The sequence below is a fragment of the Pinus tabuliformis genome, chromosome 6, assembly GCF_031772625.1.
Source record: "Pinus tabuliformis cultivar Carrire ecotype Pingquan chromosome 6, CPIR1, whole genome shotgun sequence".
Classification (NCBI taxonomy): Eukaryota; Viridiplantae; Streptophyta; class Pinopsida; order Pinales; family Pinaceae; genus Pinus; species Pinus tabuliformis.
The window spans coordinates 1,671,418,808-1,671,562,986 of record NC_142292.1 but is presented as its reverse complement, the minus strand read 5'-3'; the positions used below and the strand labels follow the sequence as shown (position 1 = coordinate 1,671,562,986).

The window sequence follows — 144,179 nt, the reverse complement described above, 5'->3', positions numbered from 1 at the left end:
CCTCTAGCATTAAACTAGTAAGTACATTCAATCTGTGTTAACTCACTGATTTGTATAGGCTCGGGTTTAGAAACAGAATAACAGTGGAATATGAGAAGAACGAATAGCGTTCCACACAGAAACGTGGTAGGCCTAGGACCTACAACATTTCCTAGCAATCCTGAAGTATGGGTGCAGTTAGGAGAAGAACCTCGCAACACCAATCTTACGATATTGGAAAGGGTCCGAGAGTTAAAGGATGAGATGGCCCCACTACGAGAAGACAATGCAAGATTAATGTTGGAACAGGAAAAAATTATGAAAATCCTGTCAGATAATCAAAATCATCGCCAGCCGATTCCCAGTCCTGAGAAAGGACGTATATCTGGAGAACAAGACTATCGCACGGAATATGTGGAAATGGAAGGAGGTGAAGAAAATCAAAAGGAGAAGTCAGATAATGCCTCTGAGCACCCAACACCAAAAAGGCAGCGGACAAAACTACAAGGGGAGTTCTGGAAAATAAAACTGCCACTCTTTGATGGGGAGCTGGAGGAAGCAGCTGAAGCTTGGCTTATTAATATGAATAAATATTTCCAACTATACGAATATGATCACAACTTAAAAGCTCATTTGGCCATTTTCCAACTACAAGGGAAGGCCACCTTGTGGTGGGAGGAGGTCAAGACTGTACGAGGGGTAAGTGAACAAAGTATAACCTGGGAAAAGTTCCAAAAAGATTTTAAGGAAAGATATCTGACTGAACGATTCTATGACGAGAAGGCAAAAGAATTCCATGACCTGCGTCTTAGACAGCAAACGATGGACGAGTTTATTACCCGATTTACCTCTTTACTTCGTTAAGTACCTTACATATGAGAGGAAAAGGCAAAGGTTCAGCAGTTTGTCAGTAGTTTTCCCTTGTCTATGAGGGAGCGAATTGAATTCAATAACCCAAAACGATGGATGAGGTTATATGAAAGGTCAGGATATGCTATCAACAAAGCAAGCAGAAGGGAGAAATTATGGGAAAAAAATGGGCTGACAAAAAGGGTAATAAGGTTGTTGTGGGCAATAAGGGAAATCTTGGCAATGTCAGCAAAGGATTTTCCAAGGGATAAATCAATAGAAATCTGCATAGGAACCAGTCCAGATTTAGACCTTCCCATGAACCCAGATCTAGTGAGCAATTAGGAAATATTGAAAACGAAGCGACGACAAGACCTCCAGTACAATGTTGGGGATGTGGTGGGCCACATTATGTTAAGAATTGTCCTAACCGGAAAGGCACTGAACAGATTTCACAGATCCACGAAGCATCTACGATAGGCGACGTAGCTCGGAGTGTCCCAAAAATTAATGCTGCTCTGGAAGATCATCAGGCTAAATACCAGCCGACTATGGTGGAGTTTGAAGGTAAAATCCTTTATCATACTATATCTGTTTTAATTAATCCTGGAGCTACATTAAGTTATGTTAGTCCTAAGATAGTGGAGCAATGTAAATTACAAACTATCAAGTTTAAAAACCCCTTGCTAGTACAGCTAGAAACAGGGTCAAAGAGACGTGTGTTGGCTAAGGTCGATAACTGTCCTTTGAAAATAGCAGGTCAGCCTTTTGTGGCAGATCTCAACGTACTTCCCCTTGGATCGTATGACGTGTTAATAAGTATGGACTGGTTGGAAAAACATTGGTCCATTATAAACTGTAAAACAAAAACTATCTGTTACAAGAATGATCAAGGAGTTAAACAGGAGATGCAAGGCATTCTAAGACCTTTACAAATACGACCAATAACCACCTCTCAACTGGAAAAGTGCATCAGGAAAAGATGTTAGATTTATGCTATTCAGGTTGGATATGCCAACTCAAAGGACAAGATTGTTACCCTGGAAAGTATTCCAGTGGTTTAGAATTTTGCAGATGTGTTCCCTGAAGAAATACCAAGACTACCACCCAAGAGATACATAGATTTCGCTATTGAACTGGTGCCAGGGGCAGCCCCGGTGTCCTGAGCCCCTTATCGTATGAGCACACTAGAACTAACCGAACTAAAAATGTAATTGCAGGAACTGCTGGATAAAAATTACATCCGCCCCAGTGTGTCGCCCTGGGGAGCCCCTGTGTTGTTCGTCAAAAAGAAGGATGGAACCCTTCGTATGTGCATGGACTATCGTCAACTAAATAAGTTGACTATCAAAAACAAGTATCCATTGCCTCGCATAGATGAACTATTTGATCAGGTAAAAGGGGAAATGGTATTTTCAAAGATTGATTTATGATTTGGATACCACCGGATCAGAATCAAAGAGGAAGATATAGCTAAGACTGCAATTAGGACTCGCTATGGACACTACAAGTTTGTAGTGTTACCCTTTGGGTTAACCAATGCTCCCACGACCTTTATATGTTTAATGAGCAGTATATTTCATCAGTGTTTAGATAAATTTGTATTAATGTTTATTGATGATATACTGATATACTCCCGGAGTACTGAGAAACACAAGGAACACCTCAGGCTAGTATTGAAAACCCTCCAGAAACATCAACTATATGCTAAATACAGCAAGTGCGATTTCATTAAGGAGCAGATTCAGTACTTGGGCCACATTATTACCAAAGATGGAATTGTGGTAGATCCCGAGAAAATAAAGACCATAATGGATTGGCCAGTGCCAAAGGATGTAGTGGATATAAGATCTTTCATGGGTTTGGCAGGATACTATAGATGGTTTGTGGAAGGATTCTCTAGAGTGGCCTATCCTATCACCTCCCTACAAAAAAAGGGAAAAACTTTTAAGTGGACCGCAGAATGTCAAAAACGTTTTGAGCAACTTAAGCATCTGCTTACCACCGCGCCTATTTTAAGCATAGTAGATCCAAGTAAGGATTATGTGGTGTGCAGAGATGCGAGCAAGGAAGGGGTAGGTGGAGTACTAATGTAGGATGGAAAAGTAATCGCCTATGAGTCTAGGAAACTAAAGGAACATGAGCAGAAATATTCCGCTTATGATTTAGAATTGGCAGCCATCATTCACACCTTGAAGATGTGGCACCACTATTTGATGGGTAGAAATTTTTTGTTAATGACAGACCATCACAGTTTGACTAATTATTTCAATCAGCCTACTTTAAATGCTAGGTAGGCTTGGTGGGTAGACTTCTTAAGTGGATTTGATTTCGAGATTAAACATCTGAAGGGGAAAGAAAACCAAGTAGCTAATGCTTTAAGTCAAAAGGTACATTGTCTCTATGAAATTTCTTACAGTGAAGGGCGGACTACTTTCGACGAGTTGATTAAAAAGCAACAGAACGGGACCATAAATATCAGCAAATAGGATAGCGAGTTCAAACCTCAACCAGTCATGAATATCAGCAAGGATATGTGATGGATTCTGCGGGCATGCTTAGTTATAAGAAAAGACTATATGTACCCAACCAAGATAATATTAAAAGTCTGATTTTAGATGAATTTCGTAAAATTCCCTATGCAGGACACCCGGGATACCAAAAACTAATTACAACACTCTGAAAGGAGTACTATTGGCCTGGCATGAAAAAGGATGTAGTAGAATATTTGTCACGTTGCTTGGTATGTCAGCAAGTTAAAACAAAACATCAGCACCCTGTTGGGTTACTACATCCACTACCAATTCCAGAGTGGAAGTGGGAGACCATCTCTTTGGATTTTATCACAAGATTACCCAAATCCAAGAAACACGACAACTCAATCATGGTGGTGGTAGACAAGTTAAGAAAAGCAGCCCATTTTATACCAATACAGTCCACCTTTAGAGCAGTACAAATTGCCAATATTTTCATGCAAAACATTTTTAGGTTGCATGGGTTACCAAAAACTATAATCTCTTACCGCGATGTCAAGTTTACATCAGCTTTCTGGAGAACCATGTTTGAAGGGTTAGGAACTCAATTAAATTTCAGCACTGCCTATCATCCTCAAACAGACGGACAAACAGAACGGGTGAATCAGGTAGTAGAGGATATGTTGCAATCATGTGTAATGCAGCAACTATCTAAATGGGAAGACTACCTACACCTGGTCGAATTTGTTTATAATAATGGCTACCATACTTCCTTATAGATGGGCCTGTTTGAAATATTGTACGGACGTAAATGTTGTACGCCATACAGTTGGGGGGGACCAGAGGAAAGTTGATGCTGGGACCTGAGATGTTAAAAGAGATGGAAGAAATGGTTAAGAAGGTACGTTTCAACTTAAAGGCAGCCCAAGATAGGCAAAATAATTTCGTCGACCGAAAAAAGAAATTTGGAGAATATCAAGTAGGGGATCATGTATATGTGAGAATACGAGCTAAAAAGAGTACGTACAATGGAGCGGGTGTGCTAAGCTGGCACCCCGATTTTGTGGACCATTTCAAATTTTAGAAAGGGTTGGGCCAATGGCATACCATCTCGCTTTACCAAGCCATATTCGGGTCCACAATGTCTTTCATGTGTCAGCATTGAAAAGATACGTTTATGATCCTAAGCACATAGTTAGTTGGCAAGACATACAGGTAATAAAGTATCTTAGCTAGGCCAAATAATTTCGATGATAAGGAAAAAATAATTCAAATTATTGTTAGTTTCAGGTCGAGCCAGAAGGAGAATTCTTAGTCGAGCTGCTGAATATACTCGATCGGAGAGAAGTAATGCTACGGAAACGAGTTATCACCCAGGTTAAAGTGCAATGGCAGCACTTTGGGCCAGATGAGGCCACCTGGGAGGATGAATAGCTCATGAAAGAAGCATATCTAGGGCTGTTTGTGGTTGGAAAACATCGGGACGATGTTTGATTTCAGGGAGGGGAGATGTAATGTCCCCAGAAAAACTATAAATATTTTATTTTTACCACAGTAAGGAACAAACTGGATATTATTGTTATTATTTGTTTAAAGTGAATAATGTTGTTGATTATTAAAGAAAGGAAATGGTTTGAATATTAACAGACCTTGTAACTTCTCATAACAAGGAAGTTAGGAAAGGCAATTGCCTAAAACCCTAACTACCTCCCCTAGTGGTGAATGCTCCAAGGAAAAATGCAGTGGGGGGGGAGGGGGGAAGGGGGAGTACCATGCTGAAGGGTCAGACAGTGAAAATCTAAGTCTGGTGACGACCAGATAGCAACAACACTTAGTGCAGAGACTCGCAGAAGACAGTGGTCTTGTGAGCAAGCTTGGGGGGAGACTTGGACCTGACGGTAAGTCTCATGGTTGGGAGGAAACGAACTACTGCAAGTATTACAAGTAACATCTTCAATTGAGTTAAATCTTTAATACGGTACAGGTAAGTAACCTCTTTGGAATAATCTTTATTTTGCTAATACAAACTATTGATTCTGGAAATGAATAACTGTGAACAGTAATGTACAGGAACAAAATGCATCCTACGCTAAACTAAAAGTGGTAATGATTCTGTTAATTACAGTTAGTATTGCTCAGGTGTTGTTTATACTTATACAATATATATTTTCAGACAGTATTGTTAAGGAGTAGTTATAAATACACTTCATTATGTATGATTAGTGATCTATGAAAATAAATTGAATTGTAACAATTTTGTATTCGATGTAATTAAATTGAACAAGAACATGAGAATTAAGTAGGAGCTTGGCAAACCTAGATATAGATCGATGGGCTAGTTGAGCCTTTAATCCATACAAAATGTATAGGAAAAGGGAGCTCAAACGCCATCATACCATTCATACCATAGACTAAATATATATGTAACTAGGGACTAAATGGAGGAAGTGAAAGGAAAATTTCCCTTACACAGAAAGCAGAACTAGATAAATTCCTGAAAGAAACATTTACAAATAACTGTATAATTACCATGCAAACCCTCACAAATTTTCTATTCATAACCTTGCTCAAGAACAATATTAAAAGCCATAAATCTACTGGCTAATACAAAACAAAACAAGCATATAAACAACGATACAACCACTTGTTCAAATATAGTCACACAAAAGAAAAGAATAAATACTGAGACTATAATGAAGTCAACAGTCTGGTTCCAAACCGAGGGTTTTCATCCCTTCAATGTATTTAACCAAACAAGCTAGTTCAAAGCAACGAAAGTCATGAATGAGCACTAAGTAAATGATGGTCCAACACATAAGAGATTCATTCACAAAATGACAGTTCTGTCCATACTTGCCGACAACTGGGCTCTGAGAAGCAACCCAACCTGAGAACAAGAAAACAGAAAAGTTTACCACACTATAGACAGAAAAATAATTTCTTGAACTTTTTATATCAAACCCAAAATATAGCATAATAGAGTAGTCGCCTCTAAGGCTAGCCATTCCGAACTTTTAAAGACAAGCAGGGCTACAATTGGAGGTGCCACCACAACAAACCCAGATATGATCTCAGATATTCAAGTGTTGAGAAACCTTGAAAACATTACAGAGTATAAAACGGGTAAAGCAAATGAAATAAAAGGGACAGTAAAGATGCCGATGGCAAACGCAAGCACATGCATAAAACCCTCACCGATGTTCTAATCAGTGTTTTAAGAGTAAACAGGAACCATGACCTTATCCTATCAATCTGAAGCACCAAACAATAGACTACCAAAAAATTACCGTTGTTGCCACAACCCTCAAGCAAGTAAAAGCGGAGACTTACCAGTTAACTGTTTGATGGTGGAGCCGAGAAAGAAACCACGAAGCCTCCAAGGAAATGTTGAGCGACTTGGGCATAGTTTTGGCCAACTTGAAACCAAACGAACAACACAAGTAAGATTGAAATCACAACGATAAGATCTCAAGGAATAAAATCGAATAGGCCTGAAATCTATAACCTCACCTAGGATTAGCTACTCTCGCAAAGAAAACTGAACAGAAACAGCCATGGCATACTTCAAGTCCGCGGTAAAATTGTTAAATGGTAACCCAGTGTGCAGAGCCGAGCTCACCCAAATGAAAATGGCAGCAGTGAGAATCGAGTTGTCGGGGCTCGAAGTGAGGCACTTCACCGAAGAGAATAGCGAAGAGGGACTCCAGGGCCAGATCAAGCATCGAATCTCAGACCTAGCTTCCTCACCATAGATGCGACGGGAGGAACGAGGGGGCAGGACAATTGGAGGGTAGCCAGAGTCTACTCTTGTCGCGAACCGTGGTAGAATTAATGTCAAATTAAAGTGCAAGTCCATAATTGTACAACCCTCTCCAGTGAAACATAACCAAAGTACGGTGGAGATAAACCCTGGTAGCAAAAATTAAAACAAGCCATATGTATTTGTGCACACAATCTATAACCCTTGACTTTTAACTACGAATCCATCATTGCATTAATAACTGTGTTAATCAACTAAATCACGTTGCAGTAGTTGGGTTTTTAATTCTTTTCTTTTATTTATGTTATAAACTATTAAGTATTTCTATAGAATGTAATGGTAGTGTGACAATTAAGGGTTTATCTAGATGGAATGAATAAAACACCCCCATCGAATTCATGACTAAATCGAATATTTTTAATACTAATACACAGCTCAAGTGAGAAATATATCAATTAGAAGTGAAGGGAATAGTAATCAAAGTCCAACGTGCTCATTGAAGCCTGGGTAAGGATACAAACGATGAATACTAAACATGAGAATGAATGATCAAACTTTGTAATGTACTAATAATCCAATCCACGGCGTGTTGTATCAAATGAGAAATATATCAGTTAGAAGCATATGAAAATAGCAATCAAAAACCTGTGTGCTCATCGAAGCTTGGTTAAGGATACAAACCCAAGAGAATGGGTAAGGATACAAGGGATGAATACTTACCCATACCAGGACGAATACGAGAATGAATGAATGATCAAATTTGTAATGTAATTATTAGGAAATTTTAATCGCTAATATTAGTTGGTATACTAATTTTCTTTACTTTTACCATAAAATGTATTAGTCAATTTGTATATTTTTAAAAAATAATTCACCCAAATTTTATTGTATAAAATTATTTTATCTCGTGAATAATCAAAATTTTATAAAGACTATCAATTATTAGAAATTTAACCTTAAACTTTTTTTAGGGACGTCTAATAATCAGATAAAATCTCCTCCTTAATAATATTAAGGAAAATGAATATTTCCAAACAAATGCACATGGTATTATAAAAATTCCATCTTTGATCTCTCTTGGTTGTGTTGGACTTGACTTCAAGTGTAGTGTTGGACCATGTGGTGGACTTGACTTCAAGTGTATTCTTTTGTAATATTTACCACAAACTATTACTATTTTATATTATTATCAACTTTGAGTTTATATTATTATCAACTTTGAGTTATAATGTTGTTGCATCATATTATTATTATCACTAGATTTTTATTAAATAATTATTATTGATATATTATTAAAACTTTATTATTTTTGAACAAAATTTTTTTGGGCTAACATAAATAATAATGTTCAGAAAAATAATGATACCTTTTGTAGCTATGTAGAAACAAAAAATAATTTAAAAAAATATTTAACCAAAAAAATCAAAAAGAGATGACCAAGATTTAGGATTTTCCTTTTATAATATACCGTTTATTGCGCACAGAGAGAAACTCAACACTATTATTTTCATCTTATAATATGTTATTCATTAACATGACATATATATAGATAGATCATGTTTTTGGGGTAGCTCACATGATAGAGCACATAAATCTATTATGTAAAATATTATGAGTTTTTTATTTTGATCCCCTGATTAACCCATGTTCACTTTAGGGCTAGGGGTGGTGCACCTGGTGGTAGCTAATGGAAGTGACTCCATGTCATGTGAGTATGAGACCACTCTATTTTCCAACTCATTTGGTCATAACATAAATATGTCTCATTGTGTGTATTAAAATAATCTGTGAGTGGATCCCATATAAAATTTACATCATTCACGATGCCAAAATAAATACTTTTTCCACATAATATATATAAAAATAAGCTACAACTAAGTAAGCCATGAGTGGATGTTATATTTAGTTCAATTATTCATAAATCCAACAAAAAAAAGTTTTTCACTCAACATATGTATCAAACTACATTAAAAGAGGTCCATATACACCAATTGGTGCAATTTTTCTCCTTCCAAAAAATAATGGCATAGATTGGTGTATATAAACCACTTTTAATGTGGTTGTTATAGTTGAAAGACAACGTCCATGGGGAGGATTAGTAGATCTTGATTTAATATGGCTAAATATGGTCAAATTTATGGTTGATGGAGGGTGACGATGGTTGACTACAGTTGATGGTGGTTTACCACGGTTGACTATGGTTTACCATGGTTGACTATGTTGATGATGGTTTTCCATGTTTGGGTATGTTTCACTATGGATAACAATGGTTCAAGAAGGTCGACCATGGTTCATGGTCATGAACCATTTTTAAAAAGTGTTGACAAGGATTAGTCGTAATTTACCATTGGATCAAAAAGTGTTGACAAGGATTAGCCGTAATTTACCATTGGCTCTAGGTGTTGACCATTGTTGGTGGTTAAATATGGTGGACCATAATGACCATGTTTTACTATGTTTGAAATTGTTGAGAATGTTTCACCATGGTTGAGATTATTTGAAAATTATTAACTAAGATTAAACATGGTTGACCATGGTTTCCAACGTTTAACTTGATGTAGCCCTAGTCACCCAATTTTTATTAGACCCAAGGGGGGTAATGAAATTTCATAGTGGAAGAAATTCCCTAAAATGTAAATTGTTTTAAAATATAGAATAGTAAAATTCCATATATTACAAGTGTCCATACCATAAAAGAATCTAAATTGTTAGGTTGTAAGGTTACTTTGGTGAGTTGGTATTTTTCCCAAGTGATTCTTTGTAAAAGTGACAAATGTCAGGTTGAGGTGTTAGTAGTTTGGGACAAATATCCAATTCACCTTTATTATATTAGGATATTTTGTAGCCAGTAGAAACTATAGACGTATGTATAGTTAGAATTTTAAGAGCTCAAGGAGGAACAAAAAGGCATGTAGCTCACAGTAGAAGACTATGTAAGTCTTTGTATAAATATGTTATGATCTAGTTAGTAGAATGAGTTTCAATTTATGCTATGTGTGTGTGTGTGTGTGTAATCTATGTGATTTAGCTTCCTTTGTGGTCATTTGAATTCTCTATGAGAATGAGTGCAAGGGATGTGTTCCTACCACATTAAAGAGGCTTATCCTAATCCTCATCCTAGAAAGGGGGATATTCTATAGATAACATGAGAACAAGCATATTAGAGGAGGTCAACAAGGGGCATAACTTGCAATGTATGGTCACCCAGAGTCTGGTTATGAACACACCGCACAAATCGAATAATGTTATACTGAGCACGTTCTCGTGACAACCAAGGTACAACCCTATAAACCACAACCATATTTCCAATGAAAATTTTAGCTCATTATCCAAGCTAAAAGTCTATCTCTCGGCAAGATCTATGAATGAGCCGACGCATTGAGATTTTCATTGTACATAAGTCAACACACTGAATGTGGGATTACTTGTAAGTCATTACATTCATAATTAGTCTTTACACAGTGCTGACATCGTCGATCATTGCGAATAGTCGGTCAATTATCATCGAGAAAAATTGTTGAGGCCTCGAGAGAGGGAAAAACCACATTCCAATGCAAGAAGAGAGTCAAATTGTGATTACAAACCATCCCTCCTTGCTGACATCAGTGATCAGCCCCCCCCCCCACTCACCCCCCACCCCCATGCAATTAAATAGAGTTGTTGATCCTCCACCACCAAATACCCGTCATTCGATTGACAGAGTGGAACCTCGATCATCTAGTATTTCACAAAGTATCATACCTTGTGCCTCAAATACTAGTTCATGTGCACACAGTGAATATATCTATGTACATTTTTTATATTGAAAAAAAATCTAACATCAAGAGGATAAATAAAAATTACATTATGTTAGAGAAAGGTATATCACGCTAGAAAAAAATCATGTGGGTTGTAGTGATCATAAATTTTTATTAAGCTTATGAAAATACCATTTAATGTTTTTTATAATCATTCTTATTTTTTCATATAATTTTAATTTATTTTTAAATTTATGTCAAACCTAACCTAGAAGATCAAAAGTATATTTTAGTTTTGACTAGCACAAAAAAACCCAACATTGCAAAAACACAAACCTAATCCAATGAGTTACAAAATCAAACATTGGATAATTTCCAAATCAGCATGTGATGCAAAATCCTGGTGCAGCAATGGATATGAAGTGATGCAAATTTTGCACCTCTCAAGCCACAAATCCTACTTGAGGTTAAACATGCTCACTAGGAATAGTGATTAATAAAAATAATAATAATAATAATAACAAGAGGAATCAATTTTAGAAAAGCTAAAGTAAAAGTGTCATTGTTTATTAGTCTAGCTGATTTGTATATTTTTAGAAACTAAATAAGTCAACTCGTGAGGCACATATGTCAAGAAATAGGAACAAATTTGTATCGAATGTGTGTTAGAAATATACAAGTACTTATTATATGGGTGATACAAAAAATATAGTTGAGTTGATCTGTGCATCCTTTTTGGGAATATGCCTTGTTTTTCCAAATTATAGCATGTGTTAAATTATGCATTGTTTAGAGGTATGACATCCTTGTGGATTCCATCTTAACTAAAGCTACATGTTATCAGGATGACAAGTGCAACCTACTTTGGGGATATTTCCCAAGTGATCTATATCAACGTTGAACATGACCAGAATGTGTCACAACAATGAAGAATATAGTTGGTAGTTCAATTCATGAGGGTAGTATTTAGAGCATGTATACCTAAATATACTTACATCATAAAAAAATAAAAATAAAAAATTATTTAATAAAATATTATAACCATAATGGTATGCCTTTTATTTACCTTCTTCAATTTTCATTTCTCAAATCTATAAATTAGGGTGACCATATAAATTAAATGGTTGGTAATAAGAATCCAAACATGTACTTGATGGTACACCTAAAAGTTGATAAAATTATATAAATAAATAAAAATCATAAGTATTAAGTAAATTATATTTCTATTTAATCCCTCATGAGTTGTTTTTCATTGTAATAGTTGTGTGGGGGATTGTGTCCACCACCTGGTTGAAAGGACATGGTGTTATGAACGGGGTGGTGAGGCCACCCAAACGCACGCTTAAGCATGCAATTTTTTATTGGAAGAGAGAGAGAATTGTACATAGACCGAGAGAGGCAAAGCACTGGGTGAAAACAACCAGACGCCCTAAGCGTGAAGGCTCTGTATGGTTCGAAGGTTATCCTAGTACATGATTGTAATGACTTGTGAAGGCTCTGTATGGTTCACCTCATCCCCAATCTGAAACGGAACCCAAGGAGGCTATTCTATAGATGGAAAGGTTTTAATTGTGTGTTTGGAAGTAGCAAGTCTGCGGGCAAGGTCAATTATTGGGGATTCAAATATTGTTGCATTGTGGGGAGCACCTAACTCATGGTCTCGATTTCAAACGTGTATGTGTTGCACCCCTGTCACTAGAAAGCCTACAAATATTTGGTAATTTTAAATGCCTTTTCCTCTTTTCATTATTGATAAATATGTTGTGTTAGATGCTTTGTTCTAGTATTATAAACCACCATCAGGCGCTCTTGTGTTGATTGTGTTTTCATACCATCGAATAAGTGTGACTTGGAGACAACCATTGGCTCGAGCATGACATTTGATGGTCAGGGTCCTATTTTAGTTACTGGTGGCTGCATTGTTGGATGTAATTTCAATTTCTTTTGTGTAACTCCAGAGGATTGTAGTGGGAGAAATCCTTGGTTTTCTTTTCCTATGTGATTTTATTTTGTACCCGCTTGCTTGATTGTTTTGGTCCCCTCCGATGCTTAACTTTGAGATTGGGAGCCTTGGCCTATTTTTCAAGATGCAAAGGAAACACCACAAGAATAGATCAAGTGGGGGTCACAGTCCTCAAGATTGAAACAGTGCTCAGTAACAAGATGAGGAGGCTACAAAAACTTTCCAAATTATTGTACCCCATAGAACGCATGAAGAAATCTGCCATATGGAAAGCTTGGCCATAAGAAAGTGGTTGGAATTCTCAAACTCAGAGATTCTAGATACTATTGAACAATGTGTTCTTAATCCTAGAAATAGCAGGGTGAGGAGAAAATTCCCTTGTATTCACAAATGAAAACCTTGTTGGGCAAGGTGTTGGCTCACAAACAAATAAAAGATTACAATATATCTTATAGATTGGAAAAAGTTATAAGGGTGCATTGAAATCCAAAGTTTAGTTTAGAATGGGTGAATACATGATTGGAACGTATTAAATGTGACATACCATGTATTGTTATGCTACAACCTCACCGAGATTGAGCAAAAAGGACCCATCCCTAGTCTCCTCTTTAGATTCTTATAGTATGCCATGTTAGATCTCACAATGAAATTTTTTTACTTGTTTATTGATGGTATTGCTTTTTCTTCTTTTTCCCAAGATGTTTGAATTTTGGAACACGTATTCGATAAGGAGGTGGACAAAATTACTTGATTTCACTCTGGACAGGTTGAGACCACACGCCACAGTTCATGTTTATGGTGATGTGCTAAATGATGTAACTATTTCAAAGTTTATGTGAGGTAATACAAAATCAACACTTAAACATATACACATTTAAAAAAATGTATATTCAAGATTCTTAACCATGGATATTCATCCGCACTTTGTCATGAAAATTCTTAATATGTAAACAAGGTTTGTCGGAATGTGATGGGCCAATATCATGGCTTGTCAATATGGAATGCCCAAAAAAACATTACTCATTTCATATGACACTTGTTCAGATGATAGTTTTTCAATTAATTATTTTAATTAAAATGGAGAAAATGCATAATTACTTTGAAAAAAATATTAATCTTTGAATTTTTTTAATTCCGAGAGATCAATTATCATTCCATCCATGGAATATTTCTTTTGACTCAACCAGGAAGCCTAAACCTGAATGTGTCGATAGTAATTAACCCGTAACCTCTTAATTGCATAGATGCTTTAATAGTAATGAACTCGTAACCTCTTAATTGCATAGATGTTTTAATGAGAGGAACTCAACCACCTAAATTAACCCTCGGGACTCTCAACCTTTGATTTGTGTATACTACTGAGAATATTATCAATATTCATAGTAGTATACACACATTAAAGGTTAATATTTATCTCTAGAGTAGTTATGTTATTTAAATAGCAATCCTTAATAACTCACTATTGATTGTCATGGGGTAGGCAACAATCCATCAAATAAGGAAGTGACCTTTCATTCAAATTCATACATTAATTAATATGTTTTAGGTGATATGGTTTCATAAGCAGCTGCAAATTTAGCAGTCAAAGGTGCTCAATATCGGTGAGAGAATGCATGAGTATCTTCAAAGAAACCTCCATCGGAAACACTTCCAGAAAAAGTAAAAATATTTTCCAAGGAAAATGTGTAGTTGTGATGGCCATGTTTTAGCAAGAAAGTTATGGAAGTACCAAACTAAGGATGTGGATGGCGCTTTGTGTGTAAGCAATCTCTAGGTAGTCGCAACCATTGTTTGTTGAATATAGCTGCAAGAAATATTATGACAGAAGTTGCATGGATGGCAACTGGCCGTCATCCAACAAAGAATGGCGACGGTCATTTTCCAACCATTATAGCTTATATATCATATATATAGGAGGACCAATTACATGGCCTTTTGGAGTGTACATGGGAGAATCCATCCTACAAAAAACATTTGTGGAAGTCAATTTAACAAGCTTCAACTATTTCCAAAGTCAAATATTATCTTCTGAAAGTAAAAATTTATGAGATTATTTTTTCATTGTAGATTGTTTGAGAATTGCATTCCAAAATTCATATAATCAAACACCCAATTATTTTCCTTAATTTTCTTTGGTTACATTATTTTCTTAATCGTGTGAATTGTATGGCAATTGTAATATATGAATTATTTCTTATTCATGAGATTATATGGGGATTGTGATTAGTTTATATTTTTACCCTTTTAAATTGGAAGCTAGAAATGAATGTCAGACATGTTTCACTTGCAGCAGCTTGGAGCAAACATGTTTATGATTCCTTTATTATTTTCTCTAGCAATCGAATTGGTACAAGTGTCATTGGCATAACCCATTTTTCAATGTGGTCAAAGGCATTCTGGTGTTGCGAAAATAATATTTGCATCAATCGATGCTAAATGTTCGGAATTAATTGGTGGAGGGGTGGAACATTTTCAGACCAAGCACTTTACTTGATGGTCTTACCTTGTAGTACAACTCCACGATCTAGATGCCAAGGTCTTTTCTTAATTTGTTTTTGAGTTCCTTAGTGTCTTTATCTCTTTTTTCTTTTTGTTACTTAGTATAAATTTGCAAGTGGATTCAGAAGAATACCTAGTATTTATTACAAGGAAGGTTTAAATCCCAGGAAGAAGTAGGCGGTATGCATTGCAATCTCTTGTTGAAATGGAAACAAGTGCATCACAACTAGTCATTACCAGTCATTTTGCAATTTCATTGTTTTTATGAGGTTCCAAGCAATTGACCTTCTATTGATCTTATATTCATGAAATGCTTTACAGATAAGGAACCTTGATGTTTGCATTAGATGGGATGACCCTTTAAATTCAGAATATTTATGTCATCTTAAAATGTTAGGAGACAAAGAATTTGGTGTCTTAGAAGACTGTTATTTGTGCCAAGAACTCAGAAAATGCTCTGATAAAGTATTTGGTGGATTTTGGGAAACAAAAATCCATCACAAATTGTATTGTTAAACAAGGAAGAAAGGTTGATGAGGCTTTAGGTGGTACATGCAAGTATTGGCTTAGACAATATCATGTGCCTTGGTGCTTGTTGAAGGACTTTGAAGAGGAAGTCTAATTACATGCCCACCCAAACAAAAGTTCAAATAGATTCTATAAAGTTCATTATAGACTCTCGAAAACTTCCTAGTTGGATGTTTTTACCATCCTCCTTGCAAAAGGATAGAATCGTTAGAAATTTTCATATAGCCATTGCAACAAGGATGTATTGATCCAGCATGCATTGTTTCTTCCTATTTATTGTCAAAATTCTCCTTAATTAGTCATGATTATGTGGATACTCACTTAATGGGTTGCAATCTTGTCCTAACAATTTTTGGTCTACTGTTTTACCATATCCTTGTCTGTAAGATTATACATTATTACAATGGCAACATAGTTACTATGTTCAATTACTCTCCACTTCTAGAGGATTAAGTCATCTCTTTAGTTAACTTTGTTAATCAAAAATTCAGATGAGTTTTGGAAAAATATGCTATGGTCATCGTTGACAATGAACATTCAAGATAAAATTTTAATCATAGGTCCTTGTTCCTTAACCTAGTTGTTTGTTCCTTAACCTAGTTGTTTTGTGTTAAGGAACTCAATCATGGAGGTTTGAATGGCATGCAAATGTTTTCTTCTAATGATTCTAATTACATAAGAAACCATGATTATCAATTCCAATTCCAATTAGATGGATTCAAATAAGTAAATAATATACAAATATTAACACATGATCTCGATTTCACGTTTCTATCACTCCGAATTTGATTGTTTTTCCTTTTGACATTCATCCAACCAGTCAGTAAATCTACAAATGAGATGAAATACAATCGTTATAATGTAAATTAGATGAAATGCAATCGTTAAAACATAAATATGTCAGTAAATCTGCAAATGAGATGAAATATAATCATTATAATGTAAACAAGATGAAATGAAATCGCTAAAACATAAATAATTATAGCATATGAAAATGTAAAATATAATGTTTCATTCGATACCGTTTACAGTTTGTTTTCATCGGATCGCCAGAGACTTACACGTCAATGGGCTCGCTCAAATCTAAATACATTGATAGAAAGGAAAAAAACATTATTGGTTAGCCCATATTCATGTAAAACTTATAATTCTAAATGAATCTCAAATGAAAGAAGTGACTTGATACACACTAAGAAGTTAATAACATGGAAACTCGTTGTTGATTGTCATGGAGTAGGCGGCTGCGCACATCTACACTCGAGTTCTCTGATCATTTGTTTTCGATCCCTATTGCATGAGACAATTATAGAGTAGGTTCATGTATGGGTTCTTGTAAATCAGAATAAGTGGCAAAAGCAGAGAAGAGACTCAACAAGCCCTAGCAACTGTGTTGTTGTTGCAAGCTTCGTTGAAGCCCCAGCATAAAATTGGTATCAGAGCCAAAGCATTTGGTTCAGGTTAGTAATCAGAAATACTCAAAATCTAAATGGAGCCTTACAGAAAATCTATTTCTTTCCGCAAAATAGAAGAGAAAGAATCATCTGTTCATGATAATCCCCTTAGGGATATGTTTTCATCATCATCTAGCCCTGTTTTAAATTCTGCTGAATTAGAATATGAAGAAACATAGCCCTTTGCTAGATGGCAGCTACCTAGAATAAATGCATCTGAAGTTTACTCGAACTTATCTGCTTTTCATTTGAAAGCCACAACTAAAATTTCTATTAAGGAATCTATAAGTCAAATTCAAGAGAATTCCAACTGTGTACAATCCATTCCTCTTTTAAATTCCAAACAACTCCAGGCCAAGGCAAAAAGATTAAAAGCTCAGTATCTTCATCTAGGATGCATCCGCATTGGTATACATGCTTTAACGCATCAGGGTCTAAACACATTTGTCTTAGCCACTGTTCAAGATCTGACCCATAACAAATACACTGACTCATTAATAGGTGGGATTGTAGCTCCTTTGTCCAATGGCCCTGTCTATTTCGAATGTTATCCTAATTTCTCTGTATATGTTTTCGATGAAACAATTGAAAATATTCTTCAGTTACAAATTGAGACAACTGGATTTGATATGGACAAAAAGAGACATAATATTGCCATACAAACTAGAGACTGCTTACGTCATACAAACACTCTTTATCTTGCAGTCTTAGATGCCCCCAGCAAAGAGTCAAAAGCAAGTGTAGTGGAGTTGACAGATTCTCAAAAGCAAAAGATTGAACACCAAACTATAAGGTGGGAAGATCTTAATTTCCCAGAACACTGGATGGTATCTAATCCAAAGCCTCCTGCCATAAAGAAAATAACTTCTGCAGACATCCAAGAAGAATCATCTTCTGTTGTTTTTTCATTCCCTAGAAGGTCAACCATAGATAGAAAAAGAATCGACTAGATGTGCAGAAGATCACCATTATACAGAGACCCTGAGTTTGTAGATACAGCTTGCTCCAGTTCTAGTTCAAACTCCTGTAAACACATCTCATTATTCGAAATTTGCACAATTAGTAAATTTTTCCTCTCTAGAGGTCAAATGTCCAAAGTGTCAGTGCCCTGTTAATCTCAGTCATCTTGCTGATATTTTCATACATGAAAATCATAATCTTAGGACAGGAGAAGCTCCACCTACCACTTCTATAAATCCTTCTCCTAATCCAAAGTGTTCAGACATACCATTCCCCCATGAAGCTGAACACATCTTGATGATGCATGAAATCACTACCTTGGAAAATGAAGATCCAAGGCTGACAGTAATCTTCAGTACCATGAGGCTAGCAAAGCCTAGATATGGGCTTGGATTTCTAGAACAAGCAAATGGTCTTATCCCTGATTCAAGATTTGGCCCAATCCCAAAAGATTATAAAAAACCAGTCGTCATGGAAATGCAAAAAATTTTACATTAATGGATGGTTGTCCCATGCATAAAATTGGAAGTGCATGGATGAAAGCCATGCTAAATTGGGATCTTCTCACTTATCCAGAAGCTGAATCTTTTGGTCTTACTCATACTATTAAAGAAAAGGTTAAATTTTCTCAAGAATGGAAAAAGTATATGGAAGAAACAAATTCTTAGAAATCTTTCTATTCCTGGAAAAACATGAGACATACAAAAGGTTTTATGCTGGCAGGTGATAAGGCCTCTACTTCATCACTTCACTCATGGTCAGCCTTAGATGGTAGTAAGGTTGAGACAGTAACCACTTTCCCTCCTTATAAAGGTATTGTCTTAGGAGAAGGTCAAAATTTTGCAAAGGCCATTCCTATAGTATTAAAAGATGATAATGCCTTGGGAATAGATGGCAGAATACAAAAGGCCAGTGAACAGCTAAACTGGACAAACACAGCCATTAAGGGTTTGGAAATGAATGTGATAAAATCTGCAGAGGTTAAAGATCAATTTGCAAGTTTCTTTGAATGATGTGAATAAAATTTTTAATGATGTACAATATACATTTTCAGTTGTTAAAGGATACACTAGAGAGTCTTTGAACAAGATAGAAGAAGTAGGAGAAAGAATGGTAGAACAATTTGATTCTACTAAGGGAATAATAAGTGAACTAGCAGGAAAAGTAGAAAAGATATCGGTATCAAAAATAGACAAACCAGTTCCAAATTCCTTTTTGCACAAAAGAAGTGTAAAGATACAAGACCCTGTCAAACCAGTGGACAGATTTCCATTCTTTCTTCCCAAAGAAACTATAGATTCACAGAAAGAAGAATTATCTAAAGAGGTCGACAGAGTGAGAAATGTGCTAGTAGGTTCATGTATGGGTTCATGTAAATCAGAATAAGTGGAAAAAGCAGAGAAGAGACTCAGCGAGGCCTAGCAGCTGTGTTGATGTTGCAAGCTTCGTTGAAGCCCCTGCGTAAAATTTGTATCAGATCCAAAGTGCTTGGTTCAGGTTAGTACTCAGAAATACTCAAAATCTAAATGGAGCCTTACAGAAATTCTATTTCTTTCCGCGAAATAGAAGAGAAAGAATCATTTGTTCATGATAATCCCCTTAGGGATATGTTTTCATCAGCATCTAGTCGTGTTTTAAATTCTGCTAAAGAGGGAAAAACCACGTTCCAATGCAATAAGAGAGTTGAATCATGATTACAAACCATCCCTCTTTGTTGATGTCAGTGATTAGCAGTCCCCCCTCCCTCACCCCCCACCCCTATGCAATTAAATAGAGTTGTTGATCCTCCACCACCAAATACTCGCCATTCAATTGATAGAGTGGAACCTCGATCATCTAGTATTTCACAAAGTATCCTACCTTGTGCCCCAAATACTAGTTCATGTGCACATAGTGAATATATCTATGTACATTTTGTATATTGAAAAAAATCTAACATCGAGAGGATAAATAAAAATTACATCATGTTAGAGAAAGGTATATCATGCTAGAAAAAATCATGTGGGTTATAGTGATCATAAATTTTTATTAAGTTTATGAAAATAACATTTAATGTTGTTTATAATCATTCTTATTTTTTCAAATAATTTTAATTTATTTTAAAATTTATGTCAAACCTAACCTCAAGATCAAAAGTATATTTTAGTTTTGACTAGCACAAAAAAAAAAAAAAACCAACATTGAAAAAACACAAACCTAATCCAATGAGTTACAAAATTAAACATTGGATAATTTCCAAATCAACGTGTGATGCAAAATCCTGAAGCAGCAATAGATACGAAGTGATGCAAATTTTGCACTGCTCAACCCACAGATCCTACTTGAGGTTAAACATACTCACTAGGAATAGTGATTAATATAAATAATAATAATAACAAGAGGAATCAATTTTAGAAAAGCCTAAAGTAAAAGTGTCATTCTTTATTAGTCTAGCTTATTTGTATATTTTTAGAAACTAAATAAGTCAACTCATGATGCACATATGTCAAGAAATAGGAACAAATTTGTAGCGAATGTGTGTTAGAAATATACAAGTGCTTATTATATGGGTGATACAACAAATATAGTTGAGTTGATCTGTGCATCCTTTTTGGGGAATATGCCTTGTTTTTCTAAAGTATAGCATGTGTTAAATTACGAAATGTTTAGAGGTATGACATCCTTGTGGATTCCATCTTAACTAAAGCTACATGTTATCAGGATGACAAGTGCAACCTCCTTTGGGGATGTTTCCCAAGTGATCTATATCAATGTTGAACATGACCAGAATGTATCACAACAATGAAGAATATAGTTGGTAGTTCAATTCATGAGGGTAGTATTTAGAGCATGTATACCTAAATATACTTCCATCAACTCCAAAATCACATAATATTTCTATCCATTCATTGTACTAGTGATTTGGCATGAAATATGCTCTATTTTTCTAACACTCAATTAGTGTGAATCTTTATCACCAATTTACAAAATAAGGTATTCCATATATTCTTTAAATCCAAATTAAATTATTTATGTGATAGTTTAAAATGGAAGAGTGAGAGGCGCATTTTAGATCCCAGTACTAAGGACATGTGTGTTTCCTGTCATGCTCAACATGTACCAAGAACATGTGTTTTTCCCTCCGTGCTCAACATGAAAAATATACTCTAAATTTAAAAGAAATTTCCACTAAAAAAAAAAGAAGAAGAAGGAAATTAATATACATTTTTCGTTAGTTTTAATGAAAATAAGACGGAAATGAATACAAATATATGGTAGTTTTATTTGAAATCATTATAAAACATCAGTAATTTTGATTTCCCTCCACTAGCTAGGTTTATTGTTAATTGTGCAATTGTGTAAGGAGATGTTGTAAAAATATTTTACTTTCACTCTTAAAAATAAAATATTTGAGTGTCTATCTTAACTCACATATTTATGTCAATTATAAAGTAATTAAAAAATAAAAATAAAGACAAAAATTCTTATATTTTCTTTATAAATATTTCAAAAACTCAAATAAACTATTTAAGCATCCATATTAGCTCATATGTTTCATATATATAGTACGAATGTATCTATGTGTGTGTGCTTGTTTTGACGACCGCAATGAAAAATAATTCAAAAAGATGTGTAATTGATTCAAGTAATAATATAAAATTGATATATGTATCATTTAAAAAATATTATTACTAATAAAAATATTCAATTTGGATCAAAAATAGAATATTTCACTATAAAATATTAAATAATATTAATGTGTATTTGAAAATATATTAATAAATTAAATAAATATAACATTTTAAAATAAAGAATGTGGTCTATAAGTAAAATATTTCAATGTCAACTATGCATATATGTATATGTTATATAAAGCAATGCAACAAAAATAATTTTTTATGGTTAAAACATTTTAAACATTTCAAGTAATATCAATATTTTTATTTTATTTTTTGTGAATTGTTTTTAATTTCTATCAAATATTTGTTGGAATTGCAAATTTGAGTTGTGTATTTTATACAATGTGAGTGTCCAAGGAGATTTTCAAGATATTGTATCCATTAATGCTTTCAAAAATGAAATTTAAAATATATATCTAGTATAAATCAATTTTCACCAAAGAGTTATCTATAACACCCCCAAGTTACATAAATTTTCACGAAGATTATTAAGTGAATGTTTGTTTTTATTAAAAGGATATTTTAAATGTTATTTAATTTGATAAGGAATATGAACTGTGTTATGAAACCAGCTCAAGAAAAGATAGAAAAGATAGATCAACGCCTTAGAATTCAGCCTCTTCGAGGGGGCAACCTCCTTTACATTACATAAATGAACAATTCTTGGATGATACAAATGACAAAACCTCCTTTCTATATATAGGAGTCTAAGGAGTCACAATATAATCCAGCCGACCTAACAATAATAATATAAAGCCACAAAAATAACAATAGAGAGATTCTATGGGGCACAGAAATAACAATATGGGGGTAATAGGGGCACAACAATATAAATAAGGGGTATAACTACAATAGTAATGGGGTAATCACTAGTATTATAGGGACCCAACATGCCCCTCTCCTTCAAAAAAGTGTTGTCCTCAACGCTTGGGTAGTTCTGGATACTTCTGCATAAAATTCTCATCCTCCCATGTGGAATCTTCAGCGGATAAGTTCTTCCACTTGATAAGATACTCTGAAATTGATCGATTTCGTAGCTGTCGAGTTCTTGTTTCTGTGACTGCTTCCAGTTCCAATATAATTTTTCCTTCCTCGTCAAGTTCTGGCAATATTGTTTGAATTGGGAGCTTGTCACCTATAACCTTCTTTAAACATGAAACATGGAAAACTGGGTGCAATCGAGAAGCTGCAGGAAGCTCCAATTTGTATGCCATAGTACCAATCTTTTGCAACACCTTGTACGGACCATAATACTTTGGTGATAATTTATTATCCTTCTTAGCTTGCTTTAGGGACATTTGCTTATATGGTTGTAGCCGTAGGAATACCCAATCACCTACATCAAAACTTCTTTCACTGCGATGTTGATCTGCCTGTTGTTTCATTCTATTTTGTGCCAACACGAGGTTATCCTTTAAGAGTTGGAGGACTTGTTGTTGATGTTCGATGTGATGTTCCACTGCCTGAACCTTAGAATTTTCTCTTAAATATGATGTGATGGATGGTGGTTGATACCCATAAAGTGCCATAAATGAGGTCATTTTTGTTGCTGTATGGAAGGAAGTGTTATACCACCATTCAGCCAGAGGCAACCATTTGACCCATTGTGTCTGTTTATCAGATACAAAGCAACGAAGATATCCTTCCAAACATTTGTTTACTATGTCAGTTTGCCCATCAGATTGAGGATGATAAGATGAGCTATGAGCTAACTGAGTACCAAGACAAGAAAATAATTCTGTCCAAAAATTTCCAGTGAAAATGGGATCTCTGTCACTTACAATAATCTTTGGGTTTCCATGTAGCTTTTGAATTGTTTCCATAAATGCAGTAGAAATTGTACTGGCTTTAAATGGATGTGATAATGCACAAAAGTGTGCATACTTGGTAAGTCTGTCAACTACCACCATGATGACACTCTTTCCCTCAGACTTGGGTAAACCTGTGATAAAATCCATTGAAACCTCCTCCCAATGTTGGCTTGGAATGGATAAAGGTTGTAATAGACCCGGTGTCTTCATTGTTTCAACTTTATTTTGCTGGCAAAACAAACATTCCGCCACAAACTTTTGAATATCTGATTTAAGGCCATCCCAAAAAAATTCCTTCTTAACCCTGTGGTAAGTTTTTAAAAATCCTGAGTGCCCTCCTAAGGGAGAAGTGTGCAATTCCATAAGAATCTTTTGTTTTAGCTGGGAATTCTTACAGAGGTATAAGCGATCTTTGTACCATAACGAATCATTTTGCCAGCTAAATGTATCAGAAGTACTGGAATCTTGTTGTAGCTTTCGAATAAGTGCCCACACTTCTTCGTCATTCTTCCATTCCTCCCTTGCTTCATTTATCCAATCTGGTTGGATAATAGAAATGGCACACAACAATGCTTCCACATCCTCATCCTTTCTTGAGAGTGCATCTGCCACCACATTTTGCTTCCCTTTTTTGTAGATGATTTCAAAGTCATAACCCAACATCTTTGTGACCCACTTTTGTTGCTCTTCAGAGGATAATCTTTGTTCTAAGAAGTATTTAAGGCTATCATGATCCGTTTTTACCTTGAAGTGTCTTCCCATTAGGTAGGGTCGCCATTTCTTAAGTGCATGGAGTATTGCCAACATTTCCTTCTCATAAATAGCTTTGCTTAAAAACTTTCCCTTGATTGGACGACTTTCAAAAGCAATGGGTCTTTCATCTTGCATTAGAACAGCACCAATTCCATTTCCTGAAGCATCACATTCCACAATAAAGGTTTTTGTGAAGTCCGGTGTAGCTAAGACCGGTGCTTGGCACATTGCCTCTTTAAGATGTTCAAAGGCCTTTGTTGCTTCCGGAGTCCATGAAAATGAATCTTTCTTCAATAATGTTGTTAGAGGTGCTGCTATTCTCCCATAATTCTTAACAAACTTGCGATAATACCCTGTCAACCCAAGAAATCCTCGCAGATGCTTTATGGATGTGGGGATTTTCCATTCCTTAATGGCTTTAATTTTGCTAGGGTCTACCTTAACTCCTTCATGAGATACAATATGACCCAAATATTCCACCTCCTGGACTCCAAAGAAACATTTGGATCTTTTTGCATATAATTGTTTCTCCTCCAATAGTTGTAGCACCCTGTCAACATGTTCAACATGATCCTTCCAAGACTTGTTGTAGATTAGTATATCATCAAAAAATACTAACACAAATTTTCTAAGGAATGGTTTGAAAATTGAATTCATCAAACCTTGAAATGTTGAAGGTGCATTGGTAAGGCCAAAAGGCATGACCAAAAATTCATAATGACCCTCATGAGTTCTAAATGCCGTTTTCGGAATGTCTTCAATCTTCATTCTGATTTGATGATATCCCGAACGAAGATCCAACTTGGTGAAGTAAATTGATCCATGCAATTCATCCAGTAATTCATCAATAACAGGAATGGGGAACTTATCTTTAATAGTGAGCTTGTTGAGCTCCCTATAATCCGGACACATGCGCCATGATCCATCCTTCTTGTGCACCAATACTACTGGAGCTGAGAAAGAACTTTGACTCGGTTGAATTATACCAGCCTCTAGCATTTCTGCAACCATACGTTCAATTTCACTTTTTTGGACATAGGGATATCTGTACGGCCTGATGTTTGGAGGAACACTTCCTTGAATCAGATGAATAGCATGATCATGATCACGCATAGGTGGGAGACCCTTGGGAGTCTCAAATACCTTGGAATGATTGTCCAGGACTTTTTGGAGATCTGGAGAAATAGATGATTCCAATGTGGAAACATCTAGCGAGCATAATTGTGCAATTACACCTCTTTGCTCCTTTTTTAGAAGCTTTGTCATACCATGAGAGCTGATTATCTTTCCTGGTTTCCCTGCAATACCCCTTAATTCAACTTCCTTTCCTTCCGTAGAAAATTTGATGAAAAGTTCTTGAAAATTAAAAGCTATTGTACCCAAGGATTGTAGCCATTGGACTCCTAGTACAACATCCGCACCTCCCATTGGAATGGAAAGCATTGGGCTAGTCAATACATATTCTCCCATGGATAGCTTGATATTATGGCACTTTCCAGAGCAATTTATTGTTCCTCCATTTGCAATCATCACTTGACACTCTGGTGCTGGATATAGGAAGCAATTCAATTCTTTTGCTACCCTACAATGAATAAAATTGTGGGTGCTTCCTGAATCAATCAACACTATTACCTTTTTCTTCTTGATTTGTCCTTCTATCTTGATGGTTTGAGGAGTGGTAATTCCCGCCAATGCATTACAAGATATGGTCGGATTTATTTTTTCTTCATCTAGGCTTTGTTCCTGGAGTATATCTTCTTCTTTTGACCTTTCTTGCTCCTTTTCTTCTTCCTCTTCACAATCTATGTAGAATAATTTCTTCTCAGCACACTTATGACCTTTAGTGTATTTGCTATCACAACTGTAACAAAGCCCTTTTGCTCTTTTTTCTTCCAATTGTTGTGGTGTCAACCTTATAGGTTGTGGAAGACTAGGTGCAACAACACTTCCGTCTTTATAGTTGTGAGTGGTATGCTTCCTGGTTGCCATAATTTTGCTTTCCATTTTTCTTGCTAACCTGAATGCCTTCTCTAATGAATCAGGTTCCCAAAGGTGAACATCATGTTGGATATTATCCTTTAAAGACCCTATGAACACATCAATCCTATGCTCCTCTGGAATATCTTTTACCCTTATGTTCAATTTTTGGAACTCCTCAATGTGCTCCATTACTGAACCCTTTTGTTTGAGACTTATCAATTGGCTAAAAAAAGTGTTGCTTTTTGTATCTTCATAATGTGCTATCAATTCTTCCGTAAAAATTGCCCAAGTGATAAATTGTTTACGAGAGCAAAGCCATTGATACCATACAAACTGATTTGGTTCCAAATATACAGTTGCCATACGTACCTTTTGTGCGTTTTGCACATTATTGAGATCGAAGAATTGCTCCATCTGTAATATCCATGTGGCGGGATCCTTGCCATCAAACTTCCTCATATCGATTTTTGGAATATGGTGATTCTTCGATCCAACATTAGCGTCTATGGAATCATGATTAACATTTCTTTTGTTCTCATCATGAGTTTCCTTTACTACCTTTTCACCATTAGTGACCCTTTCTTGTAGCAACTTCTTCAATTCTTCCATGTCTGTCTTCAAATCTATCTTCAAATCTGCCATGTCTCTCTTCAAATCTGTCTTCGAATCATCCATCTTAGCTTCCATGCCCTTTATCTTAGATTCCACGCCATTTATCTTAGATTCCACGCCACTTATCTTAGCTTCTGTTAGCTTTTGTGAGTGTGACATTTGTTGCACTTGTTCTTGTAATTTTGATATATCATGTAGCATTTCTTCCTCTTCTTCATGATTCATGCTAGAGCTTTCAGGTTCCTTACTAGGTGTTTGCATTTTCTTTCCTCGGGGCATCAGTTACCGATAATAATGCTTTACTATGCCCTTTGAATTCCGTTAAACCAAGCTTACACAAAAATTTTAAAAAAAACTACACACCTTTTTTCACTTTATAGAAGCCTGATATTGAATCTGATGTATCTCTGTAATTTCAGATCATCCAGTTCTGAAATTGCTACCTGTAGTAGCCTTCTGAGTCCTCTTTCCAATGCCACAAGTCTGAGCCAAATTGGATTCTCCAAGGAAGAGTTATGTGAAATCTCCCACAGTGACTTGCTTTTAGACTGGTTCAGTAGAGCGAACTTGTACAACATGCCACGAGTCACTGTTTCAACCTTTGAATCTGAAACACACACACAAGAAACTACAGTCTATCCTCTTTCTGTACCTTCTTACGAAATTTCAATCCGATCCCCAGAGAGAAAGTTATGACGATTTTCCCCAGGTCACCTGTTTTGAATGTAATTCAGGAGTCTGCAAAAAGACCAACTTCCTCAGATCATATCTCCGCAAATATCGCGCGAAAAGCTCTGAAATTCGGACCCAAGGTTCAACGCGATTTCTTCTCAAATGGGTTTTTTTTGCGACTTCTGAAACGTCACAGAAAAAGTTATAGCGAAAATGCCACGATGACCTGTTTGGAGCAGCGAAACCCTAGAATCCAAAGCTCTGATACCAAATGTTATGAAACCAGCTCAAGAAAAGATAGAAAAGATAGATCAACGCCTTAGAATTCAGCCTCTTCGAGGGGGCAACCTCCTTTACATTACATAAATGAACACTTCTTGGATGATACAAATGACAAAACCTCCTTTCTATATATAGGAGTCTAAGGAGTCACAATATAATCCAGCCGACCTAACAATATTAATATAAAGCCACAAAAATAACAATAGAGGGATTCTATGGGGCACAGAAATAACAATATGGGGGTAATAGGGGCACAACAATATAAATAAGGGGTATAACTACAATAGTAATGGGGTAATCACTAGTATTATAGGGACCCAACAAACTGTTATAGGAAGGATCCAAGAAACATATGTGGTAATTACCTAAGTTATAGGTGGTAATACTTTAAATAAAATTGCTTGTTCATTTAAAAGAACAGTTGCCAAGAAGTGGTTACGCTCTGCCTGAGAGAGGTAATATAGAGAGGGGAAAAGAGCAGAAAAGGTTCCTAGAGCTGGATCGAATAAACGCGTGGGAGAAACTTGCTCAGTACAGTCAACAAATAGTACAATTAGAGGTTGGATCGTAGTCCTGAGGCCTTAGTACTGAATGTAACTGAACTAGATCCAGCATGGAGAAGATAGAAGGTGCTCGAGGGAGAGTCTGGATGTGATTGCCTAACTTGTGGCTGGGAGGAGAGACCTTTGGAAAATATTGTTTTTACAGGTTAACGGTTAAACTGAGGTAGCAATCTTCTTAATAGACTTAATATTAAACCATAAATATTATTATGTAGAGTGGTCATTATTATCTGTTTTTCAAGTTAATTAGAAAACTGAAGGAGAAGCCATTAGAAACTGCGCAGAAGTGCGCATTGTCTTACACTGTGACCTGCGCACATGACTTAATGAATGTAAAAATAAAAAGTAAGTCTAGAAGCATTGTTAGTCATGCACAGGAGGCAGGATGTGGCGGAGGAGCCATTCTTTTCCTGAATGATTCCCACTATTTCAAAATCCAAATTAATCTGGGCAGGGGTACTAACAATTTTGCTGAACTTAGTACAGCAAAACATCTCATATATTTTGCCTTAGAACAGCATTGCAGTCATCTACAGTTGTTTGGTGATTCCAAAATCATTTGTAACTGGCTTAACAATGCATCTCATTGTAATGCATTTACTTTGCGGCATATTCTAGGAGAAGCTCAAAGATTGATATCCTCATTTGACTCCTTTGTCTGTCGACATATTTACAGGGAACAAAACATGGGGGCAGATCAACTTTCAAAAGAGGCAGCGCATATACAGGGCAATGACTGGCTGATATAGGAGGAAATTGATGGTTCCTACCATCAATACTACCACAGACCTTTTGTAGAACTTGGTCAAATTGGGCTATAAGCCCAATCCTTTCTGATCTCACTGTATAAATTATGTTTCTTATATCTACTTTAGTGGTTTGTATATATGACTTTGCACATACAGTTTTGGTTTTGGTACATAGTTTATCTCTCTCTGCGCAGAGACGATACAATTTTGGACTTTTTCTCTCTATCTGTTGAGAGAAGGCTTAGACATAATATAGTTGATATCAGACTCCCTGCATGGAGTAATAGCAGTTAAGCTTTTATATCTTTTTCTGGACAGTCTCATGTATCTTGATAGGCAACCTTGCCTCCATATGCATATGCCTCGGCATCTACAAAATGTAATTTCTTATATATTAATAGAAATTACGACTTTTTTCCATGGGAAAAAAAAAAAGCATAATTAGTCGTATCTATCCCAACTAAAAAGCTTTGAATGGATGCCTTTTCAGCCCTGATCCCTCCCATCATGCAGCTACCTCCCTCTCTTTAGGGAACCCATATCCCACCATTAGTGGATCTCATCCCTTAGGAAATGCATCCCAAACTTCCCCTCCTTGACCTATAAATCTAACATGGGCCTGAGGATTGAGGAGGACTATTGAAAGTAGGCTTATGTTGTAGGAATAAGGCTAGGAGGCTATTCATTCAAGGAGAGGGTTGGAGATTGTGGGAAGGGACTTGCAACATCAAGGCTTCAAGGTTGTAAGTTTATTCTCCATTTTATTAATATAAAAGAAACTGTTCTTTCTCAATTATGTCTTTGTTGATATAATTTGTGGGATTCCTTGATCACCCACATAGATTATGATTTCATATTGATCAATTTATGATATATGATTGAGTTAATTAGTTCATTTATCTCTTATGTTATATACTTGATGCTTTGATCTTGTGTATGTTTCTGTATATGCAGATCTCCTTCAGAAATCATGGAGAAGTTGTGGTAAGTGATGGGAAGATATCTAAAGCATCGAGGAGAAGTGAATAGTCGACAACTCTAAAAGGGACTTCATCAGGAATTTCGATGAAACGGTAAGTGATCGTTATCATATTGTTTGTTTTTGTCAATCGTAATCTAGGGAAAGGTAGTAGTTCCTTGTTGCTTGTTACTAGATTTCTCTGAGGTCTAGTGAGATCGCTCTTGTCCGAAAGAGGGATTTGTCCACACAACAACATGTTATTTCCATCAAAATTACTCTTTCAAAAGAAAACTAAACTTCAAGGTGAAATCAATTGAAAATTCTAACTATCAAACTGAATCGAAACTTAATCTATTGTAACAAGAATTAAAAATTACTCTATTTGAACTGAATTGAAAGATCTATTCTAATGAGCAGAATTGAAATTTTATTCTACTTGCAAAAAATTGAAATATTATTCTAAATGCTCTTGGAAATCAAAATCTCTATTATATCCAACAAAAGAAAAAATATTACTCTAATTACTTCGAAAAAATGACGATCCAAAATTTAACTCTAAAGGATTATAGATGTGCACGGTTGTGATTAGAATTGATCTGTCCATTACTCATGAAATAAAAACAAAAACATTGAATGAAGCAACTTATAAAAGGGAAATCTTTTTGCCTTTTATGAGCGCTCGGCTTGTTCAAACTACTCAATGTTAAACCAAAGATCAATTAACAAAATACCAATTGAAAACATTAACTAATTGTAATGACAAAGAGACTATTCATGAAATAAGTTGACAACTAACATAACCAAATAGTAAACTAACTTACAACTCTTCAGGGGGCCCTCATGTTGAGCATAAGCATGAGATAAATTATCAAACTATTCACGCATGCATTAATCACCAAAGGAATAAAGTAACTTGTATTAAATGTCGAAGTCTTCAATAGCAAATGATTACAAACTTAAAAATAGTAATGATGTCTATTGCTTCACTCCAGGGATTTTTATAATCCTCTGTTAAATAACAGTCTTAAGAGTTATAAGCCGAGAAACAAGTTTTCACTCTAACAACTAAGAAATTAAATTGAATTCATAATCATTTTTCTCATGATTTTCTATTGGAAGAGAAAATCATTAGAATATTTTGATTTGACATATTGTAACTTTTGCTTCCAAATTCTTCTCGTTCAATTCCACGCTCACTTGATAATGCCATGATCCTCCTTCAAATTATGCACATTGTTGAAGTATAATAAATAGAGTTGACTTTTGGTTTGACCTTTAGATCTCTCAAACCGAGTGAGTTGCGAGATCAATGTGATAAGCGGACGTCCATAGGTTGAACATTTTCCATCTATCTATATCTTTTATTCCTCCTCGAGTGCATTGGAACATGTCTAACCATGGATGTAGCTACAAAATCTTTGGTTAGCTAAAGAATGATTGCATTTTGGTAGCTATAGGAATGTTTTGATTAAATTTCAGAAAGAAACAAAAAATTATGAACCATGAATGAATGATAACTTTTATGATGCTTGAGCATATCTGAAGTGACCTTTCAACTTGAAAATGTAACAAAATTGTCATGAAAAGAATGGAAAGGAAAGTAAAAGGTTTATAAAATAATAATAAAAAGACAATTCAGAACTTCAACACAATTATAATAAGTTATTAACATGGAAACCTACATAAGTAGTTACAAGTGCACTATATACATTTGTCGGCATTGTTATAAGAGTTATCATGTACTTATATGATTTACATTCTTTACAAAAAAGAGCACATTGCAATATATTAGTTGTGTTTATGTTGTGGGAATTGAAGAAATTAGTTTGTATCAAAGGTAAGACTAGTTGGGCATATTAGCAAAGCAAGTGTCACATGGTAAGCCTTTGGATAGAGAAGCTTAATGTGTGAATATAATGCCTTAGAGTGTTGCACACTCCCCATGATTCTATTTGTAGTACATGGGCTAGTGGTTGGTCTCCTGTGAGTATTATTATAAATAGATGCATGCTCATGTTAGTGCAAATGGTTGTTGTCCTTGATATTTGTAGCCTCAACTCAAAGGTTGCAATTGTGCTAGAATTGCTTATAGTTATGTAGCAAATTAGTCTGACATAAACATTCCAAATTATTCCTAGATTTTTAATTATAAGTATTATTTTATATGTTATATTTCATATGAAATGTTAAATGATGATTTAACAACACTCATAATTTATTTATTCTGAGACTTTGCACCTTTGCAATTCATGGATTAATTGCTTTATTTTGCTTAAATAGCAAATTCTTCAATTTTGAGTTAAATGCACATAAAAAAATGCTTTTTTAGCTGTCATATTCGGGTTTAATGAGGGCATTGTAATCAATTTTTTTAGTTTTTTAATAATCTATGTGGTTCATGGACCCCCCGTGACCGCAACATCCATGTTTGCATTAGGTAGATCTACCCAAATGGATCACTTCATACCAGCTTAACCATGGAACTTGATCCTGAGAGTGTCAAGAGAAATGAATGCGTGACCTCTCAATAGAAAAGGCGCTTTAATGAGGGGGACTCGACCAATTGAGCTAACCCTCAAGCCTTTTTTTTTTTATGTGGTTCACTAACCTTGAAGATCAGTTACTGCTACATCCGTGAAATAGTTGTACCAGGGAGATCCAACAAAAGGGATCACTTCCTGTCGGCTCAACCACAAGGCCTGACCTCGAGGATGTGGAGAGAATTAAACCTGTGACCTCTTAATAGAAAAGAAACTTCAACAATGGGGACTCGATCAATTGAGCTAACTCTCGGACCTTTTGTAATCATGATTTGACTCAAGAAAGTGTAGAATTTATAATTGTAAGATAAAAGTAAAAAGATAATAAAAAATCTTCCTATGATTTTGGGTTTATATAATTATTTCTTTACTTCAACCATAAAAATGAAATAGTTAGATATACAATAATAAAAAGAACAATCTAACATTGATTTATATTTTTCAACTCCAAACTTTATTAGTCCATGCCCAAGCAGGACTCTAGCAACCGATTTTCCTATTAACCACTACTATTTTGACATTGACATGTGCAAGTTATAATGTTTAACTTTAGAAACGAATAAAGCATTGTTTATTATTATTGAAAAAAATAAAATTGTTAATATTTAATTGGATAAAAAATTGGATCTCTTATTTCAAGCTTGCTGCCATATGTCCCATGTCACTGATAAAGTTTGCTAACCCTAAGCACTCGCCAGTATTTGTGAAAATTCCTGAATCTAACACATCAGAAACCCCTACTACAATTACTCGTTTACAATCTTCTACTTGTTCTTTACATTAACAAGTTATTTAATTGCATAAACATCGAGGTAAACATTATTGCAGCCTTCACAATTATACAGTTCATGCACTGAAATAAACAGAGAAAATAACACAAGGGACATCGTTATTTTTGGACAATCATCCCAGGAAAAACCCAATTCAAGAAAATCGGTGCAGAATATAAAGGGTTTGTATTATTAAGAAAATTCGTGAATACAACTAGGGTGCCAGAAATGGCTCACCCAACAGAGAATATCCTTGGCAGTAGTACCTCTATCCCGAGACAGATATTTCGGCGAATCAGAAACCGGATGATCAAACCCCACAACAACTCTGGTTGTTCCCTATGCTGAACAGCGAAAGCTACTCCAAGCACTACTCTGGAATTATGTCACTCCTCTAGGAGCTGCGTCATCCTCTCCAAGCTCAGAATTTGTTGATCTACCCTACAAAATCTCCCTAGCATTGTCTCTGAGGCCCAGCATCAGTCTTTGCAGCTTCTACGTCTCACTGTGTTAGCCCTTTGCGTCAGCTTTACGGCCTCTGTGTCAGTCCTTCTAGATTCTGCGTTGTCTCTCCTGGCACTGTGTTGCCTCTCTGCTATGTATTCTTTAGCCTCAAATGAAAATCCCTTGTTGAACTGCCCCTCACTGCAACTCTGATCACTAACTCGATTTCCTCAACAAAACTCGCCCCAGAAAATCGAATTTTTGATCACTTGGTGTGTCCCCAATTAACCCTCAAGCCTCCTCTTATACTTTTCCTGTTGATGAATCAACGGTCGAAATTAAGTCCCTAATCAATAGCTAAGATTAGAATTGGCTTGATCCTCGTCACTTAGAACTTTCTCACTCATATTTTATTAACACACATTAATATTTTTATTTTCTTAAGTTTAGACTTAGGAACCCATTAAAAATATTAATTATTTTAATAACTCCTCATCCGGATGGAATTTCTCCAAACGATTTGTGGGACTTGGAGATCTCATGTGCCTTAGCCTCTCCACCAATTTTCAAGGCTAGAGCACATCCAATGCTACCCAAAATCAGCATTCCCTCTTAGTAAGGAATGTGCTCTAGCAATGCTACACCATAGAAGCATCACATTGATCCTCCGCATCGGTCCTCTGTGTTGATGCTTGGCCTATTGCCCTACATTCACTGCACTGTTGCTTCCTGTACTGCTTCCCATGACACTACCACTGCCACTGCTACATCTGTACTGTAGCTCCCTCTCAACATGCTGCATCATGTTGCCCATAGCACTGCCACTGCTAACTGTTGCACTACAACTCAGTTACCGAGAAGTAAGTAACTGAATTCACTCAATCACTAACATCCTGGTTAGTCTAGAAGCCTAGTGATCCTGAAGCTACCTCTGTTGTTATCATGTGCTCCCTTTGCTGCCACTGCATTGTTACAACCTCTTTTGTGCCTCTCGCACTACTGCAACCTCCACTGCGCTACTACAAACTTTTACACTCCATCTCTGCCATTGTTTCTCCATCACACCTTGCTCCACCCGACACCTGTCATCATGCTACTATCGTTAAGGGCTCTTGTAGTCGTATGTGATCCAAGAGTTTGGGCACCTCAAGGATCCTGCCCTATTATGTAGTCCTTTCGACTACAACTCCAAGTCTCCCCACTTCTTCTCTAGAGGTGCATGAGCACTCATGGAAAAATCGTCATGAGTCTCGACATCCTTCTCCACCTTTGCTGGAGCAGCCTTTGAGTCAGAAGCTTCTCCCTTGCCTTTCTTCCATGGGCACGGAGAGGCATATTGTCCCAACTCTCCACAGTTGAAGCGCTTGACCTTGGAGATGTCTTTCTTATTCCTCTTATGTAGCCCATGCTGTCTCGCTGATGCAAGAGCTACATCCTCTTCCTCCTCCTTCTTAACTTGAACTCCCTTACCGCTACTCCCTACCTTGGTCAATCTCTTAAGCTCTTATTGTCGAAGAGCTTCCCACATCTCCTCCCAACTGGGGAGCATTGCTCTGCCTAAAATGCTTTGGACAAACATCTCCCACTCCTCGGATACTGCATTCAGGGTAGTCCTGACCATGAACTCTGGATCCAGTGTAGACCCCACGAAAGTAAGCTGGTCATGAATCCCTTACAACCTGGGAAGGAAGGGATCTATCTCCTCTCCTTTCTGCATCTGATATTGTCTCAGTTGATTTTCTAATAGAATCTTATGTTGCATGGAAGAGCCCTGATACAAGGTGGTCAAGGTCTTTCACATATCCCTTGTTGTGTTATTCTCAATAATGTGTGGTACTACATGATCTTTGACCCCATTTAGGATCATGCACTTGGCCTTATCCTAGGCCTCCTCGTATTTCTTCATGGATCAGCGTCAACCAGTTCAGCAACAACCTTCAAGGCATAGTCCTTGATGCGATGTTTGTCTAGGATTGTCAGGATCCTAGCCTTCCATATGACAAAATTGGATGCTTCGTCCAACCTGTCCTGATCCCTCAACCCATTCATTATCATCTCTTCTCCTCTTCTCTAGACTCCCTCTGAGTCCTGATTTCCCTCTCGGAAATCCTCTGGTCAACCGTCGAATCAGTCCTCTCCAATCCTCCTTTGCTGCTACAACCCAGATCTAGATTTCTTGGCTAGAAATCTGTCGACGTAGTGCTTCCTTCTACCTTGGTTCAGTCTCCTTAGACATTGTTCTGTACCAACAGAAATAGCGTCCCACTAGCTCCACAAATCAAAATCTGCACAATTCCCTTAGTCCCTTCAGGCTTTGTGCAATCTCTGTGTGGGTTGAATCTGCTCCTCCCGGTCAACTATGCCAATCCTTCCTAGCTCAAAAGGATGATGTGGCTCTGCGTGAGCCTGATCTACCCTCCTCTACCTCTGTGTTGGCCCTAATGGTTGATGCAACTACTGCGTGGGCTCCTCCCAGCTATTGCGTCTTCCTCTCCCGCTCATAATGCTAACGTAGGCACTGCATGAACCTCTACATCACACTCTCTGCATTGTGTCACTCCTCTTTTTGCCTCTTCAGCTCTGGAACAACACTATCTCTCGAGACAGCTACTTCTTTGTTGGTGTCTTCAGGTTCCTATGATCTGCAATCACTCTGATACCATGTAAAAATTCTTGAATCTAACACATCATAAACCCCTAGTGCAATTAATGGTTTACAATCTCCTACCCGGATGTGGGTGACACGTTATGGTTTTAATGAATACTTTGAAGGATGGCGGTGAGGGGACAAGCCACCTGGCTGATGGCGACCCCCCCCCATACCACCCTGAGGCGCCTTCAAGACACACTGCAGGCAACAATCAATGCAGGTCTAAAGCGGCAAAAAGTCATTTACTGTTTCGATATGGAGGTACCTCGGCTCATTCGTTCACCGTCTCCCCTGCTCCACTGCACCTGCCCTCCTCAAGCCTATGATCCCAGCCTTCGCACTACAACAGGCCGTCGCTGCTAGATAGTATGTTGCACGGATTTTGGTAATGGGTTTCACCATTCCCATTCTGGGCTCTGCATTCTAACCTCGGCTCAGAACGACCCTGCTCCACCTCACAATTCTTCTGCTAGTGCTCCCTCTGTCTTTGTCCCTCCTGTCACTGCTCCCTCTGAGTGCTCAGCCAGCGATATCAGCATGGTGAGACATCGTATGAGAAGTCGAAGGGGAGGAACTCGAGGAGGAAGTTCTTGCCCTCCGACTGAGCAGTACCCTAAGTGTGCCACCTCCTCTCCCTCCCCTGAACTGCACCATCCTCCATTTCATGGGGCGGGTAGATATCCAAGCACTAGAAGTAGGCGGGGTCTGGCTCGTTCTTCAGGTGTTGTTCATGGCGACTTTGCTGTCCACTCAGCTAATTTTCCTCTGCCCATTCATCCCACTCCCCACTCAACCCAATTCAGGTTCTGCAGCTCCCTGCACAGGCCGATCATTACCGCTACTATTTCCATCCTCTTCACTGAAGAAAACACTCAGACTGCCTCTCAGGTCGACAATTCCAACTTGCCGCAGGAGGACGCTCCCAGAGGTAGTAATTGCAGAGATACTGGAAAGAATGGGATAGACGAGGGCCTCTTCACTTCGCATGGCCAGAAATTCGGTGGCAATCAGCATGGTGAAGGGGGTAGCTCTGCTGCCACGCGCCCCTCTGGTGGTTCGAGTCACGACGGGTCTGCTCTGCAGGTTGCTTCTAGCGATGGTGGAGAGCCACATGGCAACGTTTCTAGGGACGAGGCGAATGAGTGGACTTGCCCAATGATCGAGGAACCCATCCCAGATGACTTCAACTAGGCTGACGTGGCTTCCAGGTGGCTGGACGTGGCAGCCAGAGATTTGGACGAGGCTGTCAAGGGTTCGGACGTGGCTGCCTGGTGTTAGGATGTGGCTTCTAGGTGTTTTCTATCTGGTCTTTTTGTTTTTGTTAGTTTTGGATGGAATCTGGTATCCTATCTAGACTATATGTCAGGGCATCATCTCACTGTTTCTTTTGTGGGTTCTGGACTCAAGAATTGATACCATTTTTTGTTTTTATGCTCTTTGTGGACTGGTTTCCCCAATGTTGGGGCAGTCCAGATTTTGCTGATACTCTACGTTAAACTTGGCTGAGGCTTCGTCCTCTCTGTATTTTTCTGTACATATTAATAGATTACTTTTACTTAGAAAAAAATGGTTTACAATCTCCTACTTGTTCTTTACATTAACAAGTTATTTAATTGCATAAACATCGAGGTAAATTATATTGCAACCTTCACAAATATACAGATCATGCACTGAAATAAACAGAGACAATAACATAAGGGACACCGTTATTTTTTTACAATTGTCCCCGAAAAAACTTAATTCGGGAAAACCGATACAGCATATAGAGGGTTTGTATTATTAAACAAATTCATGAATACAACTACAGTGCCAAAAATGGCTCACCCAACAGAGAATATCCTTAGCAATAGTACCTCTATCCGGAGACAGATATTTTGGCAAATCAGCAACCGGATGATAAAACCCCATAGCGACTCTGGTTTTTCCCTATGCTAGACAATGAAAGTTGCTCCAAGCACTACTATAGAACTGTGTCACTCCTTTAGGAGTTGCGTCACCCTCTCCAAGCTCAGAATTTGATGATATTCTCCCAGTCTGCCCCACAGAATCTCCCTAGCACTGTCTCTAAGGCTCAGCATCAGTCTCTGCACTTCTATGTCTCACTACGTCAGCCCTCTGCGTCCTCTACGTCATCTTTACGGCCTCTACGTCAGCCCTTCTAGGGCATGGCATGTGTTGCCTCTCCCGGCACTGCACTACCTCTTTGTTATGTATTCTTCAACCTCAGATAAAAATTCTTAGCTGAACTACCCCTCACTGCAACTCTGATCACTAACTCGATTTCCTCAGCAAACCTCGCCCTAGAAAATCGAATTCTTTAATCACTTGGTGTGTCTCCAACTAACCCTCAAGCCTCCTCTTATACTTTTCCTATTGATGAATCAACGGACGAGATTAAATCCCTTATCAACAGCTAAGATTAGAACTTGCTTGATCCTTGTCACTTAGAACTTTCTCATCCATATTTTATTAATACACATTAATATTTTTATTTTCCTAAGTTTAGGCTTATGAACCCATTAAAAATATTAATTATTTAATAACTCATCATCCAGGTGGAATTTCTCCAAACGATTTCTGGGTCATGGAGATATCATGTGCCTTAGCTTGTCCACCAATTTTCAAGGCTAGAGCACATCCGTTGCTACCCAAAATCAACAATATTCATGGGAAAATACTTTTGATAATAATGTTTTTAGGATGATTGTGTAACCCAAGTTTCAGATAGACTAAGGATATCGCTAATGAAAAACAACAAAGTTTGCTAACCCTCTTGGCTCAATAAACCTCTAGTTGAGTTCATTATTGTACCTGTTTGTCTCGTTTTGTTATGTGTGTTTATGAGTTTCCTTTTGATTTTATCTCATCTTAAATATGATTTTCTTAGATGTTTTTTATTTCATTTTTCTTAATATTGTGCAATTTAATTTTCACTGCTCTTTATTATATTTTCTTCGGAATTTTTATGCGCAGGATTGAAACTTCCATGTATATGAATTTCCTTAGTGTTTTTGGTTCCGGTGTAGTTGTTTGAAAATCTGCAATTACAATGCCTCCTCATGTTGAAGTCATAGCGCTCATTTTATACTTTGGTAATTTTAACTTTTGTATTTACATGTGTTTCTCTATAATTCTTATTTCAACTTGGAGGCCTTAATAGGCAAATTAGCATCTCATTTATCTGTGAAATAGAAACAAGAACACACAAAAAATAATGGTTGGTTTGATTGAAATAGAATTTTATGCATTCCTACTAGATTTATTCATATCATGATGAAGCCAGATGCACCTAGTCCCAACAACCCACAAAATGGGAGTATCTAGACTGGTATGTGAGTACATTTTGCAAATATTTGTATGCAATAAGATTTAACAACAATCTCTTAATGTCATTGATGATGTGATTGGAGAAGCCAACAATGACATTGAGTTCAATTTGGGCCTTTTGTGGCCATTGAAAATTGCTTTTCCACTATTAAGTGATTTATGATGCCTTAAATATTTATGTTGTATATTGCAAGATAGTTACTAACATGTTGGGGACAAAATTAAATTCTTTCGGTAAGCATTCAACACATTATGAATTATGTATTGATAAGCAATCACACAAGAAAATAAAAGGTAAATATTAACAAAATGTGGGTAAATAAGCACAATGTAGTGAGTAAATAATTAGCTCATTGCCTTTGCATCTTGTTTAGCTCATTGCCTTTATATCTTGTTCTTGGATGAGGAAATTTTCTAATGAAAAAAGAACTTTATGATGCAAGCCATTGACTTAACAAATGTTACTTAATATTTACCAAAAATGCTTGGTACATCGTTAGCAGTGATGCAATCCCTATTTTCCTTATTCTTTTTTCTTGGATTTTCATCTTTGAAGGTTCTTTTGTGAGATCTATGAGTCAAAAAGCATGACTTCCCATATTTGATATTTAGACGTGATATCTAGATTTTTCTTTCTCGCTTTCCAATTAAATTGCACTTAATAAATTGTTTAATTCCATGAATAACATTTTTATTTTGTCTTCATCCTTCTTGAGCTATAAATTAATTCATCATGAAGGAGTGTTTAATTCCATGGATAGCATTTTTATTTTGCCTTCATCCTTCTTAAGCTATAAATTAACTCATCATGGAGCAGTGTTCATATCTTGCTCATAGCCATCCACATGAATTAAAATCTGTTTATTAGGTATATTCAAAGCAATGTTCATATCTAGCTCATAGCGAGCAACATGAATTACAATCTCTTTTGTTAGGTATATTCAAACCTTTTGTTTCCATTTATAAGGATAAAACTTTCTACATATTTACAAGGACTATGAAAATTTGCTTATTTTTTCACAATGATATCTTTGTTGTTGTAATATTGAGTAGTATTTTGGGAAGCTTGATTAACAGAATTGAATATTTATGTTCAGGTAGAGAAATCATGACTTATGAGATTCCAAACCCTTTAATCGGGATGCACTGCCACATATTCTCTATGTTCTAGTATAAAGATTAACAAACGGTGCTCCCTCCCCCATCGTGTCACCATTTCAACACCAGGTAGTTTGCACAGAATAATTTCTACGCACAGAGGGACACAACGGCTCGAAAATGTTGAAATGATCCAAAGAATGTCCCACATGCAGGCCTAACATCCATTTTCATATACTTGTAATAATATACTGCGTTTTTCTTGCATCACATTAGGGTCGTCATTGTTGAATGAGTGAATACAAATGTTCTTGTGTGAATATGCTTTCTAGTGTTCTTCACAAGGTTGATGTTCGCCTTTTGTTAACACTAGTTTTATTTAGCGATCACTACAATTCAAGTTCGTGTAAGAAAAAGAAGTTGACACTAGTTTTATTTAGCAATCACTCCAATTCAAGTTCGTGTAAGAAAAAGAATTTGAAGAGGTAAAAAAATGTATGTTATTTAAAATGCTTCAAATTTCATGTCTCTGTGTTATATTTCCCTGTCTCTGTGTTACATTTAAAGTAGATGACATCAAACTTTTAATTTAGCTCTAGTGTGTGCAAATTTCCCCATAAAAATGACCTTCACTGTTATATCCCTATGCTTTGCTATGGGGTTTGTTAACTTTGTTTCAGTAATTAACACAACTAGCTTATATGGATGGAGAAAAATGACCTTCACTATTATTTAAAGCGACTGCTTCTATTATCCCTATGCTTTGCTATGGGGTTTGTTTGTTTGTGTATATGGATGGAGTTTTTTTTTTTTTTTTTTTAAATCATAATGGTAATTTTTTTTATTTAAAATATATTTTTGAATATATAAATAAATTTAGTGTAGTTAATTTTTTTTTGACATTTGGAATGTGTATACCAATAAATACTAATCAAATTTGAAATAAATTCAACTATGTGTGTGTCTTAGGGTGGCAGCTCAATTGGTGATCGAAGTAATGTGACATCTGTGAAAATTGAGAGATCCAAGGGTCAAATCCCTCTAGTTGTGATCTGATTTATGGAGAGGAAGACAAGTTGTAAACCCCCAGAAGTTTACTAATAATTACGTGTCAGGCGAGTTTTTGGATTCCTCTGAGATTTTATATGTCTATATATATATTGATAAAATTTTCCATAAAATATAATTGTATATTTTTATTATTTAAAATATGTTTTTAAATATATAAATAAATTGTCAAAAATCCTTTATATACTTCAAATGTGGAGGCGGCCAATCTCAAACTTATAATTTTAAAAACACCAACCAAATTTGAAACAAAATCGACTAGTAAAAATATATAAATATATATCTATATATATATATATAGCTGTTAAACTATGCGATGTGGTGAAATATGAACGTGCTTTCTTCGTAGTTTGTGTGGCTTCCAAAAATAATTGTTGGATGTACATACCCAAGTGCACATTGTAAAGGATGCTAAAATTCACACTATAGCAAGCCATATGATATATGATATTTTGTTGAGATAGTATTTTGATATATCACATTTATTTGACCGTATTAAAATATGTATAGTAATTATATTGACATTTGAGAAAAAGAAGATTTAGATGAAGTGAGTCATTCTTCTTAGTCCTGGTCTAGGGAAGAGTCTAACAATATATTTTCCTATTTAGTACTATTATAATGTTTAACTTTAGAAATAAATAAAGTATTTTTTATTATTATTGAAAATTATATATTATTCTTCTCCATATTTTTTCCAAAGAAAAAAAAAACATAATTTTTATTAGTGAATAAAAATTACATTATGTTTGTGCAAGGATGCACTAAAAAAAAGCTTGTGTAGCCATTTGTCTAAACATATATGTAATCATGAAGTGGAACAAAACAAGTTTATAGATTGCAACAACATATAACAGTCTGCAATGAACCAAATACTATCAAACAACATATCAACATATTAAATTGAAGTAAGTAATGACTTCCAAAACATCCATCATGCCACCATCATTCAAGCTTTGTCTTGTGGTATGTCCAGCTAGAGGCACTTTATGAACAGTCTATGGTAGTATTCTAATGTCGCACCATCTAGCTGCTCATATAACTTCCATAATTCGAAAACTTATGAAGTACCAACCTTAGAGAGCACATCCGTTGTGAAGTTTCACTCCCTGTAAATGTGTCAGCAAGGAATCTAGTCAAAATAATGTTTTAGATGCAAAACCTCCTCTAGAATGGGAATCAACGTGTGCATGTGGAATCACCGTAGCTCATTAAAACTAGTTAATATTGATCATTGAATCTCCAAAAATTTGCAAAGTATGGCATTCTTTTTCAACAACAAAAAAAAGAAGAAGCTTAAGACTAAGTAGATCTGCATAGTTATTAGTTCCTCTTCCTAGGTTTCTCTTTAACTTGAATAAATGGTTTTCATGAAGATACAAGACTGCACCCCCTCCAGAATCACCTCCCTTGGTAAACCATCCATTAAACTATGCCCAAGGTTATGATTTGTTAACTTATTCCACAATAATGTTCTATGTACATGAATTGAATCATTAGATGAGATCATGACAAAATCAATAATAACTTTGTAAGCCACCTTGCCAGTTATGTACACAACCAATTCGAGTTTTGTTGGGATTCCAAACAACCACTGAGAATGGGCAAGGGATGAAAATATGCTCAAAAAATTCAACTTCTTGTTTGCACAACATACACTAGTTGGTGCCATTCATACAACACTTTTGCATATTATCCCAAGTTGAAGTCTTGTTTTCCAACATACACCAAAGGAATAACCAAGTTTTAGGGGGGAACTTGATCTTCCAAATCTTCTTCCAACACCAAACCGATGCTTTAGATTGTCTGTTGTTAATGATATATAAGTAACCAGTTTTCGGGGTGTATTTTCCAAAAGGGGAGTGAACCCAACAACGAGTGTCATTCTCATCCCTCATGCACACATGTGCAATGTTTAAAGCTAAAGTGTAATTGATCTAGTCATCATGAAACTCCAAAGGTAGATTTAGCTGAGGGGCATTGAGTCAGTCTTGAGCCTACATAGTTGTACTTTAAGGATTGACAACATGGTTTAAAGTGAGTCTGACATTTTCGTTAAGGAAAAGCACCGTCTCTTAAGGGAGGCGATAATTTTCTCCACAACCTACCCATGGGTCCATCCTAATTCTCAACTTTTCCAGTTCCCCACTTTCTAAGCAAGACCATCATCAACCACTGAGAAATAGGATAATAAAGCCTTCCGAGTAATGGATATATTTGAAACCTTCTTGTCTGGAGCCCAAAGCTAGTCTTCAAGACTAGCTAGTCTTCTTGTGGGTAACAGTAGTCCATAGACTGTTTATGGAGAGTAGTCTCCACCCAACTTTGGCATCCAATGCATTTACAAAAGAATGAATATTCTTCAAACCCTAACCCCCATAGCCCTTGGGCAATGTGATTCTATCCCATTTGACCCAAGGAAAGTCTTTGCCTTCTTTACTCCCCATCCATAAGAATCAATTGCATAATTTCTTAATAGAGTTCAACACTCTGGGAAGGATCCAAGACATGGATGTATCTAAAATACTTGAATTGCTTCCAATACAGATTTTATGAGAATAAGTATGCTTGCTCTAGATATCCATCTCAAACACCAATTCTTAATTCTCTTTTCAATTTTCTATAAGCTAAAGCTAGTCATTCTTACTGTAATCATTTGGTTTCAAATAAAACCTCAAATATCTCATTCATCCATCAAAGTTTATGGATTGGAAAGGAAACATATTTTGTGCATTAATCTCTTCATCCCTCGAAAACCCAATAGGGGACAAAGAAGATTTGTGATATTTACCACATTACTATAGCCTTTTGAAAAAGACTCAACACTTCCTTAATAGTAGCAAGATATCTTCTAGATCCATCACAAAAAAGTAAACATCATCCACGAACAAAAGGTGGCTAGTGGTCAAGCCTTAAGCCACCCATTCCCCACTAATATCACCCCTTCTTTTTGCTTCCTTGATCAATCTACTCAGGCTTTCAACAACCAACAAAAATAAAAGGGGGGATAGGGGAAAACCTTGCTTCAAACCCCTTTGCGCAGTAATTAAACTTGACGCAAAACCATTAATAAGCATAAAAAATGACACCGATGTTATAAAACTTATCACCCAACTGATGAATAGTACTTCAAAACCTAGATGCATGAGTAGCAATCTAATGTAATACCAACTAACACAGCCATATTCTTTTGATAAATCTAGCTTGATTACTAATGCTTTTTTCTTTTGGGTTTTAAGGTTGTGTAATTCTTCCTTAGCAAACCCTATTGCTTTGTGAATCTAACGATCCTCTAGGAAAGCAAATTTCTCTTTGGAGACAATTTTGGAAATAATTGGTTTTAATCTATTTGCAACTATCTTAGAAATAATTTTATATATGTAGTTACATAAAGAGATTCCCTGAATCATAAAAACACCAAGGATCATCAACTTTTGGGATAAGGGCTATGAAAGTGGAGTTGAAAGTAGCATAGATCCACCCCGATTGTCGAGAATCCTCAATTCCCATAAGGAGATCATTGCCCAAAGTTTCATAAAACCCCAAGAAAAATACCACCAACCACCCATCAGGGTGGGGGCTCTTGTATTTTTGGAAACTATATAGCACCTTTTGGAATTTTGATTTTGTTATGGGCTCCTTGAGAAATTAATTATCCTCCTACTTAGCAAAACGAGGGAAAACTCATTCCAACTAAATAATTTTTGCAATGGGTGCTTCTTGGGGAGCCTTGAACAAATTACTAAAGTGATTCATTTCAAGTCTGGAAAGTTCCATAAAAGCAGAGGCTCTTCCTCCTTTCAAAGCATCTATGTCCCATATAGTGTTTTGAACTTTTCTCCCTTTTGCATGGTTATGAAAAAAATTGTATTGTCATCACCACTTTGAAGCCATATAACCTAACTCTTTTGTGTCCACGTCTCCTCTCTCTCTCCCATAATTTTCCTTCTTTCCACTTCGAGGAAGTAGAACCTTTGTTTCATTTCCTCAGTAGTTAACCCCCTCCACTAGGCTCTTCCAATTGGTTCAATTCATCTTTCACCACTCTTAAGGTTTCATCATCCCTTTGTTTTTTTGGATTGCCTATGCCACAAATTATTTTTTAACCTTTTTTAGATTTGCAACAAACCATTCAACAATTGAATCCCCAAGATTAGGATTATAGGGCATCCAATTCTTAATCACCAATCTACAAAAGGACTCATCCTTTAACCATGAAAAATAAAATTTAAAGGGGTTTCTTAGTTTGTTTTGGCCCCCCTTAATTCTAGAAAAGCAGGATGATGATCAAATTCTCCACTAGGACCGACCCACTAACAAAAAATGGGGACCCTTTCCGTTATGGATTTAGCTAATAAGAAACGATCAATCCTGCTAGCAACCATTGAGTCTCTCATGAGCCTATTTCTCCATGTTGGCTTGTTTTTTATCAAACCCACACCACAAACTTTGTCGTCCTCCAAGAGATGTATGAAGTGTTACGCCCGTGGGTCCACATGAGCATGAGTCCCCATATTTCAGAGGCCCCCAATGAAAAATTTAAGTCACCACCAACAACAAGATTATTTGCTTTCATATATGATTTCCTCATCAACCCATCCCAAAACAAGGATTTGTCTTGACATGGACCATAGATATTGACTACCTTAATCTCCTTGCACATATCAACCAAAATAAAATTGGCTCCTAACAACAAGTTATAACCCCAAAAGCCTAATACTTTTATAGTTTTTTTTTTTATTATTATTTAGGCCAATGGCAAGGCCCCTCAACCTGCCTTTTTGCACTAGAAAAAAACAAAACACCATCTTGGAATAAGAGATTTCGGGACTTTCTAAATCGAGTCCTTGTCTCCCAAAGTCTCTTGAAGAAAAATGACATCCAAATTAACAGTATTAACCAACCTCCTCAATGCCAATTTTTTAAATGGGCTTGCTAGGTCCCTATAATTAAAAGATAGAAAAATCATGAGGTCACATACTCAGGGGCTTGCACCGCTCTAAGGGCCCCAATAATTGACCTTTGTTTTCCAATAGTGATATCCTGGCTAGATTTGTGTTTAGCTATAGACATGAAAGAATTCCTACCCCACATATGACCACAAGGTTTTACCATGTTTTATTAATATCAATTTAAATATTTGATAGTATGCTTTATATGTATCATGGTAGCAACTTCTATATGTAAATTAGGTAGAAACATAATCTGTAATTTCAATGGCATGGACTACGTTACCTCGCAATACTTGTTTTATTATAGACGTGTTTATTTTGGAACCGTGTTCCATCATTTTTATTTAATTATTAATCATTATTAGGTGAATGGTAGGGATTTAACCTTCGTGAAATATTCTATGATATTTTTAATAGTAGTCACACATTAAAGGTTGAGATTTATCTCAAAAGTAGTTATGTCCCTTTAACCCTTTTAACTTAATTGATTAAAAAAAAATGTCATCTCAATATCAGTTATGATTTTTCGGGTATGTGGTATTAACCAACCTAGATCTAGCTTAACTTAGGCTCTACCAAGGGCATAGAGGTATTAAATCTCTTTTCAATTTAAAAGAGATTTGATCCCTCTTGGTGCTTAGTAGATATAGAATTAAGATGGATTTAGGTTGGTTTAATTTCCCCCTTATTCCACATGAATACCATGGGTTATTTTTATTTTTTATTGGGCTATATATATATATATATATATGCAAAAAAATCGTAACCTTTTATTAAGATATATAAAAGTTACATAAGCACATGCTTAAAGCATTTCACCATATAACAATATATAGAGCATGAATAAAAAATTGGATTGTGAAGGAAAATGTCCTCAACCCAAATCAGTCCCAAAAAAATAAACTGTCCATTAGTCATGAAAAGTAAAAAACAACCTATACTATGACATATGTCTAAGTAGCATCTGTTGCCCTATTAAACAAGTATATAAATATTATAGGCTGACAAAAATAAGGAGTGTCCAACATCAGATGGCAGCAAAAACCACAGCGGTAAAGACGATCCATATAAGTATGTATGACTCTAAAAAATCCAAGAAAGATCGATGTTGGTAAAAATGAACAGTTTCATCTATGGACTCGCTGATCTGAGTGCCCTGATCCTGTTGAGCACCCTCCATAGATAGGGGGTCAGGGTGTCTGCATTTGCATTACGTTTCCTGTAAATGTGGTAGCACAAAATATAGTTTAAAGTTAATTTTAACTGGATTATTTCTTCTAAAATAGGTCGTAAAAATTTATTGTGACGTCTCTAAACAACATTGAACCAATTTATCACATTTAGAGAGTCTCCAAAAATTTGTAAAGAAAGACAACCCTTTTCTAGAGGCAAGCACATGTGAAGTTTCAAGGTTAAAAGTTCTGCATAATTGTTGGTTCCTCTTCCGAGTCCAATAATTTATATTTATCTTATTTTATTTTATTTTGACTACTTAAAATGTTTACATTACATTACATTAAATCTTTTAATTTAATTTAATGTAATTTTAATTTTAATTTTTAGGACATCACATTACATTACATGACATTATGTTACACCAACATAGATCCATCTTAACTCTGGATCTATCAAGCGCTCAGAGAGGGATCGCCTATTTTTTAAGTACAGAACTTGTGGAAATGTTTGCACCTTGAGAGATTCAAGCCCTCTCAAAGCTTCATAGATCTAGAATTAAGATGGATCTAGGCTAGTTTAATTATTAATAATTAATAATTATAATTTTGTTTAATTTAATTTTTATGTAATTTGACCAAGTCAAAGTGTTTTGATAGCATAACATAACATGACATTATAACATCTCTTCTAGATTAGGTTGGAGAGTGTCTCTCGGTGCAAAAATGTAATAAAATTAAGTTAATATATATATATATATATATATATATATATATATATATTGATTGTGAAATGAAAGATGGTTTCTGGGCATGTGGTATTGATGAGCCATGGTATTGTAACAAATTCTATATCCAAGTAAATCATATCTATTATAGAGTGGGTGTGTAAGTATTAAAGTTTTTATGGGTAAGTATTAAAGTTTTTATGTATTTATTACTTAAATTTAAATATGGTTACGTAATCATTATTTTAATTTATAAGGTAAAATGGATGTTAACTTATAGCTACTACTTATATGTTATATTTTTTAATGTGATATGCATATTGTGATTTTTTTAATCAAAAGGTTATCGGTAATTTTATTAATAAAAACACATTACAATATATTTTTATTACTTTCAACTTTTGGACACTACAACATCTCTCCCATATTGGGCTCTATATTACTTTCACCCTTTTACAACTTGAGTGGGCCTAATGGTTAAGAGCATGTGTTTCCTCGTAAGAGGTCACAGGTCCAAAACTAGAGGGAGTAGAGTAAAACCAGAGGGGGTAGAGTATGTATGCCTTCATAAACTTAGTAGTCAAATTTCTGCGCAGAGGTAGGTCCCTTGTCCCACAAAAAAGGGGGTCTCATACACCAATTTGGTGTCTGGTTGTGACCTTAAAATTAGATAATAATTATTACCAGCCTAGATCCATCTTAGCACCAAATCTATCAAACGTCGAGAGGGATCAAATCTCTAGAGGTGCAAACCTATTTTTGAGTGCAAAACTTGAGGAAAGGTTTGCACTTCGAGAGATTTGATCCCTCTTGGCTCTTGATAGATCTGGTGTCAAGATGGATCTAGGTTGGTTTCAGTCTTGTGCGGTCATACAAAATTTGTTGAACATCTAATTATTTTGATCATTTTAAATATGCTAAATATGTCTAAGATTAATTTGGTCAATTTAATTTAAAATTTTCGTAGATACCTTAGTTTGTTGAGATGAGAGACTGCTAGTAACTTGAATGATGAAATACAATTTTTTACTACAAAGTGTCAATGTAACAATTTTGATAGATAGAAAATGTGAATACTAAGAATATAGTCAATTACAAACAATTTCATTGCAATCAACTTGATACTATTTTCTTCTATTGTTCCTATTGTCACACCTATTAGTTTTTCCATTTTCTCATATCGATCATATGAAAAGAGTAGTTGGAATCATAGATCATTCAAATACTTAACTCGGGCTACTGTAGTAAACATCATACCTTGTCTCCGTTCCTCTCCAATATTAATAGTAGTTTTCTTGAAATTCAATCATTGTGACTTATGGAGTGTTAAAACCCAAATAATTTTCAATGGTAGTTATTTTCTATTAGCACATTTGAATGCAAAGTAATTAAAAATGTTAAATGATGGAAAATGGGAATAATAAGAATGTACCCAATTATAAATAGTTTATAGTTTCAAGAAGCATACATTTGGGGTAAGAAAACATTTTATTTAGGATGAAAATTCAAGTATTGTATTTATGGTTGAATAATTTTTATGTGTTTACACTGAGAGAGAGTGTGTATGTTTTGGGGGTGAGAAGGAGATGCAAGGGGAGATAGAGATATAGATTGGGGGGGGGGCGGGGGGGCGGGGAGAGGGAAGAAGAAAGAGGCAAAGACATGGAGGGAGGAAGATATATGGACATGGAAAGAGAAATATTAGAGAAGAGAAGGGGAAGAGAGAGAAAGGGAGGCGAAAGGAAGGGAGGGAGAGAGAGATATATAGATAGGGAGAGAGAGTGTGTATGTTTAGGGGTTGAGATAGAGAGATAAAGATGGAGAGACAATGGGAGATAGAGATATAGATGGAGGAGTAGAGATGTGCTTACACTGAAATCAATGCACACTATTAATCTAATTACTTTGAAATTAATGTACATCATACATCTTGTTGCATCAAATCAGAAATTAACATCTACACTAAAATCAATGCATCTAGTGCAAACAATCAAATAGGATTAGAAATCAACATATATATTGAAATCAATGCATCTAGCGCAAGCAAACAAATAGGATTAGAAATCATTATCTACACTGAAACCAATGCATCTAATGCAATCAATCAAAAATGAGTAGAAATCAACATCTACGCTGAAATCAATGCATCTAGTGTAAGGTATTAAATATGATTAGAAATCGACATCTAAACTGAAATAAATACATCTAGTGCAAGCGATAAAATAGGATTAGAAATCAATATCTACACTAAAACCAATGCATCCTCTGCAAGCAATCAAATAGAAGTAGAAATCAACCTTGACATTGAAATCAATGCATCTAGTGTAAGGTATTAAATAGAATTATAAATCGACATCTACACTGAAATCAATGCATATAGTGCACGTGATCAAATAGAATTAGAAATCAACAACCACATTAAAAATATTAACATGACTTTCTAGATCTAACTTCTATGTCTGTATTTCTCCCTCTTCCTCCCTCTCCCTCTCCCTCTCTCTCTCTCACACACACTCTCTCTCCCCCCCTCACTGACTCTCCCTCTCCCTTGTCACTCCCTCTCCACCTTTCTCTCTCTATGTCTTTCTTCCCCTTTCAACTCCATTTCTCTCTCCCCCTCTCTCTATCCTCTCTCTCTATCCTCTCTCTCAAGTCCTCTCTCCTTTTCCTTCCTCCCTCTCCCCTTCTATCCCACCTCCCTCCGTCTCTCCCCCCATCATACACATACTCTCTCTACACCCTCCAACTCTATCACTATCTCCCTCCCTCTCTCCTTCTCTCTCTCCTTCTCTCTCTCATCCTCTCCTCCCCCTCCATATCTATGCCTCCCTATCTCTCTTTCCCTATCTTCATCCTCTCCTTTTCTCTTTCTTCCCTCATCTCCTCTCTCCCTCCTTCCATCTTCATCTCTCCCTTGTCACTCCCTCTCTTTCCCCCTCCAAATCCATCTCTCTCCCTCCATCTATCCCCCTCCTCTCTCTCTTCCTTTATCTCTCTCACTGTGTCTCTCACCTCTATGTCTCTCTCCCACACTCTATTCCCCCTTCCATCTCACTCTCTTTCTCAAATATGATCCCATTGTATTGTATTTAAGAAAGTATCTAAATTAATAAAAAAAACATAATTGATTGTAAAATATTAAACCTATATTTTGGATCAATCATGGTAAAGAGAATACAATAATAAAAGAATTAAAAGAATCACGCACTATCTTTCCTCTATCATTGTTAATCACTTGATTCCTCTATCATTGTTAATTGCTTGGATCCTTGGTTAAGATGCATCTATCCTAGTTCTTTATAATATTATTTATATTATATAAATTTTACATATGTATATATTAACCTCCATTTAATCTCTATGAAAATATTGTTAGTAGTCGCGAGGATGGAGGGTTTAGATATACCTCAAGAGTAAAATATTTTTATTTTGAAATAAGTTATTGTTTTTGGGCATGTGGTATTGATAAGTCATGGTATTGGCCCATGGTATTATAACAATTAAAAACCTAGATCCATAACATAATAATTAAAAGTCTAGATGACCCATGGTATTGATAAACCATGGTAGTAGCCCATGGTATTATAATTTTCTTCCCTCCTCTCCCTCTCTATCTTTCTCTTGTGGGTATTGGCCCATGGTATTGTAAAAAAACCTACTTAGAAGTTAATAATATCCATGGTAAATATTCATGATTAAAAATCTTGTCATATTGTAAATATTAAGTTTTTATCCGCTTATTAATTAAATTTATAGATGGAACACATCTATATTAATTGTTACAAATATATTGATTACATAAAATATAATATTACAATATTATATGTTACCAAATATTTATAACCACCCCACCTAATAAATAGTGGCTAGGGGTGGGGAGAAATACTAATTAAAATGTAATATTATTAAATTGTACCTAATATTTCAGGTGAGACGTCACCCTAAATATTACATTCTACTCAATATTTCCCCTCGCTCCTACTAATTTTATCGAGCACCTTCCATTATATTAAGTTTACCTTCCTACAACTGAAAACCTGAACGCAACTAAATATAAATTTACCTGATTACAAAAACATTATTACAGGACATGCCCAATTGAATCCTCTGCTTCCTTTACCTAATTTTCTTTGTTATTCAGTGAAAAATTTACCTACAGAAATGCCTAGAAATTTACCTCATTATTATTACAGGATATGCCCAATTGAATCCTCCGCTTCCTTTACTTAATTTTCTTTGTTATTCAATGAATAAGCTAATTGATATCTTTTTAAATTGTATATATATCATTTTCAAAATTGAGTTTGTTAATATTAGTCGACACATTTTTTTAATTTATTTTTTAATTAATTCTTTATTTTAAAGTAATGTTACACATATCTTCAGCGTATACAATATATAAAATAAATCTTCATTTAACAGCAAAGCAGATCTCTTAGACCAAACTTCTTCTTCGACTATCTTCAAAAGGACAATAGATCGCGAAGCTAAGACAACAATGTCCCAAGAACCAAAAGAGATGAAGGAGATGCAATATAAAGGAAGTTGGAAGACCGTAAAAAAAAAAACAAAACAAAACGCTACAGCACCAATCTCACCAAGAAGGAGCCTGACAATTAAAAACTAAGAAAATTATAGGTCCGATAGACTAATTTGGTCTCAGTGGACGATAATCGTCATCATCATCATCACCATATTAGCAGACACATATATAGTAACATTTCACATATCTTCCGCATATACAATATATATTAGCCCACACACACACACACACATATATATTTTATTTTTTTAATGTAACGTAATGTTATGTTACGTGACAACATCTCCCTCATATACTGGCTATAGAGCGCCTCTCGACGCAATTATTATTATTTAATTGAGCCCATGTGTAAATGTTTACAAATCCTTTAAGTCTTATAAATTGAACATATTAATATAAATTCAACATATTGAGCCGATATGTAAAAATGTTTACATACATTCTTACATTACACCTACACATCTCTCCTATACTGGGACTGAGTTGTAGAACACCTCTAGGTACACATGGAAAATATAATTCCTACTTGCCTCAGTTGTGATTCTTTCTATCGAAAGGGGTTTGTTCCTATTCCTAAGGAGTTGTTTAGATCTAGATGTTTCCTAGATTGGTGTGTGGTTGAGATATTGTTTCAACCAAGTGACTGTGTATCTAAGAAAGTCTACCTATCTTGAGACAACACTACATATATTTATATACAACATTATTTGATTAATTCAGGGAGTGATAGGTTTTTTCAAATTGGTATCAGAAGTTGTATGGGCCTGGGCCTTTCCCCCCTCATAGGAGAGTCGGGGAAATAAAAATAGTATTGTGTGATGTGTCTGTGGTATTGTTTGTTCATCTGAAGGGTTGAGTGGCCTACGTGACGCATCTCCATCACTGGACCCGAGGAGGAGTTGTAGAGAAGGAGATTATGTTTATAGAGACCGCAAAGTCGAAATTGGTAAGGTGAGCATGGAAGCATGCAGTGTGATTAAGTTTATGGCCGAGATCACATGATTTGTTGAGCGATTGTTTCAGCCAGAGAAGACATGTGTTGAGAAGTTGACGTGTGCTCTATGCAGTGTCGTTGACCAAATTTCATTGTGGATCGATCTTCGCTTAAAGAGTCGATATGTATATCTATGCGTGGAGAGTCTTGGAGGTAATGCGCAACTATTAGAGTTGTGACTTCCGTGCGTGCCAATCAAACTTAGATTGATCTACAACATTCAATTTGTTGTGCCACCTTTATCTCCTAGTCATGCCACCTCTTATGTTATTCAGTGGTTTTGGGGGTGATAATTGAGAGGCACCCCTCTCGAACCAATGTTTTTATTATGGAGCCAGTTGAAAGTACACTCTTAACTGCATCGAATTTGAACTTGCCTGCCTGTGGAAGCTAGCTGCATGAGTGCACTCCAAGAAGTCATGTGTTGGGCTTGTGATAGAAGTGTGGTTAGGCTTTGTTAATGGTTTTGGTGTCAAAAGTCAAGCACAACCACCCGTAAATCGAATTTCACATAAATTACAACATGTGTTGGTAGGTGATATTTAACGACATTATAATGGAGGGAGGAGCTGAGAAAATGCCATGGAGTTTTTTTTTGTTCAATTTTGTGCATGGTCGCTGCTTATATAAGTTGTAGAGGCATGAAAGCCTGAACGTAGAGATTTAACACTTAAGGATAATCGTTGTCGTCTTTCTTCTGGAATTGAGGAGATTATTTGGCTTTATCGCGTGGAATTTCCCTCCATCTTTTACAAATATTTATATAGCTGGTGCTACACACGTTTTCATTTAATAACAGAACAACAACCGAAGTCTAGAACACTAAAGAAAAAATGGGTGTAATGAAGCTTCTTTTGACAACCTTTGCCCTTGTTTTGGTTACAACACTACAAGTTGTTTACGGACGCATAATATGCGAGAAGATTCTCTGGGAAGTTTGTGCCCTTTTTGTATCGTCTTCTGGAGCACGTTGTATGCTTAAGAAGTCCATATCGAAGGATGCACTATGTTGTACAAATGCCAATCATTTGACGTTATTGTTGAGAAAATTTATGAATGGATAGAAATGGAAGAATGCATGAGTGCATGTGGGGTAAAGAGATTGGTTGTGGGCATACCTACAGATGCTTTGGGAGAAGGTCATTTTACGAGGAAACTATGCTCCCCATATTGTTACAACAATTTTCCCAACATCCTCAATCTCTACTTCAATCTTGCTGTAGGAGACGGTATATAATTGCCCCGCCTATGCGAGGCTCACAAAAGTAGAGACCAACGAATGATAAATGAGATTTATGTGAATCGAAATCAAGCTTAGCGATCGAATCATTGATTGTTGAACTGTGCAAGAACCAGAGCTAAAGTGGAGCCAGCATGAAGCATAATGTCGTGTGGGCTCTACTATTTTGTTGTTTGTTGTGTTAAATCCAATTTTAACTTTGTGAACATTTATGATTTCAATGGATTGTATATTCATCTTATCGTTTCTACTCATAATCACATGGTGCCTTGACTCTGACCTTGATTTTGTCAAGATGCACATATTTCATGTAAAAATACATTATGCATGTATTTCATGTAAAAATATAGTAATGTAAATCTGGTTGAAGAAATTGGATGTTTGTTGCTGTGACATTTAGTCTGGCCAACTATTGTCACTAGTTTGAGTCTATGTTGGAATTGGCCATTCCAACAATAGACAAATTTATTTGCAAGAATAATTGACCACCATATATGATGAAGACATGACAGTGAAGATGGCATCAGAGGATAGTGGTTGGATTTGCACTGAAGATTAAAGGATGATGGACAATTAAGTTAAAGTTTGTGTGAGTTTGTGGAATAAACTCATGATGATAGCATATTATGTGTCACATAAATTTATTGGTAAGCAAGTCTAGGATGTTTTGTAGTGGTCTTTGTAATGTATGTACCTGGTAACTCCAAGAGTTGGAGTGTGTAATGTAAGCCTAATGAGGCATGTGTGCCCCCATGAAGTTTGTGGAAATCTTAAAACCCCTTAAAAAATGTAGGTTTGTCGTAAGCTATAAACCACTATGTACGTGTAGGTTTGTGGTAAGCCAGAAACTAGTTGTGATAGTGTATGTAAGTGCAGGTTTGTGGTAAGCCAAAAACCACCTTGTAGTGTATATTGTGGTAAGATAGAAACCACGTGTGAGAGTGAAGTTGACAAGGATTCCTATAGGCATGGTTTAGGGTCAGCCGACAAAACCCTAGGCATGGTTTAGGGTAAGCCGATAAAACCCAGAGCATGGTTATGAGTAATCCGATAAAACCCATGATGACGATGATGGAGGGGGATTTACAGGTACAGGTACATGTATGAAGATATTGGTTAACTGAACCATGTACACGAAGGACATCCTAGTTGACTGGCGGTTACAGCGGTTGGTACTAATGCATTCTGGTGGATGGTTGTTCCTTTATATGGACGCCATCATATTCTTTTTTATCATGTTTGTAAACAACATGACCAAAACTAGGCTTTGCAGATTGAGATTGAGACAAGTAGTCATTAAGGGGGTGACTTGAAAAATATAATTCCTACTTGTCTTAGTTGTGATTCTTTCTATGTAAAGGAGTTTGTTCATATTCCTAAGGAGTTGTTTAGATCTAGATATTTCCTAGATTGGTGTGTGATTGAGATATTCTCTCAACTAAGTGATTGTGTATCCAAGATAGCCTTGTAGAAAATTTAATGTAGGTTAACCCAATAATGCAATATAAATCAAAGCAGAATACTATAACCTACTTCTACTATCAATTTGTGAAAGCTTAAAGATCGAGCTAAACAATATAACCGGAAGTAGAAGAATCAATGGCACAATACACATGAAAATACTTTTGTGGAAAGCCTCAACTAAAAACCCTACTCTTTTGTATTATCATACAGGTGGAAATACATAGGAATTATACAAAGCCTTAGCTCTCACAGCTAGCCAACTCTCAGTACAATCCTCACAGATGCTCACAGGCAATCTTGGCTTCTCTCTAGCCTTCTTGTCTGCCCTCCAAGTTCCTATTTCCTTGTGTTGTTCCTTGTGGATGATTCACCTTCAACCAAGTGGAAAACCTCATTACTAAGTGGATGATAACCTTCCAAAACTGCGCAATCCTCAAGGATTAAATCCTTGACTGCATGCATGAGTTTTTTCTTTGAGAAAACACATGCAACTGATAGTACATTGTCCTTGACATTTAACTCAATTGGTTCTTTCTCAGAATAGACATGCATGAGTTTCTGATGAGAGAATATTCAGTTAACTGGAGTAGCACTAGTTAAGTGCGTGCATGCATCAACTGATTGTTAACTCACCATTAGTTCCTCAAACAGTTTGGAACTAATTTAACTGGACTTAGCTCAGTAAACTGAGTTAACTAATTACAACTCAAATATAACTCAATCTTATCTCCTTAATTTAAGGGATAACTCTTGCATGAATTCAGAAAAACTTCTAACTTGAATTTCTCCAATTAATTAATTTAAAATAAATTAATTAATTATTTTCAAGTAGTTTTTAAGACTAAATTCGATTTTAATTCACAATTTAATTCAAGGACAAATTAAATTGGAATATTCTTGTTGCCATATTTCAACACTCCCTTTCAACATGAAAGGGATTATTTGCCACCCCGATCCTGTCTCTATGGAACTCGAATTTACACTTTGACAATGCCTTTGTCAAAATGTCAACATCTTGCTCCTTTGTCGAAATATACTGCAACAACATGATCCTCTCGACCTGTGAAAAGCCACGGGCAACAAATCTTGCCTTATGCTTCTCCACACTACCACTTGTTTTACCTTGTAAAGCCAATTGGAACACACAACTAACTTGTTCTCCGGTCTCGGAACCACGTCCCAAACATTGTTACGAACTATGGAGTCATACTCCTCCACCATAGCATCAACCCAAATCGGCTGTTGCACTGCTTCCTCAAAGGAAAATGGCTCCATCTCAACACATTCCCTAGTAAGGGTCATGTATCCAATGTACCTCTCAGGTGACCTCCTCTGTCTGTGCTAAGAAGCTCGTGTTCCCACATTCTCTCTCACATCCTCCAACAATCTGTCAGCGTCTCTTGCGTGCTTCCGTCCATCTCTGGAAGACTCTGCTTGAGTGGATGTCTCCACTCCAGGAACCTCTGCATGCGGCTGCTCCGCATCAGTCTGAGGCTCCTCCTCCTTAGTAACCAACAGTTCCTCCATAGCTTGTAGTTGGAGCTCACCCTCAAGGGAAACTCACACGGCCTTCTGCTCATCAAACTTGGAACCACTATCCTCCGACTAGTAGGCAAGTACACCCGATAGTTGTGAGGTGTATTAGTGTACCCCAAAAGTATCCCCAACTCTGTTGTCAACTCAAGCTTCTTCCGTGCATCCTTTGTCACATGACAATATACCGATGAGCCAAAGATCCTGAAGTGACCCACATCTGGTCTCTTACCGGAGAAAACTTTCTCTGGTGTCTTCATCCCAAGTATGCGATGCAGGCTTCTATTATGCAAATAGACCGTTGTGTTGCATGCCTCAGCCCACAAGTGAAGTGGTGGGCCTTGGTCATGCAGCATTGCTCATGTTGCCCCTACAATAGTTCTATTCTTCCTCTCGACCACCCCATTCTGCTGTGGGTTATGAGGTGCCGTCAACTCTCGTTTAATTCCTTCCGCTGCACAGAAGTCCTTAAACTCTTGAGAGACATATTATCCACCATTGTCGCTTCTCAAGGCCTTGATCTTCTTCCTTGACTCTTTCTCGACCAAAGCTTTGAAGTCAAAACTTTGTGAAAGTTTGGTCCTTCTTCTGCATGAAATAAATCCAACATTTACGAGAATAGTCTTCAATGAAAATCACATAATACCTTTGCTTCATTGTGGATGCCGTCGAGAATGGTCCACACACATCAGTATGAACTCGCTCTAAGATAGCCTCTGCTCCACTGTCTCGATAATGAGAGGAAGACTTGGTGTACTTTCCCAACCTTTGCATGTGTCAACTTGCTCAACTTTACCTTTGGGAAGTCCTGTAGATATTTGCTGCATTATCTTCAAAGCCCCATGATGCAAATGGCCCAATGATCTAGGTGGATATTGGTGGCCACCCGCCAAATTCACTTGGACCCCCACCACTGTTTCTTTCAACTTTTAAGTTTCCTTAAGTGTAGCACAGTTTACTATTTTTAGCAATTTTTTCGGGCCCTGAACTTCCGGAGTCGTTTTGAGGCCCTAAACGATGTTTTTTGGGAAAACTGGGAGCAACATGGGTCCATGGACCGATGTTGCTCTTCCCAAAGTTGTATTTCTCGGATAGATATTTCTAATGAGATATTGTACGCATCAAACAAAGATTGTATGCCAAAGTTACGACCCTGGGAAGTTGATGTACCAATTTACCCAAACGAGGCCCACAGTTTAGCATTTCATCTTCTAGGGTTAGGTTTTTGGATGTTTAGGGTTTTCCATTGTTTCTCAACAATAAATAGGCCTTCAAGCCTCATTGTAACACAGTTCAGAGGCATGTAGCCACCACATCTCTTCTTAGAGATAAGCTACCATCGCCCTAGATGTTTATTTCCATTTTCTGTTTGTAAGCATATCTCAGTATTTTACATTAATGAAATGAAGTATTATTTCCACTGCATCTTTGTGTTTATGGTTATCTCTGTAATTTGTTGCATTCCTGTTTAAATCCGGATCAGTGGTATCAAAGCGGGCTGCTTATTCTTGGTTTTTCTTTGCATGTTCCCAACGAGGTCGGGATATAAGGAGTTCGGGCTTGAACTGGTCGAACCTTTGCAAGACCAGCCTCGCAAATCCGATGGCCTCCCATGGTGGATGAAAAGAAAGACGAGGGGGTAGGAGATCCTATCAAAATCTTGCTCGAAGAAGCCCTCGAGCGACAAGGGAATGCGATGATGGAAAAATTTGCCCAGATCCTTCAACGGCTACCCAGGGGCGACGCATTGGCTTCCAACAGCTACTTTGGAAATGCCACATTGTTTAAGGTACAAGTTAATTTAGAAATCCCCATATTCGAGGGTCAGATAGACGCAGATGCCATTGTTAAATGGTTAAACCTGCTAGAGGGTTATTTTTCTGTTCATGATTTTTCTAGTTGGGAAAAGATTATTTTTGCTCTTCCTAAAGCAGCCCCCCACATCAAGGATTGGTGGGAAACATACTGCGAACAGAAGGATGAAAATACTGGCTCACTTTTTTCAACCGCACCCACCTGGAATTCATTCCGAGAGGCCATCAAGGAGCAGTACTACCTTGTCAGAAGCTATGAGGATCAATACATAAAGTGGACCATGCTGCGGTAGGGAAGGGACCAAGACATGCCGGAGTTTACCAATATTTTCCATACCCTTCGCACAAAGTTGGGTATCAAGGATTCAGAGCAGCATTTGATACTCAAATACCGCGGCTGTCTGCATAAGTACATCTAGGAAGAAATAGAATTCCTGAACATCTCCTCGCTCGGCATGGCATACCGATATGCCGTAAAGGTTGAGCAAAAGTTTAAATAGAAGAAGCGAGACTTTGGATCTGCGAATCCAAAGCAAGGGAAAGGTGCCCCCAAACTGCAGAACAAAGGACAAAACCAAGGCGGGGCGGCCTAAGACAACCCGCCAAAGCTGCAAGCAAAAAACAACGTCGCAAAGCCGAAAAAGGACACGGGAAAATGGTGTGAGTTCCATAAGAGCTCCACTAACAACACAAGTGAGTATCGGGCCAAGCAGTCACTGGTGGTTGAGCTAAAGGTTTCAGAATCAGATGCATGTTCCGACTCTGAGTCAGAACCCAACAAGGGGAATGACAAAGGGAAGCAGATTATTGATGCAGAGCCCAACGCCACCATTGCCACCACGAAGATCCAGAAGGAGGAACTCGAAGATCCAGAGGAGGTGGAGCATCTCTTCCACTCCCAGACGTGGGTAAAGGGATCCTCGCTACAGTTCATTGTCGACAGCGGGAGCCAAAAGAACCTCATTTCGGCAGAGGTCGTGAAGCGACTGGGCTTACCGACCACAGCACATCCACAACCGTACACCATCGGGTGGCTTCACCAAGGACAGGATCTTCGTGTGAGCCAACATTGTCGCCTTCCATACAACATCAAGCCCTTCACAGATGAGGTATTGTGTGACATTGCTCCCCTTGAAGTTTGTGATGTATTATTAGGACAACCATACTTGTGGAAGCGACATGTTGTGTATGAATCAAGGCCCCATGATGTTATTATTACTTTGGGAAATAAGTTTTACAGGATACCGGAGGTAGCACCGCCTACCGCCATCTCTTTGGTTACTATAAAACAACGCAGTAAGCTCATTTCCAAAACCGGGAAAATTGTTTTCCTGATGATATGCCCTCAAGGAAAGAAGAAGACGGTGGCCATGACCTCCAGACAGGGCCCCTCCACACGACAACTATAGATGGACAAGGTCGTGGAGGAGTAAGAGGACATATTCACCTCCCCCACAGGGGTTCCTCTGCACTGTCAGGTCAAGCACTCCAACAATCTGACCCCAAGTGCGCCGCTGCCCATGGACCAATCTATCGACACTTTATTCTGGAGAACATGAAATCAAGAGGCAGATTCAGGAGCTGTTGCAGAAAGGTCACATCCGTCTGAATGCATCGCCCTATGGGAGCTCGATCATGTTGGTATAGAAGAAGGATGGGACTTGGAATCTCTGTATTGACTATTGAGCGTTGAACAGATCAATGTCCGTACTAGGTACCCGATCCCACAGATTGATGACCTCCTGGACCAACTGAAGGGTGCAAAATATTTCAGCAAGATCGATTTGAAGTTAGGATATCACCAGGTACCAATCGAACCCTTCGATGTGTGGAAGACTGCCTTCAAAGCCAAGGAGGGCCTTTTCGAATGGTTCGTTATGGCTTTCGGATTGACGAATGCTCCTGCAACCTTCATGAGACTAATGGATGACGTCTTGCGACCATTCACCAACTCATTTATAGTGATATACTTGGATGACATCCTCATCTTCAGCCATAGTTGGGAAGAGCACCTCTACCATATCTGACAGGTTCTCCAAACACTTCGGCAACACAAGTTATGTGCCAATTTGGAGAGATGCACTTTTGGCACGACCCAGGTTCAGTATCTGGGATACATTATTGATGAACAAGGGGTGCATGTGGATCTAGCCAAGATCCAAGTCATTCGGGATCGGGCCTCTCCAACCACTCTAACAGAGCTTCGTAGCTTTCTAGGTATTGCCAACTTCTATCGCAGTTTTGTGTTGGGATTTTCTCATATCACTTGGCCCTTGAGTCAAGTCACCAAGGGAGGAGCGAAAGCAAAATTCTTTTGGTCTGAATCTCAACAGAAGGCATTCACAGAGTTGAAAGATCACCTCTGCTCGGCACCAGTGCTTGCATTGCCAGACTTGCAACAACCATTTGAGGTCGAGACAGATGCCTCTGACTATGCTATTGGGGCAGTCCTTACTCAACACGAGCATCCAGTGGCATATCACAATGAGACACTTTCAGACACAGTCTGGAAGTATCCCACTTATGACAAAGAGATGTATTCCATTGTGCAGGCCTGCCGACAATGGAAACATTACATTTTGGGGAAGGAAACGGTCATCCACACAAACCACCGACCCCTCCAGTTCATACAGACCCAAGGGAAATTGCAGAATGATCGCCATCAGAAGTGGTCCACATAGCTGCAACAGTTCCATTTGAATATCAAGTATAAGAAGGGCAACATCAATAATGTTGCAGATTGCCTCAGTCGACCACCGATCATATCATTAACCACCGTGCTCAACTCTTGTGGGCACGAGACTTCTGATTGGCCACTTCTCTACAAAAGCGACCTAGAATTCGGCCACACATATCAGACACTCTTGGAGGGTCGGTATGTTCCAGATTTTCACGTCTAGGATGCCCTATTATGCCACCTGGGTCACCTTTGTGTTCCTTGTGCAGACCTGCCGATAATGGAAACATTACATTTTGGGGAAGGAAACGGTCATCCACACAGACCACCGACCCCTCCAGTTCATACAGACCCAAGGGAAATTACAGAATGATCGCCATCAGAAGTGGTCCACATACCTGCAACAGTTCCATTTGAATATCAATTATAAGAAGGGCAACACCAATAATGTTGCAGATTGCCTCAGTCTACCACTGATCATATCATTAACCACCATGCTCAACTCTTGTGGGCATGAGACTTCTAATTGGCCACTTCTCTACAAAAGCGACCTAGAATTTGGCCACACATACCAGACACTCTTGGAGGGTCACATGTTCCAGATTTTCACGTCCAGGATGCCTTGTTATGCCACCTGGGTCACCTTTGTGTTCCTTCAAGCAAGCGTGCCAAGATGATTTGGGAAGTACACTACAATCGGGCTGCTGGGTATTTCGGGGTCGAGAAAACTATGGGAGTACTGCAGAAGTATTTCTATTGGCCGAATCTTCGACAGGATGTCGGGAAGTACATCAGATCATGCATTGCCTGCGCCATTGCCAAATCGATCGTCAAGAAGCAAGGCCTCTATACGCCTCTGCCTACCCCTAATCGACCTTGGGAATCCATCTCCATGGATTACATGTCAGGCCTTCCATCCACTAAGCATGGAAACGACTGTGTTTTTGTGGTCGTCGACAAGTTCTCGAAGATGGCCATTATGGCGGCCTGCAAGAAGAATATCACAACAGAAGCCACTGCTAAACTCTTCTTTGAACGAGTGTGGGTACACTTTTGGATCCCATAGTCTATCATCTCAGATCGGGACAACAGGTTCCTTAGTACATTTTGGTCTAGTCCCTGGTCGATGTTGAACACCAAACTCACTAAGTCCACAACCTTCCATCCTCAAACTAATGGCCAGACAAAGGTTGTCAACAGGATGATTGTACACATTTTACGCATGTACAACTCAAAGCATCCACACACATGGGACGAGAGCCTTCCTTGTGTTCAGCACAGCTACAACCAGGCTCTCCACAGCTCGACTGGCCATAGCCCTTTTCAGGTGGGCTTGGGATTCCAGCCACTATGTCCCATTGATGTGGCCATGCCACTTGCAGCGACTCATGCAGATTCAGCTCATGTCCAGTCCGAAATAGATAAGGCAAACAACTTCATTGAACACATCCAACATATTCGCCAACAGGTCCATGACATTTTGGAGAAATCAAATGCCAAGTACAAGCAACGACATGATCAACATCGGGTGCCACACAAGTTTCAAGTGGGCGACAAAGTCTGGTTGCATTTGCAAAAGGAACGCTTTACCGGAGCCTATTAGAAACTCAGACCACTCCGATATGGTCCTTACACCATTACCAAGGCTGCGGGAGACGATGCATTTGAGCTCAACATTCCCCCATTCCTTGGCCTGCACCCATTGTTCAATGTGGACCGCCTTCATCCATACTTTCCACCATTACTAGACACATCCGACATTGCAGAACAACTCACACCCACAGAGTTAAATCCAGATTGCATGGAACAAGCTGCAACTGATCGGATCATGGACACAGAGATCAAGCACACTCGCCAACAGAATATCCAACTGTATCGAGTTGTCAAAGCAGGCCAACTCCTTCACCAAGGTAAGTGGCTTACCAAGGACCAAGTTCAGCAGAAGTTTCCTCATCTCATAGAGGAGCTCAACGCAATGGGGACCATTGCTTCCTAAGGGGGGATGAATGATCCAGGTGGATATTGGTGGCCACCTGCCAAGTCCACTTGGAAACCCACCAATGTTTCTTTCAGCTTTTCAGTTTCCTTAAGTGTAGCACAGTTTACTATTTTTAGCAGTTTTTCGAGTCCTGAACTTCCGAAGCCGTTTTGAGGCCCTAAATGACGTTTTTTGGGAAAACTGGGAGCAACATCGATCCATGGACGGATGTTTCTCTTCCCAAAGTTGTATTTCTCAGATAGATATTTCTAACGAGATATTGTACGCGTCAAATGGAGATCGTATGCCAAAGTTACGACCCCGAGAAGTTGATGTACCAATTTACCCAAACGGGGCCCACAGTTTGGCGTTTCATCTTCTAGGGTTAGGTTTTTGGATGTTTAGGGTTTTCCATTGTTTCTCAACAATAAATAGGCCTTCGAGCCTCATTGTAACACAGTTCAGAGGCATGTAGCCACCACATCTCTTCTCAAAGATAAGCTACCATCGCCCTAGCTGTTTATTTCCATTTTCTGTTTGTAAGCATATCTCAGTGTTTTACATTAATGAAATGAAGTATTATTTCTGCTGCATCTTTGTGTTTACGGTTATCTTTGTAATTTGTTACATTCTTGTTTAAATCTGGATCACCCAACCGCCTGTGCCACAACTCGCCAATGTCTTGGATTTGCACCAATTCTACTTTCGTACTCAATGCTACACAATCATCTACCTCTAGTTTATAGAGATTCTTCACTCGAACCCCTATCCTCTTGATCTGATTTGTGGCTATGTGTCTTAGGAACACCTTTCCTTTACTGAAGACAACATCGTAGCCTTTGTCCTCCAACATTGCGACCGATACCAAGTTCTTCTTCAGTCCAGGCACATACATCACATCTGTCAAGGTGAGAGGAGTTCCATGCTCCCTCTGAAAAGCAATCGTGCCCACTCCTAAAACACCATACCTTCCGTCGTCACCCATCTCTATGCGCATCTCCTCCAAGGCATTGAATAAATTTTTATCACTGGTCATGTGGAATGAGGCTCCACTGTCAAGATACCAGACACAACCCATCATCGATGACACCATGCATGCGATGAGGGTAAAGTCCATTTCGAACTGAGAGGCTAATGCCTCACCTTCCGATCCTTCCAAGGACCCCTTCTTGGACTTCCTTCCCTTTCCTTGCCTTACTTGCTAAGGCCAGATTTTCTTCATCATTATTCTTGGATGAAGAACCATCTCATGTGCTCCTCCTGATCTCCTCCTGCATGAGATCCGACCACAGTCATTCCCAATCTGGTAGTTTCTCCCTTCTATTCACAGAGTCCTGGTAGCTATTCCAACTCTTTGGAAGGCCAAGGAGAGCGAGGCTCACCATATCATCATTGTCAATAGTTATTCCCACACTTCCAAGCTCATCTCTACAGGTGGTGAGCTTGTCCAGATATGTGGAAATAGTATCGCCCTTCTCCATCTTGATTCTTCGAAGCTTATCCTTGAGCGCCAATTTCCTCTGGTCACTATTGTTCTGGTAGAGGTCCTTCAATGTCTTCCACATTGAAAATGGAGTATCCTTCCCATGGAGACTCGAGACAATATGGTCTCGAACTCCCTCAAGGATTATTCGTGTCGCCTTCGCCACACACTTCTTCCACTCAGCCAACTATTGTGCATTAGTTGAAGTTGGCTTTGGGATTTCTTGATCAATGAATTCCTTCAAGCCATTGTCTTCTAATACAACCTCCATTCTATCTTTCCATGTTATGTAATTTGAGCTACCTTTCAGGGCATACTCGAGTCTCAAGCCATAGAACGACATTGGCCAACTTTGAAGTATGATATGAATTCGATTTGCACCTGCAACCTCGAACTTCAAACTTCGAATTCTCTTCTCAGTATACTGTTCACAGCTCCGATACCATGTAGAAAATTTCTACAAATCCAGCTCTGATACCATGTAGAAAATCTGATGTAGGTTAACCCGATAATGCAATATAAATCAAAGCAGAATACTATAACCTACTTCTACTATCAATTTGCAGAAGCTTAAAGATCGAGCTTAACAATATAACTAGAAGAAGAAGAATCAATGGCACAATACACATGAAAATACTTTGGGAAAGCCTCAGCTAAAAACCCCACACTACTGTATTATCATACAGGTGGAAATACATAGGAATTATACAAAGCCTTAGCTCTCACAACTAGCCAGCTATCAGTACAATCCTCACAGATGCTCACAGGCAATCTTGGCTTCTCTCCAGCCTTCCTCTCCGCCCTCCAAGCTCCTATTTCCTTGCACTGCTCCTTGTGGATGATTCACCTTCAACCAAGTGGAAAACCTCATTACCAAGTGGATGATAACCTTCCAAAACTGCGCAATCCTCAAGGATTAAATCCTTGACAGCATGCATGAGTTTTCTCTTTGAGAAAACACATGCAACTGATAGTACACTGTCCTTGACATTTAACTCAACTGGGTCTTTCTCAGAATAGACATGCATGAGTTTCTGATGAGGGAATCTTCAGTTAATTGGAGTAGCACTAGTTGAGTGCATGCATGCATCAATTGACTGTTAACTCACCATTAGTTTCAAATAGTTTGGAACTAATTTAACTGGACTTAACTCAGTAAACTAAGTTAACTAATTACAACTCAAATATAACTCAATCTTATCTCCTTAATTTAAGGGATAACTCTTGTACGACTTCATAAAGACTTCTAACTTGAATTTCTCCAACTAATTAATTTAAAATAAATAAATTAATTATTTCCAGGTAGCTGTTAAGACTAAATTCGATTTTAATTCACAATTTAATTCAAGGACAAATTAAATTGGAATATTCTTGTTGCCATATTTCAACAAGCCTACCTATCTTGAGACAACACCACATGTATTTATATGTAACATTATTTGATTAATTTAAGGAGTGATAAGTTTTTTCAATTGGTACAAATACCTCTATCATACTAACTTGGAGAGAGACACAATAAATCATGATATTCTAAAAAAAATTATTTACATGTTAAAAATATCCATGATAAAACGAGGATGAATCTTCATGGTTAAAAACATGTTATTCTTTTCAAATGTATATATGTTTACTCATATATTAATTGTTTTTATAATTACTAAAATAATTATTTAAAAAAAATATGGTTTAATTAATTTTAATGGTTTTTTAAAATTTTGGTAACTCATTTTTAGGTTAGGTAATGTGAGTCCTGTGATGATTAGCATGCATAACCTGTGCTTTGAGTGACCCAAAGACATCTAATGATTAGCATGCCTAACCTGTGCTTTTAGTGACCCAAAGGCATCTAAGCCGTAAAATGAGTCCTGTGATGATTAGCATGCATAACCTATGTTTTGAGTGACCCAAAGGCATCTAATGATTAGCATGCCTAACCTGTGCTTTGAGTGACCCAAAGGTATCTAAGCCGTAAAAATCACACAGGGATCACACCCGCCATGGACCAGCATGCATAACCTGTGCTTTGAGTGACCCAAAGGCATCTAAGCCGTCTAAGCCGTAAAAATCACACAGGGATCACACCCGCCATGAACCAGCGTGCATAACCTGTGCTTTGAGTGACCCAAAGGCATCTAAGCCGTAAAAATCACACAGGGATCACACCCGCCGTGGACCACACCGGCCATGGACCACACAAACCAGCATGATTGAATCTTTGTCCATGGGTTTGGTGACCTTTTCACCATATTTTTTTTCAATTGTGGTTCACAGTCATTGAGTGGTTGCTACATCCATGGGTAATAATCCTTGCGAATCCACCTGAAGGGCTACATCCACGGGTAATAATCCTCACAAATAAACCTGAAGGGACCCATAGGGTAATAATCCTCACAAATCCACCTGAAGGGCTACATCCATGGGTAATAATCCTCGCAAATCCACCTGAAGGGACCCATAAACTTATCTGGTTAGGCCTAACCCAAAGGGTGTCGAAGAGATTTGACCTCATGACCTCCCAATTGGCAAGGGACTTAGTAACGAAAACTCAACCATTTGAGCTATCCCTTGGGGCTACCATAAAATTTCTTGTTATCTACATTTATCAACCAATTAATTTATATAAGTACACTAGTAAATATGTAATTTTTGTAAGTGTTTTTATATTTTTTAACCTCTCTGTATATTTATTAAATTTAAAATTGTACTCTCAATAAAGAAACTATGAACATTACTTATCCATGTTGATAATTTTATTTTAAATAGTGAAAAAATCTATCATAACTCACTTGTCAAACCAACAGTGTTGGTGATCCATAAAGAAGTGATGCCTAGGAATCTTGAATGGTTAACCTATTTCTTTATTCCCAATAAATGAATTCTTAACCCAATATAAAAAGTTTTAATTTTATTTTAACATTACATTAATCTTATTTTTATATTTTATAATATATTAATTATTGTTTATTTAAAATATTTGGAAATTTACTCATTCAAACTTATCTACTTAAAAGCTCAAATCTACCACTAAACCACAATGGATCTCATCGAAGGAAATTTCTTGCTATTCATAAATATAAATTGAAAAGCCACTAAACTACTCTTTTACTTTGTCCACAAGTTTCGTGCTATTCCTTCACAAATATCATTGAAAACACCGAGAATAGTCAGAAGATGCAAAACCTCCAGAACGTGAATGGTCAATAATTTTTTTACTAGAACCTTCTCGATAGGTCTCTAGGATAGCTTCATGGTTCGGCTCTCAGCCCTGAGGTGTTCATTCTAATTTTCTATAATCCCTGTACAGCCAAAGAGCAATTTAGGGTTCCACGGGTATCTATAGCGAGGAATACCTCTTGGGTTCTTACAATATTTCATATTACGTATATAGCTGGGGAGGGATTTATAAAGTTTAACCAGTTGATCAGCCCACATTGGCAGTAGAAAAGGCAATAGCAGAAGTACTACCTCTTGTTTATGCAGTTGATCCAGCAGAAGCAAGGGTGGAATTAGCTGAAATTAATTAATCAATTTGAATCAGAAGCTTTTTCACCTGCATTACTGCCAGACATTTATCATCCAGTTGGAGTTCGAGCTGTGAATCTGGCAGAAGGCTTCGTATCCCGAAAACCAAGGCTTCTACTTCTTTTAAGAATATAACTCTGGCACCATGAACACTTCCAGAGCTATAACGGGTTTTTTGCGAAAGGCTTTTGTTCAATCTAGGGGTTTCACAGTACCCACCTCTCCTCTGACCCCGCGAAGATGCCACAGAGTACATGATATCATTCAGTCGCCACACAAGGTATGGATTTGCTGTGGGTTTAGGGTTTAAGGCGATTTTTAGGTCTAAGGCTTAAAAGGGTTTTTTTCCCTGTAATTATTTCCTCTATCTCATAATATCTACAAAATAACTATGTACGTGTAAACCCATAAACAATCTTCAGTGATTTCTTCTAGTTCGCCTGTTTGCGTAGGATTGACCATGTTCATATAGAACTTTGCTTGATTCATAACGTGGATGCTCTATTGTATACATTTATTTACGGGCATGCATGCATATTATTACGGCTTTAAGGGCATCAATGCACATGGATTTCATATATATAACTCGATGAGTATGAATGTTTATCTGAATCAGCGAATGTGATATATGTGGGAAGGAAACACTGGGAAGGGTGCATACCATTTTATTGTATTTGATGGCAAAAGCAAAACTGAAATTTACTCGACGACCGACATTTTAAACTTTGGAATCCAGTACTGGCAATTGATGTACAAACACTTCCACTCTATACTGGAATGCTTTATATATTTCTTTATTTTTAATTTCAAACTTCTGCTTATTTCGATGCAGCATTGTGCTAATTAAGGCTGCCCCGTCAATCCTCTTATTAGTGGTCGTTGGATTCAGAGCGATGAACTGTGTCCTACGATAATGTCCAACCTACTTGCGCTGTTCTTGGGGGTCTTGCCCCATTGGCAGGAGCAACATTCCCATGGTAAGATTTGAACCTAAGTGGGGGAAATGACAATGCTCCGTTTTCACCAGCCCGGCAAGTCCCCTTTGACATGGGGGAATTCTTTGGACCCTCCCTCTCTGTGTTTTTCCCTGTAAAGTTTTGCATCGTAACAGAATTTTGTAATCAAACACTTGTTGCATAAATATGGTTCTTGAAATGTATTGACATGAGTTTTGATGGAGAAATGTGGCAATTAGATATATTAGGCTATTGCAGAGTAGTTGTGTTGTTTTAAGTTTTCACATGCTCCATGAGTTGAACTCGCACACAAGGATGTTATTTCAGCAATGCCTGCTTAGATACTGGACAGTGCTTTTTCTGGTGGTCTTTGCCCTAGCTTGTGTGTTCCTTGCTTTTCCCCCGCATCATTAATTCATTTGGTCGAAAAGCTTTAAACAGTTTGTATTAATCTCTTCAATTTTCTTGTCTTTCTTCTCTGTTTTTGCAATTAATAAATGATGGTATTGAAAGGCAAGCTGGTTTATGGTTAAAGCAAGCAGCCATTACTTTGAAGCAAAGAAAAATTTATGTGATACTATTGCCCGAAATGTGTTTTAACTTTATCATTTCTTCATGCTGTTGCCAAGCCAAACTGTTTAACAACAAAAGCTTGATGCTTTGTTGTGATCAAAATCTCAAACACGATCCAGCCAATTCTTCATACTTTCGTTGGATATGAGTCTGAACTTTGCAAATTTGCTCAGGCTAGAAAGGTGTTGTGTAATATCCCTCTTAAAGAGAGATTACCCGTGGGTTGAAATTCTGAGTTAGGGTTTCAATAAACACATGACAGAATTGTATTGGGTTGAACTAAAGAGTTAGGGTTTCAATAAACACATGAAAGAATTGTATTTCTTTTTTAATAGTGTTACAGTACTTCTTCAATCTATAAAACGGTGATGATCTTTTATTGAACGCACAAGTAGTATAAACAAGAACTCAAACAACAGTCGATTCCATTGACAAACACTATATGGTAGGGCCAATTCAACTAGCAAATAGCAGGCTTACACAATCCACAGTTTCTCAATAGGGATATCAACACAAATGTAGTTTTAAGGCTTACAGAACTGTAGCTATGGGATATCAACACAAATGTAGTTTTAAGGCTTACAGAACTGTAGCTATTCCCTTGTTGCTACAAAATCACACCAGCAGGCCTTGCTGCTACCCTGCACTGTTATTAAACCTCTGTTGCGCAATCCCTAGCCAACTGCCACCCTAAATTCACCTTTAAATCCTCGCTTAAGCCAACCTAAGCGGTAGATCCCTGAGCGGTAGATCCCTGAGTATGCCCCCCCTAGCCACTTGCTGCCTCAGAAGTATTGGTTCCAGGCTGCAGCCCTTGCTGCCTTAGAAACTAGGTTCCAACTTCCAACCCTAGTTTGCCTCAGGAAGATGGCATTCCACTAGTCGCTGCCTTAGAAGTATTGGTTCCAGCCTTAGCTGCCTCAAAAACTAGTTTCTAGCCCTCGTTTGCCTCAAGAAGATGGGGTCAAGCCAGAATTCGGTCAGTTGTAGCAAGAATGGATAAAAGGATTGGCTAGGGTGGAATCTTTCACCACCGAAACTAATCAGAAAAAAGGGGTCTTAAAACACTGCAAGAGCCTCAGCCCAAAATCAAAGAGTAACAATCCATGATGATCATAATGACTCCCCGCTTGCTTATATAGTTTCTCTTCAGGGTGTTTCCCTCCTAATTTCAAATTTAAGTGACTTGCAAGTTTCCCTCTATTTGCCCCAATTTAATTTTTATCATCTAATGTTACATAAGTAACATTAAATAATAATTCCCCCTTTTTGAAATGACTATAGCATACAGGGTTAAATAGGTTACTACGTCCTTCCTTGGGCAATTAATTCGAAGAGGACATTACAGTCCCCCCTTCCCGACATTGCTTGTCCTCAAGCAATTGCAGATTCGGGTGCTACAAGATTGGTTCTCCTTCTCATGTGGCATCCTTCTCAAACAAATCCTTCCACCTGATAAGAGATCATCTTGCCCGTCAATCTCCTCCCTCAAACAACCATGATGGCTTCCAGAATCAATACTAATTACCCTTCCTTGTCCAAAGGGGGTAGCTTAGTTGAAGTAGTGACTTGTTGGCCTACTGCCTTCTTGAGGCATGACACATGGAAGACATTGTGGATTGTACTCCCCTCTGACAACTCTGGCTCATAACTTCACCAATTTGTCTGGTTATTTTGTAAAGCCCATAAAATATTGTCTTTAGTTTCTCTGCACCACTTTTCTAAGTGAAGATTGTCTGTATGGCTACAATCGTAGGAAAACTAAACTCCTATCTCAAAGTTGCGCTTCACTCCGTGCATGTCCGCATACATCTTCTGCTGGTATTAGGCGGCTTGCAAATTCTCCTTAAGGACCTTAAGGATGTCCTAACTTTTCTATATCCAATCTTTGGCTTTTAGAAATATGCCATCCCCAAGTGCCAAATCGACAAATGATGGAGCATCGTACCCATACAATGCCCTAAATGGGGTCATCCCAATGGATAGATGATAAGTGGTGTTGTAGTAGTGCTCCCCAAGATATAACCATTGATCCATGCTTTTTGTTGTCCTGACACATAGTTACGCAGATATCCCTTAATCCATTCATTCACAATCTCTATCTGGCCATCTGTTTGAGGGTGATAATTGGTACTAGGGGTCAACTTCATATCCACTATTCTGAAAACTCCTGCCAAAATGCATTGATAAACCTTCTATCCTGATCACTAACTATATTTTTAGGAGGCCCATGGAGTCTAAACACCTCCTTGAAGAGCTGCCTTATAATTTGCTGAAATCACAAAGAAATTTGTGAACTTGGTCAACTTGTCAATTGTCACATAGATGCAATCCTTACCTTGTTGACTGTTTAACCAGACTTTGATTGGGCAAAATTCGATTGTTTTGAGGTTGTTTCATCTTGCTGTTTGGAGGCCAAAGTTGACGGAAGTTGACCAAATCTTTGAGGGTCAAATCTGCCCTATTGACCAGCGTTGAATTTTCTGGTTAGGGCTCTTTGTTGCTGTTATAAATTATCAGAATTTGTAAATTGTACTATTTCTCTCTGCTAAACTATTGAAGACTAAAAGAAGATTTGATCAAGGGTTTCCCCACATTGGGTTTTGTCCCTGGCTGGTGCCACATCTTGTGTCCTCTTTGTCTTGGCTTGTCTTCTATTGTTTATATTTATGTTCCATTAGCATTTTACTTACATGTTTATGTGATTGTTAAACTGAAATTGATATTGGGCTCATAAAGAAATTGAAGTAAAATTGCTCTAAAGCATAGAACATACCATTGTTGCCTAAAATTAACAACAACACTGAGCATACTCATCCTGCAAAATTTCTGCAACCCTTGTCAATCCCAGAGCAGAAATGGGAAAGCATATCGATTGAGACTTTATCACAGGTCTACCCAAGGGCCCTAACCAAAAAAGTCAACGTTGGTCAATAGGGTAGGTTTGACCCTCAAAGATTCGGTCAACTTCATTCAACTTTGGCCTCCAAACAACAAGATGAAACAACCCTCAAAATAGTTGAATTTTGCCTAGTCAAAGTCTGGTCAAACAGTCAACCTGTGGTCAACCCTAATTACAATCAATGCTGGTCAAAACTCCTCGATCTTCATGCCTAGAATTGTGGCTTGCTTAGATAGAGATTCCTCACCCAAATCAAAGTCAAAACAGGTCAACACATCAAGTCAACACAGTCAAACAGCCTCCTAGCAGCTCGGTCAACGTTGGTCAACGTAGCAAATAGAAACCCTAGTTCACACGTGTGGAGAGAGAAGATTGCCTTAGATGGTGTGCCCAATCACAAGAGGAGAGAGAGATATGTGTGATGAGATGATGGTGAAAATGACTTGAGGTCTCCTTCTTTTTATATGCAACGTTGAGGATGAATTGGGGGCTTGTGTGCCTGTTTTGCTTGCTGGCCGACCTTGACAATTTGTCCATAATATAAATAAATTCATATCTTCATTTGTACATGTCAGAATTGGATGATCTTTAGATCAATCCTACACCTCTTCGAGAGAGGAATCTAATAAAAATATCAGCTGTAAATAAGATGACCCATGTGGAGTTTGGCCCTAGTTGCCAATTTTAACACTCCCTCTCAACTAGGGAGAACTCCACCTGCTAATCCATCTGCCAATCTGTACCATCTCTGCCATCCATGCACTGCTTTGCTCTGTTGAACTATGAAGAAGAAGAAGTGATCGAGAATGTATCATACCATTCTCTACTGACTCGAAGTCAGTCCCAATCAAAAGAGTGTGTCTCATACCACTCTTATTGACCTGGAGTCAATTCCCCTTGATTCGAAATCAATATTAGACATCCTAGCATAGGGAGTAAGGTAGTACACGATGTGTCCATCGGTAGTACTATGGTCCCTATCTTCATTTCCCTACTCATTGGCCAGATTAGAGGTACTTCCCATGAGTCCCAGACTGCATGGTAGGATGTCTCGGCAAGAGAAGGATGAACCACTCGTCCTGCTCACATGTCGCCAAGGGGTATCACAGGGGAGGATGAACCACTCACCTTGTACACAACAAACCATTAGCGGAACGCTGAACCACTCACCTTATGGTTGCTCACCGTTCTAAGAAGTACCCCAAGCCCCCTGGAGCTCCCAAAGCTCAATGTCCATTTCATACAGGACCCTCATAAGAGGGTCTCTCCACAACTCCAAGTCGTTCTCAGAAGGCCAAGAATTTGACCTTCCCCAGGGGCTTTGTCAGAATATCAACAACTTGCTCATCAATCCTAATGTGATGGAGCCTTATTGCTCCTCGTTTTACCATATCCTGAATAAAGTGGTACCTGATATCTATATGCTTGGAGAGATCATGAAACATGGGATTCTCTGATAATCGAATCCCACTCAGGTTGTAGCAAAAGATCAGGGTGGTATCCAACACATGTCCAAATAGCTCACTAAAGAGCTTCCTCAAACAGAAAGCTTCATAAGAGGCCATACTAGCAGCTATGTATTCAGCCTCGGTGGTGCTCAAGGCAACCAATTTCTGCTTCTTGCTCATCCAGGATATCAAAGCAGAGCCCAAAAAAACAACATCCAAAAGTGCTCTTGCGATCCACCACACTGCCAGCCCAATCAACATCAGAATAACCATGCGGCCTCACATTTCTGGTAGTGTATCTCAGTCCATGAGTTATTGTGCCTCGAAGATATCTTAGAAGATTCTTGGCGGTAATCCAATGTATATGATGAGGCTCAACAATGTATTGGCTCAATGTGTTAACTGCAAAACATATGTCCGGACGGGAGTTCACCAAGAACATCAATGCTCCAATGAGTTGACGATACTCGGAAGCATTTCCTAATTTAGGTCGAGCAACACTACCACATAACTTTTTAAAGTTAAGTTCCATCGAAGTAGTCACAGGCTTGCAGTCCACCATCCCAAATCTTTCTAATATCTTCACAACATATTTTCCTTGAGAGAGGAAAATGTCACCTGGCTTTTGTTAGACCTCCAACCCTAGGAAATAGTGCATTGATCCTAAGTCCTTCATCTCAAATTCAGAAGCCAACTCCCTCTTACATTTGTGAATGAGAGGGTCTGCACCTGTCAAAAATAGGTCGTCCACATAAAGTACCAGAATGAGAGGTTTATCATTTTCAACCTTAAAATAAAGGTTCGGATTGACTTTACTTCTAGTGAATCCTAGCTTCATTAGATAGTCATTGATCCTCTCATACCAAGCCTGGGATGCTTGCTTCAATCCATAGAGAGATTTCTTCAACCTGCATACATGAGATTCCCGATCATGAACTTCAAACCCCTCAGGTTGTTCCACATAGACTTCCTCTTTGATTGAACCATGCAAGAAGGTGGTCTTGACATCCATCTGATGTAGGTTCCATCTTTGCGAGGCAGCAAGGGCTATGATCAAGCGGATGGTGGTGTATTGGGCAACATGTGCAAATATCTCATTGTAATCTATTCCTTCCTTTTGAGAGAAGCCTCAAGCAACAAAGTGAACCTTGAACTTTTTTGCACTTCCATCAACTCCATGCTTGATTTTGTAGAGCCACTTAGAAGTGACAACCGATTTGTCCGGGGGTCTAGGGACCACATCCCAGACATCATTATTCATAATTGATTCGTATTGTTCATTCATAGCATCCTTCGATACTTGTTGCTTCACGACTTCTTCGAATGATGAAGGCTCATTTTGAATGATAATGCTCATGGCAATCAAATATCCTTGGCTTCTTGCTTTCATGGAAAGTCCCCCTTGGTGCAATGTGCCTCTTAGCATCTTCGAGAGTCTCCCTAAGCCATGAGGGTCTCCCCTTGGAGGAGGAAGACTCATGAGGGAGTGGATCAATAGGATCCATAGGTTCATCAAGATCAGGCATCGTTTTGTCCTCTTTTTCACCCTGATTTCCTGTGTCAGCTTCTTTGTCCTTCGTTAGGTTAGGAAGGTTGTTGATCTTCTTGAGGTCCATATCTTCGTTGAAGGTGACATCATGACTTACCTCAACTTCCTTTTGACCAACCACATAAATTCTATATCCCTTAGAATTTTCACTATAGCCCACAAAGATTCCTTTCTTCCCAGATACACCCAAATTGATTCTTTTCTCTTTCGGCACATGAAAATATGCGGGGCTTACAAAAATTCTAAAATGAGAGACATCGGGTTTCTTAACAGTGAACATTTTTTCGGGAGTGTTGGAGTCCAATGCTTGATGACGACATCAATTTTGAACATACACTGTAGTATTTGTAGCTTCACCCCATAGAAACTTCAGAAGGCCTTGATCATGAAGCATGGCACAAACAATTTCTACAATAGAGCGATTCTTCCTTTCAGCCACACCATTCTGCTCGGGAGTGTATGGCGTTGTAGTCTTCATCTTAATGCCAGCTTCTCTGCAATAATCTTGGAATTCATTGGATTCATACTCGGTCCCATTATCAGTCCTCAATATCTTGATTTTCTTCTTGGATTGGTTTTCGATCAAGGCTTTGAAATGTCAGAACTAGGTGAACACTTCATCCTTCTTCTTCAAGAAGTAGATCCAGGTCTTGCGAGAATAATCATCCACACAGGTTAGATAATATAAGTATCCTCCCAAGGAGTTTACGGGCATCATACCAGATATGTCGGAGTGGATCAATTGCAATATGTCTATGTTCTTGCTATTACTTAAGGGGAATGGTTCCCTTGTAAGTTTTCCTTCGGCACATCCTGGAAATACACCTTCATGCTCTACTTTGAACTCGGGCATACTTGTCACCATTTGTCTCACATTGTGTAGGGCCTTATAATGAAGATGGGTGAGCCTCCGATGCCATAGTTCAGATTGTAGGGATGTGTCGCAAGACATGGCTCCCAATGGACTTCCTCCAACTTGATACAAACTGTCAACCCTGAACCCAAGAGTAAAAGCATCCTTGAAATTTCTTTTACAAATACGTACCTTTCCATTGATAAAAGCCACCTTGAATCCTTTATCTTCCATTGCTGAAATGGACACCAGGTTCTTCTTGAGATCAAGTACATATAGTACTTCTTGCAAATGAATAGTGTTACCTTGATTCAATTGAAGGGTAACATTCCCTACTCCCTTCATGGGATAGGCGACATTGTCTCCAAGGATGATCTCCAAGTTTGTATCCTTTTCTATTAGATTAGAGAGGGCTTCCTTGTATCCTGTGAAGTGCCTTGAGGCACCACTATCAATCAGCTGATTTCCCGAAGTGTCCGGAGGAGAGGCAGTGGAGAGGGCCGATATAAGATAGTACTCTTTTTGCTTATTGTTAACAACATTGGATTCATCATACCTGGAGTTCCTTGATTTCTTGGAGGGTCAACCATTTCCTTGATGTCCCACATTCCTTTTTCCTTTGCCATTGGACCTGCCATTCCTTTGATCGTTGTTGTTGTTGTTGAAGTTTCCCTTGGAGTTGTTATGATAGTCATCATCTCGAGGTGTATCCCTTTTATTAGGACACTCCCTTGCATAGTGGCCAAACTTATTGCAAACAAAGCACCTGCCCTTCCTTCCTCCCTTAGATCCAGGCTTTCCATGGAAATGACCTTTAGACCCTGCATTATTCCTCCTTTTGGCATGAGCGGAGAATGCAGTGGGGTTGCTTCTATTAGAAGGCATTTCTTGCTCCACCATTCTTGTTTCTTCTTGAATGCATCTCGACATCAATTCTTCAAACCCTAGAATTCGATCATTGTTGAGTATAGTGGTTCTAAATACATACCACTCAGGTGGGAGTCCTCCAAGGGTGGTGAGAGTAAGTTCCCTGTCAGGAATGACTTCTCCAATCGAGAGTAGATCATTCTTGATCTCAGTAATCCTCAAGAAATAGGATTGAATGTCCTCGTCCTTGCCCTTCTTAATATCCTTCAACTTATTCTTGAGAAAGAGAATTTGATTAACATTACTAACCTTGAATATGCCGACCAACCTGTCGTATACTTCCTTGGAGGTCTTCAATTCAGAGATATAGGCCACCAGATGCTTGTCAATGGAATCCCTGATAATCTTCTTCACTTTGACTTCAACCTTATTGTACTTGGTCTTCGCAGCAGCCGGTGCATTTGAAGGAGGCTCAGGGATTTTACCTTGCACATAATCCATCACTTCCTTCTCTTCCAAGGTCAAATCAAGGGACATCTTCCATCCATGATAGTCAGATTTATCATGGAGCTTGTCTTCAGTCGGGAAGTAGGATGAGGAACCCATTGAGTCTTTTGTCCTTGTTCAACTGTCTTTGGTGATTGCTCTTTCACTTTTGCTTGGGCCTTGTCTTCACCTCAACTCTGATACCATGTTAATTTTAGGCAACAATGGTATGTTCTATGCGCTAGAGCAATTTTACTTCAATTTCTTTATGAGCCCAATATCAATTCTAGTTTAGCAATCACATAAACATGTAAGTAAAACGCTGATAGAACATAAACATAAACAGTAGAAGACAAGCCAAGACAAGAGGACACAAGATGTGGCACTAGCCAGGGACAAATTCCAATGTGGGAAAACCCCTGATTAAATCTTCTTTTAGTCTTCAATAGTTTAGCAGAGAGAGATAGTATAATTTACAAATTTCGATAATTTATAACAGCAACAAAAGAGCCCTAACTAGAAAAGTCAACGCTGGTCAACAGGGTAGATTTGACCCTCAAAGATTCGGTCAACTTCATTCATCTTTGGCCTCCAAATAGCAAGATGAAACAACCCTCAAAACAATTGAATTTTGCCCAGTCAAAGTCTGGTCAAACAATGAACCTGCGATCAACCCTAATTACAATCAACGTTGGTCAAAACTCCTCGATTTTCATGCCTAGAATTGTAGCTTTCTTAGACAGAGATTCCTCACCCAAATCGAAGTCAAAACCAATCAACACATCAAGTCAACATAGTCAAACAACCTCCCAGTAGCTCAGTCAATGTTGGTTAATGCAGCAAACAGAAACCCTAGTTCACACGTGTGGAGAGAGAGAAGATTGTCGCAGATAATGTGTCCAATCACAAGAGGAGAGAGCGATATGTGTCATGAGATGAAGGTGAAAATGACTTGAGGTCTCCTTCTTTTTATATGCAACGTTGAGGATGAATTGGGGGCTTGTGTGCCTATTTTGCTTGCTGGCCGACCTTGACAATTTGTCCATAATATAAATATATTCATATCTTCATTTGTACATGTCAGAATTGGATTATCTTTAGATCAATCCTACACCTCTCCGAGAGAGGAATCTAATAAAAATATCTGCTGTCATAAATAAGATGACCCATGTGGAGTTTGGCCCTAGTTGCCAGTTTTAACACTTGTTCTGCTGACAAGTCATGTACTCTTTTACTTGCCTCAACACATCATCCTTGAGGCCTTTTTCAAGAAAACCTCTCTATATGTTTGTGAGTTTTGAAGAACCCTTGGTGCCTTGCTAGTGGTGTGTCATGGGCAGTCTTCAAGTTCCTCTTTGAGTGTGGATTGAAGGACCAAATATAACCTGCCTTTATAGAAAATGACCCCATTTACCATACTGTACTTGTCATATTGAATGACATTGTTCATTAACTCACAAGCAAATTTGTTTTTGGAATATTCTACCAAAAGGTGGGCTTTCCCATCACCTGTGATCTCCATTAGTGAACATGCGATCTTTTTCTTGGAGAGTGCATTAGCCACAACGTTCTTCTTGCCCTTGACGTACTCAATATCAAAATCATAGGCTTAAATCTTACTCACCCATTTCTACTGTCTTTCATTCAGGTATTTTTGTTCCAGGAAGTGTTGTAAGTTGTTGTGATTTGTCTTGACCACAAATTTGCTACCTACCAACTATTGTTTGAACTTTGTCAACACATGCATGATGGTGAGCATCTCTTTGTCATAGATGGAATAGAGCTTCTCTGGATCTCCGAGTTTCCAACTTTCAAGGGCTATGGGGTGTTTATTTTGCATCAACACAACTCCTATCCCCTCACTTGAAGCATCACATTCCAATACGAAGGCTTGGCTGACTTCAAGAAGTGCTAGCAACGGGCACGAGCTCATGACCTTGTTGAGCTTGCCAAATGCCCTCTTTGACTCCTTTGTCCATTTGAATGCCCCTTGCTTCGTCAAGTCTGTCAATGGTGCGCTTAATTGAGAGAATCCTTTAATGAACTGCTTGTAATAGTTGAAAATACCAAAGAATATCTGCAAATGGGTAAGGTTCTTGGGTTGGGTCAATCCAGTATGGCCTATATCTTCTCTAGATGTACTTGTACCCCTTGCACATTGATCACATGGCCACGGTACAGGATCTCAGTCATCTCGAACTCATACTTTGATGCCTTGGCATAAAGTGACTACTCCTTCATAATACTCAAAATCTCATCCAAATGTCCCAAATGCTCTTCCCATGTTTTGTTGTATATGAGGAGGTCATCAAAGAATACCAATAAGAACTTCCTCAATTGTTTGTTGAAGATGTGGTTCATGCATGACTGAAAGGTGGCCAATGCATTGGTCAATGCGAATGACATGACCAAGAATTCAAAATGCCTATAGTGGCACCTGAAGGTTGTCTTATGCACATCTTGCTCTCGGACTCAAATCTGATGATAACCTAATCAAAGATCAATCTTTGAGAAATATATTGCTCCATGCAACTCATCTAGTAGCTCATCGATCTTGGGGATGGGGTACTTGTTTTTGATGGTCTTCTTGTTCAAGGCTTGGTATTCAATGCACATCCTCCAGGTACCATCCTTTTTCTTCACCAAAACCATTGATGAGGTGAATGGACTTGAACTAGGTCTGATGTGGCCCATGGCTAATAGTTCCGTGATGGCCTTTTCTACCTCATCCTTGAATTTCTTCAGATGCTTGTAAGTTGTGGTGATAGCTGGTTTACCCTTTCCTCTAGCTCTTTGTTGTGCTCAAAACCCCGTTAGAAAATCAGAAAGGCAGTAAATATTTTATTGTTCCTGATAATTACTTGTGATGTTTCTTATTATTACAATTCGTTATCTCTTCTTTCCTTTAGTTCATGAAGCAATTACCAAAAGCAATAACACATAAAACAATAGACACTAGATGTAGGCACATGCTAGGGCAAAACCCCCCTTGAGGGGAAAACCCAATCAAGATAATTCTTCCTTTCAATAGTATTCTTTGAGACTCTTCACCCTAGACCAAGACCAGACCTTCCCTCCACACCAAGTCAGCCTCCCAAAATTTCGATCTCTTCCCAGCAACTTTGACTATGCAGCAACTTACGACAACTGGTAGTTTCCAACAACAATGAAACTTGGAAGACTTCGATCTCCCAATCTAGGGCATGAAATGTAACTATGATCGATCTCCCAAAATTTTGATTTTCCTTGTCTCCTTAGACTTCCCCAAAATCACATTCACTACGGCTTCTTGGCAACAGACTTCGAAACTTTTCCTAGCTACAAGAGAACTTCACACTTCTGCCCAACAATAAGAGGTTTTCGCACTTCTTCCCAGCTATAAGAGAATTCGAACTGGATGAGAGAATGGCGCTCCAAATGAATTCAATGACCTTCCTTTTATAGGCTTCTTGTGGGGTCGAATAGGGTCCTTAGGCTGACTTGATCTTCTCTTAGGCCGACATGGTGTGGAGATTAAATAATTCATATTTGACTCAATACTTAACCTTTTTACATGATTCAAAAAACCTTTTTACATGATTTAAAAGCCCAAGAAGGGTCTCTTTAAATGTACAATAACTCTATAGACTCAGAATAAATCCTAGAAGTCTTCAATGGGGACTTTGACCCAGCCTAAGCAGGAAACCATAATAATAAGTCACAATAATAATAATAAAATTCTTTTCTTTATTCTTTTGACAAGTACATTACATGATGACTCAAGTACGTTATTGAAGACCGATCATAGTTACATTTTCCAACACTGCCTCTTAAGTAGGGAGGTATTCATAATGTACAAATACAATGGAAGATCTCAAACTATATGAACCATGAAGAACTTTAGGCACCACAATACCATGGACTAGGTTCCTGCTATGTCAGTCAAACCCAACTTCACAAATATCAATAAGAGTTAGACACACAATCATCTTGATTACACTAGGGTTTGATTAGACAAACACACACATACCAAGGAAAACATTTCTAAGATAATATAACGGTCTTGCTCACATATTCCACCAAACCCTAATGAGCTAGTGTTCCAATGTAGAAACATAGCAAACCCAACATTACCAAAACTTCTAAGGCTCTGGGATTTTAGACCTTATCACTCAACCCTAATAAGTTAGGTTTTCCTGATCATACCAAAATCCCAAACATGACATCATCAATAAAACTTCAACTAGCATTTCACAATATCCCTAATCAACTTAGGGTTTCAGACATTCACATTAGCATTCCCTTCGGCTAGGGTTTTCCAGAACTTGTCTAGGTTTCTACATAGTCAATCAAGAATACGAGTGGGTAGGGTAGATTTATCAAGAGAGGAATCACCCAAACAAGAATCACTAAGATTGAATACAACTAGTCATAACCAAATTAGTGATATGTTAAAATCGTATAAATTCTAAAACATATAAAACAAGATATGTAAAGCTACAAGCAAAAGGCTAGTCATAACCAAATTAGTGATAGATCATCAAATGAATAAACCTTTCAATCAATGTATTCAAAGCATACCTTTGTTTCTTGACTAACCTTGTCTTGAGAGATCCTCCTTCTTTCTGATGATTTCCTAATCAAGACAATATAGTGAGAAAGGTGATTAATATTTAATATAATCAAAATTAAATGAGTACATGAACCCAAAACTCAAAAGACATGAAATACTTATCTTTGCAGTTGTTGGGGGCTCCCTCCAAAGCTTGAGGGAAACCTACAAACTTAAAACAATACAAAAATGTCTTTTCCAAAATATGTTAAAATCCTATAAATTCTAAAACATATAAACCAAGATATGTAAAGCTACAAGCAAAAGGCTTAATAGTGTAAGTCCCTAATGTCGGGTTCTTCGGGCTTGACTTTCTTTGAGTATCCTTCTATAGCAAGGTTGGCTTGATCCCTTCCTCGCTTCTTATTCTTTGGATTCTCGGGACAATCACTCTTATAGTGACCCTTCTTATGACATTGATAACACTTGATCTTGGACATGTCAACTTTCTTCCTAGGTCCCATCGATCTCTTTCCTTAATGATGAGCAACATAAGCATTTGATACTCCTTCAGGATTGGCAACCATTGAGATCCTTACTTCTTCTTGACTATAGGTGGTCCATAATTCTTCAAAGGTGGGAGCTTCCTTCCAACTGTTGAGACCCGCAACAAATGTACCCCAAGATGGTGGCAATCCTAATAGAGCAGTGATCACAAGTTCTTTGTCCGGAACAATCTCTTCAATGGCCAAGAGATCATCCCTTAGTCTAGTTATCATCACAAAGAAGGTTGCCACAGTGTTTTATTTTGTCATCTTCGTAGTCCTCAGTCATTCTTCAAACTAGCTACTTAACCAATATTTTTAATAGTAAACAACTTTGGCAAGGCTTCATACATCTCCTAAGCATGATCAATGTTAGCTATGAATGGGATAAGATTATCTTTTATCCCTTCTACCATCAGAGTCATAGCCACCAATTCTAAATCCCTGAATTTTGCTTTGTCAGCATCACTGGCTTCTTCTGTAGGCTTCTTTACATTTCCTTTTACCAAATCCAACACCTTGTTCTTCTCGAGGATTAGGTCAATCCTCTTCTTCCAGGATTTGAAGTTAGATGCTCCTTCAAGTTTGTTCTCACCCTTGATTGAGTTAGACATCTTCCTTGAATATAATAGACTCCTCTTGAGATAGTAGTACCTATGAATGGATCAAGTGCTAGAGACTGTCTTTTTCTTCCTTCTTCACCAAAGCTTTGAAACCTTGTTAGAAAATCAGAAAGGCAGTAAAGATTTTATTGTTCTTGATAATTACTTGTGATGTTTCTTATTATTACGATTCTTTATATCTTCTTTCTTTAGTTCATCAAGCAATTACCAAAAGCAACAACACATAAAACAATAGACACCAGATGTAGGCACATGCCAGGGCAAAATCCCCCTCGAGGGGAAAACCCAGTCAAGATAATTCTTTCTTTCATTAGTATTCTTTGAGACTTTTCACCCTAGACCAAGACTAGACCTTCCCTCCACACCAAGTCAACTTCCAAGAATTTTGACCTCTTTCCAGCAACTTCGACTATGCAACAACTTATGACAACTGGTAGCTTTTGACAACAGTGAAACTTGGAAGACTTCGATCTCCCAATCTAGGGCACAAAACAGAGAGAGAGAGACACCAAAATTTCGATTTTCCTTGTCAACTTATACTTCCCCAAACTCACATTCACTACGGCTTCCCGGTAATAGACTTCGCACCTTTTCCCAGCGACAAGAGAACTTTGCACTTCTGCCCAGCAATAGGAGATTTTCGCACTTCTTCCTAGCTACAAGAGAATTCGAACTTGATGAGAGAATGATGCTTCAAATGAATTTGATGACCTTCCTTTTATAGGCTTCTTGTGGGGTCGAATAAGGTCCTTAGGTCGACTTGATCTTCTCTTATGCCAACATGGTGTGGAGGTTACATACTTAACTCAATACTGAAACCTTTTTACATGATTTAGAAGCCCAAGAAGGGTCTCTTTAAATGTACAATAACTCTATAGACTCGGAATAAATCTTAGAAGTCCTCAATGGGGACTTTGACCTAAAACATGGTGACCCGAGCATGAAACCCATGCTTTAATAAGTCACAATAACAATAATAAAATTCTTTTCTTTATTTTTTTGACAAGTACATTACATGATGACTCAAGTACATTATTGAAGACCGAACATAGTTACATTTTCCAACAAACGCCTGTTAAGAGGTCTCCTTGGGGGAATTTATCCAAAAACCTAGTCATGCTTATTCAACAATAACTGAATATGTGCATGATATTGTTGGTTGCTATCTGATGACATCCGACTCATAATTAAACATTTTGTTGCGCTATATCTCCATCCTTCAATATACCCCTCAACACTTCCTTATTGCCTTTTGAGGCCCTAAATTCCATCTCCATTACTTGATATTTCATTGAGAACTTCCCCAACGAGTAGAACCTTTGTAACCCTAATACAACATTGGTGTTTGCGAGATCCACTACATAGAAGTCAATCGTAAATGTGTAATTGCTTAGTGTCAGGTTCAAGTATGGAATCCTTTGTGTGCATGTCATGTTATACTCATCAACCATCACAACGTTAAAGCCCTCAAAATCTTACATGGGAATACCTCTCTTTGCCCTAAGGCTATATTGATGAAGTTGTGAGTCGCCACGCCATTGACCAAAGTTGTGACTCATTATCCTTGTATAAGCCCTCTAATCCTAAGGATGCAGTATCTAGGGACTCGAGGAAGAGTGGTGATAGTACCACCCTTAATCCTTGTACAAGTCCTCTCATCCCCTTTAGTTTTGTCGTGGGACTGCTCCCCCTTTGAGTTGCTAGGCTCACTGCTTGGTGCTAGCATTGTATCTTCATCATCATCGTTGTTTGACAACACCTCAATATAGTGGACCTTTCCCTTGCCTAAGCATCTGTGACCTGGTTCCCATGGTTCCTTGCAACTGAAGCAAAGCTTCTTCCTTCTCAGCGCGCTTCAAGTCTTGTCATCCAACCTATCCTTCCCAGCCCACTCTCTTTGAAATGGCTTCGTATCTTTGTTTTCTAGAGTGATGAGTGGTTTGGATGGAAATTTAACTTTAGGTACTACATCTTCCATCTTCCATGTTTAGGTTGTGGGTTTGAAGGCCTTGACCCTACCACATTTGTGGTTCGGCTAAACCTTTTGAGAAGAGCATGATCAACCTTCGTTTAGTTATGTCTGTCACCATAACAACTACTTGCTAAAATTCTGATATGTATGCATTTGATGTTTTGGTTTGCTTGAGCTGTGCTAGCTTCCTGAAGTGTACCTTTGTATCCTTCCTGTCAAATCAGTCTACATAAGAAGTAATGCTGGAATGTCCCAGGGGAACCAATTTGCGGTACCACCATTCATGAGTTTCTCCTTCCAAATGTAGGGTGGCGAATTTTATGGCGTTTAATTCCAACATTTGGTTAAGTTGGATAAGTTTCTACCTTGCCAAGTATTTGGATGACTCATTGAAGGAGGGGATGGATAGTGTCCCAACCTTGCATAGTAGATCATAGTTCTGCTGCGTGCACCTTTTATGATCCGTGGGCCTATTTCTATACTTAATGTTACTGAACTTTGTAAACGTCATAGTTTCTCGAACATCCTCTCTTAGTGATGCATACTCCTGTAAATATTATGAAAAATCTTCGTTTTGTTCTATAGGTCATTGGTCTACTGCTCCCTGACCATCTAGAAATTGGGGTAGAGAGGTATATGGGTCCTCCTACTGGTTTCCCCCTGTATAGTTTGTGAGAGATGTTAAAAGGACTAGGATTATGGTTGTTTCTTCCTTTCGCTGGACTTTGATTGCCTCCATTAGATCCATTAGAACCATTGTTACACCCATTACCCAGATTTGCCAAAATCTGGGTAAGAAGTTGGGTCATGCTGCCCTTATGCCATCAATTGAGCCATCTACTGCTACCTTTGTGCCATCTATTGAGCCATTTGTTGCTGCCCTCTTGGTAGCTCCCCTAGATATATAAAGGGTTAATCTCCGGTGGTTGCTCTTCCTTGTCCGCCATGACTGGATTTTTGGTACCCTTCTTTTTCTTGACTGTAACGTTTTCCATATCCTTTGAGAGCATCCAAAAATGATATGCTCGCAGGCGGGCAGGATGCACAACTCTAATATAACTGTAATATCCCTCTTAAAGGGATTATCCTTGGATGAAATTTTGAGTTAGGGTTTCAATAAACACATGACAAAATTGTATTTTTTTTAACAATGTTGCAATACTTGCACTGTTATTCAACCCCTATTGCCACAATCCTTAGCCAACCAACACCCTAAATTCACCTTTAAATCCTCGCTTCAACGAACCACAGCCTTAGATCATTGAATGTGCCCCCCTAGGTCACTTGCTGCCCTGAATTTGACCCTATGCGAGCTCATTGTTGATTAAAACCCAGTTTCAGGTAGCTTGTTGCCTTAAGCTATCATAAACAATCAACTTGCTGCTCTTTTTCCAGCCTTTGCTGCCTCAGAAACTAGGTTCTAGCCCTTGCTTGCCTTAGAAAGATGGCTTGTCACCAGTTGCTGCCTCAGAAATATTGGTTCTAGCCCTTTCGACCTCAAAAACTCGGTTCCACCCTTCTTTTGCCTCGGGAAGATGACACACCACTTTTCATTGCCTTAGAAGTATTAGTTCTAACCCTTGTTGCCTTAGAAACTAGGTTCCAACCCTTGTTTGCATTAGGAAGATGGGGCCGAGTTGGAATTCAGTCAGTTGTAGCAAGAAAGGATAGAAGGATTGGTTAGGGTGGAATCTTTCACCACCAAAACCAATCAGAAAAAGGGCACCCTTAAATCTCTCCAAGAGCGTCAACCCAAAATAAAAAGAGTAACAATCCATGATGAGCATAACGACTCTCCTCTCTTCCTTATATAGTTCCTCTTTGGGGCATTTCCTGTAACGTTCTCTACGAATTGATGATGAAGGGGATGAAATAGCCTATCAAACCCCATAGGCTATAGTCCTCCAAAAAGGGGGAAAACCCCAAAAATTCCCACTAGCAATCGAGTTTTGGGGCAGTTGGGCAAAGGAACCCAAAATTGGGGCTTGGATTAAAAATTGGGTCATTTTAAAAGAAAAGCCCCTCTAGGAAATCTATAAATATGAGAGGGATGATTTCATTTTGGATCATCAATTGTTGATCAAATCATATGATTTCTTGAGTTGGAGCTTTGAGGGTTTTAAGATCCCTTCTTTTCTACTAATTTCTGTGGTGAAAGATTCCACCCTGGTTAGCCCTATTTTTTCTTTTTCTTCTTGTGTTTTGGCAACAACAATGTCTCTCTACAAAGCACAATGAAGTATTCAAGGAAAAACCTAAGATAAGGAAGGTCGAATCACATTCAACCTGAGCAAGTCATCTCTGAGTTCGTCCTCGTCAAAACAAAGATCTTTTAGTTGTGCATGTCATTTGAGACTAGTTTTTGGACAGAGCGAAGACTGAGGTTCATAATGTAATATGAATCTCTTGATTGAGGCTCATTATCTAAGCCTAAGCTGAATCTCTTCTGGTGGGCCCGCGAAGTAATCTTGGAGTCAAATTGCAGTAAACTAAGACGTGGGCCCCCATGAATTTTCGTTATGGCAAAAAGGAGTATTTTTCTGCAGCGGATCACACATTATGAGGCCAAGAAACCATTCAGTGTCCAATTGCAACCCTTATAGTAACAGATTGAAGTTCAAAAAGGGTTTGGTAATAGTCCAAGGGTTCTTGAAGTATCTCCTTGGGACGTTCAAATTTCTAAAGCTGAGCGAGGAGGGTTGCTGAGATTTAGTTCTACAGGTTGAAAACCCTTGAGATAGACGAATTCTCCAAATATATTTTGGGCAAAATGAAGCTAGTCAAAATAACAGAATTCGTCTAAGTTGCACGAAACGCCGAAACGTTTCAGAGTTTTCAAAACGGGGACGTTTAGAAACGTTACCTCCCAAAAATGGAAATGTTGACCGAAACGTCAACCGAAACGTCATATATGTATATTTAAAAAAAAATATATATAAATAAATAAGTGAATAACACATTATCTTGTAAGAAAAAAGGGAATAAGACCCATAGATGACAATTTAAAAGGAAAAACAACTCTATATTAACTCTAATAGATGATTACATGATGGTCGAGTTTCCGCCAAGTTTCCGCCAAGTTTCGGGTATGGGTACGGACCGAAACGCCGGGTTCTTTGAAGTTTCATGCAACATAGGAATTCGTCCTGAGGTGGGGTTTGGACAGAACGAAAATTTGAGGTTATGCAAACATATTATTCCTGAGGCAGCCAAGCGAAGAATGAGATTTCTGTAGTTTGTTTGTGACATGCACGGGTCCTAGGGTAGGCTGAAATCCAAAAGTGACAGTCCGAAATTAAGAAGACCATTTCATTGGTAAATTTGAGTTACCGAGGCTGAGTTGGATATCTTGAATTGTTTTGTTGGCTATCGCCACAGATTGGATATATCTCTGAGGATAAAGATAACCGCGAACCCTAGGGTTTTGAAGTCAGTCCACATACTTGAGTTCTGAAGAAGTGTGAAACAAGTCCAAGACTCTAAGAGATAGAACGAGTATAGTCTTGAGGCCAGTTCAAGTACATGGATAGGTCAAATTTATGTATCAATTTGTATATTTCTGTTTAGGATATTAACGAGACTTGTTAGAGTAGTATTTGGTTTATACTTTGAATTTTATATATTGATGGTATTGCTGGATTATATTGGCTCAATTTATGATATTAACTAATGGCATCGATTTATTGGAAATTATTTGGGGTTTATGACATTAATCCTCGACATTGTTTTTTGAAATGGTTTGCATTTGATAAAATTATTGTATATAGAAATAAGAAATTGTTATTTAGAAACCCTATCCATTTAAGAAACTAGGGAAAAATTACCCTAATTCACTACAGTGGTATCAGAGTGCTAACATCCTGCCAACTGTGAGTATATGAGCCTTGTATGCTCCCTGTGGATACAAGCAACGTTATTGTAAGAAGAAATAAGTGTACTCACTGTTCAAACATGGGGGATAGAGCAGGGCAAGGAGAACACGACCTTGTTATTGTATTGAACGAATTACTCCATGGACAACATCAAATGAACCAGCGGTTGCAACAAGGACAACAAATGATTTAAGGGTAGCGGGAGATTGCACAAGTTTTGGTTCAAGGACAACAACTTGCTCAACTAGTTGCTCTTCTCACTTGACAACAAATTGTTGCTGTCAACACCAAAACCACTAGTGAAGGTAGTGGTAATCATAATCCTGATTTGCCTAACAACCATGCAAATAGCAGGAGGAGCAACCGACGATTGCTTCCCCAATTCATAAACGATCAAGAGGTGACAACCCAAGAAGCAGTTGATCTGAATCAACTTCTTAACACATATATTCAAGACTATTTGAGATTCGATGAGAATACTCTAGCAACTATGACCTTCAATGAATACAACAACTTTAGGTACAGGAATAGACCCTGGGGGCAGCTTAATGGGGAACTAGTACACAAGGTGAGGAAACTAATGTCAAGGTAACAAATATATCTCAAGAAAGGTTAGTCATGCTCTTGACCGAACCTCTACAGGGTTGGGTCAAGGCATTCAATCCTATGACACTTCAAGAGGCTATAAAAAAGACTCGAGATATGGGAAATGCATCAATCAAGTCTAAGGTTCCACCCAAGCCTATTATTCCCCCAAAGGACAAGGAAAGAAGGCTTTTCCAACGTGATGGACCTCAAAGAGACAGGCTGGGTGAGGAAACCCGAAGTGAACCAAGGAGAAAGAAGCTACGCTTCACATGCAGGGAGCCATGGGAACCAGGACATTGCTGCATGGGCAAAAAGGGAAAATCCACTACATAGAAGTAGCCTTTAATGATGAAGAAGAAGGAGAAGAGCTCATCTCAAATGTTGAAGAAGAACCGTCGCAACAAGAAGCAAAGGAAGAAGAAAGACCTAGTAATTCCAAGGAAGAACCACCACAAGAAGAAGCGAAAGAAAAGGAAAATGCCAGCGGAGAGAAGCAGCCTCGACCACAAGTCAAAATTGCAACCCTTTTCGACACACCCAAGTATTATACCTTTAGGCTCAAAGGAGTTGTCAAGGGGAAGCACATTAGAACACTAATTAATGGGGGAGCAACATAATCTCATTGATGCAACACTGGTGGCCAAAAGAGGAGTCCCCACCGAAGAATTCAAAGGCTTGGATGTAATAGTTGCGAATGGATACAATTTGGATTGCACCCGAATGATACCAGGTTTGAGCGTTACACTTGGTGATTATACTTCTACTAGTGATTTTTATATGATAGATCTTGTGGACATCAATATGGTATTGGGGGTTCAATGGTTGTATTCGTTGGGAAAGCATACATTGGGTTACCAGGCACGGGAAATGGAGTTTGAAGCTCCTAATGGCAGCAAAGTAGTTCTGAGAGGCATGGCAAAGTCGACCCACAGATCATTTCAGCTAGAAGAATGGAAGCTATCTTCAAGCACAAAGGTGTCACATACACAATAAACTACAGGATTATGAGCCAAAAGATGCCCGACAACAATAAACCAAAATACATGGCAGATATTCAACAAATATTAGACAAGCATGCTTCAGTGTTTGGTGACATTCCTCCAGGATTGCCGCCTAAGATAGGATTCAAGCACACTGTAGAACTGGAAGAGGGAGCTAAGCTTGTGATCACCACGCCCTATCAGTACCCAAAGAAATTCAAGGACAAAATAGAAAAGACCATCGAAGAATTGCTAGAAATGGGCCAGAGCAGACCTAGCTCAAATCCCTTCGCCTCATCTGTGGTCTTGTTGAAAATGAAAGATGGCACATGAAGAATGTGCATTGACTATCGGGCTATCAACAAGAAAACTATCAAAAGCAGGTACCTTATCCCCAGGATTGACAAATTATTAGATGAACTTCATGGTGCAATTTACTTTTCAATGATTGATTTGAGATCAGGGTACCACGAGTTCAATAAGAGGACGTGCTGAAGACAACTACCTGATGCTATTATGGACACTTGAATTTTTGGTCATGCTGTTTGGACTAACCAATGCCCCTGGTACTTTCCAATCCTGTATGAACAATATATTTAGCAAGTAACTAAGGAAGTTTTTATTGGTATTCTTTGACGACCTTCTCATTTATAGCAAAACGTGGAACGATCATTTGGGGCATTTGGATACAATTTTGAGCATTATGCAGGAGCAATCTATCTATGCCAAAGCATGAACGTACGCGTTTGGTTTGATGAAGATACTTTATTTGGGACACATAATCAATGCAAAGGGAGTACGGGGCCATCAAGAAAATATTCAGGCAATATTGGAATGGCCCACACTTAAGAACATGACAGAATTGCGAGGATTCTTCGGAATTTGCAATCATTACTGACGGTTTGTCAAAGGTTTCTAGCAGCTAAGCACACCCTTGACAGATTTAATTAAAAAGGGGGCATTCAAGTAGATAGGGAATCTGACAAAACATCTCACAAGATCAAAGAAGCAATGAGCTCATGTCTTGTGTTGGCCCTCGCTGACCATTTATATTGGAGTGCAATGCATCAGGAGAAGGCATAGGGGTCGTCTTAATGCAAAAGGGTCACGCAATCACATTCGAAAGTCGGAAGCTTCAGGACACAAAGAAGCTCTATTCCCTATACGATAAGGAGATGTTAGCTATCATGCATGTGTTGGAAAAGTTCAGGTAATATTTAATAGGAAACAGGTTCATAGTCAAGACAGACCACAACAACCTGTGACATTTTCTAGGACAAAAGGACTTGAATGAGTGGAAACAAAAATGGGTGGGCAAGATTCAAGCTTATGATTTTGATATTGAATATGTGAAGGGAAAGAAGAATGCTGTGACCGATGCACTCTCTAGAACCATGTTGCGGGGGAGCGCCCCCCCCCCCCCCCCCCTCGAACCCGCTCCCGAAGCGCGCTCCGGGTGGGAGCGCGCTCCCAAAATCGCTCCCGTCCGCGCTCACTTAAAAAAATTTGCGCTCCCTGGTCTGTTAGGGAGCGACACAGGGAGCGATCGCTCCGGCGCTCTCGGAGCGATTTTTAATGCCCGGGAGCGATCGGGGAGCGATCGCTCCCTGATCGCTCCCGGACATTAAAAATCGCTCCGGGAGCGATTCGAGCCGGGCCGGGAGCGGTTCGGCGGAAAAAAAATCCGCCGGACCCGAAAAAATAAAAAAATTTAGAATTTTTTTTTGTTTTATAAGCCCAATGGGCCAAAAAAAATTCATTATAACTTCATTGAGCAAGGTTTGGAGCTGGAGCAAGAGCAAAGGAGCGAAGAGCAAGTGCTGAGGAGCGAGGAGCAAGTGCCAAGGAGCGAGGAGCAAGCCTGCAGAGGTAAGTAACTTAGTAATCTAGTTAGTTTAGCTGGTTAGGTAGTTAATTTAGTTAATTTAATTTAGTTGTTTGAGTTTAACTGTTTAAAGATCATGTATTTAAATTAAATTAATAAATTAAATTAATAAATTAAATTAATTAATCCCAATAAATTAAATTAATTTGCAGATTCAAGAATCAAAACCCTACAAACATCAAACACCATGGACCTGGCGATATTTATTGGCATTTTCCTCTTCCTGGTCCCTTTTATGGTTATTATGGTGCTGGAGAGTAGGAAACGGAGGGGGCCCCAAACTGAAGAGGGGGATGAAGAAGCCGGAGAAAGTCAAATGGGTGAAAACCCCAGTGAGGAGGAGGTGGAGGAGGGTGAACATGACCCTCAAAAAACTAAACAAGACCAAACTCCATTGTGGAAATATGTTCACAGGGCTGAAACAGGGAGAGGGGGTGGAACCACTAAATTTCATTGCCCCCATTGCAACATTGATTACACAGGTTCATACACCCGTGCTAGAAGACACCTCTGCGGGAAAAGGCCATGGGATGGAGAGAAACAAATAGGAATCAAAACTTGTGCAGCGGTGTCAACAGCAGATAGAGCCAAATACATAAGGGAAGAGGAGGAAGCCCAATACAGAACAAAAAGATCAAGGGGTTTCTTTGAACCAAGCTCACAATCACAAAGAACTCCTTCAGCATCCTCCCAAGGCAGTGGATATGGACATGGAGACACAGGGTCATCATCTTTAAGGCGTAGAACCATATCAGATTTCCTTGATGAGGGGTGTAGGAATGATGTGGATTCAAAAGTTTACAGGTTTCTCTATGCATGTGGGATACCATTCAATGTTCTACGCTCACCTTATTGGCACGAAATGGTTTCTGCCATAAATGATGCCCCTAAAGGATACAAGAGCCCTGGGTATGACAAGGCAAGAACTGTTGGCCTTGATCATGAAAAAGCAAAAATATCACATTATTTGAATAAAATGACAAGTTCTTGGACTGACAATGGGGTGTCCATTGTATCTGATGGATGGACAATTTTAAAAGGCAAGCCATTGATAAGTGTTCTTGCTGTGTCTGTTAGTGGTCCCATCTTTCTAGCTGCACATGATTACTCAGACAAGTTCAAGACCGCCATCAACATTGCAGAAGCATTACTTGAAACAATTGAGCGTATTGGCCCATACAATATCATCCAAGTCATCACTGATAATGCTCCTAATTGTAAGGCAGCGGGAGCAATTATTGAGGATAAATACCCGAACATATTTTGGTCTGGATGTTTGGTTCACACATTGAACCTTCTGTTGCATGATATTGTCAAAAACAAAAATGAACAATACCAATGGATTGGTAATTTGTACAAGAAAGGAAAACAAATGATAAAATTTATTACAAATCATAGCAATACCCATGGCCTTTTCCGCAGTCACTCGAGATTGGAGTTGCTGAAGATTGCGAGGACTAGATTTGGTAGCTATTACCTCACCTTCAGGCGCCTTTTGAAGGTAAGAGAGGCATTAGCTAGCATGGTATCAAGTCCACATTGGCAGGTGTTAAAGGAAAGGGCTACAAATGTAGCTGACATGGCAGGTTTTGAAATGGTGGAGGAGGCCGCTCTTGATGGGCAGTTTTGGACAAGTGTGAGGCAGGGATTGGATTTCACCAAGCCAATTTATCACATGATTCGGTTTGCAGATACAGACAAACCAGTGATTGGCGAGGTGTATGAGCAAATGGATACCATGTTGGGGGAAATAAAAGACTGTTCATAATATAGATCCCAACTTGTACAAACTGATTCATGATTGTGTGTGTGAACGGTGGAATAGGCTTAACCTTCCACTACATTGCTTGGCGTATATCCTTAAGCCAAAATACTACTCTACATCTTGGTTGGGCCAACCTGCAGCAGGGGGTGGGGTTAGGACCAAACCCCATTTAGATCAAGAGATAACTAAAGGATATCTGGAAGCATTAGAAAAGTTGGTACCTGACAGGGAGGAATGTGCAACTGTGTGCCTTGAAATAGGCAGATACTTCAGTGGCACTGGTTTGTATGGTAACTTCCATGCAATGGAAGACAAAGATAAATTTGATTCTCTCACATGGTGGGAAACATATGGCGGCCACGGACTTTTGCCAAAATTGGCAAAAAAAGTTCTTTCACAGGTTGTAAATTCTTCTTCTGCAGAGAGGTGTTGGAGCACCTACAGTTATATACACAATGTGAAAAGAAACAGACTCAATGAAAATCGAGCAGAAAGCTTGGTTTATGTGCACTACAACTTGAGGTTGTTGAGTCATTACTGTGATCGGGCTAATGAGGATCCCACATATAAAATTTGGGACAATCACCCAGAGGATGACAATTTGGAGGATGGCATTGTACATATTGAAGAACTAGAAGAGGAACTTGTAAGGGATGAAAATGAAGCAGCAACCATGCCACCTCCACCTCCACCATCCAGTAGCAGTGCTCGAGGTCCGAGTCTTGTTCCTTTACTGTCGCCACCTCCATCTACACCCTCGCGTGGAGGTTCTAGTTCTGGTCGTCGGTCTGTGCGGGAGACTCCTAGAAGACCACCACGACCTGCTTATACTCCTGGAGACTCTCGTGGCAAGGGCCACATGTAGATTTACAGTTTACTTGTCTTTTTTAGTTTCTATTAGACTTTAGTTTTCATAACTGTTGAGTTTTGAGTCCTTGACTCTTGACTCTTTCATATCATTATGATATTTTTTGTAAACATTATATCACTGTGACAATGAAAATTTGAAGTTTGAAGTTGGGCGTTGGCAATTATAACTCATTGGTAATGATTGTGAATTATGAATATGATGCTTTGTGAAAGACTAAAGTTGTTTCATTTCATCTCATTATTCATGTTTCATTTTATAAATTTTTAACATTTCATATCATGTTAACAGTTAGAAGTTAGGACTTAGAAATATCTTCGATATTACTTCTTGTAATGGTTAAACTTAGCTTACAAGTACAACTTTGGTGATCAATGATGATAAATGTTATTGAATTTTCAATTCTGAAAGCTTGAAGTTGAAACTTTAATATTGAATTTGATGAATCATGATTTATAAGACTCAATATGTTGCAGTTGTAATATGTATTTTACTGTGGACATGGTTGATGACGATTATAATTTCTAGATGATTGATGTGATATGGTTCAATGATCAATTTATGTTTTTTTATGTTTTTTATGTCTATTTCATCATTCTACATGTTTTTGTTGACATATATGTATCAAAAATTAAAAAATATAAAATATATATATATTTTTAAAAAATCGCTCCCGGATTCGCTCCCAAACCGGGAGCTTCTGAAAATGGTCGCTCCCGCTCCCCGCTCCCGCTCCCCGCTCCCGCTCCCGCTCCCAAGTAACATTGCTCTAGAAAACCACCAACATGTGCCCTCATAGAACTTACTGAAGATTGGAAGGCTCACCTCTTAGTAGAGTATGCTAAGAACCAGTGTTCTTATGTAATTATCGACCGGATCATTTAGATGACAGGTACAAATTGACTGACGGGGGTATCTATTATATGGACAAAATATACTTGGTTCCTGACTCTGCGCTCAAAGACAAGATTTTGAAGAACACACATGACATCCCATCGGTTGGACATCAAGGTTTTTTCAAGACGCATCGACAAATTCAAGAAAGGTTTTCTTGGAAGGGTTTGAAAAAGATGTGACGAAATACGTCAAGAAATGCATGATATGCCAACAAAATAAGGTCGAGCATATGCATCTGGTAGTCTTCTTCAACCTCTATCTATTCCCGAACATAAATGGGAGAGCATCTCGATGGATTTCATTACAGGGTTGCGGAAAGCGCAAGGTAAAGTTTGCATTTACACCACGGTGGACAGGTTGACCAAATTTGCACACTTCTTTGCAATCTCATCTGATTACTCAACCAAACAAGTAGCGAAAATGTTTTTCTGTGAAGTCTTTAGAATGCATGGACTTCCAAAGAATATAGTTAACCATTGCAACAACAAGTTTGTGGTTGCTTTTTGGCAGGAACTCTTCACGCTGGTGGGGATTGAATTAAACCCTAGCACTAGCTGTCATCCACAGACAGATGATGTTAGTGACATTGGTTGTCGAACTCGTCTATCATGACCCTACTAAAAATGTACCCATCACTCAAGCAAAATCTTGACTTGACATGCTATGTTTTTTCTATCTTATGTTCTGCTTAGAGGGTGATATTAATGACAAAGATCCCAAGATAGGCAATCATTTTTATGATATGTAGATATTTGTTGTAGCATGATTTTTTTGGATGTTAGAGGCCATATAGAGCCTACATGCTATATAAATGAGAACTTGTAACTTGTGGATATGTGGTTGATGAAGATTATAACTTCTAGATGATTGATGTTATATGGTTTAATCCATGTTTTTATGCTTTTTTATATCTAATTCATCATTCTATATAGTTTTGTTGACATATATGCATCAAAATATATAAAAATATATACTATATAAAAATTCGCTCTTGATTCGCACTCAGCCCAGGAGCTTTTGAAAATATCACTTCCTGCCTTCACTCCCACTCCCAAGCAGCCTTGCTCTGTTAGCTACCTCTTCATCTAGATATGGTGCCTCTCTTCTCATTTATTTGAGTAATGAGGTTTTAATCATCGAATTTTGGATTCAAGGCACATGCTAAAGTGCACAATGGAGTGTTGAATTGGTTTTACCTTTGAACAATGATTGATCTCACAAGATCGACGAATTCAATGTTAACAAATAAAGATAGGGAGGCTTCTATGAAATGATTCCATGGCTTTCTCAACCATGGTATCCATGCCATTGCAAAACTTCCCCAAGAAAGGTTTGTCTATGTCTGCATTTCAAAGAAAGCTGAAATGAGGTGATGCGAAATTGAGCATGAAATCTATTTGGCTCCACCAACACTGATTAATCAACAATCTCCACATCATACTTTCCCTCTTTGAATGTTTATCTCTGCTCAACCCAAAGAACACCCACCATAAGATGATGCAACATGATGAAGTTTGAGTCATATCTTGTCTTGATAACTTTCAACAAATACTTGGCCGAATACATGGAACTGTAGCTTCAACATTTAAAAATCAAACTTAAATCATGGATTATGTAAGGATTCCAAAAAATGTGATTATGCCTACTCTCCTAATCAAACCCACAGTTTTGCAAATTGGTGCAATATTCATGATAACTTGCACCACCCGAGATTGCAATGACATTGACCAATGTCCTATGACTTGTATTTATCCATCCATCTGAGATAGAGGAAACCCCCTTCTTACTCCATGAGCCCCAAAGAGATGGTAGAACATCCTCAATAAGTTTACCTCTCTTTTTTAAGCAGTCTAGTTTGGAGTTTTCATAATGTGGCCTGTTGAACCCTTAAGGGACTGTGTCAATTGCCCTTAGTCTATCTTGACATTTAGGAGATCGAACCATGTTAAAAGGGGTACCCCAAGGATAATAGGTGGCCCTTGCAACTCTTGTTTTAGGTTCTCTCTATTTAGCTTTGAACAATTTTTAACTAGTCTGCTATCTTGAATCACAAATGGAGCCTTTAAATTTGATGCTTGTTGTTGTTGCTGCACTCTGTTCTTGAGGCACTATCCTTGGCTCACTATTAGGCATTTGAGTATTGCTACCATAGTTTTAAAACTAGGTCGGTCTGACTAGAAATCGGCCTGGTTGACCGAGAAATACCCCTGCTTGGACCGATTAGGTCAATTATCCGGTTCAACGGCTAGTCTGTTATCGAAATGATCGAGTTGGTCATCGTTTCGGCCGGTTCGGTAATGGACCAATTAGACCAATTGAGCCCGACTTAAACTGGTCAGTCGCGACTTGAAATCAATTTTTTATTTTGGTTTAAACTATTTCCTAGCCCCTTTGCCCCTCTCCCACGCCTATAAAGGTGACTCAGCCCCCTCATATTTCCTTAGAACTATCTCATTGCATTTGTGTGAGCATTTGTGAGGAGTTTGTGAGTAGTTGGAGTTGGTTTTTGGAGCAACATTGAGGAGTTTCTTGGGCGATCTTTGGAGCAGCATTAAGGAGTTGGTTTTTGGAGCAACATTGGTTATGTATTTTTTGTTCTAATCTCTATATATTCCCTGTATTGGACAATGCACTCAGTGCCATTTTGATATAATAAATATATTCATGAGCATGCTTTGATCAAGTGGTGTTTTATCTCTATTATTCTAATGCTTTGAGTTTGGAAACATGAACGAAATTTTTAAAAATATGATTTTTCATTAAAATTAAATATTTAATGTACTTTTTACAAAGACTGAGTCATTGGAATCAACTAGTCCGAGTCAATACCAAGTCGGAGATGACCCTCGGCCAGTTCTAAGTCCGAGTTTGAGTTTTAAAACTATGATTGCTACCATCACGCTGTTCTCTCGTTTTTTCCAACATTTGAATGTCATTGTGCTCTCTCATGCCTTTCCCTCTCAATTAGGTTTGTTGTAGCTTACAAACATCAACATTGGTTGCTCATTCTAGAAAAAAGTGTGGATTCACTCTTGTGTAAGAGCCTTTGTCGATCCCATGGCGTAGATTGTAGTGTGCACCCCCATTCCCATTCCCATAAACCCCCATTGGAAATTCGTACAATTTATTTAACATGCTTTCAAAGAGGATAATAGTCGTAGTGCTTTAAGAAAAGTCTTTCGGTAGAAATCACATAAGAGAAATTTTTGGTCGACCCGTTTCGAACCAACGAGTGTGATTCATCATTAGGACCAGAGGAAGAGGCAGACCATGACAAAGGCTTAAATAGAGAGCAATGTAGAGACATAATTTCAAGTAACGGCTATATTTGAACAATAATATTCAAATTATGATATTAATATATTAATATATTAAAAACAAATATTTTTCAGTAACGGCTATATTAAACGGCTAGTTTTTGAAAAAATAATTAAATAATGATATTATTTCATTAATTTATAAAAATATTAGTCATTATTTAATTTTTTTTTTCAAAAACTAGCTGTTTAATATAGCTGTTTTTGAAAAAAATATTTAAATAATGATATTATTTCATTAATTTATTAAAAATATTAGTCATTATTTAATTTTTTTCAAAAACTAGCTGTTTAATATAGCTGTTACTGAATAATATTTGTTTTAATATATTAATATCATAATTTAAATATAGCCGTTACTTGAAATTATGTCTCTATATTGCTCTCTATTTAAGCCTTTGCCATGGTCTGCGTCTTCATCTGGTCCTGATGATGAACCACACTTGTTGGTTTGAAACGCGTCAGCCAAAAATTTCTCTTATGTGATTTCTACCAAAAGAATTTTCTTAAGTCATTATGGATCACAAAAGCTTGAATATAGAAAGTCATAGTGCTTGTTGGACAAGAAGGAGAACCACCAACTTAAGAAGCCATTGCTGCTTTCAAGATAAGGAACTACTATGCAAAATGAATAATGTGCCACCATAAACTCCAAGCTTTTAACACTACTCTTGCTTACGAAAAGAAAAAAAGAAGGAATTTGGAAGAAGCAAGCTGCATACCTAAGACGATGTAGCTTGGAACAATCCTCTCTCTGCTCAAAATCTGCTCGCTGTAACTATCCATTCACAATGCTCTAGAACACAATGAAAATGCTTGTTGTCGCTGCAAGAAACCCTTTTGTGAAAGCGTTGTGGAAGAAAATGAGAGGAAATTAAAGCTTGAAACAATCCTTTTGCTGTTGAAAATAGCATTCTCATTGTATCTTCACCAAAATCAGGTTTCAATGTTCCAAAACACAACAAAAATGCTTGTTGTCGTTGTAGGCAACTTGTTAAAATTGGCAACGAGGGCCAAATTCGACTTTGGACATCTCATTTGATGAAGAGGATTATTGCATTAAATTCCTCTTTTCGAGAGGACCAAATTCGACCTAAAGATCATCAAATTTGGATTAGGAAAAATATGTTTTTGAATTTAATTCCTCACATATGTAAATGATCAAGGTCGGCTTGGTGGAACCCCTCTCCAAATACTATAAATAGAAGTATCCTCCAACCATATTGGACACATCCTATCACACATTTGTCTCTCTGAAATGACCGCAGAAGGAAGGAAAGCTCCAGCGATGAAGGAAGGGATAGATTGATGTCTTGGTTGGGCTGTCTAAAGGAACGAGTTCCTCAGGAAGGTGGCTAAGCTTGTTAAAGGCTAGTTTAAATTTGTTTAGACTATTTTGTGGGTGGTTCTATGTCTACAACAGGTCAAAATTGTAGTAGAAAGGAAGCCACATTCATGAGGGACATTTGTATGTTGTTTGGGCTTATCTTTGGTTGGGCTTTCTCTCCTATATCAGGCTGCAGCCCTAGCTGTGTGCTTCAGGTCTAGAGCACCTTGGACAAGGGGCCAAAGGACTAATAGGAGGCCGCATGCCTTGGAGTTCTTGAACAGGAGGCTATGTCACTTGTTTTGGGGTTGGTTACTAGCCCAGATCAATAACAAATTGGAGCAGATATCTCGATGTTTATGTATGGACGAGATATGTCGATTATATTATAAATATACAGTAACTGATGATGATGATCCTCATGTTTATCAATATAAGAAGAAGTTGACTCTTAAAGTCAAGATGAAAGACCTTACCACGTTGCATTATGATTTGAAGTGGTGTGATTTGTCCTTTATTTGCAATTTGAAATTGTAATGATTTGTGATTGGTACTACAATCTCAAGTTCGATGTTCGATGCATGTTGACCAAGTCAAACTTGGTTAACATGATTTTGAATTGGTGAGCTTTGGATTGGCTCATTTGGAGGTTGATCTGATTCAAATTTGGACAACCATGTGCGAGTCTTGTTTCACTACGTAAGAGTTCCTTTAATGGAAAATTAGTTTGAAATTTGGGTTTATAACAAGTTATGTGTTTGGGTGGGTCCCTGTGGTCAAATACTCAATTAAAACATATACAAAACTACCTAAAAATTTGTGGAAAGGTCATTTGGAATTTCAGATGGTGTTTCATAATTGTGAAACACCATCTTAAATGTTTTATAATGTTTCAACTTCGTTTGGTATGTGTTTCAGTGTATAAGGGTGTTTTGGGGCTTGAAATGAGGGCCAGATCTGTGCTTCTTGCAACTTAGATCTTACTAGAGTGGATAAATTTATAAGTGGATTAGTCCCTTGTTAAATTTTCCATGCACCCTAGGTCTGGTCTATGTCTTAACTAGAAACATAAACACACTACCAGTGCCTAACTTTAAATAATTTTGCCAACGGAAATATACACCAGCAATTAGATCAATGATAGCACAGTAATTAATGTGCCCCAAACTTGTTTCTTGTCAGTCCTTTTACAAGAAAACTTCACGGTTCCCATAGTAGGGATCATGGCCCTTTACAATCCCTGTACATGGCTTTATCACAACTCACATGGTGAATCCTCTAACAAAAAACTTTAGGGTTGAGGCCTATTCCTTTAGGCTTTTATCTTCCCAACATACAGTAAGGTGACTGTCCTTTGCCTAAAAAATACAACCAACAGGGGAATTGATTCACCTGGGCTTGTTCCTTTAGCCCATAGTTGTCCACAACTGCGGTTGTCCCTTGCAAACCATCTCCCTTAGATACCATAAAACAAACTTCCTTGCTGTTGTAGCCTCCTTTGAATTTTTCTCCACTTGTTGTCTTGCGGCCAGTCCTACCAGTCCTTTGGTAGGCCTTCTCAACGATGTGTAGGCCTCCTTGGCACTTCACAGTCCTTTGCCTTTTTACTGTCGGTACTCTTGTTGGCCTCTTAGCACTCTTGTAGCTACTAGCAGCTTGTCCAAACCAAGCCTTGGCCTTCCCTGTTCAACAATCACATGGCTTGTGGTCTGAGCCTTGCGCCCTGTTTGTGGCCTGCGACCTTGCTTCTAGAGTTGTGGTTGACTGCGACTAGCCCTAATCAACCCTCCAACAAATCTTAGCCCTCTCGTCTAGACCTTTGCCACCTTTTCTACCTTCCACATACCTATGTTCCCTTACTCGACCTCCTTTGGTGCTCGTTGTGGCTCCCTTGCTCTTCCACTCAAGAAGACTTGTTCACACTTGTGCTTAAGCTTCTCCGTTTGCTTGCAATATATAACTGCCCTTAGGTTAGTTAGGAAGCCCCTTAGGTCCTTCGAGGTGTTACGTACCCAACCCCACTAACCCATAACGGGGGGGGTAGCCACTATGCAAGTCTAGCTCCTAAGGTACAATTATGGGAATGGGACTTATAAATTTTTGACGACTTCTTCTTTTTTCTGTTTTGTACAACTTACCTTAGACTCAGAGTGACCTTCGCCATTACACCCGTCTCGCTCAGACAAACGTGGTAATATGAGACCTCACCTCGAATGGACCTCCAGATTGGGAGATCTTGCTTCTCCAAAGATAGACTAATCTTCTCAACCACGTTTCCCATCTGCCATGTGAAAGTCTACCATAGGCCCGTATGTCAATCGGGTGTGTGGAACGATAGGGGCTAGTCTAACTTGCACAACGCGCTCTCTCTTCTCTTGGTTCGACCTCCGATCTCTGACCTTATTGGAATCAGTCCTTCAGTCATGCACGATAACCTTTTCACCACAACCCGACTCTCTACTTCTGACCTGGTTTGGTACCCGACCTCCCAGGGTCCTGCTCTCTATCCTTCGGCCTAGTTGGGGTCGACTCTCTTCTTCTGCGACGATATTCTTTTGTAGCATTCTCGACTTCTGACCTTCGACCTGAGCCTAATCACCCAACTTGGCAAGGGGTCCATTTTGACCAACAACTGTGCTGTGTGTTCTTAGCAACCAGTCGGGGCCGCCACATGTAGGGTTTACCTCTTTGAGGTAGGATAAGGTTTAGGCAATCTGCGCTACAAGGTGTGAGAGCACTCCTCTTTGCGCCACATCGAAGTGGCTCTTTGCCTTGATCATGATTCAATTAAGGGATCCCTTCCTTGAGAGCACTCCTCCCTGCGCCACATTGAAGTGGTGCCTTGATCATGATTCGACTAAGGGATCCCTTCCTTGCCATCTGCAATGCATTAGATGAGGGCCTTTATGGTCGCTGTGGAAATAAGTCTCGACTCTACATTGATTGTCTCAAGTTGGTTTCCTCGACCATGGCTCTGCCTTAGAGGGTCGGCAAAACCCCAGATCGGTGTCAGTGCTTGGTACCAACAACAATGGATATTTAAGGCGTTGCATGGTGCTACCCCTCTCGAGATTGGGTGCTAGATTCCTTAATGTGTCCCAACCCCTCGTGCTTTCCCTGAACTCAGACAGGGAATTCTAGGAATGGCAACTCTAGCACTCTAGTGGCCATTATCCCTCACGGGTTTGGCATGAACTCTTGAAGGGGTTCCACCTCTCCTGCCACACACCGTTAGTGCTAGGATCCTTCTCGAGGCTGCAAGCAGCGCCATGGCGTTGTACAAAACCTTCTGGTGACCCACCGACAACGTCAAGACACTAGCGATAGATACCTAATTTGTTGAGGATGCAAGGTTGGCTAAGCCTTGCTGCAAGGCCTTGGTCTACCCTCACACTTGGAAGAAGAAATAACTCCAACACTTGCACGTCATTCTTGGTGCCATAGCACAAGCTAGAAGTCGAGACATTAAGAGTGGACAAGAACACTCAGGCTCTTCCCATACAGGAGGTCTACATGTAACCTTATACATTAATAAAAGGGGTCTCTGAGCCCTCTGTTTTCTTTTAAAGTTTAATCCAGACTCTTGTCGTCTTCACTACAACTCGTAATGTGACCGGCTACTTCTCTGTATTTGATTATGTGTTCTTTTCAGGAAACTTAAGCACGCCATTCAAAATGACATTCAACTCAGAGTTACAACCTAGTCCTTATTATCATGTGGTTTGTTACACTTTAGTGCATTAGATGCTCTGTGATCAACACCAACAATTCGTTTACATAACACTTTGCTTCCAACTCAGAAGCTTGTGCTTAATTTATTTATCAGTGTTAATCATTTCAATAAGCGCCACGCGCACCACTATGCCTAACATACCAGTCGCTGTCATATTCCCATAGGGATGTAATCACATGTTTAAGCAATAATCAACACTAATGCAGACCCAAGTCCAAAACCATTACAACAAAATGCATCATGATTCATGAACAAGTAAACAAGTATGAGTAGATACTTATCTTTGAATTTGCAAGGCAATTGAGTCTAGGACAAGGACTCTCCACCCAACCATAGACAACCACAACCACATTTACTTGATGCTGTCACCCTCGAGCCAGATTCTAGAGTCTAAGGGGGATGCTTGCTTAAGGGATTGAACACCAACCACCAACAAAACAACAAGGACTCCAGAGGACTTCCTTCCTCAATCCCACCAGCTAGCTGCAACTTCTTTGTCAACACAGAGGGTCCAGAGGTGCTCTACCTCACCCTGAGTGCACACACAGTGATTCACACCCTCCTAGGGAGTCCAAAATCCACTGTAGCCACAATCTTCAATCAAGTCTTCCTTTGCTGCTGCTTCAGGATGGCCTCTTCCCAAGTTGTTACAGGGCTCCATAGTTTGCTATCTCAACCCACAACCTCTAGGGGACCCAAGATGTTACAAGGCTCCAGAGATTCCATCTCAGCCCACTGCCTCTAGGGACCCAAGCCGTCATAGGGCTCTAGAGAATTCTGTCTCAACCCACAGCCTCCAGGGACCTAATAAGTCAAGCATGGGTACATATAAAGATGCAAAGAAGCTGGAGTATTGAAAGAAGGTACTCAATGTTGAAATTGGTGCTGAGCAAGAGATGTCAAGATGTGTAGGCACTGGCTGCGAAGGACAAGTGTGGGGACTGAATTTCACTCTCCAAAAATGGCTAAATAGACATGCTGATTGCAAATGAACATCCCAGCTCTTTTGCATCCAAAATAATGCTTGTGATCAGGGAATTTCAGTGTCACATGGGGATGTGTTCCATGGCGACATGTCCCCCGGGGTGGGGAGTGCGAACCCCTCACTCCTTCACGCTCCAGAGATGGGGAAACTCTTGGGGAAATGTTTCCCCACGCCCCCTTTTTTGGGAAACGCTGGGGGAAATGTTTCCCCATTGAGGGACTGTGTTTCCCTTGTAGGGGGGCGGGGGTATGCAAGAGGGACGCTGGTTTAGTACATTGTTGCCAAGGATCCTTTGAATGCAATTTTTTAAAAAATGGATTTGATTTATGACAAGGGAAGCCTAGTATTTGACCATATTGATTGACTAATGCTATGCAATTCATGGTAATGTTAAATTCTTAAAGTAAAAGTGACATCCTTTTACTTAAATTTTTAACATTACCATGAAATGACTCAGGATGGCTGAGAGTGGTTCTGACCTCATTGGATTTCATATGGAAAAAGTAGAATTTTAGATCTCATTCAAAATCCAGCAAACTTAACAGTTTTCCAGGATTTCAGCGTTGCGTTGGGGGGGTTGCAACGCTCCATTGGATTTTGTCATGTATGAGGGTATGGAACTAGTATTTAATCAAGATCTCCAATCCCTCTATATGCCTTGATGTTAGTGGCATTGGTTGTCGAACTCCTCTATCATGAGCCAACTAAAAAAATACCCATCACTCAAACAAAATCTTGACTTAACATGCTTATGCTTTTTGTAGATTATTTTAATGCTTAGAGGGTGATATTGACGACAAAGGTCTCAATATTGGCAATGGTTTTGACTATATGTAGTTATTTGCTGTAGCATGATTTTTTTGGATGCTAGAGGCCATGTGGAGCTTGTTTGTTGATGTAGTTCCAGTTTAGAGATGGATTGCACTCAGTGCTATCTTGGTTATGAGCACTCTTACATGCTATATAAATGAGAACTTCTGATTGTTGATGTATTTTCAGTTTAGAGATGGATTGCACTTAGTGCTATCTTGGTTATGAGCACTCTTACATGCTATATAAATGAGAACTTTTGCTTATTTGTGTATAATGGTTTGGATTCATATGGATGCACATGAATGTATATGTTTTTATTTAAAGTTTGAATATTTTATGTGTTTTTGGTTGAATGGTTTTTCGGTCCGGTTTTTTTATTGGTTCCGGTCCGGTTTTGACTGGTTCCCAGTCTGGGGGTCTACTGATTTGATGACTGGTCCGGTTCTGATAACATTGTTTTAAACTTGAACATAATGTCATTGTCATATGATGAATTTACGTTTAGATGTGCATTGATAATTTCACTTGTTAAATGATGAATTTAATTTAGATGTACCTTGCATAATGCCAAACAATGAATTTAGATGGAACATTGCATAATGTCAAATTATGGATTCGATTTACTTTTAGATGTACATTGCAGAAATGATAATTCATAAGAGTCTAATAAAAAATGACGAGTTTCAATTTAGATGTACATTTCATAATTATTAAGATTTACTATTTAGTTATTGTCATATTGTTGGGATTTTATTTTTTATTTTTATATATTAAATTTGTAATAATTTTATAATTTTTATGACTCCAACGTCCACCCGTTTCCCCGAAATTTCCCTAAATTTAGGGGTTTCGTATATACCTATATCTCTGCTCTCATGCTTCCCCATCCTGGAAACTTGGTGGAACATTGGAGAATTTTACTAATGCCATGAGTATTGTATATATACTGTGTTTTCAAGGACTCCAAATTAGATCCTTAAACCTTTGAATCATCAAGCTTGTAAATCTGCAAATTGGTTTTGCATCTGTGATAACCTGAATTATATATGCAATACTGACTGACAAGCGATTACATAGCAACATATATGCACTTTCGCATCCAAAATATTGTGTGTGATCCATGGGGAAAATTTCCAATGCCATTTGAATAATATTTAGGGTGAATAGGTTGGTTATTGCTCTTATGCAAGGCAGGTAGATTTTATTGCAGCATGTTTACATGTCATGGGCTCTAGCAGTTACCTCTGAATCTTGCCATCAATCTTTTACGTTTGGGCATATCTCATTCTGTGAGCTGGGATATGAAATGATTGATTATTTCAGTTTTTTACAGCCTTGTGGTTTTGTACTAATGTTCGTCTGTACTGATTCTTCTGTGCAGTGGAGTGTGAGTGAAAAAATGCAATTATTTCCTCAACCCCGTTCTCTATGTTTAACTCCCACATCATCTCCTTTCTCGTCTGTTGCATCACCAGGAGTATCACAGAAGGAATCAAATCCAGTTTCATCTGCGGAGGGTACAGTGGCTAATGAAGGTGAGGAAATCGTTGAGCCTGCCAGTAAAAAACAGGATCCTAAGAAGACTTCTCAAATAAAAGAGTCAGATTCAGAATCAGAAATCTCGTCGGATGAAGAGAAAGAAATTTCAACAGAGGATTTGATTCGAATTGTTCAGGAGAAAGAGGATTTATTGAAGAAAAAACACAATGAGATTAAGGTGATGCAGGAGAAGGTTCTTCGGAGTTATGCAGAAGCAGAGAATGTCATGGATAGGGCAAGGCGTGAGGCAGAAAATACAAAAAAGTTTGCAATACAGGTGTTCTTTTATTTGACCTATAGGGAGCTTGTGAATGACGTGTGCAACATTTTAGAGTCACATTTAAGCATTCTTGTTGAATTTCCTGTATTATTTTTCAGTGAGTTATATTATCTGAAAGATTTTAGATGTCAAATAAGAGCTAATTACAGTTCTTCTGTACTTCTGATATATAATATATCGCAGAGCTTTGCCAAGAGCCTCTTAGATGTTGCTGATAACTTGTCAAGAGCATCATCTGTTGTTAAAGAAAGCTTTAGCAAGATAGACGCTTCCAAAGATTCAAGTGGAGCGGCACCACTACTGAAAACGCTTTTGGAAGGGGTGGCGATGACTGAAAAGCAGCTTTCAGATGTAATTCAAATAATTTCTTCTGTAACTTGCTTTTGTTTCAAACTTGATAGTTGATACGCATTAATGATTTTGGGATGGTGTAACAACCTACCTGTCCTTGGCACTTTTGTTGTTTACTGATCAGTATAATTTAAATTTGAGACTTGAGGGGTCGTATTCTCATCTGAGAATACAATTCTAACATTGTTTATATGGATTTCAGGTGTTTAACAAACACGGAGTTGAAAGGTTTGATCCACTAAATGAACAGTTTGATCCTCATATGCATATGGCAGTATTTCAAGTTCAAGATGCTAGTAAGCAGCCTGGTAGCGTGGCTGTGATTTTGAAGGTAGGGTTTATTCACTTATCTCTTGTTGCTTTGTTTATAATGCAACCGATTGCATATTGACTAACCAAAACTCTTTTCCAATCTGATAACTATGAACTGTTACTGTTGTTAAAGAATGAAAACATAGCTGGTCACTTGTAGCTGAGATGGTACTTCATTATGTGTTCGGATTGTTTATAGCTAGTGCTGTATTCTCTCACCTCTTACTGTACATCAATAATGCTCTAGGTTTTAAATATGGACATGTGTTGCATGCATGGCAAGTGCCAGACATATATGTAGAATTGGTTGGTTGCTTAGGAATATATAAAGTCCTGTAGGGGCAAATGTATTATTTTTTTGTTGCACTGGATCTAGACTCCATGTGACCATGCTAGTGGAATTTGCTGAGTGTCTGATGGTGCATCAAATGTATCATCTTTGATCATGCTATTAGAATGTGCTGAGGGTCTCATGGTGCATCAAATGTGTAACCTTCGCCGTGAGATGCATCCTCAATGTTGATCAGATCAATTATTATATTAAGTCCAAATATGAGTGGAATAAAGTGGTATAAATTTTCATTTCTTCTCCATCCCAAAGACAATCCTTGATATCACTGATAACAATGTCTCTGCAAGAAGCTGAAAGTCATCATAATAACAATGCTTGAACTGCTGGAAAGAATACCTGAAAATTCTCATGCATTTTGAGGGGTAACAGGCACTAAACTTGACAAACTACCTAATTTGTGCTCTGGATCACATTTCCCTCTTGCAAATAGTATCTTGAGAATATGTTAAATGCTAATGATAAATAGATGATATAAGAATACGAAGGGCTATGTATTAAATGAGTCATTATCATGGGGCATTAGAATAGACCAATAAATTTGAGATATCTGTCATATATTACAATAACAAAATACAATGACGGATCAAAATTTCAAAATTGAGGATTATACAATAGTCTACAAGGAGCATGAGAATAGGGCTGTATGGAAATACGGTGGAAAAGGGTAGTCATGATTTAATAAGTGGTATTTTTTACAGACTCTATTGCAGATGACATTGAGCAAAAGAAAATGTACTCAAATATATGTTTGTACCTTAAATGAAGGCTTAAAAGTAATACAATCCTAATATTTATGTTGAGAAATTTAAAGCTGAGGATGTGAGGAAAGTTATTTGGTAGGATAGGAAATCTAGAAAAGATTAGAGATGGATCGCTAATAAAAGAAATTTGGGTTTCAAGATAATTGGCTAATCGATAGAGTTTTTCCTCCAGAGTTTTAGGTTAGGATTTGGGAGATGATAAACAGAAAAATGAGGGCTCGAACATAATCTAGTCATTTAAGTTAAAAGTATGCAAATTTAAATGCAATTAAACAAAGATGAAAGGATTTGGTAAAGCATACCCATAGCGGAAGTTTCTAGTGATACAGTATGGTAACATGATGGCAAATGATGACGACATTGAGTATGACACAGATATAGTAAATGATAAAAATGACGTGTTTGTCCAAATAGAAGAAACTATAGACACGTAGAATTACTCGAGGAGGATTCACTTATCAACCAACTCATAAACAGTCTAGCAAAAAAGGTCTTTGTATCAACGACTCATGGCAAATTGGGAAGTCCCTGGAGGAGACTGAAGAAAAGATGTCTCCTGTGTTCCCCATTCTTGGTGGTGCCTTTCTTCAGAAGGGAGAATACGGGACATTCCCCACCTCTCTGGGCATCCCTCATATAAACCGGGGACTTCTTGACATTCTCTGTGTACACATGGGATTTTTCATACCTGCCTCACAAATTCGGTGCCGCATAAATTGTAATTTATTAATTTATATCAGTAACCAATCATAAAAAATAGAATTAATCAGTGCAACAGATTTTGATGTGTTTTTGACGAGTTACTATTTATGTCATGTCTTTTGGTTGCCCTCATTAAATACTTCGTGTTGATCTGATTCTGGAAAATATTTAATATGCTTTTGATTTATATGCAGCCTGGGTACATGCTTCATGACAGAGTAATACGTCCTGCTGAGGTTGGTGTTGTGGAGGCCGTTGAAAGTGAAGCTGCGGGAAATTCTGAGCCTTCTGCCTGATTTGCAGTTGGTCATTCTTATCTTCTTAATTCTTGTAGGATATCTGAAACAGCATTCAATTCCTTGCACAGTTTAAGATATCCGAATTAGAATGTAGATTTAGATGGTAGTCTTTTTTGCTTCTTTCTGTCTATGAGGTCGCATTGAAATCTCCTTTTCATGAACACAATTGGACTTGCGGTAGAATGGTGAGGGCAATTTTTTCCAGAGAAATTTTGTCAGGCTTTTTATAGCATAATTTTGAGTATGTAGGGCCTTTCCAGCTGGTGCAAAAATAAAAGTTATCTTGTCCAATTCCTTGTGTCTAGTGTAGTGTACTTGTTTTCTGTTTGTGCTTTATTGGATTCTTTTGCTTCTACTTGAGAGGGGTGTATATATATTTAGTATATGTTATGATTCCAAATTATGCAGAAAGAACTACTATTTTGTCAAATATTTTAACTTGTTAGGATGCAATCTTCCAAAAATCTTCTCCCCTTCCCAAATCCAAAATGATATACATGAGGCATCTCAGCTTTCTCATGTAAGTATTGTCTCAGTTGTCTCCTCTCTTATCCGATGGATTTTCCTGCAACTCTAGTGGTAGGACTATGAAATGGAGCTTTGAAGAGCACTTAAATGCAATTGCTAGTAGTCCCTACAAATTTATTGTATTCCACTGTGGCACTAACACGGTTTTTAATTTCTTGATTGGTCTGTTCAAATATATAGAAGTGTCATTCTTAGTTATATTTGAAATTTGTATATGCATTATTTGATCTCTTGGAGATATTAGTAGTTCCAATCTATGTCGCCTATTACTTATTGTAAGTTGTGTGCTGTTCAGTCAGGATGCAGTCTCATGAATATTTATTTCTATAGTGTAGTTGTGGTTGCATGCTTTTGTCGACGTTTTTGGAAAAAATTCGTCCGCAAGAAGTTTGTTGATTCCCTTACCATTAGTTTTCCAGTTTCCCTGTATTATTTACGGGTGCATGGCATGTGGGGTAATATAGATCATTAATAATGCTTTTCATATAGCATGTTAAAGAATCATCGTATGACTCCAACACATTCTTGCATTGCGTTTTATTGACCACCTTTGCAAAATGTCTCTGTTGAGTTGAATGACTATAGAAGTATATGCCCCTTTCATTCTTATTATTCTTTGCCCGATTCTCTGGTGCAATCGATCAGCATAACATTGCTGGTCCAAATATTTAGTAGAAACCATGGTCTAATTTTTTTTTATAGAAACTAAGCTGGCTGAAATGTTTCCAGTAATCTGGCTTATTATACCGTGGTGGCTACTTTCATTGTGGTGTGACTGCATTGTAATTCCAGGACATTGCAATTGGCTTAGTTTGGTATGTCATGATCTAACTCTAATTTGGTATGTCTCGAACTAACTATAATAAAATTATCGACTTTTAGATTATTCAAAATAATATTTACGGGCTTGAGAGAGATGCTTTACACGTGAGGATAGGATTGTGATAAGTTCTTAAGGCTTTCCTTTGCCATAAGAAGTTAGAATAATAGCTTCTGTATGTTAAATCTGATTTAAATGGTCCTTAATAATGCTTTTGATTTTGTTTGTTTGTTTGTTTGTTTGTTTTATATGTATGGTTATGGCATTCCTGCTAAGTGAGAAATTTATGCTAGTGGCAAGGCCCCATTCTTATATTTGACCCATCACTTATGCCGGATTCTTGGTGGTTGATTTGAGAACATCCTTTAGATGACACGACTTGTAATATTGTCTAATATTTTGTCTAAGTGAATGCATTTTTCTTTTCTACATGTACAATGCAAATATTATATTATTAATTATATCTAAGAAAATAAAAAACAATGAAAGTATTATATTATTAATTATATCTAAGAACAAAAGTTCTCTTTTCTTGAGCACATGGAAACGATAGCATGCTACCCTAACTTTTCCTTGCTCTACATCTCCAAGCTTGTTGTGGCCGCGGCACTTGGAGCTCTCCCTCCACTCAAAACAATCGCTTCTGGCCTTGATTTTCTTGAGCCCGTCTCTAATATCTGCAAGGATTATGGTTGGCAAGAACTAGCTTGGACGGGTTTTAAGCTGGTGTCCCAATGCTTTGTCATTTCGAGTGGCAATTTCAAACGGTCTTGTTCAATGGATGTGCAAAGTTATGTTGCCCCATTGTGGTCAGAGTCTTATCCCAATAATGCCTTTGTGGGTCCTGTAGGACGTAGTGCTGGAGGTTTATTCTGGATAATGCTGCCAAGGGATAAGCGCTTTCTGTTCTGGTGAAACATTGATTATATGCAGAGTGTTAGTTGTGGGTTTCTTGATGTATCTTCCCCATTTTCTTGTATGGCCTTCATTGATGCTGGGGCAGAGCATCCCTTGTGCTCCATCCTCTGAAATTTTCCCTTCTATCTTATCAGAACAGGAATATATGTTGATTTTTCAGATCTTCATTATAACTTTTGGTGGAAAATCAGTTTTTCTATGGTTAAATATTCAAATCCCGTTATATCTCTAAAACTGTCCATTGAAAATAATTAGGGCATTTCCATAAAATTCCAATGCTTGCAATATGAAGGGAGGTCCTCCATGACTTCACTCTCCTTAAAGAAACCAGTGTATCCATATGTTCAACAATAATAATGAATTCTAGGTTATGTGGAGGTGCTCTGGTACTAGGACATCAAATGGACCAACTGTATCTTTAAAGATGCAGTTCAAGGGGGGTGAGGGGGCGTTGCTGCTGGTCTTGCAAATCAACAACAATTTGTACCAGGTCCCTATATTGTTGACCAATTGGAACATGCCCCTGCCTTGGAGGTTAACAACGTAGAGGTTTCATCTCTTTTTTTCGCCCTCCCAAAAAGGGCAATGATATGTAGATTCAATGGCTTATGGCCAAAACCAAAAGCTCTTACCCAATGGATATTTTCGTTATGGATACCAAATTGTGACATTGTCTATGCTCGAAAGGATTTCTCAGTCCAATTTGACACCTAAAATGAAGTTGATTACATTCTATAGGAAGGGCCATGGTTTTTGGGAAATGCAAGTTTATATATCATCCCACGGTTTCCAGAGTTTGATGCCTCATTAATGGTGGTCACTTCCATCCCTAGCTGGGTACGACCTTCAAATTTGCTTGTTCCTTTTTGGCACCATAAAGTTCTTGAAGACATAGGGAATGCATTGGACAAGTTAAAAAAAAAGGGATATGGAAAGAATTGAAAAGGGACCTTTCACCTTTGCGAGAATATATGTGGAAATTTATCTAAGCAAAGGTCTTCTAGATTACATAACTTTGAAGCATAATAATTTTGTAGTGGACATAGTTCTCGGACTACGAAAACAAGTCATTTGCAAAATACGTGTCTGCAGGCTAAGAAAATACCAAGAAAGAAAAAGAGGCAACCCGATTGTCCAAAATGATGGCAATTTTCTGAGCCTCCCCTTTTGGAGGAGGAAGATGAAATCAAAGAGAATCCTCAAGGTCAACATGATGCCAGATAATATGGCTCACTCTGGATATCAGCGCAACAAGGTCTCCTCGCCATCGATAGGTTCAGTTAATTAGATTCAACAGTTCCTTGTCTAGAGTAGTATTCTAACTTTAGATGGTTTTAGGGGCACTAAAAGAGCCCACATTTTAGAGAGTTTTGATTCTGATAAAGGATCTCCCTAGGTGGTTGAAAATGCTATAGCAGTGGTTCCTTTAGAACCAATTCTAGATGTCTGGCAGAAAATGAAAAAAAGAAAGGACACTAAGAACGCCTAACGCAACAAATGCCAGTTTTTATATGGATGCTCCCATTATTGTTTTTCTTTTTGTTTATTAGCTCTGCGCTGAAAGGCGTTTTTATCTTAGGGAGTGCTTTATAACATATGCAAAATGTAATTTTATTTTTGGTCAATAAAATTACGCGTTGTTTTTCAATGAGAAAAAATATATCTAAGAAAACAGAAAAACTACATTTTTGGTCAATAAAGTTACGCGTTGTTTTCCAATGAGAAAAAATATATCTAAGAAAACAGAAAAATCAAAGTAGGGAGTAGAAAGCTATCTCAATATGTAATTTCAAAGTTTATGCATTCCTATGACGGGTTTCCAAAAGTACATAAACATAATGAGACAAAAGTAATGGGAAATGTAACTGTTTCAAAATGCCCTCCATCTATATTGCAACTAATTCTAATTTGCATTATTGATGATCAACATTTCACGCTATTTTAAAGTATTCTAATTTGCATTATTGATGATTAACATTTCACGCTATTTTAAAGTATATAAAGTAAAAGTGAATTTGTTGGTACCTCATCAACTAAAAATAATTTCATAGCACAAAAACATGTCATCGGAGTTATTTGAATCCAAGTATGATGTTTTTGGGTTGGATAATAAGTCCTCTCGACTTCTCAAGTTAGACACAATCACAAGGGGTAAACATGTCACAAGCTGTGATTTGAATGTGGGTGGGAGGATAACTCTCTTAACCACCCAAACTAAACCTAAACCTAATTCTAATTGACTAAGATGTTTATAATTTACTCAACCTAGACTCATTTGAATAAAAATATTCAGAGCATTTCATCCTATCCTCAAGTACTTAAGTGAGGGTTAGATTGCTGATTACAATCTAGTCCCAATTGACCCATGATAAGCAAACATGTCACAAGCATGATATGAACCTAGGTGGAGAGAATGACAACTTCTACGCTTAACCACTTGAACAAGGCCTAGTTGACTAGCTTTGCTCATAATCTATATTAGAACCATAACATATTAAATTCCAAAACTAGAAAACCAAATGAATTAATTGTTATCCTTCTATTGAGTATAACCATATATCCATGTTGTATAACCATATATCCATGTTGTATAACCATATATCCATGTTGTAGGCAATCTCATGTCAAATTTCTTCATTGAAAAATTATACTATTTGGGTTTAAACATTCTTCAACTTTTTATTTTTGGATGAAGACACTTATTGCTTTCAAATCTTGTATATACTCTATTAAAGAAGTGTTGAATGTATTAGGTTTACTAAATTTTCAAAAAAGATTGTTCTTGTCTTTTTCACAATGACCTTCAGCTACCAAAGGAAATGAACTTTGGCTACAAAAAATTCAGATATAGATATAAATTACTTTTTAACATCTTAGTTAATTTTGTTTTAATTCATCTTATTTTTGGTTTGACTTAATTGAAATTCATTTTTATATGGACATAATTTAAACTTATACTAAACACTTGGAAAACTTCTATTCAAAACAAGAGATGAAGGGAAACCTTAATGTGTACTATTCAAAACAAGAGATAAAGGGAAACCTTCATGTGTATGAGATCGTTATTAGTTTCTTTGTTTTAATTTTTAGAAAAGCTCGTTAATAATTTTGCAAATAAATATAGTTTTGAATATATTAGCAATAGTTTCTCAGTTATTAAAAGTGTTAAGTCAAGTCCAAGCGTTTGTTTCTTCCATCAAAATTTTAATGTTATTGAAATTGGTTTGTTATCTTTATTATTTCTAAACTAAATCATGAGAAACATTTTCTTCTTCAAATAAAGTACGCTAATATTACATTTGTTGTTCATTCAATTGCCTTGCAATTGCAATATTTGCAAGGTTAATTACAATATAGTCGTTTTCTTTGATTGGGGTGGTATTAAGGCTAATAAGTGCGGCAGGTAATATGATTAAAATGCTCACAATTAGTCTGGTGAAGGAGATGGGGGACTTGGGTATGAGAGCCATGCTCTCCACCTATCCCAATCCCATCCAAGCATGGCATCCTCACTACACTCAACCTCACGCCTGCCTACCCTTGTCATATCGCTTTAAATGCAAGCAATTGGTAGTAGTGGGGTTTCATTACAACATATCCTTTGTTCATAACTTTTGTCCATCACAAATTATTATGGCTTCTCTCTCTTAGGGAGGATTGGTTACAAAATGCAATGACCTTGACATATACAGGGCACATTGCATCCAGGAGCACATGATTTGGGATTTTCATGACCATTAAAATGCGTGCCATGATATACACTTGTCCTTTTGTGGATTTTGCACATTTTGGGTTTCTCTCCCATCTATTTGATCCTCTCACGTATTCGCCCCTTTATAAATATATAGGCTTAGTTTCAGGACGCTGAGATCTAAGCATTGTTCTTTTGAATGTGGAGGGGCTCCAACTGTTGCGTTGCTCTTGGTTGCTAAGGTGGGAGTCCACAGTTTTGAAGGAAGGTCTGTCTTCGTACTTCCTTGCATCACAATTTCGTTCTTGTCTACCATCCACTGGTTTATTTGTGACATATTTCCTTGTAATTGATCCCTGCAGGTGTCAATGTTCTTTGTGTTGTTTCTCCACAACACAACGACAGGTTCCTCTTTTGAGTTGGTCGTTGTGTTGCCCACCTTGTCATCCCAAGTCTCTAATTTTGCGAGTATTTCTTTCAACTGTCCTGTATTGTTCTATGGTGTTTGGTACCTTGGTACATTTTCTATTTGGTTCTAATATGGTCAAGGGTTAGGTTCTTATCACAACTACCCTAAATTTTCTAGGTTTAATTTGTTTTTATCATTTATGAAATTTGCTCCTTTGGGAGTTAGGGTACTCAAGTCAGTCTGAACCTCATTATTTCATGTCATACACTCCACTGGAAAATAATTCTTTCTTCCTTTGTATGGTCGCTGACACTTTCATTAAAATCAGGTTTTATGCTCCAGTAACAGTCTGTTTTTTGTTGTCTCTTATTTGTCTCTCTTTTGTTCGTCCATACTCCTAGTTTCTATCTATACATGCCCCCCAGGGAGCCTTTACCCAATCGCCATGGTGGCGCTTCAGGATCATCTTTGTCTCTTCGTCGACGTCTCTTTGGTTGGGATTCAATGGCTTGCCATTTTGATTTGGTTCCCTTAGAAGTGAGGAATGAAATTCTTCACTTAGAGGCAAATGGATTTGGGGATCGATTATATTTTTCTGACTTTGAGATCAATGGCAACCGTCTCCGGTGGGTTCCTGATCGAGGCAAATTTAGAAAGATGAGGCTTACTTCCTTCATTCATTGTCTATGCATCGTTAGCTAGAAACTTTGCTTCATATGGTAATTCACGACAAACAAGTCGACAATTATCAATTGTTTGTAGGTCAAGAGGAAATCAAGAGAATTCTCCAAGGCATTCGATACAATTTGGATGATATTGTGGCCAGGTTAACACGGGTAGAGCATTTTGTGGTGTCTGACTCAGATATTGAGTCTGATGCGCAACTAGAAGCACCAACAGTCATCAATGCTCTAATTGGGATATTGTCCCAAGGAAATTCTACTCCACTCTCTCCAGTTGTCATCTCAGATTAACAACTTCTCATGGTTTTTGCACTTCGTTTTTGCAAACTGGTTACTACTAGTTTTTATGTTCTAGTTCGTCATCATGGGTTATTGGCATGCCATTCTCAAACACTAGTTTTTTTGTATGTTTTACTCATAGTACAATGCATGCAATGTAATTGTACATGGGTAGCAGGGACAATAATGCTCATTATGTCTTTAAACAAACCATATTTTTCTAGCATTGTCCTCTTTAAGGTTTTGAACAAGCCTCTGGTAAGTTATCTCTAGTACCTCAAGGCCTTTATATATAGTTTTTGAAAATTTGTCTTCAAACTTGGAATCTTGGATCCCAAAGTCCCTTTTGATGAAAAGGAGCTATCAATGTAACATGAGTTATCAATAATAGAAATATATTGAAGGAGATTACAAAAAAAAATGTGATAGTCCTTTATTGAAATAATGACATCATCTTTTATAGTAACACTTCAATAAAACTCTTGTTCCTTGATTTTATCATGTTTTTTGAAATTATATATATATATATATATATATATTTGAATATGACTTCAAATTTATAACATTTTTATCATAAGAAGAAATGTTGATGTTACATTTATTAGCACAAAAAAACTATCAATGTTTATCCACGTTGAACCATTGATACTTGGAAGTGAGATAAAAACTCTTAGGAACATTTCAAAACATAAAATAACCCAAAAGTCACAAGTACAATTTTGTTGAGAAATCAAAGTGCTTGTAGATTAGGGTTGATTCCTCTTATTTGATAGTTACTTGTGAATATTGTTGGCTTTATTACTTTAATTATGTTCTCTTCATCAAACAATTACCAAAATATTTGAAACGTGAAGATCACCAGAGACAGAAAACAAGATGTAAGCTCTAAGCCAGGGAAAAACTCCACAAGGGGGAAAACCCAACCAACCCTCTTCTTATAGAATCAGATAAAAGTGAGATATCCAAGCCCCTAGACCAAGACCAATACCTCCACAAAGAGGCAAGTCAACCATCCTTTAAACCTTTTCCAACCAAATCAAATTCAACAATAGTCAATATTGGTCAGCACTCTTCAAATTTGGTCAAACACAAAAATTTAGACTTATAACTTAGACCTGCAATTTTGGGCTTGTAACTCGTAGAGTTGCCCAACACATTCACACTTGTGCACACAAACTAGAAAATTTTGGCGTTTCTCTCTCCTTTGACTTTTGTTGCTTTTCTTCTCCTTGGCACAAAAACCGATGAGTGTGATGAGTGAGCAAATGAGGTCAAAGTGTCTCCTATTTATAATTGTCTAGGAGGTCAAGTAGGTGCCTCTTCTAGATCGACTTGGTCTTGTGGTGACAAAATGGACTTTTTGATTCAATATTTTTTTTCTTTCAAATAGTCCAAATGGTGCTTTGATGCAAGTACCTTGATTGACTCATGAAAAATTTTCTTTTGACTCTATAAACCGTAAAATGCATGAAGCACACCTTGACTAGAATAATAATAATAATAATAATAATAATAATAATAATAATAAGGAATGTAATAAATGGATATAATAAATATTTCAAAAGTACATTTTTGATTACATTATGAAGATTGACACTAGTTACATTTTCAACACTCTCTCTTAACTAGAGAGGTATTCATAATGACACCACAGAATAATATCAAATTGAAATATTCTCATAAGAAGAGGTTCAAATTGATAAGTATTTTCATCATCATAACTAGCATTGTCAAACATAGCAAGACCTTGACTTACAAGCTCTATCTCTCCACTAAATCAGAGTGCAATGTTGGGAGGCATACATTTGGACACAACCACTGCCTCTCAAGGCATATACCCCATTCAGATGTTCACTAGGTATGTCCTTACACGACTATTCCTTATCTTGGAAATTACCCATCCTCAAAGAATATTGGTCGTCATGACTACTCTTATATTGGATATCCTATCCTCTAAGAGTATCAGTCCCAAATTCTTATCCAATCCTCCATTCTTCCTACTAGCGCCTTTGCTAGGTTTATGATTGTTAGTTTTGGCCATAGTGCATGACACATGGACAATGTACTGTCCTCTCTCAGTGCCCCTCAACTAGGGAGGAAATATCCACAATCCCAAGTTTGTCTCTAAAATAATCAAGCTTCCTATTAGGAAGAGACTTTGTCAATATGTCAACTATTTGTTCGTCAGTGGAGATGTACTGTAGGTTCACGACCCCATCCTATACCCGACTTTGAATGTAGTGATACTTGATATTGATGTGCTTTGTCCTAGCATGGAAAAATGGGTCCTCTGTCAATCTTATACATCTTTGGTTGTCACAACATATGATGGTGGGGACCAAAGGTCCTTTAAACAAATATGTAAGTAACTTTTAGAGCCAAATTGCTTCTCAACCAACTTCACTGACTACAATATATTTGGCTTCAGCGCTGCTCAATGCAATTGAGTCTTGTTTTCTACTCATCCATGAAATCATAGAGCATCCCAAATTAAAACATCCACCTGTAGTACTCTTTCCATCTACATCACAATCTGCATAATCTGAATCTGTGAAGCCCAGTAACTTAATTTTGTTTCCTACATTGTATTTCAGACAATGATGTATAGTCCCACAAAGATATATCAAAATATGTTTTGCTGCTATCCAATGATTATGCCTTGGCTCCAATTGAAATTGACTAAGAGTGTTAAGTGCAAAACATATATCTGGTGGGTGTTCACAAGATACATTAAGGAGCCAATAAAATGTTGGTAGGATGTAAGATCAACAGGGCTTGAATTTTAATTCTTAACTTCTTCAAATTAGTGTTCATCAAAGTTGTCATAGGTTTGCTATCCATCATACCAAATTTCTACAAGATCTTGATCAAATATTTTTAATGACCAAGATATATCTCGCCAGGTTTCTACCATATTTCATGCCCCAAATAGTAGTGCATTAATCCAAGGCCCATATCAAATTCAACTACTAGTTTCTTCTTGCATTTTTGAATATGACGCTTCCCACTTGTAATTAGTAAGTCATCAACATAGAGTAGTATTTTCACTGGTTCATTCATTACCACCTTGATGTAGAGATTAGGATCTGCAGAACTTTTGACGAAACCAAGTCTTAGTAGATAGGCATCCATCCTGGCGTACCATGCCATATAGAGCCTTTTTCAACCTGCAAACATGTGTTTCCCTCCCATGAACTTTGAATATGTGGTGTTGCTCAATGTAGACTTCATTTATTGGCCCATTTAGAAATGCTGTTTTTACGTCCTTTTGATGAATGTTCCATCCCATAGTAGATGCAATTGAAATGAGTGATCTAATGGTTGTATATATGGATGTTGGAGCAAAATCTTGCTTTATATTTGTTAATACTTCCATCAACCACATGCTTGATTTTATACACCCACTTGGAAGTCACCACTGGTTTGTCTTTAAGTCTAGGAACAATTTCCCAAACATCATTCCTCATTATGGATTGATATTCTTTTCTTCCATATTTGATGTTCAGTTGCTTTCTCATAAGTAGTAGGTTCTACTTCAATAAGTTAGTCATGTAAGCTGCATAACCTGATTACATTTTGGGCTTCTTACCATCTCTGAATGTTCCTTTAGCCGTTGCATGTCCTTCAACTTCTTGTAGAGTTGATCTTAACTTGGTTGGTCTTTTTCGAGTCTCTGGAGTGATGACTGGCTGCACAAGTTCACTTGGTCCTTCAGGTTCTTCATGATTGGTTGTAGATTTTGTAGGATTGTCTTGTCTTGAAACTTCTTCATTTGTAAAGATAGGTTCTTCCTCTTCATCAGAATCAATGGGAATATCCTTAGACTTCTTGTATGTAATACTTTCATAAAAAATGACCCCTCTTCTTACTTCAATATGGTGATCTTCCTTGATGTAGACTCTATATGCTTTTGATGAGGTGCTATATTGAACAAAGATGTCTTTCATACCTGTTGGGTCCAACTTCTTCCTTTTGTCCTTGGGAATGTGAATGTATATAGGACATCCAAAAATTATGAGGTGATCAACATTCAACTTCTTTCTTGTAAATGCTTCTTCTCGGGCCATGTCATTAATAATTTTGTGAGGTCTTCTATTTTGTATGTAAATTGCTGTTGCAAACCCTTCTCCCCATAATAACTTGGGAAGGTCTTGGTCATGTAGCATGGTTCTTACACATTCTTCAATGGATTGGTTCTTCCTTTCAACCACACCATTCTATTGAGGATTGTAGGGAACTATTAGCTCCCTCTTAATTCCCGCTTCTTTGCAAAAGGCCACAAGTTCTAGAAGTATATTCTCCACCATTATAAGATCTTAGGGTTTTCATTTTCTTATATGTCAAATTCTCTACTTCTTCCTTGAACTCTTGGAACTTTTCAAATTCTTCATCCTTAGACTTCAAGAGATATATCCAGGTCTTTCTAGAGTGATCATCAATAGATGTTACATAGTATCGATGACGACAACGTGACTTCTCTACCATGGGTCCACAAACATCAGAGTGAATGGTTCCTAAATTTCCTTGAATCTTGTGTCACTGCTTGTAAATGATTTCTTCACATTTTTTGCAAGGGCACATCCCTTACAGACTCCTTCATGCTCTTCTTTCAATTGGGGTATACGAGTCACCATTTGATTTAATAATGGAAATATCTTTTAGTGGAGGTGACCATACCTTCTATGCCATAATTCACAAGGGTTGATGTTTAAGTGCACTAGAGCTTGAGGAGGAGGTGTTAGAAGTCTATACAACCTCCCCCGACGAATCCTAATAGTCCTTCCGTTTTCAATACTAGATCCCTTTTCCCGTACAATAACTTTGCCATCAACAAATGCAACCCTATCACCTTTATCTTCTAAGAAAGAAATATAAAGCAAGTTCTTTTTCAAACCTGGAACATAGAGGATACTGTTGAGATGAACATTTCCATCGAATTCTTGCTCCAAGGAAGTTGATCCAATTCCTTTGATCGAGTAGCTATTCTTATCTCCAAGTTCCAATGAGTGAGAGGAGTTTCTTGTTACTAGAGTTTTGAGTTGACCACGTTCCCTTCTCATGTGCCTTGAAGCTCCACTATCGATTACCAATGTATTATAATCTTCAAATGAACTTGTAAGAGTGGAATAAGGACTTCCATCCATAATTTATTTAGATAGCTTGGAAATGAACTTAATGATGCAACTTTTTATAGATTCAAGGAGACTCCTAAGGGTATTGAAACTTTCTTCATATATATTACCATTAAAGAGGGAGAGAGAAGACAAATAACTGCTTCAAGAAAGTCTTTGTTATGTTTGAAAACTATGGCCAAATTCCACTTTGGACAACTCATTTGATGGAGATAATTATTGCATTGAATTCTTCTTTTCGAGAGGAGCAAAATCGACCTAATGATCACTAATTTTGGATAAGGAGAAATATGTTTTTGGAGTGAAGCCCAGAGATGTGCAAATTGTCAAGATCAACCACATCATCATGTAGGCTCATGAAGCCCAAGTAACATGTATTTTCACCCACATCGACTCATATAAGTAAGAGAGTCCTCCACCCTCATTTGGAATCATATCATCACACACAACATATATTCTCTCTCTTCATTCCATTCTATGTTGTATCAATTACTTTAGCCCAATTCCAAACTTCAACTAACATTATTTCCAATTACAATTAGTCTTTCCATTCATCAATTGAAGATAAAACAATATATGTAATGACAAAGAATACAATCAACACATCAACAAGAGACACCACATTTGGTCAAAGATGAGGGAAAAACCACACTAGAGGGAAAATGCTTTGAAATTCTTCTTTTATTAGATTGTCATAAAATGTTTAACGGAGAATACAATGAGCCCAATACAATATGATCAACAATACAACCCAACAACTTCAGAAACCAGTTTATAGTGGCAGAATATATTAGAGACAACTTGATTTAGACTTCAGACAGTTTTAGAAAACTTTGGATGATGGTCAACTGTAGTCAAACCCCTGGACGCTCCCTTCAGGTTATCGTGCGTGTGTCTGTAGCTTCTGGACACTACCTTGGCCTTAGCATGTGTGCGTATGTGGATGAAATTTCCCAGTGGTGTATGTGCATCCAGAAAAAACCATAATTTTGTGCAAACTTTAGATTTGTGACTTTAGACCCTTGTGCGACCTTTTCCTTCGCCAATGTGTCGAACCAAATCAAACAAAAGAGAAGAAGATGCATGATGTGATGATTTCCAAATGAGCTTCTAGGTCACGTCTATTTATAGGCTTCTAGGGGTGTCCAATAATTTCCATTTGATGTTGAGGCCGACCTGTCTAAGTGTGCATGAGAGTGAAGCCGACCTGATCTAATATCCATGACTGGGTGCACAAAATAAAAACCAACTTTTGCTTGCCCCAACGAGGTGATCTTTAGGTCGATTTTGGTCCTCTCAAAAGGAGGAACTCAATGCCATCATCATCTCCATCAAATGAGTAGTCCAAAATTGAATTTGACTGCAGTTGCATATTTTTAACACTCCCTCTCAACTAGGGAGAATTCCACCTGTAAAACCTGTCCACTGATCAATGTGTCATCATGTGTACAATATGCTCAAATATATATGTTGGAACATTCTCGAATCTAAAGAAGAAGAATCATGGGGAGCAAAAGCCACCACCCTTTGTCCATTGGGCTACAACTCGAAATCTCTATCAATGGGATACTATGAATATCTATCAGTGGGCTACTACGCAGAAATATCTTTCATCGGGCTACTACCTGTAAATCTTTGTTACCGGGCTACTACTTGGAAATCTCACGGGGGGAGTTACTACTTCGACCCCATATTGAGCAATAGGTGATGTACGGGAGCTACTACTCAACCCATCGTATTTCCTATCGATCTTCCCAACAATGAAACTTAAGAGTCATGTGGTAGAACACCTGCATCATAATACTAGCTTGGGTGAGATACTTGACTTACCAAAGGTAAGGATATCACGCCCCCAAGCCTCCTCACCCATTAGCTAGACAGGGAGGGATAATCCCAACAATCCCAACTTGGGGGTATGATGCCAAATGGGGTATACTCTGCAAAGACCAAGATATGGTGAGCTACTACTCCAACCCTATGGGTAACAAATAGCGGTAATACCCTATTGTCCAGATTTCCCTCAACCCCAGGAGCCCTCTATCTCAATTCCTCACCCTAGGAACTCAGATAGGGGGGGATATTGTGGCTCAATGTCCTCGATCAGTGATGTCCCTTATCAGGAGGGGTCACATCCATCAGTCGAAGTTGCTATCTGAAGACCGAGAACTTCCATTTCGGCAAAGCCTTGGTGAGAATATCTACAATCTGTTTATCTGTCGGGATGTGATGGAGTCGAACGGATCCTCTATACCATATCACAAATGAAGTGGTATCAGATCTCTATGTGCTTGGACTTGTAATGGAACACATGATTCTTTGCCAGACAGATCCCACTCTTGTTGTCACAATATATCACTATAGTGTCTAGGGCCTGCTCAAATAGCTCTCCAAAGAGTTTCCTCAACCAAATTGCTTTGCAACTAGCCATCCTAGCAGCAATATACTCTGCCTTGACGGTACTCAATGCTACAGACTTCAATGTCCTACTCATCCAAGATATCATAGCAAATCCAAGACTAAAACAACATTTTGACGTACTCTTTCCGTCGATAAAATTTCCCGCCCAGTCAGCATCAATGTATCCATGAAGTTGAACATCTTCGGCAGAGTATCTTAGACCAAGAGTAATCGTCCCCTGCAAATATCTCAAAATGTGTTTGGTAGTGGTCCAATGTGCATGGAGAGGCTCGGTCATGAATTGACTCAATGTGTTCATTGCATAGCATATGTCCGGACGTGTGTTCACAAGGAACATTAGAGCCTCAATCAACTACCTATACTCGGATTCGCCAAATCGGGTTCGAAAACTTCTCGACATAACTTTTTCAAGTTCATTTCCATTAGTGTGGGTAGGGACTTTCATTTTATCATTCAAAATCTTTCCAACAACTTCACAACATATTTTCCTTGTGAAACAAAAATCGCACTGGGCCTTTGCCACACCTCAAGGCCTAGAAAATAGTGCACGAGTCTAAGGTCCTTCATCTTGAATTCAGAGGATAGCTCCCTCTTACACTCGATCATTAGAGGCTCACTACCTGTCAAGAATAGATTGTCAACATATAAAACCAAAATCAATGACATACCTTGGACTACCTTGAAGTAGAGGTTGGGATCGACATTGCTTCTTGTGAATCCCAGCTTCACCAAATAACTGTCTATGCGGGCATACCATGCTCTTGGGGCTTGCTTCAAACCATACAATGCCTTCTTCAATCTACAAACGTGTGTCTTTTGATCTTCTACTTCAAATCCCTATGGTTGTTCAACGTATACTTCTTCTTGTAGCATGCCATGGAGGAATGTTGTCTTTACGTCCATTTGATGAAGGGTCCATCCTTGACTTTCGACAAGGGAAACTATTGAACGAATGGTTGTATATTGAGCCACAGGTGCAAATATATCATCATAATATCCTCTCTCTTTCTGGGAGAATCCTCGAGCCATGAACCTCGCCTTGTATTTTTCAATGCTTCCATCAATTTCATGCTTGATCTTGAATATCCACTTCAAAGTTACCACGGATTTCCCCTTCGGTCTTGACACAACATCTCATACACCATTCTTCATAATAGATTCATATTACTCTTCCATAGAATCTTTCCAAACTTGTTCTTTTACGACTTCTTCGAATGTGGAACGTCCAGCTTGAATCATAGTGCTCGTGGTTGCAACATATCCTTGGTACTTGCATGGCTTCTTCCTTTCTCTAAATGATATTTGGATGGGCACATGAATATCAACATCTTGAAGAGTGGCATGAAGCCAAATTAGTCTCTTCCTAGTAGGAGGATTACTAGGAGGAGAATTTAAGGGATCCATGGGCTCCATGGGATCATCAACAATATCAATCTTGGATTCGGGCATGGACGGGCCATCCAAGATATGCATATCACCATTCTTCTCGGGAGGAGGAGGTAGAGGAAGGTATCTTGCTTTTCCAAGAGCGACATCTTCATCGAATGTAACATCCCTAACCTTCCTTTGACCAAGAATATATATTCTAAATGCTTTAGAATTTTCACAATACCCAACAAACGTACCTATTCTTCCTGTAGCTTCCAATTTTTTCCTTTTGTCCTTTGACACATGGAAATATACGAGACATCCAAATATGCGGAGTTGACTAATGTCAGGATTCACACCTATAAATACTTCTTCGGGAGTTTTGTTTTCCAAAGCTTGATTAGGCACCCTGTTTTGAACATATACGACAACATGTGAAGCTTCAACCTAAAGAAATTTAGGCCACTTTTGATTGTGGAGCATCACTCGAGTGACTTCTACTATAGATTTGTTCTTCCTTACAACTATACCATTTTGTTCGGGATTATATGACACAATTATTTCCTTCTTGACACCTTCCTTTTTGCAAAAGTCAATGAATTCATTTGACATGTATTCTCCACCATTATCGGACCTGAATACTTTGATCTTCTTCCCTATTTGATTTTCAACCAATGATTTGAACTCCTTAAATGTTTCGAAAGCTTCATCCTTATGCTTCAAGTAGTATATCCATGTCTTCCTTGAAAAGTCATCATTGAATGTGATGTAGTAGAGATATCCACTAATAGAGTGCACGTGCATTAGTCCACATATGCCAGAATGAATGAGATGGAGGATGTCAGTGGTATTGTTTTAATTAGAGGGGAATGATCCCCTTGTAATTTTTCCACTAGCACATCCCCGAACATACTCCATCATGTTGAGCTTGAACCTTTGGAATCCCTAAGACCAAGTTCTCCAGTTACGAAAGAGCGCCATAATGAAGATGAGCCAACCTTTGGTGCCATAATTCACTTAGATGATTTGTATTATGAACCAATGCTAGTAGTAGTCTTCTAGTGACCCTGTACAGTGCTTCATATCTTGTTCTCAAAGTGAATGCATCTATCATAAGTGATCCAATAGGCCAAGCAAGAACCTTTCCTTTGATGAAATCAACCCTCATCTCTTTGTCTTCCAAAGCGGATATTGATACCAAATTCTTATTTAACCCAGGCACATACATTACATCGTGTAGTACAATAGATTCCCCATAATTCAAATGAAATTTGATGGATCTAAAATCCTTAACGGGATGAGTGGAGTTGTTTCCAAGAATGTTTCAAATTTGACTCCCTCTCCACCAAATTAGAGAGAAATTCCTTGTAACCAGAGAAGTGATGAGTGGCCCCACTATCAAGCAACCAACCATCCTACGAATCCGGAGGAGATGAACTAGTAAGAGCAGAAATAAGAATATATTCATATTGATTCGCAACATTACTTTCATACATGGGGAATTTTGACTTCTTTTGTGGATGACGATCTTCTTCATGGTCACTTGGAGCATATTTTCTTCTTCTATCATTTCTTCCATTGTGGTCATTCCTTTGGTCATCTCTCCTTATTTGATCATTGAACTTATTATTGTTGCTTCTAGTATTATAGTGTGGTCCATTGTTCTTCTCAGGGCAATCTCGATCATAGTTCCCTTTCTTATGACAATTGTAGCATTAAATGTTCACATATTCCTTTCTTCCACCAAAATTTCAAGGAGGAGGCTTTCTTGAATTTGATGGACCTCCTTTCCCTTTCTTCTTCTTCTTCTCATGAGCGATGTATGCAACGAGTTCTCCTTCTTTGTGCTTTTGAATCCTTCCTCTTGCTATCATCCTTGACTCTTCTTGAGTGAGCTTTCCAACAATTTCATCAAATGAAGGGAGGACATTTGTGTTGCTTATAGTAGTGATGAATGTTTCCCAAATAAGAGGGAGACCTCTTAGAGTCACGACCACCAGTTCCCTATTAGACACAACTTCTCCAACTCTTTGCAATTGATATCTAATACGAGAGATCCTCATTATGTAGGATTGTATGGACTCTTTTTTGTTCGTCTTGGTGTCTTTGAGTTGGTACTTCAAGGTGGGGATTTCATTCAAATTAATGATTTGAGGCTTCTACAATCTGTGTTTTGTGTAGTGTTATCTTCCGGAGTCATCGCATTCATGTTTTTTGGAATCGACGTTTCGAACCAACCTCCATGGTTCATCTTCAGCGATAGATCCAAGAATGAATAAGTCAGAACTCAATAGGGTTGATAAATAAGGTTAGGGTTGGTCCGGAAATGAATACTAGCCGACAGGTTCAGTTTAGATTTGTTTATTTATTTTTGTTAATTATATAATTATTTTTATTTTTATTTTGTTGTTAATTATATAATTAATTTTTATTTTAATTATTGGTTTTATTTTTATTTATTTTTAATGGCCACATAAAGGTGTCTTGGAAGCTTCCTTGGCACCTACACATGTCACAAAAACAATCCACTTTCCATATATAAAGTAAAATATATTATTTTCTAATATTTAATCAAGAATTTCTCTCAAAAATGCTTAAAAATAAATAATATTTGGAAAATATAAATGAGACCCATTAATGGTGAATAATAGGGAAAATGGAGTGACAAGGTGGTGAATAGTGAGTGATATAATGGAAGCATAGGTGAAAAATGTATGGTAATGAGTGATATTTTCATGACATTTTGAAACCCCAACATACTCCCCAACTGAAGCTCTTGCATGTCCTCATGCAAGCTACTACAATGACTTATTTGATTTATTTCTCAGATGAGCTTCCTTTTACAAGATGTTTGGTTATTATGTAACAAACATATTTCAATCATGGACTTCCTTTTTAACTTTGCACATCTTTGGATAACTTTTATTTGTTTGCAAAGCATTTACATCTTTTAATGATTGGTTCTTGTGTTACAATCATTATTTACTTCGCTGAGATCTCTTTTTAATGATTGGTTCTTGTGTTTACAATCATTATTTACTTTGTTGAGATCAATCATTTCAAGAAGTCATTTAATATGCTCATCATATTTAAGAAGTCATTTAATATGCTCATCATTTTGTAGTAGTTTTATTGTGGGAAAACTATGTGGGTTAAGATGTAATATGAATGAGGAAAAAAAAATGAAGTGTGAAGTGTGAAATTCCCCCTTCCCCAACTGATGGTTTTTGGAAATTTTTTAATGAGAAAGGGAATAGTGAAATAGTGGAATATTTTCCAAATATCATCATTTTAGCATCTAAAAATAATTTCAAGATTAAAGGTTAGAAAACATCATACCTTACTTACCTACAGAAGTGGATGAATCATGCATGTTCAGCTGCTGCAATTCTGATCTGAGGCAAGTTGTGGATGAAAGATGGATCTGTATTGTCATATCTGCTGCTGGATAGTCTGATGAATCTGATGAGTTTGCTGAATATGGCTGAAAATATATAAGGCTTGGAAGGTATACTAAATATATAAGTTACATTTTCCTCCCCCCAACCTTATTCATTGACTTGTCCTCAAGTCATGACATACTGAAAAACAATGAAAGGAAATCTGCTTCATCTGCTACAAAATATAGGTCTTCAAGTCTTCAACGATTGATGGCACAAATCTTACTATGTGATTAAATGTGCTGGTGTCGAACATAGCAAGAAGTTGTTGACTTAGTGGCCATTAATGAATGCCACTAGCCAACACGAGAGCTCCCACCATTGATTCCAATGGGAGTCAAGATGCCTAACACATCTTTGTAGGTATGAATAAGTTTGTTGTGCTCGAGTCACCTACAAGATCCAACGAACAAGGGATATTAATGTACTCCCATTGTTCATTGGCAAGAGTACTTGCCATTAAGGCATGCAAGCCTCTAGGTGTTTTTACAAAGATAATTAGACTCTAGGACTTTGACTCAATGATATACATAGAGGCAGAGTTTTATTGCCGAAAATGAAGGAGAATGGTAATGACATGGAAAATGACAATAAGCTTGTAAGGAATGGATGTAAGGAAATGCATGGTGTATGAATAAATACTCTTGCTGTGAAAAATGGACATGGAAATGGTATGCTTTATGGTTTGACAATTGGTGGAATTCAAAATCTTTTGCAAGAAGGGAGTTGCAAAATAATAGTTGTGGACATGGATTTGTCTTTAGAATTTTTCATGAATTTAGTCGTTTGAAGACCAATTGTGCGCACAATGTAATCTCCTTAATGAATACTTGATTATCCTGTAACCTGTAAAAAAACTTGGTACAAAGAAAACATAAGTGTGCTCTAGAAGAAATGGCCAGTTCCTTCATGATTCTTACGCAAAAATTTCATACCAAATAAAACATATTAAAGGTAATCAAAGTGTTGAAATTGACTTAATCATGATATTAAAATCAATCCATTCTTAAAAATAACCATGACAACTAATACTCCCTGTTTGTGTCTAGATGAAATATGCTCGGCAAAAAGATTGGCATTAGAAAGATCTGTTGTGTTCTGCATATAAAAGCATTCAACAGGAATATGTTATGAGTTTACTACCAATTTGATGCTATCAAAACAAGATAATCATCATCTATAGAATTCTCCAAATAAATCGTTCCTCAAAATTTGTTTCCAATTGTTCCATTTTTTTTTATTTTCAAACCTGCATGAATTTGTGGATTTTTTTTTTTTTTTTTTTTTTTTTTGTATAATTATTTTTATTTTAAATAAAAAACAAAAAAAATGAAATTCATATTTTTATTTTTAAACTTAAAAAAAAAAACATGTTGTTTTTTGTTTTTTGTTTTTGAGTTAGTTTTTTTTTTTTAATAAAGAAATCAACAAAACTAATAAACTAAAGCAAATTCTTTTAAAAACTAATAAAGAAAATTTCTAAAAATAAACTAACACTAAAATGGATTTTCTTCTAATATCCCTAAAAAACACACAAAATCCTCTAGAGTCAATAAAAAATCTGTTTTTTTGTCTAGAAAATCAAGAGAAGATAATGCAAATGCCAAAGCTTTCCAAGATAAGTCAAATCCAATTTTTTTATCACTAAATTGAATATAGAGGAGGTATTTTAGTCAGGCAAATGGAGTTGTGACCAGAGCTCTGCGTATTCGTTGGTGGCACATGCGTTTGATGACATTATAATTACATGTATCTCCTTCAAACCCTTGATTTCCTTCAGTCTCTTGAAGAGATCGTAGCCTGTAGAAAAATTTGTTGGATAATTCTAGGGCGGGGGTGCCGATTAGGGTCGTTATTCTTCAAATTCTTGGTTAGATTGGTTTAAAATTTACAATCATGGTAGGGCACAGGAGATACCATGGAATACCATTACGCAGCTTCAAATACATAACTCTCAACAGGGTTTTCTTTTCCTCCTCCCATTGTAGAAACGATGCCGACTGGTTTCCTTCCCGCAGTCGGCCCCATTTATGGAAACCCTCTTCGGACCAAAATTTGGGCAAAAATTACATAGAGATACAACACCAAAGTCATTTTACAGACAAGAATTTGCCGATGATAGGGCTTGCCAACGGGGATTCGATGGGAGAAATGGCTACAAACGTAGAAGGGTTGGGCCAGGATTAGGGTTTTCGCAATCAACGGGCGGATTACAGAGAAATAATAGTTGGTTCCGCCGATATTTTCCACTGGCAGCCATTCTGCCGTCTCCAATGCGGTCTACGAGAGACTGGTTGGACGCACGCAGACAACCGATCAAGCCTCCAGCCGCCCAGAATTGGGCTTCACAGGCCGAAGAAAGCTATAGTTTCCAGGTGGCTTTTGCGCTTCGTTTGACAGCAGCAACTTCACGGATGGATGACCTCCATGGCTTTCAAATACACAACTGTTGCAGCTCCCCATTGTTCTCTTTTCGGAATACGTTAAAGCAACGACATATCGCCTCTGGGTACTAGCTAGCCTCAACTAAAGCTTCAGAGTATATTTTGTTTCCTCTTCACTGTCTATTTTGCTTCCTTCACAAATTCCTGCTATGTATTTTATTATGCCTTTGTCTAGATCACATCTGAATAAAAAATATTACAAAGTCATATTACAAAGTCATCTTATCCAACTACTATTTCTTCGCTTAAAATTACATGGGACAAAAAAAATGTTAGTTTTCAATTTTTTTTAAATAATATATATATATATATATTATGTGGGAATTTTATTTTTATTATTTTTTTTAAACTAAAATTTAAAATTAAATTTTATATAATTTTTTTAAGATGATTTTTCGCTCATGCAGATCAATTTTCCAGTAAAAGTATTTTTATTGGAATAAATCAATAGATTTTCTAATCTTCCTGATCACATGAAGCGTAGGAAGAGAGCATACTAATCTCTTGATTTATTTTTATTTATGCAGGTTAGCGTGGATGGATAAAACACTATTAAAATCTGCGACAAAAAACACAATTAAGATCTGCGACAAAATCTTGCATTATCTATACTCTTTCTGCAATGTCACGGGGGCATTTAGATTCTCGGAAGACAAGGCTTTCCGATAATCAAGCTCCTGGCTCACCCGTGATACAGAAACAAGACATAGAAATGCAAAGATGAAGCAACTCTTTTTATTCATGATGATATTTTAAAAAAACAAGACTAAAAGAAAATTCTACGATGAAATTCTACGACGAAATTCTACGACGAAATTCTACGAGATCTCGTTTTATTTTTATTATTAATCTCTTCTACATTAACTTGAAAAAATGTTTTATTTTCTAAGTAAAAGCACGCTTCCAATGAAGCCATCTACGGATTAAAAGTTCGAACATGCTCACATCAAGGTTTAAAAATTTTACGTTATGTTTTACAAGTATGTGAGAATCTTGTCTTAGAGTTGGCTCAACGTGATTGTCCTTGCTCTCCAAGAAGTACCTGTTCAACATTGTCAAAGCCCTCATCCGTAGATGGATTAGTGAGAAATGGGGGGTTTAAAATAAAAACTGAATTTAAAATAACTATGTACGAAAATAAAAATGCTCCAGAGTTTGAACTCCTTTATGAACCTGTTGTCACCAAGTTCCACAAATTAGTCCATAAAAACAAATGCATAAAATAATTACTAAATCCTTCTAGTTGCACTTCCCCGGCAACGGCGCCAAAATGTTTGGTTCCAATTGATGATGTCAATTAGAGCTTAATTTAATGTCAACCCGGGAAGGTAAACTTAGAAGTGCTTATCTAAAATATATAGATCTAGAAAGATTCCTAATTTGTCCAAGATCTTAAAGTCCCCTTACAAGAACATATTCATTAAGATATCTTCCAATAACTAATCAAACTTAGATCTAACAATTGTTTGAGATCTATAATTCTCTTACAAGAACATATTCTACAAGATCTCTTCCAACATTAGAACATCTAATAAGAACTTAAAAGCTAAAATGAAGTAAACCTAGATCTAATCATTGTATGAGATCTTATGGTTCTTTTACAAAAACAATTTCAAATAAGATCCTTCCAATATTAGAACATTTAATAAAACTTGAAAGTTGAAATCAAGCAAAAACATAAAATAAATTATACCTAAAATAAACAAATAAGCATGCAAGTGGGCCACCCTCCATAACTCCACAAGCACACCACTTCAATGGAGACTCAAATGTAGAAGCAAAATTGAAGTATGATCCTTTATTCCAAAATCTCCATTACAAAAACTTCAAGATCCTAAGATTTACAAAACTTCAACAATCTAAGATTCTAAGATTACAAGTGGAGGAGATTGTACTCCTATTTATACAATGGGATGAGTAACAAACTCATAATGATCATCAACTAATCTTTCTTTTAGTTCCATACATCTCTCAACCATCTAGACACATAACCCCTTTTGTCCTTGATCTTCTCCATGAGATCATCGTCTTCTCCATGAGGTTTATCTCTTCAAATTCGAATTTGATCCTTCAAGGCCACATAAAGGTGTCTTGGAAGCTTCCTTGGCACCTACACATGTCACAAAAACAACCCACTTTCCATATATAAAGTAAAATATATTATTTTCTAATATTTAATCAATAATTTCTCTCAAAAATGCTTAAAAATAAATAATATTTGGAAAATATAAATGAGACCCATTAATAGTGAATAATAGGGAAAATGGAGTGACAAGGTGGTGAATAGTGAGTGATATAATGGAAGCATAGGTGAAAAATGTATGGTAATGAGTGATATTTGCATGACATTTTGAAACCCTAACAGAGTACTTCAAGGCTTGTCTCATTTTGTGCTTGTCCTTCACCTTAGCTCTGATACCATGATAATTTTCAAATTGTTTTATGTTGTATCAATTACTTTATCCCAATTCAAAAATTGAATAATAATATTTCCAATTACAATTAGTCTTTCCATTCATCAACAATAATTGAAGATAGAACAAAATATGCAATGACAAAAAAGACAATCAACACATCAACAAGAGATACCAGATTTTGTCAAAGATTAGGGAAAAACCCCACTAGGGGGAAAACCCTTTGAAATTATTCTTTTATTAGATTGTCATAAAATGTTCAGCAGAGAGTACAATGAGCCCAATACAATATGATCAACAATACAAGCCAACAACTTTAGAAACCAATTTACAGTGGCAGAATATATTAAAGACAACTTGATTCAGACTTCAGACAATTTCAAAAAACTTCGAATGATTGTCAACTGTAGTCAAACCCCTTGATGCTCCTTTCAGTTTAGCATGCGTACGTTTGCAGCTCCCTGTACGCTACCTTGGCCTTAACATGCGTGCATCTGTGGACAAAATTTCCTAGTGCTGTGAGTGCGTCCGGAACAAAAACCCTAAATTTGTGCGAACTTCATATATGTGACTTCGGACCCTTGTATGACCTTTTCCTTTGCTAATGTGTCGAACCAAATCAGATAGAAGAGAAGAAGATGCTTGATGTGATGATGTCCAAATGAGCTTCTAGGTCACTTGTATTTATAGGCTTCTAGGGGTGTCCAACAATGTCCATTTGATGTTGAGGTTGACTTGTCTAAGTGTGCATGAGAGTGAAGCCAACCTGATCCAATATCCATGAGTGGGTGCACAAAATAAAAAACCAACTTCTGCTTGTCCGAATGAGGTGATCTTTAAGTCAATTTCGGTCCTCTCGAAAAGAGGAACTCCCTCTCGAAAAGAGGAACTCAATGCCATCATCATCTCCATCAAATGAGTAGTCCAAAGTGTAATTTGACTGCAGTTTCATATTTTTAACAAGCTCTGATCACTATAATTAGAACTGGCACAAACAATCAACACAAGCCAAAGATGTATGACATCTATGTAGCATTATCCAATCACTCTATTAAATGGACTGACATAGCATTGAAATATATGAATGTAAACATAACATAGCACATATAGGAAAACAATATACTTTTTGTATTAATAGGAAAGGGAGAGAGTGTACAACCAAAAACGGAAGTTGATCATAACTCTCTTATGATCAAAGAAACAACATAAGGGTATGATTAGTCTCCAAAAGCCAATCTATAGCTTGTGGATGGTAGTAAATATATAGGAGATGATGGTAGTTTAGGATATCTTATCCATTAACCAATTTAGGCTTGAGATCCACTTAGGAGGGGAGGATGAGCTCAAGGGATAAGAGGTGAAATATCCAAGGTAGAACCATATATGATTCAAAGTTTTTATCTAAGGTAAATGTTTGTAACAACTCCCAGAAGCTTCTGGAAGAGGAATCTTTGGGATTGTTTTTATTTTTCCCGAATTTATAGAATCAACGCACCCCCAACAAGGGACAACCTACTGTTGATTAGAGCAGGTGCAACGCTGAGAAACTTGTTGCTGAATGCAGGTCCCTAAAGGGATAAAGTGCGCTGGGACTTAAAAGCACTGAAATGAAGCAGTCAAGGTCAAAAACGCAGGGATTTGAGAGAATCATGTAGGGATGATGACAAGGTGTTCATGGATGTTGATTGATCCAGTTTGTAGGCCTATTGACCATATGCGACAAAATGGCTTGTAACACTTTGTTCCTTAGAGAACTCACACATATTACAATCATCTATCTCAAAAGAAACTCACATTTTTTTGTCTCCACGAACTTTTTATTTTCAAATTAATGAGTACACTGGTCTATATATACTTGTTCCCACGTCTGCTGAGCCGACTGTGTCTCTAAGGAGGGCTAACTTGGGAATTTGGAGGACAAATATCACTTGAAAATTTTAATTTTCTTTTCTTTTAGTTATCTAAATGGGACATAACTCAATTTTTCTTTATGGAAAATAAATCATTTCTTCATGTAATTATGAAGACTGAACCTTGTTACAATTTCCAACAAGATTGAGGTAGCTTGAGGTAGTTTCGGGTAGTATGAGTTAGAGGTTGCACAAGCATTGCACAGGGGTTTTCAAGGAGTTGATTCAAGTGGCCAGAAAGTGGTTGAATTTCTTGTGGAGAGGGAAATTTTCCTTCAAAGAATTTTTCCAGTATTTTCTTAGGAGGGGTTGGGAAATTTAGGCACCCTATTGTAATCTTTTGAATTTGCTGGATAATAAAATAAACCCTCATTGGCTGCACCGATTTTCTCTTCCGGGGACATTAACAAAAAATAAATATGTTAATTATGTGCATGATTTTCTCAATTCCAGATTAATTTTTCGTAGCGTATTTATTTTATTGTGAAGATTGTAGTAGTGAGATATCCACTATTTTCTATTAAATTAATTAACCAAAGATAAATAAACTACACCAGTTACAAGAATAGTGTTGAGAATGCAACAAGATGATGGAGCTTAGTGGAAAGGAGTCGCCTTCACTAAGTTGGCCCGCAGGCAAATTATGGGGCAAGTTCTATTTTTGATCACAGTGTGGGTGACCACAGTGTGGGTGATCATAGTGTGAGTGATCAAAGTCTATTTTTAGATTGGCTGTGAAAAATAGAAAAGTCAAATATTATTGTCTCATAATAATATTTGGACTATAAACTTGATCTTATTCTCTTGGAGCACTTCAGGATGAGCTATGGATGTGGTACATGCAGATCCCAGAGGGAAATACGTGGTTACCTATGGGATGACTAATATTTGCATGCAAGACTTCAGTTAGAACTCAAGTGAGTTGAGTTTAGTGGACTGGAGGTGCAGTTGATGGAGTTGTGTTCAGTTTAGCTTTGTTAAACTAGTTGTATTTAGTCTCTCTCATCAATAGACTAGAGATGAGTTGGGTGAATTAGTTAGTAATAATTCACAAGTTATTAACTCATAATGCAACTATAGAATACATCAGTTAACTCAGTTGCATGTCAGTGCATGTTCAGTTCAGCAGGGACAGGTGTTAGAGGATCAGATTGCTATCAGTTGTGACTATAGTTGTGCATGATGATTTGCACAATCAGAGGGATTGAGTATGCCAATGAATTGGCCAATACCAAGAATTGTAGCCTGTGCTCATGTCCAACACAGTGTGAGTGATTATTTGCAGGTCAAATACGAGTTTGGTAAACCATTCTCATCAGTTATTGAGCAGGCATTGAGCTGTGGAGGCAGGCAAGCAGTGGAATAGATTTGGAGATCAAATCTGAGCTGTATTGTGTGTAACAGGTGGAGTTGGTACTGGATTGCTTGTGATAAGCATTGTACTTTGTATTGTTACATGATTCAATCAATATAATATACAGATACTGTGGGGTTTTTAGCGAGATGCTTTCCCCGGGATACATACTGTGTTAATGAGTTTGATTGATGCTTCTATGTGTGCCTGTGAATGTTTCTGCTTCTGTAAATTGATGATCAACGTAGAGGAGATTATGCATTATACATGTTTCGCTTATAATTGTATGATCAGGATAATCTCTGTGAATATGTGTTAAATTATTCAAAATTTCTACATTTTTCACATGGTATCAGAGCAAGTTGATCATATATGAGGCTTAGAGGCGAAATATCAATAGATCGTGCAATTTAAAAGGGAGATATGAAGAAAAGGGATCAGATCTACACAATTTTTAGTTAGGGGTGCGAATTGCAGAGGTAGAGTGTTCAATTTCCATAGCTAGCTTGGGGAAAGTTCGAATAGCCTCAAAAACAAAGTTTGTAGGTAGTGGATTTGTGGGAAGTAGTTTTGTGAGCAGATCGTTTGATTCATTGAGTAGATCTATCAGATTTGGGTGTAGAAGATTCACAACAAGGGTCGCAGTTGTAGATTTACATAGGGGAAGGAAGAGAAAAACACACTGAAGAGAGGAGATTTCCAGTAGCAAGAGGTCGTCGTAGACTTACCATCTAGTGTGAGTTTCTCAGTGCATTAGAGAGATTTTGAGGTATAAAATGGGCCTCCTAAGGAATATTATAAAATAATAGTGGAAATAATAAAATAAGATTAGATTACCTCATCAAGTTTTGGAGGGGAAAAATAAAAGATTACTTTTTCAACTAATATTTTCAACTTATCTCCCTATGATTTTACTCAAATTTTGGGTGAGAGTGCTCGTTGGATGTGGAATTTAATTTTGCAGCCAACACGCACCCTTGTTGCATACTTTCAATGGACTCTACTACATGAAAAATGTGAAATACATGAAAAACATGATTGGAATTTAATTTTGCATCTAAGGAGTACCCATGTTGCATAATTTCGATGGACCCTACTACATGAAAAATGTGAAATATAGGAAAAAATGTGATTGCAATCATGTTTTTTTATATAGTTCACATTTTTTCTGTAGTAAGGTCCATTTAAAGCATGCAAAATGGGTAATCCTTAGATGCAAAATTAAATTTTGCATCCAGTGAGTGTTCTCGCTCGAAAATTGAGTAAAATCTTAGGGAGATAAGTTGAAAATACTGTAGAAATTTTGAATAATATGACACAGAGATTATCCTGATTATACACTATTGCGGAATACATGCATAATACATAACCTCCTCTACGTTGATCATCAATTTTGCGGAATTAAAAACAATGAAACATCAATCGCATGTGCACATTAACACAGTATGTAACCCAGGGAAAGCAGACAGCTGAAAACCCCACACTATCTATATATTATAATGATTGAGAAAATGTAACAATACATAATACAATACTCCTCACAAGTACTCAATACTATCTCCACCTGTTACACACAAACTAGCTCAGGTCTGATGCCTCAAGTCTCCTCCACTGTTTTCCTGCCTCTACTGCACAATCCTGCAAGAGAATAATGATGAATGGATGAAGCAAACTCGTATTTCCTTGGCTAAACCACGCAATCCTCATTGGAATTACTCAATCCCATTGATTGTGCAAGTTCTCATGCACAACTATAGTCACAACTGATAGCAATCTCAACCTCTAACACCTGTCTCCACTGAACTGTCCATGCACTGAGTTAATTGATGTATTCTTTAGTTGCTTTATGAGTTAATAATTAGTGAATTAATTTAACAATTAATTCACATCACTCATCACTAGTGTATTTTGCAGTTAGACTAAATACAACTAGTTTAACCAAGTCAAACTGAACACAACTCCATCAACTCCATCGAAACTCAACCACATGAGTTCTAAGTGAAGTCCTGCATGCAATAGCTCAACTGACCCACAAGAAAAGCGTATTTCCTTCTGACAGCTGCATGTGCCACATCTGTAGCTCAAACTGAAGTGCTCCAAGAGGATAAGATAATGTTTATAGTCCAAATATTATTATGAGCTAATAATATTCGACTGTTCTATTTTTAGCCTGGCAGTCTAAAAATAGAATCCGCTCATATGTCTAAAAATAGAAGTCCATCTATTTTTACCAACATGACCAATCATCCACAAATAGCATCCTGCAACTCATAGACCATGATCCATATGTCTAAAAATAGAGATAGTCTAAAAATAGACTTTGCGCCAAAAATAGCCTGCGGGCCCACTTAGTGAAGGCGACTTCTTTCCACTAAGCTCCATCATCTTGTTGCATTCTCAACAAATACAAGTTGAAAAAATTGTTTTTTTTTTTTATACCTTTTTACTCCAAAAATGGTGAATCATCCCCCATGGTTGAAATCATCATATTGAATCCTATTGGTTCTTATAAAGTTGTTTTTTGTTGTACATTTTTGTTTTCAGGCCTATTTTTTACCTCAAAATTTCTTTAATGGTTGTAGGCAGTGAGAGTGTCAAAGAAGGATTTCTGAAGGTTGTTAAGGCAAATCTACGCATTCCAGTGAGGGGTACAAGTAGTAGAAGGAAGGTTGAGCAGGAAGGATAAATTTTAGTCTCCAGATTACTTGAGTTTGTAGAGATGGCCACAACAGGACTCAGAGATCAAGACAAACTTGACGGAGCATCCAACTTTGGTGTATGGAAGCATAGAATGGTGTTCCTGTTAGATGAGCATGGTTTGAAGGAGTATGTGGAGAACACTATTTCCATACCTAAAAGTGCTAAACAACAGACAATTTACAAGAAGGAAATGGCCAAGTCTAAGAGGATGATCCTAGATGGGGTTCAGAATCATATAGTTCCATATGTTGCTTTGTTAAATACAACAAAGGAAATGTGGGATGTCGTAGTCAAGTTGTATCCATCGGAGCATCGGAAGATGATTCTCAAGGAGAAGATGAGGACCACCATAATGTAGAAGGGAGAAAGTGTTACACCCTACCTCACCAGAATTAATAATGTCATGGATGAACTTGTAATCATTGGTGAAAAACCCTCAGATAATGAGCTAGTCAGAAAAACTCTCAATGGTTTCACCAAGGAGTGGCATACCTTCGTACA

The 144,179-nt window shown here is 37.7% G+C and overlaps 1 protein-coding gene across 4 annotated transcripts; it reads left to right on the top strand.

Moving 5' to 3' along the window:
* The first annotated feature begins 69,824 nt into the window (after window positions 1-69,824).
* On the top strand, window positions 69,825-113,247 carry LOC149265371 (grpE protein homolog 2, mitochondrial-like). 4 transcript variants are annotated; one of them, XM_089429346.1, is made up of 7 exons: window positions 70,382-70,519; window positions 70,856-70,989; window positions 71,113-71,216; window positions 110,050-110,390; window positions 110,577-110,744; window positions 110,947-111,075; window positions 113,066-113,247. In XM_089429346.1, exons 2-7 carry the CDS (start codon window positions 70,868-70,870, stop codon window positions 113,165-113,167), a joined length of 966 nt encoding a protein of 321 aa, XP_089285472.1. In that variant the 5' UTR covers window positions 70,382-70,519; window positions 70,856-70,867; the 3' UTR covers window positions 113,168-113,247. The 4 variants fall into 4 exon arrangements, with proteins under 4 accessions (XP_089285469.1, XP_089285472.1, XP_089285478.1 ...); XM_089429352.1 differs by lacking the exon at window positions 70,856-70,989 and having other exon boundaries at window positions 70,383-70,519; window positions 71,072-71,216; XM_089429343.1 differs by lacking the exons at window positions 70,856-70,989; window positions 71,113-71,216 and having other exon boundaries at window positions 69,825-70,519; window positions 109,956-110,390.
* The last annotated feature ends 30,932 nt before the right edge of the window (window positions 113,248-144,179 follow it).

Coding starts and splice junctions, on each gene's coding strand:
- LOC149265371 (XM_089429343.1), top strand. CDS start 70,385: ATGAACACTTCCAGAGCTATAACGGGTTTTTTGCGAAAGGCTTTTGTT. Junction 70,520..109,955: donor TCATTCAGTCGCCACACAAG/GTATGGATTTGC, acceptor TCTTCTGTGCAG/TGGAGTGTGAGTGAAAAAAT. Junction 110,745..110,946: donor CTGAAAAGCAGCTTTCAGAT/GTAATTCAAATA, acceptor TATGGATTTCAG/GTGTTTAACAAACACGGAGT.